The 144,179-nt window shown below is 37.1% G+C and overlaps 1 protein-coding gene, 1 long non-coding RNA gene and 1 pseudogene across 2 annotated transcripts; 2 read left to right on the plus strand and 1 right to left on the minus strand.

The window, feature by feature from the left end:
* Positions 1 to 23,894: 23,894 nt before the first annotated feature.
* Positions 23,895 to 107,033, plus strand: LOC145636725 (choline monooxygenase, chloroplastic-like; annotated as a pseudogene).
* Positions 107,034 to 122,700: 15,667 nt separating this feature from the next.
* LOC145635913 (uncharacterized) lies at positions 122,701 to 131,897 on the minus strand. Its single transcript, XR_014113939.1, has 2 exons — positions 131,771 to 131,897; positions 122,701 to 123,048 (listed from the first exon to the last, which is right to left on the minus strand). It is a non-coding gene; the product is annotated as an uncharacterized LOC145635913 (long non-coding RNA).
* A 2,671-nt stretch (positions 131,898 to 134,568) lies between these two features.
* On the plus strand, positions 134,569 to 137,673 carry LOC145634658 (uncharacterized). Its single transcript, XM_081686061.1, has 2 exons — positions 134,569 to 137,044; positions 137,137 to 137,673. Exons 1-2 carry the CDS (start codon positions 134,644 to 134,646, stop codon positions 137,487 to 137,489), a joined length of 2,754 nt encoding a protein of 917 aa, XP_081542187.1. The 5' UTR covers positions 134,569 to 134,643; the 3' UTR covers positions 137,490 to 137,673.
* Positions 137,674 to 144,179: the final 6,506 nt, after the last annotated feature.

Below are 144,179 nucleotides of genomic sequence, written 5' to 3' on the forward strand. Positions count from 1 at the left end.
TTCAAAAGCTTGAGCGATTTAAAAGATTAAAATTGATAAAAATAAGGAAAAATAAAAGTGTGCAAAAGGGAAAGTGTTCCAATGTCTTTGATATGAAAATATCTTTGATAAGAACACGTCTCGGATTGCGTTTCTTATCGAGTGTTCGGTACCGTGCCTGAGAAACATGAATGCCAAGTGAGTGATAAACCGCATGATCGAGATTGCCCACACTTATCAAAATAAAAAAATGCAAAAGAAAAAAAAGAAAGAGAGCAAAAATATAAACAGCATAGAGTTAAAAAGTGAGAGATCTCAAGCATACCAATACAAGGATTTAAATTCAAGGTTGCACACCTTGGGGGCTTATCTAAGGGCTTGAGCATTTATCCCTTTCTTCTATAACCTTTAGCCTAACCATGTTACAACCCTTAAAAGACCTCTTTGAGGTATACACACACTTGTGCAAGGTTCGGTTAGAGCTACGTTCGGCCTGATTCCTAACGGATACGTAGGCAACCTCACAAAGGGGTACGACCGTAATAAAAATGCATTCATATTTACGTCCATAATTGATAGGTTGTCGTACACCTGTCAAAAATAAATTCCTAACAAATCCAACTAACAATGTAGCAAGATAAGCAAGGTCGAATCCACAGAGAGATGGTATTCAATCTAACCTCTAAGAAATTGGAGAAACTAAACAAGTCACGAAATTCGGATAGAAAAGTAGTCTAAATTAAAAGAGGGATAAAATAATTAATAAAAAGACCTAGGGTTATGGTTCACCATGCTTATAGCTCTAAATCTATCAAATATCAATAACAATTCAATCAATCAATTATCTAGAGCAATTGCTAAGCCTACAGTCGGGTCTTAACGCTCTCAATTCAACATATGTAGTTCGGTCGCTAACATAATCAGAATTGCTAATTGTAGGTAAGCCTCTAAAAGTAAGATCTTTTGATTCAAACTCTTATTAACAAAAATTAATCAAACAATTGATCAGGTTGCAAGATTAACAATAAAACACTATCAATTAGAGAAATCAATAATCAAAATATCAATAATATCAATCAAGATTCATTGTATAAACATGGATTCCCAAACCCTATAAATTTAACTACTCAAACATGAAATAAATAATTAAAGCTAAATCTAATAAAGAAAGCATAATTAAAATAAAGAAATAAAATTACCTCAATGAAAAAAAATAGTAAACTCAAGAACAATCCATGGAGAATCCATGGAGTTGCCCATGAGAAAACTAGGGCTAAGAAAACGAACGTAAAATAAAAAGTATGAAAAAGCATAAGGGAAAATAATTATCCCTTGAGTATTTATATTATCCTAAAACTAATCTAAAAATAAATAAAGAAAAGAAATAAGAAAATAATAAATACAAAAGTTGCAATGCTATTGGATGATAAAAGATGACGTGGCACGAATAAGATCGATAGATCAAGGGACGAGTGAAGATGTATGTGCAGCGACGAAGCCTCGTGGTCGTGGGCTGCGTTGGCTGCTCGTCAGAACCTGCGGGCGCAGGTCAGCCCCGCGGCCTGGCAGTAGCGCTGGGAAGTCGAGTGGGCGCGGGGTTTGGTCGCAGGGTAGATAGCACGGATTAAAACGACCATAACTTCTGTTCTAGAAGGCTTCTTGGAGCGTGTGACCTATCATTGGAAATCTCTTTAAGTCTGGTTTCCAACGTAATTTGAATCGCATCAATCCGATCTGTAAAACTTGAGTTATGATCAAAAGAGTGAACAAAGGTCATTTTTGCCACTTTGTAAAACATCGTTTTTCTTCGTTTCTATCTCAAATTCAATTCTGAAAAAGTGCATAACGACCCTTGTGGATGCTATATTGATTCCTCATGCATGTTAATCTCATATTTAGCTTCCATCAACACATATCCTTCATTGAGCGACCTCGATTCATCGACATTTCATTCTTTTATTGTCCGTTTCTTCCAAAACTACTCCGAAAGCGTTCAAATGACTATGAAATCACCTGAAACATTAAGAAAAACACAAACGGAGCGTAATAGAGCACAAAACAAACAACTTATGCATTTGCGACCTAAAAAACGACTAAAAGACCTAAAAAGCAACTATAAAACTAGCATAAATGTGCCGATAAACTTTATATAAATGTGATTCATCAAATTCCCCCAAGCTAAACCATTGCTTGTCCCCAAGCAATACTAGACTCAAGACAGAGAAAAGAGACAAATAAGACTTCTAGGGAACCAGAATAAGACCGAATCAACTCTTGAGCAAACAATCAAACCAAAGTTATTAAGACCAAAATTTAGCTCGGATACAAATAGAACCACTCAACATCATGATCCACAATTGAAACCAAACTTGGCCACAAACGATTTCCCAATCAAGCTAGTCTTCGCCGCACACCTTGTAGAATATAAATATTTGATGCAACAAAGAGTAACTTGACGATAGCAAGAAATAACGTTTACTCAATCACAAAACACACATGCCGATCAAAAGGACTTTTTAAAGCTTGTAATGGGCCAAAGGTGAAGGGGTAGGATAATATTTAGGAAAATATGAGCGAAAAAGCCAACTTGGGGAGCAATAACATAAACACGAACAAATAATGATTTAAAATTCATTCTCCAATTGACATCACCAACTTTCTCTAAAACATTATATAGAACCAAGATTGAAATCAACTATACATCGTCATGGATAATATTTTTCTTTCTTTTTTTCCTTTTTCTTTGCCCCCTTTTTTTTTTTCTTTGGCTTTTTCAATGAACTACATATAAACAAGCTTTTTTTTTTTTATTCTTTTTTTTTTTCTTTCGTTTTTTTTCTTCACATCTTCAAGTAACACTTCTCAACTATAAATACAATTTTTTTTTCTTCAATAATCATTCCACCATATATGTTTCGCGTAAAATGAAGCTTGACAATGACAAACAACGACACCACATCAATAAGCTCCCCAAGGTAGCTAGACTTGGGAATAGTAACCAATGGGGCTAAAGTGGCTTGTAATGTAGCTATATATCAATGAATGGGCGAGGCAACAACATGGGTGAGCAAAATGGGAACAAATGTATCTAAATATCATCTGAAGGCTACCTAAATAACATGGCCTTTATCATATGCAGCATGCGTGAATCATAGTCAAATTACTAATAAATCTCAAGCCAAAGTCATTGAATTAACAAATTGCATCAATCACACAAACACAGAGTAAGGTGACCTAACAAGAGAATTGGCTAGCTATACTTGATATGGGACAACCAATCTTTCCACAAACCATTCAATTGATTCACCCAATGTTAAGCAGTTAGCAATGTATAGCGCAAACCGACTGAATTTTAGAATTATAACTAAGATCAAAAGAAGCTCAAGAGAGTCAAACCAAATCCGCACACGGTTCGAAGTCAAAAATATGAAAAATAGACACAAGTATGCACTATCAAAACAACTAAAAAAAAACTAAGAAAGCAATACATTGTTTTTCGTTGTATGTAAAATCCCACTCCTAATGAATGGTACAAACCATACAACACCTAGAAAGCAATAAAAAAAAATAAACTAAACACAACTAACGTGCACAAAGTGATTATTATAATCATCCTCCCCCAAGCTAAACATCACATTGTCCTCAATGTGAACAAAGAGGAACTAAAGCATAAATAAGGGAGAGGTACAACTCACAAAGGGGTGGGTAAGCGAAGGGAGCGTCAAAAGGTATAGACACCTCCACCACAATCGGTTGTTGAAATTCGGTAGCCGACATAGCCAAGGAACTTAGCTATGTTTGTACCTAGCAACAAAGTTCATCACTTGAACACACACATTAGCATTATTATTTAAATAACAAAAAAAATGAAATAAAAAAGGAAGTATAAAAAAAAAACAAAAAGAAAATTGGGTTGCCTCCCAATTAGCGCTGGTTTTTAAGGTCCCGCACGACCCTACTCAATTCGTTAATCGGAAGAATCCAATGCCTTGAGTAACTTATCATATGCCCCTGCAAACATATCATTGAGCACCACATATGGCTTGAAAGCAAGCACACAAATCTTGAAATACAAGGGGTTAGAAAAAATAAGAGAAAAATAATCGAAAAAAGAAAAGTTAAAATAAAAAGAAAAAGAATGTATACACCTTACCCCTGCTTGCCCCTTAGGAAATGTAGACCTTTTTGAATAATCATCAAGGTCCACATGACCAAGTGTATCATGAAATGGAGACATTTTGAGAAAGTATGGAGGATTTGACATAGTGAATGAAGGAACTAGATCAAGCCTATGGGTAAATGGGATATGAAGGGGAGATGGGTTAGGCTTAACATAAATGTTTTTACCTTCAACTTCACCCTCATGAATAAGCTTGTCAACAAAATTTTCGACTACCAAAAGATCCAAAACCATTGGTTTCTCAACCAAGGACTTCACGATAATTGGTTGTTCTTCCTTCTCCACCACCTCTATATCATCATTCCAAAAACTTTCACCATCAGAATCATAAATAGATGGGAAATTATTCTCCTCTATTATACTTTCATTTGACGGGGAGTAAATATCATGAGTCAAATTAGCGCTTTTCTCCACTGAAATACAATCCTCAAAACCAATATCATTATCATCATGTATCACTTGTTGGTTAGTGTAGACACCCATTTGTGTCTCCCCAAAACCAAAACCGGTGATGAGTGCCTTTCACGTCGAATTATAATCGAATGAAACGAAGTGTGGAAAGGTCTAGTGTTGCGGAAAGTTTTATTTCTTTTCTCTTCTCCCTGATTTTGAAAACTTTATTTTAAGAAAACAGCCAATCCAGTTTGGTTGGTCCATAATATGGGTCCAATAGTGGTTTAGTTGGATGGGGCTTGCAAAGACCTTTCCAAAGATATATTATAAGCCCAATTCCGATGAATATTGAGGAAGTTATGGCCAATTTACTAAACTGGGCCCGGTTTGAGCTTTATGTACGGCCCAATGATCTAGGGGAGGGCCTAATATAATTTATCATTCCTAATGCAATTAGGAATGGTTTTAGTCTTCTAGAACATTCTAGAAGGTTTTTTATCATTCCTAATTCAATTAGGACTTTTCAGAGTTTTAATCAAGATCAAATAGCATTTTTGATGGAATTATATTATTTTATCTTCCAGTACGGGAAATTTATCAGATTTTCGAAAACGCGTTGAAAACCAGTTTGGCGTCCAACCCCAGGCCTTGGCGCCAGGCGCTAGCCACTGGTGTTGGCGCCAACTAGCCAGGGCTGGCGCCAATGCTGTTTTGCGATCTTCAGACTCTGTTTTGTTAAATTATCTTTTTTGGATGATTTTCTCTATAAATATCGTATCAAAAACTTCGTTTTCATTCATCAACTATCATCAACTCTCTTCATTCACAAGTTTTCATTCACCAATGACCAACTATCATCAATTCTCATCAACTCTCTTCATTCACAAGTTTCCAATTACCATTCATCAATTCTCTTCATTTAAAAATCATTCATAAATTCATTCATCTCTCTCATTCATCAATTCTCAATAATATTAATTCTTTAGAATTCTTTTCTTTCTTCTTTTCTTTCTTTCTTTTTCATACAAAATTCCGCATTCACAAGATCTAGATACACCTAGCCATATTCGAAGTTGCCTTCGCCCTAGACGTGAAAAGTTTTAATTTCTGAGGGTTTGGTCCCAAATATCTCTTTCAACTATTTAATTTAATTGTTTTGATTATTATTTTCCTTGAAGTTACTAACGTGTGTATTTTGTTATTAGAAAGACGTACGAGACATCCAAGTAAGTACTTTAATGGTTTAATTGATATTATGATATAGAAATCATGCTCAGATTGTTATTTTAAATTCCTATTATCATGTCTAGGGTAACTTTAATATCAAGTATGATTAAAAGTACGATGCTTCCTACATTCTTCCTAATATTTATGACTGTTAGTATCATGTTAGGGCTAAAGATTTGATTTTTATTGCTTAGTGACATGCTAGGGTTTGTTATTAATCTTGTTAGTATCATGCCTAGGATCTTGCTATGCTTTAACATGATTATGATTATTATTAATTATGATTGATATTATTGTTATTAATGATATTGATTATCTATTTATTATGTTGCTTGATATGCATATTATTTTATTTGTTATTTCTTGATCACATTTATTGCATGTTTAAAGGAAATTTGTACTTGCAACCACGCTTAATAAGATAATTAATAATCTTGTTTAGGGTTAATGTGATTATAAATTCAAGTGATCGCCAATAATAGGTTTATTTGTGCATTAAAATTCAACCATCATAGATAAACAGGTTTAGGGTTAATCCTATTGATTGCATGTTAGTCAGAAAGCGCACATGAATACGAGCAGAATAAAGTAGAGGCCTATTATTAGGGCAGATTCAATCTCTTTTAGGTTGGATTTGTACCTTCATCCCCGAACCCTATTTTGGTTCATGACCTTATGGAGTTGACGATCTCTTGGATCGTTAAGGGGTGTAACCTTCACCTTGTGAACGGTTTACAAGTTCTTTAAAAAACTTGTTGGCGACTCTTTTGCTCTATCTTCTTCCCTTTTGGACGCCACCGTACTTTAGTGTATGATCACTGTGGGGTTCAAGCCAGTGAGATTTTAAAGGCTTGAAATTATTCCCTACAGTTAGTATATTGTTGCACAGCAAGTAATTCAATAGATTTTGAAATACATTGATAATCATGCATCAATTCATTAAGCTCTTCATGCTGATAAACAATAAAGTCATTCATCATATTAAAAAGTTCCCTACACTTCGATGAATTGGGTTGAGTATAATTATCCACTTGAGGTTGGTAAGAGGAATTAAAATCATGCATATAAGACTCACTAGGGTAATAAGAATTTTCACAGGAATTCATGCATATATTTTGTGAATTTTGATAATCATATGATGCATCAAACATAGAAACATTAGCATTATAATACCTGGAATTATAATCATATTGCCCTTGATAATTAAGATCATTCATCCCATACGAATTATAATCATACCACTCCATGAAAACACAATAAGAGTAAAACAAAAAGGAAGTATATACAAAAAAAATAATAGAAATATATACAAGTTTAGTTCAACCAAAAATAAAAGTCAAATCAAATAAAGTCGTCTCCCCGGCAACGACGCCAAAATTTGATAGGTTGTCGTACACCTGTCAAAAATAAATTCCTAACAAATCCAACTAACAATGTAGCAGGGTAAAAAGGGTCGAATCCACAGAGAGATGGTATTCAATCTAACCTCTAAGAAATTGGAGAAACTAAACAAGTCACGAAATTCGGATAGAAAAGTAGTCTAAATTAAAAGAGGGATAAAATAATTAATAAAAAGACCTAGGGTTATGGTTCACCATGCTTATAGCTCTAAATCTATCAAATATCAATAACAAATTCAATCAATCAATTATCTAGAGCAATTGCTAAGCCTACAGTCGGGTCTTAACGCTCTCAATTCAACATATGTAGTTCGGTCGCTAACATAATCAGAATTGCTAATTGTAGGTAAGCCTCTAAAAGTAAGATCTTTTGATTCAAACTCTTATTAACAAAAATTAATCAAACAATTGATCAGGTTGCAAGATTAACAATAAAACACTATCAATTAGAGAAATCAATAATCAAAATATCAATAATATCAATCAAGATTCATTGTATAAACATGGATTCCCAAACCCTAGAAATTTAACTACTCAAACATGAAATAAATAATTAAAGCTAAATCTAATAAAGAAAGCATAATTAAAATAAAGAAATAAAATTACCTCAATGAATAAAAATATATAGTAAACTCAAGAACAATCCATGGAGAATCCATGGAGTTGCCCATGAGAAAACTAGGGCTAAGAAAACGAACGTAAAATAAAAAGTATGAAAAAGCATAAGGGAAAATAATTATCCCTTGAGTATTTATATTATCCTAAAACTAATCTAAAAATAAATAAAGAAAAGAAATAAGAAAATAATAAATACAAAAGTTGCAATGCTATTGGATGATAAAAGATGACGTGGCACGAATAAGATCGATAGATCAAGGGACGAGTGAAGATGTATGTGCAGCGACGAAGCCTCGTGGTCGTGGGCTGCGTTGGCTGCTCGTCAGAACCTGCGGGCGCAGGTCAGCCCCGCGGCCTGGCAGTAGCGCTGGGAAGTCGAGTGGGCACGGGGTTTGGTCGCAGGGTAGATAGCACGGATTAAAACGACCATAACTTCTGTTCTAGAAGGCTTCTTGGAGCGTGTGACCTATCATTGGAAATCTCTTTAAGTCTGGTTTCCAACGTAATTTGAATCGCATCAATCCGATCTGTAAAACTTGAGTTATGATCAAAAGAGTGAACAAAGGTCATTTTTGCCACTTTGTAAAACATCGTTTTTCTTCGTTTCTATCTCAAATTCAATTCTGAAAAAGTGCATAACGACCCTTGTGGATGCTATATTGATTCCTCATGCATGTTAATCTCATATTTAGCTTCCATCAACACATATCCTTCATTGAGCGACCTCGATTCATCGACATTTCATTCTTTTATTGTCCGTTTCTTCCAAAACTACTCCGAAAGCGTTCAAATGACTATGAAATCACCTGAAACATTAAGAAAAACACAAACGGAGCGTAATAGAGCACAAAACAAACAACTTATGCATTTGCGACCTAAAAAACGACTAAAAGACCTAAAAAGCAACTATAAAACTAGCATAAATGTGCCGATAAACTTTATATAAATGTGATTCATCAATAATTGATCATATCAAGGGATCTCCTATGCTCATCCCTATCTACTTAGAGCTAGACTTGGGGGCTTGATCCCTACATTGTTAAGCTTACCTAGCCTAAGAGTCACCATCTTTTGACTCTTATCAAAATACTTTTCCTCCGTTAGCCCTTGCGGCCTAACCTTAGTGTCACTTTCACACATTGCACAGATACATGATCAAATAGTCCTTCCCTTAGGAACCCTTTTGTCATGAAATCTTAACACAACGTTGAAGCATACTTTGTCATAACAAAATCACTCATCGTTGCATCACAAAGTATGAAGTGCTTAGCCTCCGTGCCTAAGTTACCCAAATACTTTCATCATTGAGTCAACAATTGATATAACCTAGGATGAATTAATCCTTGAACCTTGAGAGATAGTATCAAACAACATTTTACTAAGCTCATTCAACATGCACCATCAAAAACTTCTTCCTTTTTGTGTCTTTCTTTTTCGGGAGAAAGTCGGTACCCTCTACAAAAATGACGAATTTTTTTTTTTGCTTTTTTGCATTTTTTGAGTCGTCGGATCACACTATAATGCACCCACGAGTCATTAACATTGAGTCATGTCGTGTCATATCATCTTGAATTGAGTCAAGTCACATGTGTCAAACACTTTGAGTCAAGTCATGATATGTCAAGTCATATATGTTTGAAACACATTAAGTCTTAATGAGTTAAGCAACACTAAGCCTTAGGTCAACCCTAAGATAATTAAAGAGATGACCAAAGTCTTATAGTAAAAAATATTAATGCAGGTGCATCCCAGCAAGCAAGAACATTTCCGGATTTTTTCGAAAAACCGCGAATATGACACATGAGATTCTTCCAAGATGAGAGGAGTATGAGCAACATTACATGGATCAGTAAATTAGAGATGAAGAGCTTCAATTTACAAAAGATTTGAGCGGATTTGGTTGAAAGGAAACGACCAAGTTCAAAGTTCGGAGCAAAATCGAGCAACGAATAGCAGCAGCAAGGGAAAAATAGGGAAGACCCGACTCTAGTGCCAAACAACAAGGCTGTCGCCTGGCGACAGAAGCAAAGTGCGGCGAAACATTTTCCAGCGGGCGTTGGTGCGGCGACACAATGCATGGCCCCCATATTAGATTATGCGAACCTAGTGCAGCAATTTCTGGGTTCCTTGGTATGCCAGTTAGCCCCTATAAGAAATTTGACATGATTAAGTAGTCGGCTTGATTACAATCTCAATAAGTGATCGACCTGACAAAAGATCGTCTCACTTAGCTTAAAGCGCCTAAGCATTGGCTTATCGCAAGCACCAAAGTATTGGTTCACAAAGAATTCCTAGGATGGGAGATTTCAACAAATCAATTTAAAGCCTTTAAGTATCTTAGATATGGTTCTTGAGAAGGATTTTCCAAAGATGGAAGGGGCGATTTGAAGATTCAAGATGAAGAAGTCTTTAACAAGGGGACTTTAAGATTAAAAGGTCTCTCGCTTAGATTTGAGAAGATAGCACGAGATGGACGGTCTTCGACCGCATTTGCTAAGATTGTGGAGGTTGTCACCAAGATTTGAGAAGATAGCACGAGATGGGCGGTCTTCGATAGCATTCGCTAATATTGTGGAGGTTGTCACCAAGATTTGAGAAAATAGCACGAGATGGGCGGTCTTCAATGGCATTCGCTAAGATTGTGGAGGTTGTCACCAAGATTTGAGAAGAGCGGTTCGTGATGAGGCGGTATTCGACGACTTTCGCTATGATTGGGAAGGTTTTCACTATGATTCAAGAAAAAAAAATCTCGAGATGTAGCAACAATGATAAACGACGTTCCCTAGGATGTGGAGTGTTGTCACAAAACTGAAGATGGCTACAAGCAGAGTTATCTTTGATCGTGTTCCCTAGCTTACGGAGGATGGTCAAAAACGACAGAGGATAACTACAAGCAAAGTTATCTTCGATGGTGTTTCCTAGCTTGCGGAAGACTATCACAGCGGAAATTGGAGGCAGCTACAAGCAGAGAGGTCTTCAGCAAATACAACAAAAATCGGGTTCCCCTAGAGACGTGTGCTCGACAGTGCAAGATACGCATATCTCGACTCTTTTATCTGTTTAACTAACGATAGTTTGCAGGTATCGGCGTTACAAGAATGATTTAGGATTGCAGAACGTTCTGAATCATTCTCCGTCCCTATCGCTACTTTGACTTTTGTTTTCGAAACATAAGTTTCTCCAAACTCAGTCAAAGTAGGGGCTTCTGTAGACACCCAATTGTGCCTCCCCAAAAAAAACCCAGTGATGAATACCTCTTGCATCGAATCATAATCGAATGAAGTGAAAGTGTGAAAAGTCTAGTGTTGCGGTTAGTTTTTATTAAAAATCTTTCTTTCTGTTTTCGAAAATCTGCTCTATTTTATGAAAATAGCCAGTCCAGTTTAGTTTGGTCCATGACAAGGGTCCAATAATGGTGTATTTGTATAGGGCTCGAATAAAAGAGCTTTCCAACGATATATTATAAGCCCAATTTCGATGAATTATGAGGAAATATGGCCAAAATACTAAACTGGGCCCGGTTTGGTATTTACATATGACCCAATGATCTAGAGGAGGGCCTATTATTAATTATCATTCCTAAAGCTATTAGGATTGATTATAGTCTTCTAGAATACTCTAGAAGATTTTCTTAAATCCTAATGGAGTTAGGATTGATAATTATGTTTCAAAAAGTTTGAAATTGAATAAAACTACTCCTTTTGAGAATCCTTGTTTTGTACGAAATGGAATATATTCAGATATTATTTTAGTGCCTCATAATTTTTATCCAAATTATATATGGATGGATAGATATTGAAATTAGCTTTCCAATGATATATTATAATATTAATTCCGAGCTATAACGAAAAGATATGAATGGAATACGAAACTCTATCCAAAACTGACATCCTTCCACTATTTTGGCATTATAGTTTTATCAACAAAATATTTTAATTTGATTCTAATTGGGTTGAAAATTAGACTTCAAGAGCTTTTCAACGACATATTATATGACTTATTTGGACTTCTGGATAAAAAGATATGATAAAAACAAAATCCGCAAAAACTGTCTTAGCACCGCCTGACAACAAGTTCGTCGTCGCCGGTGCAACACCTGGCGATGCACCTCGTCGCTTGGCGGCGAGCTCTGTCGTTGCCGACAGGATGGTGTTTTATTCCTTTTTGAACTCTACTGTTTTCTATCAATTTCGGACTATTTTTCTTAAAAATAGGGTCCTTGGACTTCTGTTTTCAATAATCAATTCTCACTCAGAATTCTCTAATTCTTCTTTTCTCTCTCTTAAGCAATATAGCTTATTCTTTCTCCCTCTAGCTTTTCTAAACTAGTCTTTTACAAAACACCATACCGCATTCACACGATCTAGACACACCTAGCCAAGTTCGAAGTTGCCTTCGCCCTAGACGTGAAGGTTTGATATTTCTGAGGGATTGGTCCCAAATCTCTATTTCAATTATTTAATTTTTTTTTTGATTTATTATTTTCCTTGAAGTTACTAACGTGTGTATTTTGTTATTAGAAAGAGATACGAAGCATCGAAGTAAGTACTTAAATTGTTTTATTGATCTTTTGATATAAAAATTATGTTTAGATTGTTATTTTGATTCCTAGTATCATGTTAGGATGTTTTATTGCTTTCTAGTTTCATGTTTAGGGTAATAATTAAGTTTCTTATATCAATTATGATTTCTATGATGCTCCTATTTTCTTTCCTAATATCATATTAGTATCATGTTAGGGAAACCGGAAAATTCTAGACATATATAATTAAACATTAATAACAAAATTATAAAAAGATGAATCATGTAAGGATAGATTAGTCTTTATTTTAAATATTAAGGTTATATAATGAGCCATTGCAGCATTGGTTAGCCAATATAATGAGAATGGGTGCACTACATAGAATTAGTCAAATGTATAGAGGCACTAGAGACTATGGTAAAAGTTTAAAAATAAAATAAATAAATCTATCAAAGACAAAATCCAAAAATATATAGAGGACCATCATGTAAATTTTTTGGAAAAAATACAAGTTTATCTTAATGATAAACTTTAGCTTATAGCTGTCAAAAACTGACCCATCCGAGAACCTAATCTGAACCGGCAATGATCTGAACCTGATCTATACCCAAACAATGGCACCAAATAGGACCTGTAACCCCAGGCCAACTGAATCGACCTGATGTTAACCGACAACCGATTTGATCCAATAAATTTATGACCTAAACCCGAACCTGCACCTGATGTGATAGTAACTGTCAACAGATTTAATCCGACCCGTTAACAATCTGAATCCGAATTAGTACTTGACCCAATTAGATGAAAACGATTTTAACCCAACACAACCTGTTATTGACCCGAGTCTTGAAAAGTTTAATAAAATTTTACATACTACACCTTTCGCTGAGCTGGTACAATTTTGTAAACCCTCAATCCTTAACAAAATATTGGTACAATTTGTTCAGATTATTATATACCTTTTGTTTTCTATTGCTTCGCATATAGGCTTAATAAAATCTTGATAATAATTGATCAAATTATAAAAGGCATAATTATATATGTTCAGCTTCACCACATCGAAATTTATTCGAATTGAACTTGAACCAAAACCAAGAATGATCTAACTTTAAGATTATCCAACCAAATAATTATCTAACCCAAACCTAACCCGAACCCGAATTTACCATCTATTAACCCGCCCAAACCCGACTCAACACAACCCAAACCTAATATTGAACCCTATCTGATGACTTTGACTCGAATTGAACCTGACCTATACTCAAAAGGTAAACGACTCGGAATAATCCAAACCAAAATTCACCCGACCTGAACCTGATTTTGAGGTTAAATTAGATTGACCAGACATAACCTGATTCTAATTCAAGCCAAAACCTGATTTGACCCGACTCGAAGCCGACTTGAATACCCAAATAGACAGCTCTAGTTTAGATGTTTATCTAGAGTTAAAATAGTGAAGTATTTTGGACAATTATAGGCAACATATTCATTTTACAAGTTTATATTTTTAACGTCAGATCTTCAATGGAGGAATTGGTCACCCCAACCCTTTATTTCACCCTTTCCATAGAGTTTCTGGTTTAATTGGGCCGTCGGTAATGGTGATGTCGTTGGAGTGGTGGTGCGATGGAAGGTTGGTAAGATAGAAGCTTAAGCTCCTTCAATGGAGTTCACTTCACAGAAATGGAGGAAATGGTGATGGGTGGGATGAAGAAGAAGAAAGCTTTACCCACTAAACACTACTTGTTTACAAACTTGCTATTAAATAAACAAAATTCGTTTATCAATAAGATATATTGGGGTGTCCCTCGAATTTCATATATTTATGATCAAAATAATGTATCGGAAGAAGTACTAGTCTCATACTTCCTTGGTTTCTATTTAGTTGACGCGTTCAATTTAGACACACACATTAAGGAAAGGTGAGAGAATGAGTGAGAATGATAAAACAAGTGAGATTCACTAGTAAATATAACGTATATTATTCGAAAAATAACGTGTCAACTAAAAATAAATGGGAAATTATCAATGGTAACACTAAAATTTTTAGTTTTCTTAGTGGTAAATTGCAAAAATTCTTATTATCCTTGGTAAACTTTAATTTGTTTTAATTTTCAATGGTGAACTTAATTATAAATTTTAACTAATTGTTTAACTATAGTTAGGTTGTTTTTTTTTTTTTTTTTTTTTTTTTTTTTAAAAAAAAATTTTTTTTTTCCCAAAATAAAATCACCCATTTCACCAACAGTCAGCCACTTCTCCCCCGCCGCACCCATGTCGGCGGCACGCCTCGCCTTCGTTGGCCTCCCTATGCCGCGCCTCTCCACTCCCCTGAACCACCAGCCCCATACATACATTTGAATCAACAATTGGTAACAAAGATTGTGGGTTCGAACCCCAAAATTATCATTTGGGAATGTGATTGATCGTTTGCTCGAATTTAGAACTCTTTCATGCGTACATACTTGAAGAATGTGCGAAAAAGTATTCTTCTTGGTGGTTGCTGCTTGTTTCAATTCACCGGTAGACATTGTAAAGATGAAATTAGATAATTAGAGTTTCGGGATGGTCCAAAATCATGGGTTTCTTCGATTTTTGAAGCTTTAGGTGCGGCAAGGGTGGGGAATTGTTGTAATTAGTTGTTGAATTGTAGTTTGTTGGCTATTGGAGTGAGAATTAGTGGCGATTTGAAGGTGGTTTGGTGGAGAATCGGTGTAATTAACGGTGTTGTTGGTGGGCAAAGAGATGGTGAATTGGGTGAAGGTGGTAATTTCGGTTGGTGGTTGTTGTGTGTTTCAGTGGCTGCTATTGCGGTGGCTGAATGGTGGTTGTTTGTTGTTGTTGTTGTTCAGGTGCGGCGGGTTTCTGTCTTTCTGAGATTTTTTTGTGGTGGTGGCGGTTCAAAGGTGGTTTGGTGGTGTGGACGTGCAACAAGGTATGGCTGGTGGTAAATCGTGGTGGCTGAACTGGTGGTTGTTTGGTGTTTTTGTTGTTGTTGGAAAGGTGATGAGGAAGAAAGAGACGATGAAGATGATGATCTTGATGATGAGTGATGACATGTTGAGTTTGAGTGAGGACATTTTTGGGATTTGAGTTTATTAAGTGAGGATATTTTAGGATTTTTTTTTATTTATTTAAAAATGTTAATCATGGTTAATATTTAACTAAATTGTTTTATTAAGTTCACGATTGAAAATTATAACAAATTAAAGTTTACCAAGGATAATAACAATTTTGGCAATTTACCATTGAGAAAATTAAAAAGTTTAGTGTTAACTAAAAAAACGGATATAACTATATAAGTATTAAATAAAACAAAGACAATAGACAACCTTTTTCATATAATTTTATTTACCACGTATTTGTATTACATTAATGACCCATACAACTTGAAAGACAATCTATTCCATGGCAAATCAAATATGTGAAGCAATCAATTTAATTATGTTTCGACCTCCCAATTTACAAAGAGATAAACTTGAATATTTTACTTTCAAAGTTCAGTTATTGCTAACTAATTCATACAGTAAAAATTGTTGACCATTTCTCATGGAGCCGTTTGTACACCAGGTGGAAATTTTGATTGAGATGGAAAATAGTGCGGAGGAGATTCTTTAGGAACTAAATGGGGACGTCTTTCAGATTCAGACCCTTCCTTGGACTCTGCTCAACAAAATATAGAATTTATTAACATAGTTTAAGACATTTTTTTTAATTTTTTTTTTTATACAAAACGATAGAACTACTACTTCTAAGCGTTAGTTTGATTTGGGGTCGATTAACATGAATCGTTGGACAATGAAAAAAAGAGACATAATAAGATAACCAGATTTTATACTATACGATAATAGAAATAAACAAAAAAAAAAAAAAAAAGTACGCTCTAATAAAAGTTGGATTGAATCATGTTACGTAGAATACGTCCTGTGTGCATAGTTAAAAAGTAAGTATAAAACTATACAAGGGTTTAAACTTACCGGTCTGTTGAGATGAGTCGGACTCAAGCAGCAGTCGAGCTGATGAGACCTCAGAGGAGACGAGAAGAGTCAAGGCGAAAACGATGAAAAGAAGATTAATTGCTTTTGAAGAAGCCATCTTAATCTCAATTATTTCTTCTGTGTTTTTCTTTTTGGAAAAGAGTCGCACATGTATTACTAGGAGCGTGGCTCAAATTAAATATGACAACATGTATTTGTAGGAGGTCAACAAGGACCAAGTATTCTTGAGCAGTTGAGCTCGACAAAATTGATCAATTCCTAATTAGTTGAGTTAAATTTTAAACTTTACTTTTTTTTTTTTGAATAGAATTTTAAACTTTACTTAAAATAGTAATTTGATTTGAATTTGACTCGATGCCTACTAGTTTGGCTTGGTATGTGCCTGCCTGATAATCGATGTTTCTATTATGATTATCTTGTAAAGAATAACATATTGTCAAATGCCAATAACATAAAAATTGACCTAACTTTAACCCAAATCTAGTCCAACTTGAAATCAACTTGACTGAAATTTGTTCTAAAATGACCTAATCTAAATTGATTTATTCGATCCGAATTAACTTGTTGGTGACCACCTCAAAGTGAGCTTGACTATTTTCTAAAAGGGAACATATAATTAATATGATACGCTTGTCTTGACAATCACTAAGCACTAATTCAACATTTGATCCAAAATGAAATTTGAATATTCGAAAAATTTCGAATCGAATATGATAGAGTATATTAATCGTTCATAAGCTTCAACTATTAGTTTTAATATTTGGTTGAGATGGTTCTTTTATATTATCAAGATCCAACATTACAAGAAGGTTACGAGCCAAGTTCAAATTTCATTCACACCTACCTCCTTTCAAGTGGAAAAATTATTATTAAACTGTATATATATATATATATATATATATATATATATATATATATATATATATATATATATATATATATATATATATATATATATATATATATATATATATATATATATATATATATAAACAATTCTCAAATGTAAAAACAATTCTCAAATGTTTGGGATGTTTGGGTATTTGGATATGATATCAGAAACCTGAAATTTGAAATAATTCGTATATTTTCAAAAACTTATCTAAATAGGTGTCTGATTTCTAAATTAAAGTTAATATTCGATTATATATATATATATATATATATATATATATATATATATATATATATATATATATATATATATATATATATATATATATATATATATATATATATATATATATATTTGGTGAAAATATCAGATCAAATATCTCACATTCATATTATTAAACAGGGTGTTCGAATAATTTTGCTCAACCCTACATGACCATACACAAGTTGTTAGTATGAACTAAACAATAGACTTTTAATATAATCCAACTCGTTTATTAGAACGGTCAAAAATCGTATTTCGTATTCATATACATATGAAAACAAATGCGCATGAAAAAATTGCCTAATAATATAATTTTGTCAAAAGAGTTGTGCCTATATTCCAGACCGATATACGACATGGACTCGATCAATTGAGCTCAATCTTTAAACTAATTCCACTTGGAATTTAGTAGGTGAATCTATAACTCAAGTATTTACATAATCGGTTTATACTTTATGTCTTTATATCTGTAATATAAATTAAGCCATGCAAATTTTATAAATGACTAAATGAGCTAAAAAAACACGTTTTACATAAAGTATATCGGAAAGACAGAGGATGAGAGGTGAGGGCTTTAGCCCGTCGTTAAGCCAGTACTTAGGAGAGGAAGTACGAAGAAGTAAAAGATGAATATATTTTGTGTAAATGAAAAAAAATTTCAGTCAATAAGCAAAGGAGGCCAAGTTTGAATATATTATTTTTTTTTTTTTAAAGGCTGCTAAATTATTTTGGGCATTGATGGCCAAGTTTGAAAAAATTACCAGTTCTATTTTATTTTTGGTTATTTTGACTTTTACCACCTTTAAGAATCACTTATTGGCTTCTACCATCTAAATAAAATAAAGGTTGTGTTTGGTTATTAGCTAATTTGAGCAAAATTATCTTATTTGACCAATATTAGCTTATTAACTATTAAATAAGCTAAATCAAGGTGTTTGGCGGGAAGCTTATTTAAAGAGCTTATTCCACTAAATAAACTCTTTTTCAAACTTTTCAATTAGCTTATTCGATTTTTATGGTAAGCTAATTGTTAAATTAGCTTGTCATGCCACATATAATTTCAAGCTAACTTTTATAACTATTTTGTGCCCCAATGGTTAGCTACTATCTTGCTAATTAAATAAGCTTGACTTTTTCAATTAGCCCTAGAAATTTAATTATTTTAATATAATAATCTCCAATAATTTTGGAAACTTTTTTTTGAAGCAAAATAGCTTAGACAAGCTAAGTTGTTTGGCCAAGCTAATTGTATTTTTTAGCTCTGATCCAATGGTCAAACTAGTAACTAGAGACTTTTGAAAATTGTAATTAACTCCCTAGCTACAACCATTGGAGTTGCTCTTATACCCCCATTTAATTAAAAAAACCTATATGAACCACCTACCCCATAATTAGCTTATTGGTCATCTAATTTTGATGTAGATGCTCAGGCTAATCTAGCAGGTAAAATTTGCTTCTCATCTTTTCTAAATATGGGTTGGTTGATAGATAGTGGTGCAACATATCATATTTGCACAAATTTGAGCATGTTTTCTACCTATAAAAAGCTATCTGGTTCTAATAATACCATAACAATTCCAGATGGAAGTAAGATTGAGGTCTTGTATATAGCTAGGAATGGCCGTTATAAACAATAGTATACATTTAGGGCCTGTTCACTTCAGCTTAATTTCAGGTCAGTTCAGCTCTAATCAGTTCAGTGCAGTTCAGCTCCAATCAATTCAATTCCGTTCAGTTCAGCTCCTAATTTCCTTCTCTTATAAAATATTCATTTTAATTCTATTCAGTTCAGTTCAGCTCTAATTAGTTCAGTTTAGTTTAGTTCAGCTCAGTTCAGTAAATGTGAACAGGCCCTTAACTAATGTTTTGCATGTTTCTGCCTTCAAGTTTATTCTCCTCTCAATTCCAAAACTATGCAAGGATATGAACCGTTCAATGTTATTCACAAGTACTGCATGTTTTTCTCAAGGCCCTTCATAGAATTCAATTCTTCTTGGTAGTCTGCATGCTGGTTTATATTGCATTAAAGATCAGAGGTTATCTCCTAGTCATGATTTATCTAGTCAAGTTTCTAAATCTTGTAATAATACTAGCTGGAATAAAGCTAGTAATGCCACTGAGATAGTAGAGTTATGGCATCTTAGGTTAGGCCATTTACCTTTTCACAATTTCAAACACATTTTACCTTGGAATGTCAAGGATTGTAGTGATTCTATTTTGTGTAGAATCTCTCCTGTTGCTAAGTAGCCTAGGAAATCTTTTCCTAGGAGTTCAATTAAGTCTTGTAAGCCTTTTAAGCTAATTCATATTGATGTACGGGGTTCATATAAGGATTATACTTATAATGGATACAATCAATTGTTCACTATTTTTGATGATTATACTAGATACACATGGGTTCATTTACTGAAATATAAATGTGATGTTGTAAATGTCATGAAAATTTTGCCAAATATGTTCACACAATTTGACTCTAAAATTTTGTGTGTGAGGTCTGATAATGCTTTGGAGCCGACTGAGGGTCCTATGAAGCAATTCTATATTACCAATGTGTCACCGGTCATCTTTCTTGCCAACCATAGGCGTCATTTGGGTCACTAGGCAACAGAGCATAATCATGGCTAGGGGGATTGCCTTTGGTGCCCAGGTTAGCACTTCCCCCTAAAGAGCTTTATTTAGCACCTTGTGTAAAATCGTAGTGAACACCCAAGTGACTATAATACAATAATGAGTCATTTGGAGACCCAAATGAAGTCCAAATGGGCCCAAATTTTGGGGTCCACCGTATTTTGGGCCAAGGAAGACCATGGTGGTGTTGGTTTTCCAAGACAAGGTCCCAAAGTACAAGTTTTGGCAGCAGGTAATCCGGAAAACGCAGGAAGCTTCTAGAAGGTTCCGGAGCTATCTACGAGGTTATTTGGAAGACTATTCTAGAGTGAATGACTCTAGAATAATCAAGGAAGGTCTGTTACATCTTAGAAGTCTTATAGGTTCTTCTATGTATGTACATTTGTATGATAAGTTCTAGAATGTTCTAGATCTCTCCTTAGCATTCTAGGTAGGAAGCTTGTAGAAACCTCCATGTATGTAGTACCTAAGGAGGTGGGAACTCTCTAGATACTTGTAGTCTAGAACCCTCCATTTGAGGAGGTTAGGAATATTCTAGATAATCCTTGTAAGTAGGGAGGAGCACTATAAATAGGCTCCAAGGCCTCATTTGTACATTCAAGTTGAGAGTAATACAAAAAGCCTTCCATAAGCACTTGTGTTCTCTTACAATTCAATCCTTTCCTTCAAACACTTAGAGAGTGTGAGGAAAACTAAGGCACGAGGGTGCCAAGCGAGTGATCGGGAATACTAGCAAGGGTGAAAGCTTGTATGCTAAATTGTCTACGACACTTAGTCGTAAAATCGGACTAAGGCACTAAGGGTGAGTTCTTAGTTCAACCAAGGGGACTTGTTAGCACCAAGGGGACGTGCTAGCAAACATATTTGACTAGAACAAAGGGTTGTGCTACGTGGGCACAAGGAGTAGTGCCAAAGGAGAAAGCCTGACTCGTCTTATGACGGACTGTAAGCGAGTGGCGCACGGTGCGTGACTAGGGAAAAGTAGTCGGCACGTGACAAATGGCATTATTCATCGGAAAAGTTGTTCTGACACTCCACAATAGAATGGAGTTATAGAACGCAAACACAAGCACCTATTGGAGATAGGCAGGGCTCTTAGCTTTCAATCTATACTACCTAGGAGGTTTTGGGGTGAGATTGTTCTATGTGCAGCTTACTTGGTAAATATAATTCCACTTAAGAACATTAACTACGGTACACCTTTTCAGAAACTCCATAATATTCTAGCATCCCTTGACAGACTGAGATCTTTTGGTTGTCTTTGTTTCTATTCAACATCTCAGATTCATAAAACCAAGTTTGATGCCAAGGCTGATAGTGGTATGTGTATTGGCTATGCTTTACACTAGAAAGGATATAAGGTTCTTGATTTGAGCACTTACAAGATCCATATTACCAGACATGTGATGTTTCATGAACATCACTTTCCTTTTCATTACAAGGAATCCAATCATCTTTCTCTTGCTATCTTTCTTCCCAAACACACAACAAATTTCACAGATGATCTTGATTCTTTTCCTAACCCCACACCATCACCTCTATCTTCTCTTCTTCCTTCACCAAATTCTTCTTTTCTGCATTATAATTTTATTTCTCATTAAGATAGTACTTCAAAGTTTGCCTCTAGTTCTCTTTTTTCTAATCCTCTTGTTCTGCATACTCAACAATAACAATCTATTCAGTCTAGACAATCTTCCAGACCTACTAACCCACCCTCTTGGATGAAAGATTACAAGTGTTATACATCTCAACTTCACAGGTGTAATATGGTGTCCTTTGATTCTCTTCCTTCTCCCTCTAAAGCTCTCTTAAAATATTCCTTTAGTATGGTGGAACCTATCTCATATCTTGAAGCTTCTCAGGATCCTAATTGGGTAAAATCTATGGACAATGAAATAACAACTCTTGAGAAGAAGTGTACTTAGGAAGTAGTTCCTCTTCCACCATCCAAAAAGGCTATTGGGTGTAAGTAAGTATACAAATGAAGCTAAAGGATGATGGGACTCTAGAGAGGTACAAGGCAATACTGGTTGCTAAAGGGTTTACTCTGAAATTTGGTATAGATTTCGAGGAAACCTTCTCTCCTATTGTCAAGATGTCTATAGTCAAATGCATTATGTCTCTTGATGTTGTAAACAAATGGTCATTGCATCAATAATTTATTTTTGCATGGTGATATCAAAGAGGAAGTTTAAATGAAGATGCCTTTAGGTATTCCTAACCCTGGCAACAAGGTTTGCAAGTTGAGAAAGTCTCTATATGGCCTTAAACAGGCTTCTAGGCAGTAGTTTTCTAAACTGCATAATGAGCTGATCTTGTAGGGTTACTATCAGTCAAAGAATGATAATTCTTTATTTCTAAAGAAAGTCAAAGGCAATTTTACTATTGTGGCTGTCTATGTTGATGACATCATCATCACAAGCAATGATGATTTTGAGATATCTATGATGAAGGCTCATTTGGATTCCACTTTCAGCATTAAGGATCTAGGTTTTCTTAGCTATTTTCTTGGCATAAAAGTGACTCATCTTGATTCTAGGATAGTTTTGACTCAAAAGAAGTTTACTACAGAGCTGCTGACATTTTGTGAAATGGATTTGTCAAGGACAGCTTCAACACCTCTTCCTATGAATCTCAAACTTCTCACTGATGAAGGAGATTTCTGGCCTGATCTAACTCTGTACAGGTCTGTGGTTTGCAAGATTAACTTTGTAACTCATACTCGACCAGGTCTTTCTTTCTCTGTTCAAACACTTAGTCAGTTTATGCAGCAGCCTTGAATTCTTCACATGAATGCCCTACATCATGTTTTAAGATATGTTGCAGGCACAATTGGTCATGACATCTTTCTCAAAGCTTCAGATTCCCTTACTTTAAGAGCCTACTCTGACTCTGATTGGGCAGGCTCTCCTAACAATAAACGTTCTGTTACTAGTTATGTTGTCCTCCTTGGTGGTTCTACAATTTTAAGGCACGGTTTTAAAGTCTTCCCTGAGGCTGAATATAGGGCTCTTTCTTCTGCAGCTTCAGAGGTTGCTTGGATTGTTAGGCTACTTGAGGAACTTGGAGTTACTAACCTCAAGCCTGTCACTTTTGTATTGTGACAATCAGTCTACAATACACATAGCTAAAAACCTTATTCATCATGAACGAACCAAGCATATAGAAATTGATGTGAATTTCACTCGAGAGAAAGTGCTTCATGGCCTTCTTGAGCTATATCTTCCTACACACCAGCAACTTGCTGATGTATTCACTAAAGCTCAGTATGGTCCACAATTTAGGAGTTTACTGACCAAGCTTGGTCTTATGGATCCCTCAGCAACCCCAATCTTAGGGGGGGGGGGTATTGGTGATATCCATGCTCATATCACTGCTGCTGCATCTTTCAGCTCAACCTATAGTCACGAAGACAAGGAATAAATAGCTCGGGATATTTCTGCATTGCTTCTATCAAGCATTCCGGGATCTTCAGATAGCTCTGTAAACTTCTATAGTTTGTTATGAGCCTTTGTCCAGCTCAACTTTCTGTTACAACAGAATGCCGGGTCAGAATTATGTTACAAATAAAATTCTGTTGTAATATAGCTAATATTATTGCTGTATCAAGTTTATATACTTAGCTATAAATAGTCCTAGAGTTGTAATTCTTCATTTTTTTTTCATTCAATAATAAAAATCTTTCCCCAAAATTCTTCTCTCTACTTTTTCTCTCTAAAACTTCTCTATAGAATTATTGAAGGAAATTTGCTTGAATTGCAGATTTTAACACTCTTGAAGGCTCAAAGAATGAATTACAGGATTGCGAAATTTTGATACTAAGGTATGCAATATTTCTTAACTTGATGTTCACAATCCTAATGTTCTTTCTTATACTAATTTCCAACTTGTTTTTAGGAGTATGGGCTTGTACCCATAAGCGTTGCTACACGGGGGCCATTTATTATTGTCTACCTAGGTGTTTTTGAGAAGGAATTTGATTTTGGAATCATGGAGAATGACTTGCTTGGCAGTTCCGCTGGCTTGCTTAGTTCTAGTGGAGTTGACACCTCTCTGAGTTACATTTGTAAACGTGAGTACACCTTAGAGTGTAACTGGAAGGTCTGAGCTTGTATTTAGATTCCGTAACACACTAACACCCTCCTAAAATATTTTTTTAATCTCCTATATTTTTTTATGAAAGCAAGTTATTAAGGGGAACTGAATTCTATAATAAATTAATAATATTAAAATCTATTCTGACATCTAGTTTATTGCATTAGAGTTTTGAAAAAGTTAGCATCCAAAGATGTGCAAGTGATGGTGAATTTGACAGACTTGGATCGAAAGCATTCTATGCATTTATCTATCCTAACTTCGTGATTAACAGGTGAATATTTCTTTCATTTATGAAGTTGATGTGGCTTCATTTCTTACAACTGTAGTTTCTTGCATGTTTTAACATCCTTGAGACCTAGACCTCTTTTTCATGTACAACTAATCTAATATGAAAATTCTATGGCCATTGGATAGATACCAACCTTGTTATCCCACTGGGATTCCAAGTGGTGTTCGACTACTTTCTTGATGCATCGTTGAAGGTGAGATTTCTTCTTTGAATATTTATACTCATATACAGTTTATAATGGAAATATTTGACACCAATCTCCTATGAAAACTAAGTTTATGTTACCTTTTTTCAATAAGTGATTCAAAGGAGTACGTTACTGCCCTAACACCCACAATTTTCTATGAACTTTCACAATCCATTAATCTAACTACTATTTATGTTCCTATAGGTGTGTTTAATAGAAAAAATAAAAGAGTGACTATATAGGTATGTTGTTAGGAAAGATATAATAGTATCTTTGGAATATCTTTATTGTTAGGCAAGATATATTTCCTTGCTATATTTACTATCTTATCTTAGGAAAGAATAATTAGTTTTCTAGTTTCATAAGGTTTAATATAATCTTTTCCTTATAGCTCAAGGAGAGGAATTGTATAAATATTTGAGATGGTGAAATAATATGATCAAGCAATTGAGTATTAATCTTAACATGGTATCAGAGCCCTAACTGCTTTAATAATTTTTTTTAAATTTCCTAACATCATGGTTGGCGATGACAGGCCACCGCCACCACCAAAAATCGAGCCTAACTCACCATTCTACCTTGAACCCTAAGATCGTCCAGGCCTTTTCATTAACTCTCAACGACTAAAACTAAACAATTTTAATGATTGGTCTCATGCGATCTTCATAGCATTGTCTTCTAGGAGGAAATTCGGATTCCTCAATGGTACCATCACAAGCTATGTTCCCCCTTGCACGAAGGATGATTGGGTAACAATACATTGTATACTTGTGTCTTGGCTTATGAACACAATTGATTCGGAGGTGAGGTCTATGCTATCCAATTATGACAATGCAAAGAAGCTTTGGGATGATTTACACGAAAGATTTGGTCTTGTTAACGGCCCTCGCATTCAGCAAATTAAATCCAAAATTAATCGTTGTGAACAAACAAAATAAATGCATGTTGCGGTGTACTTTAGCAATCTCTCAGTTCTATAGGATGAGCTTGATAAACACGAGCCTTTGTTAGTTGTAAGTGCAGTAAGTGCACTTGTGATGTTGGAAAACAACACGCAAATCGGCACGAGGGTGATCATCTTAAACCATTTTTACGTGGGTTATACTATGACTATTATGCCGCTCTACTCTTATATCTCAAGACCCCTTACATACCTTGAATAGAGCCTTCCAAACAATTGCTCAAGAAGAACGTGTTTAGGGAATTGCAAACATCAAAGAAGAACCCCTAAAGTGGTTGGGTTTGCGATTCGAATGGAAAACAATTCCAAGCCACGACTTTCGCGTGCGGAGAGAGCTGCGTTAGTGTGCACATATTGTCACAAAAGGGTCACGATGCTACTTCATGTTTTGATAAGCATGGTGTTCCCTCGTGGTACATTGAGAAGTACGACTCGAAGGAGGATAATAAAGGGGGCAGCTGAGGACGAGGCGCGCCTATCAAGGCCAATGCCGCCACCCCCCCAAACGCTGCAACTTCTTTGACCCTTGCTCCCGCGTCTGCTGCTCATGTTCCGCCATTCACCACCGATCAGTGGCAAGCCGTGATAGCTGTTATGGTTAATACTTCGCCACCACCACATCGTGTGAATGGTAAGTGGATAACTGACGTTGGTAGCTCTCATCAAGTAACCGGTGATCTATCTTACTTGTTGGAAGTGCGTGATGTCCCTTCATGCAATGGTGGACTCCCGGATGGCCAAAATGTTGTTGTCATAAAAGAAGGGGTCGTAAAATTAACAAACAAACTTACACTTCATAATGTTCTTTTTGTTCCCAAATTAAATTGTAACTTGATTTTCGGTTTCAAAATTGTGCTATACTAATAATTGTTAAGTCATAACTAACTCTACAATATGTAATATACAGGACCAACGCACGAGGGAGGTGATTGGAACGGGTGATCTCAAGGATGGACTATACTACCTTCGGGAGGAGGCATCAATTGCAGCCATATCTGTCAAAGACTCATCCGCCTTGAAACTTTGGCATAGACGGTGAGGCCACCCTTCCGAGAAAGTTGCACTACTAGAAAACATCCCATTTCCGACGGAAAAAAATCTGTCGAAAACACCCTGAAATCCGTTGGAAAAGGGGTTTCCGACGAAATTTCCGTCTGAAGTGGTTGCCGGAAACGGCTTGGTAGGAAAAACCACCTATTCCGCCTGAAACGCTTTTCCGACAGAATTTTCCTTCGTATGAGATTTTCCGGCACCGAAAAAGTCCGTCGAAAATTTTCGACAAAATTTTAAAATCCGTCGGAAAGTTGTTTTTTATTAAAAAAAAACGCCGCCACCACCAGCACGGCGTATCGCCACCTCCAACCACCCAAAACGCCGTTGTCAACCTCGCCCCCACCGAACTATCTGAACCATACCACTACCCACCTTAACCAAAACACCCTACCACTCCTAGCCCTAACTTGACCAAACTCCTCCTAGCCCTAACCTAATCAGACCCCTCCTAGTCCTAACCGAACCCAACCCCTCCTAACCCTAACCTAACCAGACCCACCTCCTTAACCCACCCAACCTAACCCTAACCCTCCTAAACTAAACCCAGATCTAAAAACACCCACCACGACCCACTTAAACCCAGATCTAAACCCACCCATCACGGTCCACCTAAACCCGACCAACTCACCACGAAAAAAAATAATAACCAATAATAATTACAAAAAACAAGCCACCACATCAACTAGATCTGTACCAGCCACCAAATCCACAAACACACCCACCACAACAACAAGCCAACAACCAACAATATTAAAAAAAAACAAAATAAATATTAAAGAGTCGAAAACCCACCTTAATAACCTAAGTTGGCTTTAAATTCTTGAATTTGGTCTAAATAGGCCAAATTCAACCATGAAAAGTCTAGCTAGATCTAGACTTTTCATGGTCGAATTAGACCAAAAAACCATTAATTTCTATAACATTAACTACACAACACCTATATATGCCGGCCAAACAACCATTAAAGAGTCTATATCCGACCATCAAGGAAAAAAAATCCATTTTTTCCGTCGAGAAGAAAAGAGGCGAAGAGAAAGAGAAACAAAAGGAGGAGGAGAGAGGAAGAGAAGGAGGAGGAGAGAGGAAGAGAAGAGGAGGAGCGGGTGGAGGAAAGAGGAAGAGAAAAGGAAATAATAGAAGAGAAGAGAAGGAGGGGGGCGGAGGAGAGAGAAGAGGAAGGAGGAGGAAATAATAGAGAGAAGAGGCGGGTTGGTTTAGGGTTTTAAGAGGGGAGGTTTATATATATATATATCTTCTAGATCTTCTAGAACGACTGCCGGACCATTCCATTCATTGTCTTCTTATATATATATATATATATATATATATATATATATATATATATATAAGAAGACAATGAATGGAATGGTCCGGCAGTCGTTCTAGAAGATCTACTTAGTCTTAGTTCAGCTAGTCCAATAATTAGATCACCGCGAGCGAAGCTGCTCTAGGTGGGAAGTGGAGAAGTTCAGATTCTTGCGCATACAGAATGACAATAGCTATAGTAGTGCTGTTCAAAACGCGAGACGTTAGCATTCCAGACTTTAAGTCTTCGTTTGTCATTTCTAAAAGGTCCAACTCGCTGTAACCAGAGGAATTGAAAAATTCGCTCTCGGTTATCGGACTGAAGCCGTAAAACCTAGCTCAAAACACCAAATCCCCAAAAGGGTCCTATCAAGAGTAGGAGGTATGTAGTTGCTTATTATAAGCTTAAGGAAAGAGCAAATCAAATGAATGGGAAAGGTAAGATAACGGAAAAGATCTTCTCGGCCAAGCTAGCAAACCAGATTTTCTCTCTAGTTCTTCGAAAGACGTGAACCACGAGTGGTGATGGTGGTGTAATGCTTCTAGATCGACAGGTGATCGACCAACAATGATATAAAAAAGAATGAAGATAAATATAGCGTTAAGGAGATAACAGCTCCGGAAGCAACAAGGGCTAAGAGGAGATAGGTGTTTGCTTCTAGCTCTACGACTAGCAATTACCTTTGCGCGTATATATATATACATATATATACATATTATATATATATATACATATATATACATATTATATATATATATATATATATATATATATATATATATATATATATATATATATATATATATATATATATATATATATATATATATATATATATATATATATATACATATATCTATACATATAGATTGTTAAAGTCCATTGGAAATAACCGACGGAATAAAAATCCATCGGAATTTTCGATGTTTCCGACGGATTTTCATGTCCACCGGAACCAGTCCGTCGGAAATAAGCCTATTTCTAGTAGTGTTGTAAAGCTACTTCCTTTTCTTAGCAATTCTAGTGGTCATTTAAATAAAGATTGTGATGTGTGTCATCGTTCTAAGCACACTAGAGACAAAATTCCTTTAAGTGAAAATAAAGCTTCTCATTTTTTTAGATAGTGCGTTGTGATTTATGGGGACCATATGTCGAACCCTCATCTTGTGGTGCTCATTATTTTTTAACTTTTTTGGATGATTACTCACGTGCAGTTTGGATATATTTATTGATTGATAAAACGGAAGTTTTTAAGACTTTTATGTACTTTATTACCATGATTGATAGGCAATTTTCGTAGAAAATAAAAATTGTACGAAGTGATAATGGCACCGAATTTTTTTGTTTGAAAAATTATTTCCTTTCCCAAGGTATCTTGTTTCAAACCTTGTGTGTAGGAACCCCTCAACAAAATGGGAGGGTAGAGATAAAACACCAACATATTCTCAATGTTGCTCGAGCCCTTCGATTTCAGGGGGGTTACCAATTTATTTTTGGGGGGAGTGTGCTCTAGCGGCAGCACATATAATCAATCGTACTTCTTCTATCCTCCTAAACAATAAAACACCTTATGAAATGTTGTTTGGCTCCCCACCTTTATTTAGTGAATTACGTGTGTTTTGTTCCTTGTGCTTTGCTCATAATCAAAGAGCAAAAGGTGATAAGTTTGCAAGTCGTTCGTAAATGGTCTTTGTTGGGTATCCCTTTGGGAATAAGGGATGTTATTTATTTTACTTAGATAAAAAGGAATTCTTTTTGTCTTGTGATGTACGATTTTTAAGGATGTATACCCTTATTTGAATGTCAAAAGTACCAACATTGACATTACTACTGATGCTATGACTGCCACAATTAATTTGGGTGAAAATAAGTATTAATTTCACACCTTCGAAGACAATGATGAGGGGCTACCACGGCAGTAGCCACCTGTGATTTTCGCACCACCACCCTCGACATCACAAGCGACTGGTGCACAACTTAACTCACCTGTAGCCACAACAGCTGCTCATCCCAGCCCCCCAGCCACGGCAGCAGCTTAGGAGGAAGAAGCAGAGGGTGCCACGACACCTGACTTAATTGGGTGTGGTCACCTTACAAAATTTCCTTTGAGCAAATTCAAGGACTTTGTTATTCTTACTCATGTTGCTCGAAATAGTCCATCCGAAGCATCACTCAACCCAATTGCTCCACCTCCCTCACGTAAGCCTTATCCTATATCATATTAAGCTAGTTGTGATAAGTTTTCTACAAACACCAAAATTTTGTTCCAGCAATAACAGGAGGCAAAGACCCACAATCCTTCAAAGAGGCGATGCAAGATAATGGTTGGAAGTTGGCTATGAAAGAAGAAATGCGCGCCCTTAAAACTAATGGCACGTGGACCTTGGAGAAATTACCTCCTGGGAAAAAGGCTCTTGGAAGTCAATGGTTGTACAAAATCAAATGCAACACCGATGGAAGTGTTGAAAGATTAAAAGCGAGATTGGTTGTCTTTGGTAACCATCAAAATGAAGGCATAGATTATGATGAGACATTTGCCTCGGTTGTCAAGATGCCCCGATTCGTGCATTCCTTGCTATTGCCGCCTCAAAGAACTGGGAAATGCATCAAATGGATGTGCATAATGCGTTTCTTCATGGTGACTTAAATAAGGAAGTATACATGAAACTTCCCCCAGGCTTCACTAGCGATAAAACTGGGCATTGTTTTCGTCTTCAAAAGTCTTTATATGGCCTCAAACAAGCTCCTCGGTGTTGGTTTTCCAAGCTTGCTACGACCTTGAAGAAGTATGGTTTTTTACAATCATACTCGGATTACTCCGTATTCACTTATACAAAAGGATCAATTCAACTTAACATTCTTGTTTATGTGGATGATCTAATTTTTGCAAGGAACAATTCTACAGCTTTGAAATTGTTCAAAAATTATTTAAGTACTTGTTTTCATATGAAGGACTTAAGAGTTCTCAAATACTTCCTTGGCATTGTGGTAGCAAGAAGTAGTACAGGTTTATTCTTATGTCAACGCAAATATGCACTTGATATAATCTCATAATCCGACCTTATGGGATCAAAACCGGCCATGACTCCTATTGAGAAAAATCATCACTTGGCGCGAGCTAATGGTTCGCTTCTCACAGACCCTGAACCTTATCGAAGATTGGTTGGGCGCTTGGTCTACTTGGTTGTCACTCGGCCTGACTTAACTTACCCCAAGCATGTACTTTCTCGATATATGCAAGCTCCACATCAAGCTCACTGGGAGGCTGAACTACAGGTTGTTCGTTTCTTGAAGAGCACTCCGGGTCAAGGTATATTGCTGCGGTCGGACAATGCTCTCACCCTTAATGGATGGTGTGACTCGGACTGGGCAGCATGTTCCCTAACTTGCCGCTCATTATCAAGGTAGTTAGTCTTCTTGGGCCACTCTCTAATTGCTTGGAAATCCAAGAAGCAACCCACGGTGGTTACTTCCTCCGCCAAAGCTGAGTATCGTTCCTTGTCGGCTTTAACAATGGAAATGAAATCGTTAAAGGGCCTACTCTTGAGTTTGGGTTTTCAACATCCTCGTGCTATACCAATTATTTTTGACAGTCAAGCGGCCATACATATTGCACAGATCCCAGTTGTATGGAATATTTCAAGCATTATCCCTAGCTTGAACCCCACCGTGATCATACACTAAAGTACGGTGGCATCCAAAGGGAAAGAAGATAGAGCAAAAGAGTGCCAACAAGTTTTAGGAACTTGTAAACCGTTCAATGGGTGAAGGTTACACCCCATCGAAGATTGCTTCGCTTGAAACAACATTCTAACACTTTGTGACCATCTTTCGCAAGCCAGGAAACACGATCGAAGACAACTTTGCTTGAAATCACCTCCATTTGTTTGTGACAACTCTCCGCAAGCTAGGGAACGCTGCCGAAGATATCCTCGCCTGAAGCTATCCTCACTTGTTGCAATAATAATCCGAGGAAAATTACCGAAGACCCACGCTTGTCGATCTTTAAAAGCTCGCTTGAACTTTGCTTCCGCTATGCCAGTACGTTGGCGCTTTTGATGTTTGTGAACCTGTATGTCGGTGCCTTATGCCAAATTTTAAACCAATATGTCGGTGCCTTTTGCTGTATTTTGAACCAGTATGTCGGTGCCTTGCAATGAGCCAATGCTTAGGCGCTTTAAACTAAGTGAGACGATCATTCATCAGGTCGATCACTTTATGTAATCAAGTCAATTACTAAATCATGTCAAATTGCTTAGAGGGGCTAACTGGCGTACCAAGGAACCTAAAATTGCTGTAAGAGGTTGAATAAACCGCACTGAGTGGCTGAACATTCTGTCGCCGCTGAAATATTGTTGGCGCCTCATATTTGGCTCTAGCGCCAGACGCTGGCACTAGCGCCAGGAGCTAAGCCTTATCGTCTAGCGCCAAGGCCAGTCGCTTGGCGCTAGAGTCGGGATTTCCATATATACCTCTGCTTCTTTATTTTCACTGTTGTTGCTCATTTTTGCTCGAGAAATCGTCCGCAATCTTCAATTCACTCGTGGTCGTTCGTTTTTTAACCGAATTTGCTCAAATTTGTTGCAAATCAAAGCTTATGCCATCCATTTTCCCAATCTATGTAATTTTTCTCCAAACTCACTCCGGTTTTAATGAATTTTGCGCATGTTTATTCACGAATTTCTTGAAAATTCGAAACTTGAATTGCTTAATTCACTTTTCTTATCAAATTTTATGCCATGAAATTGATTGATTATGCTTATATATTGCCTTGGGAGTAATTTGAGACTTGTTTGACTCAATTTGGTGAAGAAACGAACAAATCACCATTGTTGGACCTCTTAAGGTCGGGAAGACAATGTGGCTTAGTCTTGATGTTTTTGCTAGCAATTCTTGTCCAATTTGTCACAATAATTACCATAGTACTGCAAGAAATTGTTTAGATGCTTGGAAAATGCCGTGTATGCTCAATTGAAATTGTGCTATGTTTTAGTACTACGTACTCTGTTTTTTTTTTTTTTTTTTTTTTTTTTTTTTTTTTTTGCGAACATAGTATTATGCGGCTAGGAGAACCTTAGATACTATAGAACCTTAATTTATGATGATTTTGCACAATGTAGCACGGCTAGACAACGAGGTTCGGGTTCACGGTCCCGAGACGCACGACGGGAGCATGAGCCCGTAGAGGAAGACTCCAACCCATCCACTTCTCTTGGTCCCCTCCCTGAGTGGGATGTGCGGACTCTGTACTTCTCCCTCGTCCACTATATTTCTGAGAGGGTGCGACGTGGGATTACGGGTGGTAGGACGCGCTACCATGGCTCATGTTGCGATACCCTGGGCGACCTGTACAAGATGTACATCGGCATTGATGGAGAGGTGAGACTTCTCTGGGAGTCTTGCGGGTTGACTGCGCTTTTTGAGACCTCGGAGGCCATGATTGCCTCTAGCGGGGGTCAGCACGTGACTCGTGCCCTGATGAAGTTCTTTTAGGACACCACCAACACTTTCCATTTTCCTTGGGGTGAGATGATGGTCACCCCGACCGACTTCAGTCTCATTACGGGACTGGAGTTTAGTTCTGTTGCGCTGCTGTTTGACAACGAGATCAGCGTCTTTTCTCCTGAGGTTGAGGAGATGTTGGGTCCGATTTCTGTTCGGGTTCGTTCTGAGGTAGAGTCGACTCAGCTCAGCGCCAAGGGCATTCGCCGTTCGACTCTAGCGGCGGCTTTCGAGGATAATGCGACCACCCGAGAGTAGCGGGTGCGCATCTTTGTGCTTATCTTGCTGTCAGGGACGTTCTCCCCTGACAAGGGTAGTAGAGTGTTGCTTTACTACCTACCTGCGGTCCGTGATCTACACTTGATCGGGACTTATGACTGGGCCAGCTTGGCCTATGCTGACTTTGTTCAAGCGTTGCGAAACTCGTGTCGACATTGATCCTTCACGGGGAACGTCGCTCTGTCCGGCTTCTGGAGAGTCGTAGAGGTATACTTTATCTCCTATAAAGTTTAGCTCTAAGCTCTGGTTAGCACTTGATGATACTTTTTTCCTTTTGTAGATCTGGTTCTACGAGTACTTTCCCTCGGTTGCGCCGGCAAGACCATTGCCGCGCGGATTTCCAGTGAGTGCCTCTTGGGGAGGCCGCCGTGCTGGAATGTCTACTGCTTATGTCCGAGATGAGATCATCTCGGTATGGTTATTTGCATATTTGAACACTTTCGTATTATCTTCGTTAGATTCTCATCCAATAGGCGTTTTTTGCAGGAGTCTAACGTGCAGTACTGGCCGTGGACCGGCTTGGTTGTCCCTAGGTTAGCTACGCAGTATACTACTGAGCGTCGCTATTTCTTAGGGACATATGGAGCAGTTGCATATCTTGCATATAGGGTTGCTATTCAGCATTCCTCGGACACTTTTGTCGTTCCTGCTCCTCCAACGCGTCACATGTTCAATGCCGCGAGGTTGGTGAGCATGTCAGAGAGAGCTTGTACCCCTTGGCGATCTTATACGATCCCTGAGCGGTGCTATGAGGAGGAGCTACTACCGTTGTTAGCTCCAGACCCTGTACTGGATGAGGAGGTGGTGGTATGATTTTCATCTTTTACCTTCCGTTAAATAGCCCCCTAAGTAATGTTTTACTGACTTTGATTTTCTTTTGTCAGGCTGGACCTATTGAGTTCGTGCCACCTCGTATGTCCATCCATTATCAGGGGACATATGGGCCGATCGAGGAGATGAATTCTCCGGCTCCTGAGGGCGAGCGCTTCATGGAGCAGTCGATTCCTCGTCACCAGACTCGAGTAAGCTTTATTTATTTGCAATTTTTGTCCATTTATGCATTATCACTGACTTTATTTCCTTGACAGTTCTCGCGCGAGGTGGTCACGGCGATGGCACGATGTATAGATGCCTTCCGGAGCCAGCTCATTCAGATGAGGAATGTGGCTACGTGTCGTCGCGACGACGCCGTTCAGGAGGTAGTTTCCCTTCTCAATTTTTTGCATTATTGCTTCTATTTCGATTGTTTCTGACTTAGTTTCTTCTTGCACGGTCAGCCCATTCCTTCTCGTACCCGGGCGAGACCTGAGGTGCGGAGAGAGCCGGCGAGGTCTAGCTCGAGACGTCAATGTACTGGTTCGGCGGTCGGGGTGGTCGTTCTGAGGCTGCCTAGACCGAGGCGGTAGAGGGCTCAGGCTCTTCATCAGAGGGTGCACGCGCTGCGCCGGTAGGTTAGGGAGAGGCTACCTCGGCTCTTAGAGGTGGTGGGATGTACGAGGTCGGCTCGTCATCGCAGCAGCCTCCGCAGCCTCAGCCTCAGGTTGATCTTGGGTGGACGGGTCCTGAGCTGAGTTTTCCGCCTCCTGAGGAGACTGGAGCTGGAGCTGAAGCTGGTGGAGAGGTTACCCCTCGTACTGCGCAGTTTTATTAATGGGTGTACGTCCTCCGGCGCCGTAGTTTATTCTTGTGCTTTTTTATTATTTTGACTTTGTATAGAACTTTGCCTTTATTAGACTTATTATTTAGACATATTGTATATACATACTACTATGAGTTTACTTAACATTTATTATTATTTTTTATTTTTATGTGCATGTTTGTGTGTGCAAAGAATTATGATAATTACTAATTTTGCTCAAAAATTCCGTCATTTTTATTATTGATGGAGGGTATCCGACTTTCTCCCCCAAAAAGAAAAAAAATGTTGGATTTACAAAAACTTAAAAATTAAGTCTAAATAAAAATCCGAAAAAAAATTAATATAATTGATATATTAGTTAAGAAAAAGAAGGGGTATTAAAAGGATAAAAGATCGTAAAGTCATTGTTCAGACTCGAATCAGGCAAAAAAAAACGCGGTTTTTGAAAAGCTCGTATGATAAGAGACGTCAGCGCCACGCGTTTTGGGTTAGCGCCAGACGCTAACCTTTAGCGTTTGGCGCCAGGCTCTGGCATCAGGCGCCAATGTCTAGCGACTGGCGCTGATGAGCGCTGACTCCGAATCCTTCCCGGATTGAAACTGTGCCAATTTTGTGCATAAATAGCCTTCTGCCCAGCCGATTTTCTTCATAATTTCAACAGATTAAATATAACCTTAGCTTTTCAAAAAATAATAATCATGTCTCTAGTCTCTAAAAGTTTTACCAACTTCACTCATGAATGGTGTCGGTCTCTAACTGCCAAGGAGAGAAAAGAGCTAGACTTTTTTCATATGGGGGGTATTTATGGTGTCAAGGGGGTAGATCTTGATGTAGATTTTATTCATACCGCCTTAGAATATTGGGATGTGGATACTCATTGTTTTAGACTAGGGTGTGATGAAATTAGCCCTTTGCCGGAAGAATTCGGTGCTATCGTAGGCTTCCCTACATTAGATCTTGCAGTAATCCCTAGAATAAATGAATATTATTATAAGGATTTTGAGCGCTTCTTTAATTTAAAAGACAAAGATCAAACAAATATAATAGATGGTAGCATAGTTAATTTGAAAGAATTTGCTCGCCATTGTAGGCGTCGTTCGAAGGGCGCCTACGTTAAGAGCATGTGGTGAATATGCTTGGCATTCATAGGAAGTGGGAATTGACATTACGATTAGGGACAAATAAAGTAGGGAGCCGCCAACAAGTTTTTAAGGAACTTGTAAACCGTTCACGGATCATAAAAGGCAACCACGATAAAGGGACAACGAAGGCAACAACGATTGACCCATGAAGGTTACACGCCATTCATAATCCATGAGATTACTAACTCCATATGGTTCGGAACAACGAAAGGAGGATCGGGGATGATGGTACGAAGTGAGTCATGGAGTCACATTCGCCCGTATTGGCCTCTACTCGATTCTTATAGTGAAAAGCATTCCTGTGATCTCAAAGGCATACAAACAAAATATTCAATTTGCTCCAAACTATTATTTAACTAAATTGGTTTAATATTAACTAAATTGGTTTAACTAAAATAATGATCACTTGAATTAATTAACAAGATTAAAAAGGAACCTAAACCGGTTGTCCAAATTATCTTATTAGGCGTGATTTTCAATTACATATTCCCTTTAACATGCAATATGGTGATCATAAAAATAATAGAATAAACATTAATATTGGAAGCAATTTAATCACAATTCCAACATCATAAAATCGTTAGAAAAATAATAGAAATAAAAGGAACATGATCCTTACTTTGATTCTGTTTGTTTGCAACTACAAAATAATAAACGAGTTAGTAACTTCAAGGAAATAATAAAACAATAATTAAATTAAATTAAATAAAGTAAAGTTGATTTTGGGGCCAAACCCTCAAACAGTTCTACCTTTCACGCCTTGGCTTAAGGACAAAACCACGAGTAAAGTATGGACTCCTTTGAGTACTTGAAGAAGGAATTTTGAAGTGAAAAGGGTAGGCTAGTGTTTAGGCTAAATCATAGAAGAGAGAAAATTAAATCAGAGAAATCCTCGGTGCCCCGTACATCAGAAATGAGGGGGTATTTATAGGGAAAATGTGCTGAGGGAGCACACGGAACCCTAAAATGATAAAAACCCTAAAAAAGTATTCCGTGACACGACAAACTGTACCGTGACACGGGAAGTCCCACCGTCAGACGACCCACTTTCCCGTGTCACAGTACATTTTTGGTGTGACGCGGGAAATTTTCTGAAAACGAGATAGAAAACGCGATAAGGGTTTACGCGGAAAAGACACGGAATGTCCCGTGTCACGACAGACTTCCCGTGTCACGGGAAATCCCACCGTCAGACGGGAAGGATTCCCGTGACACAGTAGGTACCTGCCGTGGCGCGGGAAATTCCAGCCTGTTTTTCCGTCTAAATACATTTTTAACCCTAATTTTATTCGGCATTTTAAGTGCCGATTGATAATTTCGGGCCTTTTCTGACTTATTATTATTTGGGCTAAAATAAGAAAATAATTAAATAAAAATAAATAAAAGGTTTGGGCCAAAAATAAATAATAAAACAATAAAATAAAAAAGGTTTGGGCTAAAATTAAATAATAAGTTTGGGTTAAAATTAAAACTATGCTTTTACCAAACATCAAGACTAATCCATGGACTGTTCAAAAATATGAATTTAATCAAATATGATTTTTTAAGCACTCTCGGGATTAAATACTGAACCCGACCAATAGTGGCGGTGAAAGGTTGTTCATCATCGGGTTTGGTTTTGGGGAGACATTTTTAGGTGTGTACAGAAGCCCCCACTTTGACTGAGTTTGTAGAAACGTCAGTTTCGAAAACGATAGTCAAAGTAGTCGATAGGGACGGAGAATGATTTAAGACGTTCTGTGATCCTAAATCATTCTGTATACGCCGATACCTGCAGAAAAATGTTAGTTCTACAGATAAAAGAGTAAAGGGATAGAATGCGTATCTGACACCAGTGTATCGGTGACAAATGAGTTTGGTAGCTTCCTATGCTTGAAGGAATCCACTGGATGACGTTTGTTAAAATGCTTTCAATGCTTGAGGAAAATTGACTGAAGAATTTGGTAGTTTTCTAAGCCTGAAGAAACCTACCGGATGACACTTTCCATGCTTGAGGAAAGTCGACGTATGAATTTGGTGTCATTCTATGCTTGAAGAATTTCACCGATAATGCCTTCCATACTTAAGGAAAGCCGACAAAGGAATTTGGCGGTTTTCTATACTTGAAGAAAAATCCACCGATAACGCTTTCCATGCCTGAGGAAAGCCGACTTCGCGGTTTTCTATACTTGAAGAAAAATCCACCGATAACGCTTTCCATGCCTGAGGAAAGCCGACTTGGCGGTTTTCTATACTTGAAGAAAAATCCACCGATAACGCTTTCCAAGCCTGAGGAAAGCCAACTAGGCGGTTTTCTATACTCGAAGAAAAAACCCACCGATAACGCTTTCCAAGCCTGAGGAAAGCCGACTTGGCGGTTTTCTATACTTGAAGAAAAATCCACCGATAATGCTTTCCAAGCTTGAGGAAAGCCGACGATTGCTGAAATTTGAAAGTGTATGATGGTTCGATTATCCCCGAACGTGGGCCGCAGATGATTCACAATTTTAAGTCGATTATCCGACCACATTAAGTGCTTAAAATGCCGAAAAATAGACTTTGATGCTTGCTAGGGGTAAAATGGTAATTTTAGTCCCCTTTAAGTTTCAGTTAGAATTTTCCGCGTAATTCCAGCGAAAAATAACCGCCCAATAACCTCAAAAAATCATTCAATCAATCAATCAATCAATCAATCAAAGCCTTAATCCCAAAAGTGGGGTCGGCTAACATGAACCAAATTTGATTATTCCGTGTAGTCATCAACATAAATCTTTCTCCTCCATCCCTTACGATCCAAAACTTCATCCTCACGTAAATCCATGCACTTCATATCCTTCCTCACTCCTTCCAACCAAGTCATCTTTGGTCTCCCTCTTCCTCGTTTAATCCCTCCATGGTCCCACTCTTCCACTCTTCGCACCGGTGCACCCTCGGGTCTCCGTCTTACATGTCCAAACCAACGCAGACGATTTTCCCTTAATTTATCTACAATGCCCGCCACACCTACTTTCTTGCGAATAACCTCATTTCTGATTCTATCTCTTAAAGTGTTTCCACACATCCACCTTAACATGCGCATTTCCGTAACCTCCATCTTTTTAATATGCTCTTTCTTAGAAGCCCAACATTCTGTACCATAGAGCAACACTGGTCTTATGGCAGTCCTGTAGAATTTTCCCTTCAACTTTAAGGGAATGCTGCGGTCGCATAACACTCCCGTGGCCGCTCTCCATTTAAGCCACCCTGACTTAATCCTGTGGGTCACGTCTTGATCAATGTCACCATTCTTCTGGATGATCGACCCTAGGTACTTAAAACATTCACTCATGGTCAAATCCTTTCCATCCAAACTCACCACTTCATTGCTTGTCCCCCTCTGAGTGCCAAAACGACATACCAAATATTCAGTCTTACTCCGACTTAGCTTAAACCCTCTAGATTCCAACCTTTGCCTCCATTGCTCCAACTTGACATTAACCCCATCCTTAGTCTCATCCACCAAAACGATATCATCTGCGAACAGCATACACCATGGAACCTCATCTTGAATTGGTCTAGTTAATTCATCTAGAACCGTTGCAAAAAGAAAAGGGCTTAATGCAGACCCTTGATGCAATCCGATTGTAATAGGGAAATCTTTTGTCAACCCTCCGCATGTCCTCACATTTGTTGACACATCCCGATACATATCCTTAACTAGGTCTACATACCTTCGTGGGATACCTTTCTTCAACATTGCCCACCAAAGTATCTCTCTTGGCACCTTGTCATATGCCTTCTCTAAATCAATAAAGACCATATGAAGATCTTTCTTCTTTACCCTATAAAACTCCATCATTTGTCTTATCAAATGGATTGCCTCCATAGTAGATCTCCCAGGCATAAAACCAAATTGGTTATCTGAAATGCTTGTGCATGCCCTCAACCTTTGTTCAATCACCCTTTCCCACAACTTCATAGTATGGCTCATAAGCTTAATTCCTCGATAGTTAGAACAATCTTGAGCGTCTCCTTTGTTTTTATAAACCGGGACCAAGGTGCTCTTCCTCCAATCTTGTGGGATCCTTGTAGCCGTCCATATCTTGTTGAAAAGGTTTGTTAACCAATCAATACCAATCTTACCCAAACACCTCCACACCTCTATCGGTACCCCATCAGGGCCAACCGCCTTCTTAGGTTTCATCTTCCTCAGTGCAATCTCCACCTCTACTCTCCTAATCCTTCGCACATACTCCATGTTGATTTCTTCATCACTCATAGAGGTATCTCCTATCACAACTCCATTACTTCCATTAAATAATTCATCGAAGTACCCCTTCCACCTGTCCTTGATGCCCTCCTCTTGCACTAGGACCATTTGGTTCTTATCTTTGACACACTTCACCATGCCAATATCCTTCCTTGCCTCTTGTCTTCTCTTTGCCATCTTATAAATGATCCTTTCTCCCTCCTTGGAATCAAGCTTTTCATAAACCTCCTGATATGCCTTTTCTTTTGCTTGGCGAACAGCTGCCTTTGCCTTGCTCTTAGCCTCCTTATACGCTGCAAAGGTTTCATCACTCCTACATTTTCCTAAGGCTTGATAGCATTCCTTTTTTTGCTTAATTACTGCTTTCACCTCTTCATTCCACCACGAAGTATCTCTCTGTACCGAAGTTCTTCCCCTTACTTCCCCTAAGACCTCTTTGGCCACTCTTAGGAAACAGTTCTTCATTCGTAACCAAGTCATGTCCGGATCCACCTCTCCATCCCAATCCGCTTCTTCAATTACCTTTTCTGTAAAAACCTTAGCTTTTGCATCCCTTAGGGTCCACCATCTTATCCTTGGTTCTTCTTGTCTAACTTTTTTCTTCGCCTTCTCTTTCAGACGAATAGTCATTACCAATAGCCGGTGTTGGGTGACCACACTCTCCCCTGGGATAACCTTACAGTTTATGCAACTTTGTCTATCTATGCTCCTTGTGAGCAGGAAGTCTATTTGAGTTGCATTTGCTCCATTCCGAAAAGTTATCAAGTGTGAATCCCTCTTCTTAAACCAAGTATTAGCCAAAATTAAATCATATGATTGGGCAAAATCCATAATAGCTTCACCACCGGCGTCCCTCTGCCCATACCCAAAGCCTCCATGGACACTCTCATAGCCATCTCGGCTCGCCCCAACGTGCCCATTTAGATCCCCTCCAATATATAACTTCTCTGAGTGGTGGACACCCTGCACCACCTCGTCTAGGTCCTCCCAAAATTGTCGTTTCTCTTCTGCATCAAAAAATCATTCAAACTGGTCAAAAACTCCAGGAATATTCGCTGACAATGCGCAGAACTGCCGTGCCACGTCGCTTTTTTGCCGTGACACGGTAACTTCTCCCGTCAGACAGGATGAAACCCCGCGTCACGGGAATATTTTACATTTTTTTTCCTGCTGTTTGAATTGGTCAACGCGTGAATCATTATGCATTTTATCGACGAATCCCAGCGCGCCACGTCATCAGTGTACCGTTACACGATAACGGTAACCGTGGCACGGTGAACGGGGTTCGTAACGGTTACTGTTTTGGCTTTAAATTCACACTTCTGCTTCATTTGTTTCACCATTTAGCCATTTCCTTATTCATCTCCTCTCTCTATCTTCTCCATTTTCATCTTCTTGCTCACACAAATCGCCGCGCCACGGTTAAGTCAACCGACGGTCGTCCGGCCTCACCGTGACACGGTAACGGCAACCGTGACACGGCGGTTCTGTTTTTCTTTCTTTCTTTCTTTTTTTTTAATTTTATTTTTGCTTCTGCTGCGAGCTGCTGCTACTGTTATTCGCTGCTGCTTACTGCTGTTGTTGTTGCTGTTGTTCGTCGGTGCTGCTGCTGCACAACAGGGCTCCGGCGTTCTCTGTTCTTCCCGTGACACGAGACTTGGTCCCCGTGACACGTCGATCTTCAACCAAGCCGCGACCAAGATCAACCGTGTCACGGCGGCTGCGCAGATCTTCGAAGTTTTTTGAGCTTTTGGAGCTCAAATTTCCACCAATTTTGCTCTAATTTCTTGCTATTTTCCTCATTTTCGACTCTCTACAAGCATCCATGTAAGTTTCCTTTGATTTTTGTCTCGAATTTGCTTCAAATAAGTAATTTCATGAAAAATCCTTATAAATCAATTTAGGGATTTTTTATTTTGAGGTTTTATGTTGAAATTCTTGCCATGATTTTACTTGTATATGTATGTATGTGTGTTTGTGAGAAATTTGAGACAAAAATTGCATGATTTTGATGGAGAATTGAGCAAATCACCATTTTTGGGTACTACTTTTGTGAAATGATGTTCATGTTACTTCTTGAAATGGTGAAAAAATGGTGGTAAACCTTGTGAAATATTTCATGATGTGTTGATTCATTGTTTTTGTGCAACTTCAAAACATATTTTGCGTATGTACTATATTGTCATGGAGAACATAGTATCATGCGGCTAGGAGAACTGTAGTATTAGTTTGTCATGAAGAAACTAAATACCATGATTTCGCCAATTTTTAGCCTGGAGGTAAAAATTTAGCGTATAATTCGATAAATAACTAAATAACTTAGGAAATGATGCTAAGTATTTAGATCTTTATTTTTATAAAAACGCAACTTGAATTAAATGTCTTAGAAAATGATGCTAAGCATTTAGATTTTTATAATAGCATGCCTAGGCGACGAGATTGCGATCTTTCTACCCACGGCCGGCGTCGGGCTTTTCGGGAGGACACTCCCACTATTCCTGAGGGTATGGACGACGATGCTTTAGAGTCTGAGCCTCAGGCTTCTACGAGTAGAGGTAGGTGGGTTCCACCTCCGTGGACTATAGACCAGTTGGTTTTCTGCCGTGAAAACCATGTTTCTCATCGCCCACTCTCCGGCATAGTCGATGGCACGCTTCGCCACCACGGTTCTGGAGCCGACAATTTGATCCCTCTACTTCACCAGATCATTACAAGGGATCCTGCTACGAACGCCCTATGGGAATCGGCTGGTTTAGTATATTTCTATACGGCGGTTGTAGGGTTTCGTAGCCCCCGGGGTTGCGGTGCAACGGTCGTTTGCGCATTGTTGGAGTATTTCTGGGATACTACCAACACTTTTCATTTTGCTTGGGGGGAGATGACGGTGACCCCTCTAGACTTCAGTATGATTAGCGGGCTGCGCTTCACCGACCGGGCTGTAGCTTAGATGTTTGATCTGTCTTGGGGATCGGCTGAGGCACCTGATTTGTTGGGTCCAATCGTTCAACATATCAGGACCCGACCAGTGTCTCGAGGTGGTCCTAGGAGCGGACGATCGGAGCTGGATTCAGTTTTAGCTCGTGGCTTCGACATGGAGGATACGTCGGCTGAGCAGCGAGTGCGGATCTTCATCCTGATCCTGATCTCTATGACCCTTTCTCCTGATAGGAGTTCACGCGTACTCCTTTGCTACCTCCCCTCTTTGGTCAGGATCCATGAGATAGGATCCTATAGCTAGGCCAGCCTTGGATACGCCGATCTTCTCTTATCGCTACGTCATGGCTGTCGACAGCTGAATGACGAATCTCCCATCACCGTCTGTGGTCTGTGGAGAATCGTAGAGGTGATGATCTTTTCCCTTTTTGTTTCACTTTAACTTGTTCGACTCATGTGCTAAATATTACTTTTCATCGCAGCTATGGTTCTACGAGTACTTCCCAGGCTTGGCTCCTCGCCGGCGTCGTGGAGCGGTCCATGATTTCCCTGTCGGGGCCAGCTGGCGTGATCGAGGAGAGTTGCGGGTAGAGTCCGTCCCTGCACTGCGTGGGCTACTACGTCGAGGCACCTCTTCTGTTGGCGTAAGGATTAGTTTTGTTACCTGTTATTTTCCTTCTGACGTTGTTTCCGTTGTTTCACGCCAACTTTTTTATGGTTTTCAGGTTGCCATTGATGTCTAGTATCGTCCTTGGGCCGGGATGACTGATCTACCTGAGGCCTTGCGTCTTTCAGCGCACCGCACCATTTTGGTTGGTACCAGACGCTTTGTCTGGTATTTGGGGGAGCGAGTCGTTCGTCAGCATAGCGGCGATCGCTTTGTGGTGCCCTCATCTCCACCAGAGTCGATGCTGGACTCACGCTTGATCAGAGAGTTGATAAACAGGGGAGAGCGCTATAATTTTCCATGGCAGGAGCTTGTACACATGGAGGGTGACTATGCGCGGGACTTGCTTCCCTCTCTGGCTCCTCCACCCCATCTTCCTGGGGTATAATTTCTTTTGAGGATCTTCGTCACTAGTCTCTATTTTAAATAGTCGAATAACTTGATTATTCGATCATATTTTCAGACGACTATTCGCCCTGTGGGGAGGATCGAGATTCCTCCTCAGTCTGTCCGCTATCCAGGGCCGATTGGTATCACCGAGGACCATATCGCTGACGCGCCGGAGGGTTACAGACAGGCGCAGGAGTCTCTGCCCGAGGTCTTTAAGCCGGTAAGTTTTTTTTGATACATTATTCATCCTTTTAACACCGCTTGTTACTGACTTTTCTTTGTTTTATCCTCAGCCTAAGCGCCCAGAGATGATGGGACTTATGAAGCTGGTTGACGCCCTGAAGTATTGCATCATCAAGCTTCGGCGTGGTGCGTGTTGTCGGAGCTCTAGCGACATTCTTGAGGTATCATTCATTTTTTACTTCTTCCATCTGTTTTATTTTGCATTGTTGACACCTTTTGATTTTGTATCTTTCAGGAGCAACGGAGGTCCCGCTCGCGCTCGAGGCATAGAGGCTCGGACGAGGAGGAGCTTGGTTGTGGTAGACGATCTCCTGAGATTCACCGGCGTTCTCATTCTCAGCGAGAGCCTCAGACTACTCAGCCATTTCAGGAGGCTCAGTGGCAGCAGCCTCAGTCTTCCCAGCGCTTTACGAGCCAGAGTCAGGGGCAGCGGCAGTCGTTTTCTCAGCCTCCACAGCCTGAGCTTGGGTTTGTTTTGACTCCCTTGGATCCTGGTTCATTTTCAGCTCCATTGTCTGGGATTCCTCCACCGGTGTCGGGCTTGTTCTCAGTTCCGATGTATGGGACGATGCCTTCACCGACGATTCCCGTGTCTTTGGGCCAGTCTACACCATTTTCCGGCTGGACGGGTCCTGCCTTGAGTTTGACTACTACTGGGGTCACAAGGACTAGTAGGGACACTACTCCCCATACTCGGATGAAGGAGGGACTCTTCGGCTCACCGTTCCCATATTCGCAGGGTGGAGATGATACTGATTCTGGCTCTAGAGACTTTTGACCGAGGGTTTTTATTTGTACATACTATGATGACACTCTACATGTTTATTTATTATGACTCTTTTGTACATTATTCATAGTTTATGTATTTATTATTGTGTGTTAGTGTGTGCTTGAAACTCATTGTGTGTGATCGTGTATTTATTAATGACGCGACAAAAAATATAAGTGGAGTAATGGAGGTACGACCTTCCCCAAAAGAAAAAGAAATAAAAAAGACAAGCAAAAATAAATAAAATGATAAAGAAATAAAGAAATTAAAGTGATAATAAATAAAATTACCTTCCCCAAAAGAAAAAGGAATATAAAGACAAGCAAAAATAAATAAAACGATAGAGAAATAAAATATTAAAGTGATGAATAAATAAATAAATAAGATAAAGATAATATATAAAAAAAATGATAATAATAGAGATAAAAAAGTTGAGAATTTTATTAGAAATAAAACTCTCAGAAAACTGAAAAATAAACGGAGAAGATAAAATACTATAAAAAAAATCCGGGTAGATACGGGAAAAGATGAAAAAAAAAACGCGTGAGGTGCCGTGAGACGACACTGTGCACCGTGTCACGGCAGAACCTGCCGTGTCGCGGCAAAAGTTCCCGTGACACGGTGAGACTTGCCATGTCACGGTGCGCGTTTTACTCAGCGGTGTGTTGTACGCGTATGAAAAGATAAATTCTGGGCAGTTCCGAGCGCTTTTGCTATAAAATAAGACCAGTTTATTCATGATATGCATAATTACGAAACACAAAATAATTTAGAATTTCATATTTCAATAATCATGTCTCAGAATTTTGATTACATTGCGCGACTGGTCTTATTCTTTGACCAATGCTGAAAAAAGAGAGTTAGAATTATTTCATGTCAGGGGTTTGCTAGCCCTGCGACATGTAGCTATTGAACATGATTTTCTTAGGGCAGCATTAGATTATTGGAGTCCAGAAACACACTGTTCTAAATTTGATTATGATGAAATTTGTCCCCTGCCGGAGGAATTCGGTGCAATATTTGGATTTCCTGCTAGAAATCTTATTGCCATGCCTACCCTACGTGAATATTATTACCAAGATTTTGAACGCCATCTGAATCTAACAGATCCAGATTTAAATAGAATTGTTTGTGGTAATGAGGTAGACTTAGAAAAACTTGCAAATTTATATTTTAATCGCCCTATCTCTGAGTCTTATCATGTATATCGTAGAAGGGCATATATTTTTTGCATGTTTAGCAAGCTTTTATTTGCAAACGGTAGGGTAGGACATGCTTGTCTAGAGTCTGTGCTTGAACATGTCGAATCTGGAAGATCTCCTATGCCGACGTGCCTTGGAGAAACATTTCGTGGCCTTGACGAAGTAAAAGCTGACCGGAAAGCCATCAGGAAGGGCTCTCTGGTACTGCTGCAGGTAAAAATACAGTCCGAGTAGCCCCCGTGACACAAAACAGGCACCGTGTCACGGTGGATGTCTTCCGTGACACGGTGAAACCTGCCGTGTCACGGGAATCTGCAAATATTTTTTTTATTTATTATTTTTTTTTAACGACTGATTTTTTCTCTCTTTTTTGCAGATTTGGTTGATGGAGCATTTAGAATTTTTTGAAGCCCCCGACGATGTTGAAAAATATGGTCCTAAGGACCTAGTCCGCAGGAAAATGAATTACTCTGCGAACATGTCGTATGAAGATTGGAAAAATTTCTTTGCAAAGAGGGAATTTTCCATTCGTTGGGTGGTGCCTTGGTGGAGGCTTACTAGGATGGTTGGCACGAATGATACTCCATATTGCCGTGTTCCTAGTATCTCAAAACTGACCTTTTATTGCCCTTCTCGATTGATGCGGCAGTATGGACTTGAACAAGTAATTCCACGCTATAACGATAGTCCTCGTGAAGTATCGTTGCATGAAAGTAACGTTCACAAGTACGAGACTTATTGGATTGGAAGACCTTTGTGGACCGTTTCTGCAAGTGACCAAGCTCCTCCTCCTTTATCTAGTGCATACAAGGCAGGGTTGAACCCTAGAAGTAAGAGGGAACGATTCGGATCACGCAAGTCTGATGTGAAGAGTCGTCTTGGAAATAAGAAGGCCCCTCCTAAAGATCGTCTAGGTCCAAGAACACAAGGGATTGAGTTTAAGAATCCTATAATGCCAAGAAAGAAGAATTATGTGAAAGGGAAGGGAAAAGAAAAGATGGTCTATAGGGAGAAACAACCGAAAAAATTCAAGAAAGGTGAAAGGGGTGAAAGTTCGACTAGGGGTGTGACGGTTCGGGCTACGAAAGACACATTAATGGTGAAGGCCGACCTAATTGACCAAGAGAAGGATGTTCCTACAGTGAAGAGAGATTAGATCAATAGTGCTTTGCTTTTTATGATTTATAATTTTTATTTAAAATAAGGCATATGATGCCAATAATTGTAGTCGCATTTATTTTAATAATAATAGCACATTTATTTCAGCCTTAAAAATAAAAAATTACAATGACTTTTATATTTTTTTTATTTATCCGAGTCAAGGAGTCGGACGCAATGGAAGAACGAAAATTAAAAAAAAACCTCAAACAAACAATGAATTCGCAACGAATGCGTCACTAAAAAAAAAAAAACGGAAAACCAGAAATTCCACCGTGTCACAGTGAAAAATCCCGTGACACGTTACAATTTCCCGCGTCACGGCAATTTCCCCCCCCTTTTTTTTTTTTTTTTTTTTTTTTTTTTTTTTTGCGCTCAGGGCCACCGTGCCACGGTGAACAATACCGTGACACGGTGGAATGTCCCGTGTCGCGGCAATTTCCCCTTTTTTTTTATGGTGTGACGCAATGTTGAACTGACGCGCACATTTGATCAACAGAGGGAGGAATTTTTTTTTAAAGTGGCCGGGCCCCCTTGAGGGGTTGCCTACGTATCCTAAAAAGGAATCAGGCCAAACGTAGCTCTATTGGGTCATGAACCCATGCGACTAGGCATAGAATTTCTTGAGTTGATCCAAGTTGGTTAAATTATGGAAACCATTACCGTCCATGTCTACCAATTGTGCCGCTCCGCTAGACAGGATGGCTTTAACAATGTACGGGCCTGACCAATTCGGTCTGAATTTTCCTCTTGGATCTAACACATTTTTACGAAGTGCCTTAAGCACTAGGTTACCCTCTTTGATATTCCTCGTCTTGACTTTTTTATTAAAATGTCGCGCCATATGCTGTTGGTAGGTTTGGACATGATGCAAAGCTGGCAAGCGTTTTTCATCAAGTAAGACCAGTTCATCGTATCTTGCTCTAATCCAGTCGACTTCATCTAGTTGGCTTTCCAATGCGATTCGAAGAGAAGGGATTTCGAGTTCGATTGGTTGTACAGCTTCAACTCCATAGACCAAAGAGAAAGGTGTAGCCCCCGTTGATGTACGAACAGAGGTTCGATAACCCCAAAGGGCGAAATGTAGCTTACTTGGCCAATCCTTGTAATTTTCTGTCATCTTTTCGATGATAGTTTTCACATTTTTGTTGGCCAATTCGACTACACCATTTGTTTGTGGTCTGTAAGGTGATGATCTGTGATGCTTGATATGATATTTTTGTAATAATTCCGCGCATTCGGTTTGGAAATGTGTTCCATTATCACTGATCATCTCATGTGGTACCCCATAGCGGCATATGATATTTTTCTCAATGAATTGAGCTACATGTTTCGCCGTCAGCTTAGCATATGAGGCAGCTTCGACCCATTTGGTGAAATAGTCGATTGCTACGAGAATGAATTCATGCCCCCCTTGTCCTGGTGGTGTTATTTTTCCAATGATGTCGATGCCCCAAGTGGAGAAAGGCCATGGAGAAGTATATGTGTAGAGAAGCGAAGGTGGAACATGCTGTAAATTTGCATAGATTTGACACTTCATACATTTCTTGACGTATTCGTGACAATCTCTCTCCATAGTAGTCCAATAGTAACCTTATCGTTGAATCTTTTGGACTAACATCTTTGCATCATGTGTGTTCCACATATACCGGCATGAAGGTTTTTCATGGTTTTATGTGCTTCTTTCTTGGCTATGCATAAGAGATTTCTTCCCATTGCAGTTCTCTTGTGGAGTTCTCCCCTGATGAGCACATACTGTGAGGCCAGGAGCCTCAAAGCACGACGTTCCCTTTTATCATTATTAGGAGGGTATTCTCCTCTTGTCACATAATTAAGGATGTCTATATACCATGGCTCTTCATCTTCTTCTTGTGGTTCTTGTTCATCGTCCAGTGCATGAACATAAGCCGGCTCATATCTTCTTTCTATGGTCAGTGGCATTCTTATTGTATTAGTTGGAATTCGCACCATTGATGCTAATTTAGCTAGTGCGTCGGCGAATTGGTTTTCTTCTCTTGGCAAATACGTATATTCCACTTCATCTAGTTACTCCGTGAGAGTTTCTAAATGAGCTTGATACGTAGCGAGACTTTCACTTCTCACTTTTCATCTCTTGAAGATTTGGTTAATGATGAGTGAAGAATCACCATAGATTCTGAGTTTCTTAATTCCAAGTCGACAGCTGTTTCTAACCCCAAAATGCATGCTTCATATTCTGCGTCATTCTTGGTGACATCAAAGTCGAGTTTCATGGAAATTGGGATGTGCTCTTCATTGGGTGATACAAGCAAGACTCCTACACCACATCCTTATTGGTTTGAAGCTCCATCGAAATAGAGTGTCCAGCTATCATCTTCGGTCATGAGTAAATCTTCGTCAGGGAAATCGTACTCATCTTCTTCTTTTTCAACTTCTTCTAGCGGAAAGTCTGCTAAGAAGTCAGAAACCGCAGAACCTTTGATGGCTTTTTGTGGCACAAATCTCAAGTCAAACTGAGCAAGATTGACTATCCACCTTGATAATCTGCCATTGAGTGTCGCTTTTTCGAACAAGTATTTGAGAGGATCCATCTTGGACATGACATGCACCGTATGAGTGAGCATGTAATGTCTTAGTTTCTGTGCGGCCCACACAAGTGCAAGACTCAACTTTTCAAGTGGTGTGTATCGCGTCTTATACCCTTGAAGTTTCTTACTCAAGTAGTAGATTGCATTTTCCTTGTTTTCGATCTCTTGTGCTAGCATTGCCCCCATCGTTTCTCTTGTGACCGTAAGGTAGAGTCGAAGAGGAAAGTCAGGTATTGCTGGCCCTAGCACGGGTGGGTTTGCCAAGTACTCTTTGATTTTGTCGAAAGCTTTTTGGCAATCGTCATCCCATGTGACTGGGACATTTTTCTTGAGCTTCTTGAATATAGGTTCACATATTGCTGTGAGCTTTGATATAAACCTACTTATATACTGCAATCTTCCAATGAAACCTCGAATCTCCTTCTCATTTTTGGGTGGTGGCATGGCCATGATCGCCTTTACTTTTGTAGGATCTATTTCAATCCCTCGAGAACTGATCACGTATCCAAGTAATTTGCCTGACGTGACTCCGAATGCACATTTTGCTGGATTTAATCTCATGTTGTACTTGCAGAGTCTTTCAAAGAATTTGCGAAGTGCAATAATATGGCCTGGGCGATCTTTAGACTTAACGATCATATCATCGACATAGACCTCCACCTCTTTGTGCATCATGTCGTGTAACAATGCTGTAGCTGCTCTTTGGTAGGTGGCACCCACGTTTTTAAACCCGAATGACATTACCGTATAGCAATATGTACCCCATTGCGTGATGAATGTGGTTTTCTCCATGTCTTCTTCGGCCATCAATACCTGATTATATCCGGCGTAACCATCCATGAATGACAGGAGTGCATGGTTTGTTGTATTATCGACCAGAATGTCAATGTGAGGTAGAGGGAACCCATCTTTTGGGCTTGCTTTATTGAGATCCCTGTAATCAACACACATTCTGACCCTTCCATCCTTCTTTGGAACTGGAACCACATTTGCTATCCATTCTGGATATTTGGATACTCTGATGAAACCTGCGGCCAACTGCTTCCTGATTTCTTCCTTGATTTTGAGAGCCACATCGGGTTTCATACGGCGCAACTTTTGTTTGACGGGCTTCATACCTGGAATGAGTGGTATCGTATGCTGAGCTATATCCCTGTCAATTCCTGGCATATCTTGGTATGACCAAGCAAATACATCAACAAATTCACTAAGCAAGTTAATTAGCTCTTTGCGTTCATCTTAACTTAGTGTTAATCAAATTTTTACTTCTTTAACAGTCGTATCATTGGAAATGTTAACTGTTTTTGTATCTTCGATAACTGCTGTTTTATTTTCGTGTTCTTCCATTGCTTTTATTATTTCTTTGTCATTTTTATCATTAGCAAAGCAATATTGATCAGGGCTAGGGGAATGACACGCATCGTAATCAAAGGTACTCATTTTATTGAATTCATTGGCTAATACATCAAGAGGGGCAAGGTCGGCTGCGACCTCACCGGAATTATTAAGACTAGAAAGAGAGGACTCAACAAGAGACTCAGGGTTGAACTCTATAGCAGAAAGAGGGTCGGCCTCAGACTCTAAGGACTCGTCTACATACTTAGATTCAGACTCGGACTTGGACCCAGACGACTCAGACTCATCAAACATAGGACCCTCGACAGCGGTTATTTCCAACTTTTCTCCACTCGGCGTAGTGATCCTCAATGTCTTGCGCCATCCCCTTGAAATGTTGTCAGCTTGGACGATTAACTCGAAGGGGTCAAAATCCTTGTTTGCTATGACACCTTGAACGAGTTCGGAGTTATCATTGCGGACTGGCTTAGACTCACTCTTCTCCATTCCAAAAAGCAGGTTGATTCCTAAATCATCAGAGTTCGGGCTAGCTGGATTTTTGGTTGTGAAGGGATCTTCGCCTTCATCAACAAAGTCACAATCGAGGAACACCTCGAATCCTGGTTCACGGATCCCATCATGGACGAATGGCTCAGGGAATTCATAGCATGGGAAGTCTTCCCCTTCTTTGATGTACTGGCCATTGAGGGTGAACGCATATGGATCCATGGCCATTTCCGTCTTCGTGATTCGAGCATTATTGCGAGCCTTCATCTTCAATAAATCTTGTTTCACATCTTCTTTTGTTGGCTTGAATCCCAAGCCAAAAGTATCCTTCTTGAGTGCACCAGGATGTCCCCAAGATTCACCCAATTTCTTCTTGATTCCAAGGGTCATTCCAGGGAAATGACCTTGCTTCTTCAGAATGGCGTTGATATTGGTGTTTGAATAGAGATCGAAGTCGAGATGACATTTTTCCTCCTCTTCAATCACAAGAACATCATCAAGTGAAAACCCCCAAAGATCTTCATCTTCTTCGTCATGTTCAACATGGACGATAGGAGTATCAATAACTTGAATTCGCATAGGAGAAGCATCAATAGTAATCATAACCCCTCCAACTATGGCTTTCACTTTCTGGTGCAGCGATGATGGAATCGCCTTTAGCTCATGAAGCCAAGGGCGTCCTAACAACAGATTGAAAGAGGCCTTAATGTCCACCACCTTAAATTTGGTGCGACGTTCAATGGCCCCAATAGTTATATTCAGTATGATAGTACCCACGGCTTGACGGCGAGTATTATCATAAGCGCGAATCCCTTGAGTGGAGGGAGTCAATTCTTCATTCTTTATGCCCAATTTCTTTGCAGTACGGAGTGGGCACACATTGATTGCAGAGCCATTATCAACCAGGCTCATAGGAACATTCATCTGCCTACACACCACAGTGAGGTGTAAGGCCTTATTATGTTGGTCCCCTTCTGGGGGCAGATCCTTATCAGAAAACGAAATCAGATTGCTAGTACTTGACAATTCAGTAGTGAGAAAGTTGACCAGCCCTTGAGGAGTCATGTCATCATCAACTCCTATCTTCACCAGAGCATTCATCACAGCCTTTCGGTGCTCGTGGGAAGTGGCCAAAAGCTTCCATACATTCATCTCCATCTTGGTCTTTTGCAGTTGTTTGATTACATCGTTGTTCAAAGGGTCGATGGGATCAACTATCGGATGTGATTGTTGTGGAGGTGGAGGTGGATTAGGTTGTTGCAACCGTCCACTTCTAGTGAGAACCTTGACCTCAAAGTCCCCCCAAACGTCTTCACTTGTGCCAAGAGATGAACAGGCTATATCCTTGAGATAGACGTCTTCATCATCACTATCCCAAATCCCATTCACTTCTTCAGTACTTGAGATAAACACAACTTCCGGCAGAGGTTCATTCACAGGTTGAATGAGTATCGACGGATCAAAGGAGACTTCATCTCCCATGATAGCCAAAGCATCAGAAAGAAGACATGTTTGAATGTTAGGCTTCTTGCCCCCTGGAGGGACAGGAAGTTGATTAGCATCGATCAGGTCTTGGATTGCATCCTTCAGCCTCCAACACTTCTCAGTGTTATGACCCTTGCCTTGATGAAACTTGCAATAAGCATTGGGGTCGTAGCTAGTGGTCATATTCTCAGGTCGAGGTTCTGGAAATGGTCCGATTGGCATAATCAGTCCCTGACCATGCAAACGGTCATAAGCAGCATCATAAGTCATTCCCAAAGGCGTGTAAACCCTCCTTTGCCTTTGGAATCTTTGAGGAGGAGCATTAAGGGCCAGCACATCATTGATATTGATATTGTTGGTAGCATTATTGGGCTTAGAAGACGAAGAAGAAGGAGTGTCGTTCTTCTTGTTTTTCCAAGTGCTGTTATTATTGTTGCTACCAACAGACTTAATTAGTTCATCCTCGATATTGATTCCAATATCGTATACAGCTTCAAAGGTACTCAGAGGCAGAAACTTCAAGTGTTGCTTTTACTTATGAGTTAGTTTGGCAATGAACAAGCGAACCATTTCTTTCTCCTTGGGAGGATCCACCAGGAGCGCAACTGTTTCCCTCCACCTGCTTAAGTAAGTGGTGAAGCCTTCATTCTCTTTTTGTTTTAGAATGGAGAGTTCACGTTCAGAAGTCTTAGCCTGGATGTTACACTTGTAACGATTCATAAAGCTTTCAGCAACATCCTCCCAGGTCGCGACATGTTTGGATTCCAAAGAATAGAACCACTGTTGACAGGCATGCTCTAAGGAAAGAGGTAACATTGTAGGGAAGAGTGTCACATCTACTCCCTTAAGAGCCATAGTTGCAGAAAAAGCCTTCAAATGGAAAAGAGGATTATCAGTAGGCTTGAATTTGGGAATGTCAGCAGTGGAAAACTTCTCAGGAAGCTTGTCTTTTATGGACGAAGAGGTGACAGGTTGTTCCACATAAGTGAATTCTTCAGAAATCTTGCTCATCTGTTCCTTGATCTTGTCCATTGCAGCAGTAGTGACATTGTTTTGATTGTCTTGTTCCACCGTGCTGACTCTAGTGGTGAGTGTTTGCATCATGTCAGACAATCTTTCAATTGTCCTGTTGAGGTTCTCGATGTCTTACTTAGTGGCCATTGGTTGAAAGTAGACTGGAGATGGATTTTGTGGAGATGATTGAGGTGGTTTCCTTGTACGCCTCTTTGGTATACGAGGTTGTTGAGGTATGAACTCGAACCGTAACAATCTACCCCTGCTTCTTGACCAAGTGTTGTGACACCGAAACAAACACACCTTTAATGACTAAACTTAACCTTAACCCATCCGGATTAAAAAGAAAAAAGGAAAGAAGAAAAAAAAAAAAAAATTTATTAAAAAATTCTATAGTTTTGAAATTCTACTTTTATTTTATTTATTTTTAAAAAAAAAAAAAAACATATGGGAGGATACCATCCGACTTACTCCGAAAAAAAAAAGACACAAAAACAAGACTTCCCTAAAATACGGTCAAAAAGTGGTGCACGACTTAAGGAAAAAAAAGTGTGTGAACACAAAATGTGAGTGATTAAGTGAGGTTATAGACGCGTGTTTTGACCGTATAGCTAGACATGACACCAAACTGGACAGAACATTCACATATGTACGCACAAAAATCGAAAAAAGACTGACAGGACACCTTTCCTGGGCACCGTGTCACGGTGCAGACTGTCGTGACACGGTGCATTCTACCGTCAGACGGTAGACAGCCCCGTGTCACGGCACTGTTTACCGTGGCGCGGCAGAAAATGCCGTGACACGGTGCGCAGTTCCAGGTCAGTTTTGTGATTTCATAAAGGTTAGCACCAAACAACCACATAGCATTTAGGCACGATGATAAAAAAAAAAGTTCGCAACCTAGAGTCAAGATCTATGTTCAACTATTGGTTAAGCTTTGGGTGTCAAAAGGGTACCATGGTTAAGAGTTTGGACGCGTTAGCAAGGCAGCCTCCCTTGAGGGTGTATGCTAACGGGCGGCTCCGCGAGTTCGTGATGAAATCGAACTCGACTCCATGGTTTGGGTGGATTTAATAACTCGAATGAACCCTTATTGCCATGAGCGTTTTTGGGTCGATAGAGCTTAAATCCCCCAGGGCTAAGACGCATGTAGAACGCATACGTTTTTTCAGAAAAATCGAAGGAAGTCGACTGTGAGGAAAGAAAATAAGCCACCAGACTGATTTTAGGACTGCCGTGACACGGCAAAATTCCCCGTGTCACGGTACTGTGCACCGTCAGACGGTGCACTGTACCGTGACACGGCAGATTCTGCCGTGGCACGGCAGTCAGAAGATCTGACTGGTGCCCTGTTTTCCTTTGCGCGCAACCAAGTTATCCAATTTTTCCTACAGGACAGACCTGAATGCGACGTTAAAACGTCTATGCAGATGCAAAAATGCCAAATTAATCACAGGAATATTTTTTCAAGAATCTTTCAAGTCTCATCCACTCATCTTAATTAAATACTGATCACTCAAATCGATAAATAATTAAGAATCCTCCCCAGTGGAGTCGCCAAATTGTAGGCGTCATTCGAAGTGCGCCTACGTTAAAAGCATGTGGTGAATATGCCTGGCAATCATAGGAAGTGGGAATTGACATTACGATTAGGGACAACGATTAGGGACAAATAAAGTAGGGAGCCGCCAACAAGTTTTTAAGGAACTTGTAAACCGTTCACGGATCATAAAAGGCAACCACGATAAAGGGACAACAAAGGCAACAACGATTGACCCGTGAAGGTTACACCCCATTCATAATCCATGAGATTACTAACTCCATATGGTTCGGAACCACGAAAGGAGGATCGGGGATGATGGTACGAAGTGAGTCATGGAGTCACATTCGCCCGTATTGGCCTCTACTCGATTCTTATAGTGAAAAGTGATTCCTGCGATCTCAAAGGCATACAAACAAAATATTCAATTTGCTCTAAACTACTATTTAACTAAATTGGTTTAATATTAATGCACACATAATTCTAAAATATTTGGTGATCACTTGAATTAATTAACAAGATTAAAAAGGAACCTAAACCAGTTGTCCAAATTATCTTATTAGGCGTGATTTTCAATTACATATTCCCTTTAACATGCAATATGGTGATCATAAAAATAATAGAATAAACATTAATATTGGAGGCAATTTAATCACAATTCCAACAACATAAAATCGTTAGAAAAATAATAGAAATAAAAGGAACATGATCCTTACTTTGATTCTGTTTGTTTGCAACTACAAAATAATAAACGAGTTAGTAACTTCAAGGAAATAATAAAACAATAAATAATTAAATTAAATAAAGTAAAGTTGATTTTGGGGCCAAACCCTCAAACAGTTCTACCTTTCACGCCTTGGCTTTAGGACAGAACCACGAGTAAAGTATGGACTCCTTTGAGTACTTGAAGAAGGAATTTTGAAGTGAAAAGGGTAGGCTAGTGTTTAGGCTAAAGCATAGAAGAGAGAAAATTAAGTTAGAGAATTCCTCGGTGCCCCGTACATCAGAAATGAGGGGGAATTTATAGGGAAAATGTGTTGAGGGAGCACACGGAACCCTAAAATGATAAAAACCCTACAAAAGTATCCCGTGACACGACAAACTGTACCGTTACACGGGAAGTCCCACCGTCAGACGACACACTTTCCCATGTCACGGTGCATTTTTGGTGTGACGCGGGAAATTTTCAGAAAACAAGATAGAAAACGTGTTAAGGGTTTACGCGAAAAAGACACGGAATGTCCCGTGTCACGGGAAATCCCACCGTCAGACGGGAAGGATTCCCGTGACACGGTAGGTACCTGCCGTGGCGCGGAAAATTCCAGCCTGTTTTTCAGTCTGAATACATTTTTAACCCTAAGTTTATTCGGCATTTTAAGTGACGATTGATAATTTCGGGCCTTTTCTGACTTATTATTATTTGGGCTAAAATAAGAAAATAATTAAATAAAAATAAATAAAAGGTTTTGGCCAAAAATAAATAATAAAACAATAAAATAAAAAAGGTTTGGGCTAAAATTAAATAATAAGTTTGGGCTGAAACTATGCTTTTACCAAACATCAAGACTAATCCATGGGCTTTTCAAAAATATGAATTTAATCAAATACGATTTTTTAAGCACTCTCGGGATTAAATATTGAACCTGACCAATAGTGGCGGTGAAAGGTTGTTAATCATCGGGTTTGGTTTTGGGGAGACATTTTTAGGTGTCTACAGAAGCCCCCACTTTGACTGAGTTTGTAGAAATGTTAGTTTTGAAAACGATAGTCAAAGTAGTCGATAGGGACGGAGAATGATTTAAGACGTTCTGTGATCCTAAATCATTCTGTATACGCCGATACCTGCAAAAAAATGTTAGTTCTACAGATAAAAGAGTAAAGGGATTAAATGCGTATCTGACACCAGTGTATCGGTGACAAATGAGTTTGGTAGCTTCCTATGCTTGAAGGTATCCACCGGATGACGTTTGTTAAAATGCTTTCAATGCTTGAGGAAAACCGACTGAAGAATTTGGTAGTTTTCTAAGCCTGAAGAAACCTACCGGATGACACTTTCCATGCTTGAGGAAAGTCAACGTATGAATTTGGTGTCATTCTATGCTTGAAGAATTTCACCGATAATGCCTTCCATACTTGAGGAAAGCTGACAAAGGAATTTGGGAGTTTTCTATACTTGAAGAAGTGGCTTCTGAAGAAACCTTCAAAGGACATGAAGAAAAATCAGAGTAAAACTGATGTGAATAGTCGTCTAGGGAACAAAGTGATTCCTGTTAAGGAACGCTTGGGTGAAAAAGTTGATTTCAAAACACCTACAATGCTTAGGAAGAAAAGCTCTACGAAGGATAAAAGAAAGAGAAAAGCTGACACTTTAGAAAAGAAGGCTTGGGTAGAGAAGAAACATGGGGTCCTATCTAAGGGAGAAACTATTTACTCCAAAATGTAATGTAGGTCCTCTAAAGGATGCCTACTAGCTAAAGTTATGGATGAAGAAGAGGATACAGACAAAAATAGGAAGAGAGCAAAGAAAGAGAAAAAAGATTAAAGCATTGCTTAACTTTCAATTATTAGACTTAGTTTTAAATTTAAAGTTCATTTATTTAAGCTTTATTTAAATTCCATCAATAATGTAATTGTTAGTTTATTTTATTAATGAAATTGCAGCTTTTATAATTAAATCATCTCATTTAAATTTAATTTATTAAAGCAATGAAAACTGAAAATTTAATTTTCCAGAAATTTTTTCGAGTACGGAATTCGAAAATTTTCCAAAAAACACCAAAATATTCCCAGGGACTTTGCAGAAAAATGGCGTCGCGCTTTTACGACTGGCGTCAGCTGCGGCAGTCTGGCGTCAGGCGACAACCATTGTTGTCTGGCGCTAAGATTAATCGGCTGGCGCCGGGATTTTTTCTGTGACGCCGATGTTTCGTCGATTTTCTGTCGAATTTATTTTTAAGTCTAGGATGCGAGGTTTGAAAAAAAATAAAGTGGCCGCACCCATAAAGGGTTGACTACGTATCCTTTCTTAAGAAATCATGCCAAACGTAGCTCTCTTGAGTATCCTATTGTAGTTGTTATGGGTAGTACTTTTTAAGTTGGTCAAGATTTGTCATGTTCGAGAACTCATTGCCATCCATATCAGTTAATTTTGTTGCACCTCCTGATAGGATTGTTTTGACAATATAGGGTCCAGACCAATTAGGTCTAAATTTTCCTCTTGGATCTAAAACATTTTTCCTTAATGCCTTTAACACCAAGTATCCTACTTTGATGTTTCTCGTCTTGACCTTCTTATTAAAATGCCTAGCCATACGAGTTTGGTAGCATTGAGTATGATGTAGAGCTTCTAGTCATTTTTCATCAAGTAGAATTAGCTCCTCATATCTCGCCCTAGTCCATTCAACTTCATCGAGTTTGCTTTCTAGTGCAATGCGTAAAGATGGTATCTCTAGTTCTACATGTTGTACGACATCCATTCCATAAACCAAGGAAAATGGCGTATGTCCTGTTGATGTGCGAATTGACATGCGATAACCCCACAATGCGAAGTGGAGTTTGTCAGGCCAATCCTTGTAATTTTCTGTCATTTTCTCGATGATAGTCTTTAAATTTTTATTGGCCGCTTCGAATGCTCCGTTTGCCTGAGGTCTATAAGGAGAAGAATGATGGTTTTGAATGCCGTATTTTTGTAACAATTTTCACACTCGGCTTGAAAGTGAGTTCCATTGTCACTTATCATTTCTTGTGGGACTCCATATCGACAAATAATATTTCTTTCGATAAAGAGTGCTACATGTTTTGTAGTGAGTTTAGCGTATGATTACGCTTCAACTCACTTTGTGAAGTAATCAATTGCTACTAGAATATATTCGTGACCTTCTGTTCCTGGGGGAGTGATTTTACCAATAATGTCAATTCCCCATGTAGAGAATGGCCATGGCGAAGTTTAGGTGTAGAGTAGAGATGGAGGAACATGTTGTAAATTCGCATAAATTTGGCACTTAGGGCAGATTTTTACGTATTGATGACAATCCCTATTTATGGTAGTCCAATAGTATCCTTCTCGCATTATTTTTTGGACTAGAATTTTGCCATTTATGTGAGTTCCACAAATTCCTTCGTGGACTATCCTCATTGCTCTTTGAGCATCACTTTTTTCTACACATAAGAGAGCTCAACCCTTAGGTACCCTTTTGTGTAACTCATTGTCTATGAGTACGTATTGGGAAGCAAAGAGTCTTAATGCTCGTTTTGCTCTTTTGTCAGCATGGGGAGGGTATTCTCCTTTGGCGACATAATTAAGTATATCCGTATACCACGTTTCATCTTCTTCTTCTTCTTCTTCTTCTTCTTCTTCTTCTTCTTCTTCTTCTTCTTCTTCTTCTTCTTCTTCTTCTTCTTCTTCTTCTTCTTCTTCATCTTGGATCACTTCATCATATTCTATAGCTTGAATATAAGGTGGTTTATCTCTTTTTCTATAAATAGAGGCATTTGCTCAATTTCCGTAGGAATCTTAACCATTGAGGCTAGTCTTGCTAAGGCATCAGCAAATTGATTTTCTTCTCTAGGTAGATACGTGTATTCCACCTTCTCTAACTGATTAGTGAGAGTCTCCAGATAAGTTAGGTAAGGGGATAGACTTTCGCTCCTTACTTTCCATCTCTTAGAGATTTTATTGATGATCAATGAAGAGTCTCGAAATATTCGAAATTTTTCGCTCCCAATGCCAAAGCTATTTCAAGGCCTACCACGCATGCTTCGTATTCACCAGCGTTGCTGATAACGTCGAAATCTAGCTTTATGGAGATTGGAACATGCTCTTCTTTAGGTCATACTAGTAATACTCCAACGCCACATCCCTTTTGGTTTGAGGCTCCATCAAAGTATAAAGTCCAAGTATCATCCTCCGTGACCATCAAGTCTTCGTCTGGAAATTCATTATCGTATATTGGCGTCGAATATTCTATTGGAAAGTCTGCTAGAAAATCTGAAACCACAGATCCTTTGATAGCTTTTTGGGGCATGAATCTTACATCAAACTGGGCTAAGTTGACTATCCATCTTGATATACGCCCATTGAGTGTAGATTTCTCGAATAAATACTTGAGTGGATCCAATCGGGAAATTACAAAGACCGTATGCACGAGCATGTAATGTCTTAACTTGGTTGTGGCCCACACCAATGCAAGGCACAATTTCTCAAGTGGTGTATAGCAAACCTCATACTCGAGCATCTTTTTCAGTAGATTGCATTTTCTTTTCCTTCTACTTCTTGTGCTAGCATGGCTCCCATTTTTTCTTTGGTGACTGTTAAGTACAACCTAAGAGGTATTCCTGGAAGTGTCGGTGCCAATACGGGAGGATTTTCGAGATAGGCTTTGATCTTTTCAAAGGCTTTTTGCCACTCGTCATCCCATATTATTGGTACATTATTTTTAAGCTTTTTTAATATTGGTTCACATATTGTAGTCAATTTTGATATGAAACTGCTTATGTATTGCAACCGGCCAATAAATCCTCGAATTTGCTTCTCGGTTTTCGGCAGTGGCATTGACATGATTGCCTTGATTCAACCTCATGTTATATTTTCTTAGCCTTTCAAAGAATTTCCTCAGAGCTATTTGATGGCCTGGACGATCTTTTGACTTCACAATCATATCATCCACATATACCTCAACTTCTTTGTGCATCATGTCATGGAGCAAGGCAGTAGCTGCTCGTTGGTAAGTAGCACCCGCATTTTTCAACCCGAATGTCATTACCGTGTAGCAGTAAGTACCCCATGGTGTTATGAAGGTTGTTTTCTCCATGTCTTCTTCTGCCATGAGAATTTGATTGTACCCCGCGTATCCTTCCATGAACGAGAAAAGTGCATGATTCGCTGTGTTATCCACCAGAATATCGATGTGTGGTAAAGGGAAGTCGTCCTTTGGACTTACCTTATTTAGATCTCAATAGTCGACACATATTCTTACCCTTCCATCCTTTTTCGGAACTGGGACGACATTGGCAAACCATTCGGGGTATTTTGATACTTTGATAAAACCTGCAGTTATTTGTTTTTGAACCTCTTCTTTTATTTTAAGAGCTACGTCGGGTTTCATTCGACGCAAATTTTGTTTTAAAGATTTCATTCCTGGAATTAGTGGTATGGTGTGTTGAGCTATTTCTTTATTAATGCCTGGCATATCTTTATATGACCAATCGAATACATCGATGAATTCTTTAAGTAGATTGATTAAATCAGTTCTTTCTTGTTCATTAAGTGTTAATCCGATTTTAACTTCTCTTTTATTGGCTGAATCATTTGAGATATCAACCGTCTCAGTTTCCTCAATTATCGGTGTTTTATTTTCAAGTGTTTCCATTGCTTTAATAAGTTCATTGTCATTTTCATTGTTAGTTAAGCAATGCTCGTCATCTTGGGTTAAAGAAAAGCACGAAGAGTAAGAGGAAGAAGACATATTATTAAATTCGGAAATCATTACATCGAAGAGAGATAGGCCCTCAGGGACTTAACCGTTAACTATCCTAAGAGGAGAGATAAAAGAAGGGGGTGCTACAACTAAAGATTTAGATGACTCTACGGGAAAAGACTCTGACTCTGACTCTAACGACTCTTCAAACATTGGTCCTTGCCCTGTCGTAATGGAGATTCTTCTTCCGCTTGGAGTAATCACCTTGACTGTCTTGCGCCACCCTTGTAGTGATCCTTCCGCTGGAGTAATGAGCCTTGAGGGATCAAAGCTTTCGCTTTGTAGGACCGTTTGGATGAGCGAGGAGTTATCCTCTATGTACGTCGGCTCATCTTTTTCTCGCCCAAATAGTAATCTCATGACATTAAAGTCAAAGCATGGAGGTGCTTTCTCCTTGTGGATAGGAGTTGGTATTTCATCTAGAAAGTAGCAATCTAGGAAAATTTCGAATCCCAGTTGCCTTATGCCATTTATGACAAAAGGTTCGGGAAATTCGTAGCATGGATAGTCCTCTCCTCATTTTATGAATTGTCCATTGAGTGTAAGAGGATACTGATCCATTGGGATTGATTTCTTTTGGATGCGAGAGTTCCTACGTGCTTTTGACTTTTCATGGGATCGCTTGAGATCTTCCCGAGTCGGTTTGAAACCAAGTCCAAAAGTGTCTAATTTAGGGAGGCCAGGTGATTCCGGCGATTTTTCTATTCCTTTCTTCTTTCCTAGGGTCTTCCCACGAAAATGACCTTGTTTTTTCAGAATAGCGTTGACTATCATGTTGGAGTGGGGGTCGTGGTAGAGAGGGATCCTTTCATCCTCCTCGATTAAGGAGAACTCTTCATTAAAGCCCCACAAATCTTCATCATCTTCATCGTGCTCCACATTAATTATCGGATTTTCTATGGCTTTAATTCTCATAGATGAAGCATCGATCGTAATGGGAATTCCTCCAACTATGGCCTTCACCTGTTGGTGGAAAGATGAAGGGACGACCTTTAGGTCATGAAGCCAAAGGCGTCCCAACAATAAATTGAATGAAGCCTTAATATCTACTACTTAAAATGTAGTAGCATGTTCTATTGCTCCCCCCGTTATATTCATAGTAATCTTGCTAAGAGCTTGACGACGAGTATTATCGTAAGCTCTTATTCCTTGTGTTGACGAGGTTAGGTCTTCATCCCTTATGCCTAGAATCCTCGCAGTTCTGAGTGGACAGATATTAATGGACTATCCATTGTCTACAAGAGTCATAGGGACATTCATTCTCTTGCAGACTACTGTGAGGTTTAGTGCCTTATAATGCTTGTCACCTTCTGGAGGTAAATCCTTGTCGGAAAAGGTGATCAAGTTGATAGGACTTGGGAGATCACTCGTAAGGAAGTTAGCCAACCCCTTAGGAGTGGTGTCAGAATCTATCCCTATCTTATCCAAGGCATGTATCACTGCCAACCTATGCTCTCGAGATATTGCTAGAAGCTTCCATACATTCATTTTAACCTTGGTTTTCTTGAACTGTTTGACAATATCATTGTCTTCTATGATAGGTTTGGGAACTTGTTGCGTAGTTGGTATAGGTTGTGTTGAAATGGGAGGTTGCATTCTCCCAGATCTTTTGAGGACGTCTATAGATGAATCTTCTTCAACCAAGAAGTCATCCATGGCATATGATACCAAAGGTGGAGGTCCTACCATGTCTTTTAAGTAGACGTCTTCTTCATCACTGTCCCAAACTCCATTAATACTTATGTATTCCTCTTGTGGAGTTTGGACTAGCTTTTTATCATCAATCAATTTCTGAATTAAATCTTTGAATTTAAAACAGTTTTCGATAGTGTGACCCCCTGATTGATGGTATTGACAATAGAACCTATCTGCCCTTTTTAATGATTAAAATGGTCTCGGTTCGAGATGTTTGACCTCGCCACTCTCGGAGAGCATATTGAACATTTTAGCATATGAAATCCCAATTGGAGTATAGAGTCTATTACTCTTCCTGGGTCTGTCAATCACTTGTAGAGAGAAGGATTTCTCAGTCTTCTCGCTAGCTAGAGGCAATGGGACTTTGTTTGATTCTATGAGATCTTGAATAAGTTTTTGAAACCTGTAGCATCTATAAGTGTTATGACCGTTTCCTCGATGGTACTTGCAATAGGAATTGGGATCCCATTTTAAAGATCGCTTTTCTGGTGTTGGATCCTCGGTAGTACCAATAGGTTTGATTAATCCTCGATCACAGAGATGATCAAAAGTAGCATCATAGGTCATTCCAATGGGTGTGAACTCTCTCCTAGGTTTCTTTTCCGTGGGTAGAACCTTGTCACATTTTTTCTGAAGCTCTTCTAATTGTTTCTTCGCCACTTTGAGAGCTTCACGCAACAAGTTTGATCCCTCCAGCATGGACAATGTAAGCAATTGTATGTCCTTTTTACTTGCTAGTTTAGGAAAGTCATCCATGGCATCGAAAAAGATCTCCTCCTCTTCTTCAATACCATGGATTTCCTCAATAGGTTTGATGAGATATGAAGGATCGACCTCATTTTCTTCATCACAGATGGATAAGGAGTGAGCAAGAGGTGCACTGTCAATGCTCGGCTTCTTACTGGCAGGAGGCAATGGCAGTTTGTTGTTGTCGATTAAATCTTGGATAGCTTCCTTAAGCTTCCAACAATTTTGGATAAGATGGCCCCTACCTTGGTGATATTTGCAATGCGCATTGGGGTTCCAATTAGCCGTCCTCTTCTCGGCCGGTGGGTCCCCAAACGGTCCAATAGGATTTATAAGACCTTTTGCATTTAATCGGTCAAATGCGGTGTCATAACTCATACCTATAGGAGTAAAGTTCCTCCTAAATGGCTTCTTTTGTCCTTGATTATTCATAGCAAGGAGGGTGGTTTAGGAAGAAGAAGGATTGTCGTTCTTCTTGCCTTTCCAGCCACTGTTGGAGTTACTGGTAGCAGCTTTCAGCTTAGCCAGATCGTCTTCAATATTGATTCCAATGTCATAGACGGCCTTGAAGGTATGGAGATTATTTTGGTATTTGAGATGACTGGAGTATTTTTCTTGAAGGTTTTTGATGAATAACCTCACAGATTCTTTTTCATCTGGCACCTCAATCATCTTAGCAAAGGTTTCTCTCCATTTGTTAAAGAAAGAGGTAAAACCTTCATTCTCCTTCTATTTGAGGATTTCAAGTTCCCTATAGTCAGTTTTAACTTGAATATTGCATTTGTATCTATTAATGAAAGCGTTTACTATAGACTCCCAATTAGAGGTTCTTTCTTTCTATAGAGAAAAGAACCATTGTTGGCAAACGGTTTCGAGAGATAGAGAGAACAAGGAGGGAAACACCTTCTTGTCAATGTCCTTAATGCTCATTATTGTTTCGAAGGCTCTTAGATGAAATTAAGGGTTGTCAGTCGCTTTGAATTTCGAGATGTCTTTGGCATTGAACTTCTGCGGAAGAAGATCCTTGTCCACCGAGACCCCTTGTGAGCTAATTACTTGAAACTTATAGTCACTAGACAGTTTACTCAGACTCTCTTACATAAGGTCCATCTGTTGTTGCTTCACAGGATCATCGATTTTGAGGGTTAAAACCTTTAACGCCTCAGTCACAGTAATCAATTGGTTGCTGAGCTCATTAACTTCCTCTTGAGTTGCCATTATTGTCTTAGCTTTCCTTTTACGAGCGATCGATTTGCCAAAAAGTTGGACATGGATAAAAAGGTTGTCTTTGATCAAACGCCCTTCCTTTCTTGACCACGCGTTGTAAATTAAACCATTTTGTTTTAATGACTTGACTCAAATTGACTTTGACTTTACGTTTTGAAAAAGGAAAAAAGCAAAAATAAGGTGCCTATTTTTGGAAAAAATAAGGTGTATATTTTTGGGAGTTAGGTATAGGACTCAAACAAGTGGTTTAATTGGAGGATTAATATCTGACTTACCCCCCTAAAAAAAGGACGGAAAATACGCGCATACAAGACTCCTTTAGACATGGTCAAAGTGTACATTAGTGTGTTCTTTATATGGTGAGTGTGAGTGACATGCTTTGACTCTTGTGTAAGACCATGGGACTTAGTGCTTAGACTCGATTAATGACTTGACACGGTATTATTACCAGTAAAAATTAACTGAATTGACTAGAAAACTGTTCAATTAGACAAAAGGTGACGACTCGAGCAACAAACCGAACTGTCGCCAAAACGACAGGACAGGCGCCTTTCTTTGCAGTGTACCGCCAGATATTGTCGTCAGGCGCTACACTCCACATAGAGGCGCTGCAGTTTTAATCTTGGCGCCATTGCTGGAACGTCGATGTGGAACTGCTTTCGGTATAATTACTCTACAGGGTATGCCTAAAGTCGTACTAAGTCAATTCTGATTAAATTATTAGACTTTCATTACTCGAATTAATTAATTAATTAATTAATTAGGCAAAGTTCTTTTAGTCATAAATCAGTTTATTTAATCTTAACACAAGTCAAACAAACGGTTAGGAAAAACACATAAAGGATGCACAACCAATAATGCATAGTCAAGTAGGCACAACATGATGCATCGAGTTTGCAACCTAACCATGGCTCTAATTCTCTAAAGTTCGGGACATGGGTTAGTCAAATAGGGTCCATGGTTAATTTTTCGGATGCACCATGCGGAAGCCTAACCGTGAAGGGTTGGCGCGAGTGGATGGGACACCACGAGTTTAGAAAAACTCGCTTCCATGGTTTGGTGAATTCAACATTCTCGGATGTACCCTTTGTTGCTCGGAGCGTTCAATCAGGTAGATGGAGCATGAATTCTCAGAGGGTTATGTCCATATGTAGAACACATATGGGTTTCAGAAAAGTGAGAAAAACTCAATCAGGAAGTAGGATCGAGCAAACAGTGCAAAAAACTGGTCGAAATTAGAACGCATATTTCTGGCTCGGTATTGGAAGAACTTGGCGCCAGCAAACAGAGGCCAGCGCCACAATTTGGCTTTAGCGCCTGGCGACAGAAGCTGTCGCTTGGCGCTAACGTCAAATAATTGGCGCTAGACTTTGTTCGCTGACGCTAGTTCCTACATGCCTCAGCAGCTTTCTGTGCTCGATAAAATTTTCCAGTTTCGCGCAGCATTATTTTGATCCTGGTTGTGAAAGATATTCCTCAAATTTCCTACGTGTAAAAATCCTATGTTTTAACTCATTACGGATGGTCTTTCTAATGAGATCTTTTTTATGCATATGACAATAATGTTAATCAAAATTACGCACATGAAATACTTAGAACTTTTCGAATCTCATTCTAAATCATTGCCGAAATAAATTTCAGGAATTAAAACAGAAATCCTTCCCAAAGGAGTCGCCAAAAACTGTAGGGAATATTTCAAGCATTATCCCTAGCTTGAACCCCACTGTAATCATACACTAAAGTACGGTGGCATCCAAAGGGAAAGAAGAAAGAGCAAAAGAGTCGCCAACAAGTGTTAGGAACTTGTAAACCGTTCACAGGGTGAAGGTTACACCCCTTAACGATCCAGGAGATCGTTAACTCCAATAGGTCTGGAACCATGACTGGTAGTTCGGGGATGAAGGTACAAATCCAACCTAAAAGAGATTGAACCTGCCCTAATAATAGGCCTCTACTTTATTCTGATCGTATTCATGTGCGCTTTTTGACTAACATGCAATCATTAGGTTTAACCCTAAACCTGTTTATCTATGTTGGTTGAATATTAATGCACAAATAAAACTATTATTGGCGATCACTTGAATTATAATCAAATTAACCCTAAACAAGATTATTAATTATCTTATTAAGCGTGATTACAAGTACCAATTCCCTTTAAACATGCATAAAAGGCGTGATCAAGCAATAACAATAAATATAATCAAGCAACATAATAATAATCAAAATAACAATAATCAAAATAATAATAATCATAATTAAAATAATCATGTCAAAGCATAATATTAATAGCAAGATCCTAGGCATGATACTAACAAGATTAATAACAAACCCTAGCATGTCACTAAACAATAAAAATCAAAGCTTAGCCCTAACATGATGCTAACATGAATATTAGGAAAGAAAATAGGAAGCATACTTTTAATCATACTTGATATTAGGAACTTATTCTTTACCCTAAACATGATACTAGGAATCAAAATAACATCCTAACATGATACTAGGAATCAAAATAACAATCTAAGCATGATTTCTATATCATAATATCAATTAAACCATTAAAGTACTTACTTGGATGCCTCGTACCTCTTTCTAATAATGAAATACACACGTTAGTAACTTCTAGGAAAATATTAAAATTAAACAATTAAATTAAATAATTGAAAGAGAGATTTGGAACTAAACCCACAGAAATTAAAACCTTTCACATCTAGGGCGAAGGCAACTTCGAACTATGCTAGGTTTTTCTTGGTCTCGTGAATGCGGAATTTTGTTTGTAAAAGGGTTGGTTTAGAAAAGAGAGAGAGAGAGAGAAAATGCTTTAGCTTAGAGAGAATAAGAAAATTAGAGAGTCGTTGATAGTTGATGATATTTAATGATGAAAAACGGAGGTTTTAGAAGGCTATTTATAGAGAAAATCAGCCAAATGAATAGAAAAACAAATCAGAGTTTCGACGAGGATAAAAGAAGTTAGCGCCAGACGCTGAACATTAGCGCCAGGCGGTGAGGCTAGCGCCAGGCACCAAGCATTAGCGCCAGGCGCTAATGTCTGTCGTCAGGCGCTAATTACTATTTTCACGCGTTTTTTCTTAATTCAGATAAAATTTAGCCGTACAGAAGGGCAAAATCGTATTTTCCTTAAAAACACTCTTTTATTTTGATTAAAACTCTAAAAAGTCAACCAAAGTCAATTTATCAATGCTAATTGAATTAGGAATGAAAAGAACCTTCTAGAAGAATATAGAAGACTAAAATCAATTCTAATTGCATTCGGAATGATAAATCCATATTAGGCCCTCCTCTAGATCATTGGGCTGCATATAAGAATTAAACCGGGCCCAGTTTAGTAATTTGGCCATAACTTCCTCGTTATTCATCGGAATTGGGCTTATAATATATCGTTGGAAAGCTCTTTTCAAGCCCCATCCAACTACACCATTATTGGACCCTTGCTATGGACCAACCAAACTGGATTGACTGTTTTCTTAAAAATAGGTTTTCAAAAACAGAGAGGAGAAAAGAAATTAAAACTTTTGTATAAATATTTTGATGGTGCAATTGAGTATCAATCTTAGCATATGTTGTTGCTCTCAGCAATTTCATTTATCTATTTTGGCTATTATGGCGGATTGCAGTTCATATGAGATTGCAATTTGCATTCATTGGTGATTAGCAATGGGTTTGAGGTATATCTCTAGGGGATCTTTAATTTTACGAAAAAATTAAAGCATTCTATTTAAGAGTTTGCTCTATTAATGACTTTGGAAGACTGTCGTGTCAGGAGGGAAAGCAGACTACTAGGCAGAAAGTAGAGAGGGCAAAGTGAAGAGGGTCTAGTATGAAGGACCTACTTTAAACGGGATTGATATCATCAAATGCCGGTTACTTTATTTTTGGACAATTGTACTCTCATGTCTCTTTAATACTTGTATTTGATTCTTGAAGACATAACTCTTGTGACTTCTTGAAATGGTTGTTCAAGATGTGAACCTTTCTTAAAATGGTTGATTATGATGCTAGGACATGTAACTGCGTCTGACTCTGCTGTTTTTGTCTGAGTGGCACGACTTAGATTTAGATAACGGAAAAATGATAATTGAGAAATTCGCTAGCTCAGTTGACTATAATTACACTCAGGCCAAACTGTGAAGAAATTCCTAGCAACGACCGCAATAATATAATCTACTTGTTGTTGTATGTAGTCTTCAATTAGTGAGTTATTGTGGGAATATTGTCCCACATAGAAAGAATATGAAAAGTTAGTCTTGTTTGTTAACTAGTGTGTTCTATGTGTATTATGAGTTGTGAGCCCTTTTTGTGTGGGCTTGATCATGGGCTTACTAGTATATGATTAGTAGTATATTTATCAGAATATTTACTAATCATAGACTAGCACTTAATTATGACTAACACGTGCCAATTATTTAATTAATATTTTTTTTTGATTTTCGGATAATATAGGAGGCAGTTATTTTATCTCAAAAAATAACTGCCATACTTATCTTTATAGAATGGTTTGATTGGCAGTGAAATTTGATCAGTTTTTTCATATTTTTTCTGATAAACGTTTTCCTCAAAAATAACATGTCCATGGAGAGTGAAAATAATGCTGTGTTTTCATTCTTAGAAATAGGATAATCCTGGGGGTAAATTAGCATAAGAATTCCCATTAGCATCGTAGTGGGGGCTAATATTATCCTAAGGACAAAAATTAATCTCGTCCTATTCAGTTTGCATTTCTATTGTAATTAGTTTTCATATTTTCTGTTATTATAATTTCTTACAATCTTAGGATAATATTAGAATTAGAATATGGATGCAGCAATGAAGATTTTCGGCAATGATGCTGTCAAATTGGACCGTTTTGATGGAACTTTCCTTCGTTGGAAGGAGAAGATGTCGTTTCTACTCACCACTTTGAAGATATTCTATGTTCTTGATCTTAAACTAGAAGCCTTACCAGAATCATCAGACAAAGACACTGAAGAGAAAGTTGCCCAACGCAAGAAACGTGCTGAAGACGAGATGCTATGCAGAGGGTACATTCTGAATTCGTTGTCTGATCGCTATATGATCTCTATACTCCTTTGAAGTCTGCGAAGGAGATGTGGCAGTCCCTTGAGTACAAATATGATGTAGAGAAAAAAGGGGCAGATAAGTTCATAACTTTTAAATTCTTTGAGTTTACTATGGTCGATGGTACTTCTATCTTAGATCAAGTTCATGAATTTCTGATTCTGATATCTAAGTTTAAAGACCTTAACATAACCATTCCCGAGAAGTTAATTATTGGGGGGATCATAGCCAAATTATCATCTTCCTGGAAAGATTACAGGAAGAAATTGTTGCATACTTCTGAGAAATTCACTTTAGAACAGATTCAAAAGCACTTACGAATTGAAGAGGAAACTCGAAATCGTGAGAAGGATATGAATATTGCATCTAGTTCTAAAGTGAATACTGTAAGTCAGAAGAATAATAAGAAGGGTAAAAAGAGAAAGGCTAATGATGATTCCAATAATAATGATAACACCAACAAATCCTCTAATCCGAATAAAAAGGGTAAATGGGATCTGTCTAATGTTGAGTGTTACAAGTGTGGGAAAAAAGGCCATATGAAACGTTTTTGCAGAAATCCTTCTAAGAAGGAACAAAACAAAAACCAAAATCAGAAGAAAAATGATGAAAACGTGAATGCTGCTAATGTTGTTGAGGAAAGGGACAATGAGATTATTGCCATGATTTCTGATTTGCACATTGGAATGATCCAAGAATTGCATATGGCTGCTGATGTCCCTTTGAATGATGATTGGTGGTATGACTCCGATGCAACCACTCATGTATGCAACAATCGTTCACTTTTCAAGGATTATGTTGATGCTATTAAAGGACATGAAATTCTATTGGGAGATCATCGCACAAACAAAGTCCTTGGAACAGGAAGTGTGGAACTCCAATTTACTTCTGGAAAGAAAGTTGTACTGACTAATGTATTACATGTTCCAAATATTAGAAAGAATCTGGTTTCTGGTTTTGTTTTATGTAAGAAAGGACTCAAAGTTGTTATAGAGTTCGATAAGCTTATTTTATCTAAGGCAGGAACATTTGTAGGCAAAGGTTATGTATCTGATGGTATGTTTAAACTAAGTATCAATAAAGCTGAAAGTTCAAATTACTCTTGTGTGCAATCTTTTGATTTCAGTTTTAATGTTGTTGAATGTTCAAGTTTTAATCTTTGGCTTAATTGATTGGGACATGTTAATTATCAAACAATGAAATTTATGAATAAAAATGGACTTATTTCATATAATAATGAGAATAAAAATAAATGTGAAGTTTGTGTCCAATCGAAAATGAAGAAAAAACCTTTTCCAAAGGTGGACAGAAATTCTGAAATTTTAGAACTTGTACATTCTGACATTTGTGAGTTAAATGGTGTTTTAACTAGAGGTGGAAATAGGTATTTTATAACTTTTATTGATGATTGTTCTAAATTTACCTATGTCTATTTATTGAAATCAAAGGATCAAGCTTATGACAAGTTCTTGATTTACAAAGCTATGGTTGAAACACAAAAGGGCAAGAAATTGAAAATCTTGCGAAGTGATAGAGGTAGGGAATATTTTCTTACTGAATTTACTTCATTTTGTGAGGATAATGGAATTGTACATCAAGTTAGTGCACCTTATAGACCTCAACAAAATGGGGTGGCTGAGAGGAAAAATGGAGTTTTAGGTGATATGGTGAATGCCATGATTGTCAACTCCAATTTACCTATGAATCTATGGGGTGAGGTTTTGCTAACAACTTGTCATGTACTTAATAGAATTCCTTCACAGAAAATGAAAATGTCTCCATATTGTAGACACCTAAAAATGTCTCCCCAAAACCAAACCCGATGATGAATAACCTTTCACCGCCACTATTGGTCGGGTTCAGTATTTAATCCCGAGAGTGCTTAAAAAATCGTATTTAATTAAATTCATTTTTTGAATAGTCCATGGATCAGTCTTGATGTTTGGTCAAAGCATAGTTTTAATTTCAGCCCAAAATTATTATTTAATTTTAGCCCAAATCTTTTTTATTTTATTGTTTTATTATTTATTTTGGCCCAAACTTTTATTTATTTTAGCCCAAATAGTAATAAAATAAGAAAATGGCCCGAAATTATATATCGGCATTTAAAATGCTGAACGGAATTAGGGTTAAAAATGAATTTAGACGGAAAAGCGGACTGAAAACTCCCGCGTCGCGGCAACAGTCCATCGTGTCACGGGAAACTTTCCCGTCCGACGGTGGGGTTCCCCGTGACACAGGACACCTGCCGTGACACGGGGGTTTCCGTGTCCTTTCCGCGTAAACCCTTAACGCGTTTTCTTACCCGTTCAGCATATATTTACCGCGTCACACAATAGTACACTGTGTCACGGAAATGTTTCCCGTTTGACGGTGGGAATTCCCGTGTCACGGTACACTTTGCCATGTCACGGTACACTTTTTTAGGGTTTTTATCATTTTAGGGTTTCGTGTGTTCCCCCAGCACATTTTTTCTATAAATACCCCTCATTTCTGATGTACGGGGCATCAATTTATTCTCTTTTTTTTCTCTCTTCTATGCTCTAGCCTAAACACTAGCCTACCCTTATTCTTTCAAAATTCCTTCTTCAAGCACTCTCAGGAGTCCATACTTTACTCGTGGTTCTATCCTTAAGCCAAGGCGTGAAAGGTAGAACTGTTTGAGGGTTTGGTTTTGGGAAGACATTTTTAGGTGTCTATAGATGGTTTTGGGGAGACATTTTTAGTTGTCTACAGAAGCCCCCACTTTGACTGAGTTTGTAGAAACGTCAGTTTCGAAAACGATAGTCAAAGTAGTCGATAGGGACGGAGAATGATTTAAGACGTTCTGCGATCCTAAATCACTCTGTATACGCCGATACCTGCAGAAAAATGTTAATTCTACAGATAAAAGAGTAAAAGGATAGTATACGTATCTAGCACCAGTGTATCGGTGATAAATGAGTTTGGCAGCTTCCTATGCTTGAAGGAATCCACCGGATGACGTTCGTTGAAACGCTTTCCATGCCTGAGGAAAGCCGACTGAGGAATTTGGTAGCTTTCTAAGCCTGAAGAAACCTACCGGATGATACATTCCATGCCTAAGGAAAGTCGACGTATGAATTTGGTGTCATTCTATGCTTGAAGAAATCCACCAATAATGCTTTCCATGCTTGAGGAAAGCCGACTTGGCGGTTTTCTATACTTGAAGAAAAATCCACCGATAACGCTTTCCATGCTTAAAGAAAGCCGACTTGACGGTTTTCTATACTTGAAGAAAAATCCACCGATAACGCTTTCCATGCTTGAGGAAAGCCGACTTGGCGGTTTTCTATACTTGAAGAAAAAACCATCGATAACGCTTTCCATGTTTGAGGAAAGTCGACTTGGCGGTTTTCTATACTTGAAGAAAAATCCACCGATAACGCTTTCCATGCTTGAGGAAAGCCGACTTCTACTGTAATCGCTGAAATTTGCAAGTGTATGATGGTTCGATTATCCTCGAACGTGGGCCGCAGATGATTCACACCTTCAAGTCGACTATCCGATCATATTAGGTGTTTAAAACATCGAGAAAATTGACTTTGACGCTTCCTAGGGGCAAAATAGTAATTTTGATACCCTCTAACCGTCAGTTAGAATTTTCAGCGTAATTTTACTGAAAAATTAAATGTCCAATTTGCGCGGAAAATCGTGCAACTTTGGTCAAAATGCCAGAAATATTCGCTGCCAACTTCGAAAAGTGTGCAGGACAGAAGCCTGAACTCCGTGCCACGTTGACCAATCCCACGACACGGTGCTCAGTTGCCGTCGGACGGGAGGAATTCTCGTGTCGCGGGATTCCTTTTGGCACAAAAATCCCACGCGCCTGAAAATCGTTACTCAGTAACGGGAAACGTGGAACGGTAACAGGGTCATGTAACGGTCATTTTTTGCCTTTAAATATCAGACATTGCTCCCATTTTTTTCATTCACCATTTCTCTTTCTTCTCCTACTCGCACTTCTCATCTCCATTTTTCAATTTAAGCTGCTCAGATTCCCATGCCACGACGGCTCGTCACCGGCGAACGACCGTTTATACCGTGTCACGAATTCGTTCACCGTGACACGGCGGCGCTGCTGGGTTCTTGTTTCTTCTCTTTTTTTTTCTTTTTTTCGCTGAAATTTCGCTGCTACTCGTTGCTTCGCTGCTGTTCAGCACTCGTTGCTGTTGATCGGAGCTTCGTCGACTCCTGGAATCACCGTGACACGGTACCTGATCACCGTGTCGTGGCGTAGGCTGACCGTGTCGCGGTGGCTGCTTTGCTTTTTTTGCGAATTTTGGAGCTCAAATTTTCATCAATTTTGCTCTAAATTTTTGCTACTTTCTTCATGTTTGGTTCTTCACAAGGATCTATATAAGTTTCCTTTGATTTTTGTCTCGAATTTGCTTCAAATAATTTCATGTAAAAACCCTTAAAAATCAATTTGGGGATTTTTTGATTTTGAGGTTTATGTTGAAATTCTTGCCATGAATTTACTTGTAAATGTATGTATGTGTGTTTGTAAGCGATTTGAGACAAAAATTGCATGATTTGGTGAAGAATTGAGCAAATCACCATTTTTGGTACTACTTGTGGAAATGGTGTTCTTGTTGTTCATGTTGTTCTTTTGCACTTGAAATGATGACATATTGGTTGTAGATCTTGTAAAATATGCCATGATGCGTCGATCTACTGTTTTTGTGCAATTTTGAAACATGTTTTGTGTTGTGTATGTACTACATTGTCATGGAGAACATAGCATCATGCAATTAGGAAAACATAGTATTAGTTCGTCATGGAGAAACTAAATACAATAAATAATTCCATTATTTTGCTAATTTTTAGCCTTGAGGTAAAAATTTAGCGTATAATAGAAAATGCGATAAATAACTAAATAACTTAGGAAATGATGCTAAGCATTTAGGTTTTTTTACTAAAATGCAACTCGATATAAATAACTAAATAGCATGCCTAGACGACGGGATCACGATCTTTCCACTCATGGCCGGCGTCAGGCTTTTCGGGAGGATACTCCCACGATTCTCGAGGGTACGGATGATGACGTCTTAGAGTCTGAACCTCGGGCCTCTACGGGTAGAGGTAGGTGGGCTCCACCTCTATGGACATCAGACCAGTTGGTTTTCTGTCGTGAGAACCACGTTTCTCATCGTCCACTTGCCGGCATAGTTGACGACACGTTTCTCCATCACGGTTCTAGAGCCGGAGATTTGATTCCTCGACTTCATCGGATTATCACGAGGGATCCTGCTACGAACACCTTATGGGAATCAGCTGGTCCAATAGACTTTTATTTAGCGATCGTAGGGTTTTACAACCCCCGGGGTTGTGGTGCGACAGTCGTTCGTGCGTTGTTGGAGTATTTTTCGGATACTACCAACACCTTTCACTTTGCTTGGGGGGAGATGACAGTGACCCCTCTGGATTTTAGCATGATCAGTGGTCTACGCTTCACTGACCGGGCCGTAGCACAGATGTCTGATCTTTCTTGGGGAGCGGCTGAGGCAGCCAATTTGTTAGGTCCGACCGTTCAGCATATCAGGACCCAGCCAGTGTCTCGAGGTGGTCCTAGGAGCAGGCGATTTGAGCTGGCTTCGGTTCTACCCCGTGGTTTTGACATGGAGGAGACATCATCTGAGCAGCGAGTGCGGATCTTCATTTTGATTCTCATTTCCATGACTCTTTCTCCTGATAGGAGTTCGCGTGCACTCCTTTACTACCTTCCTTCTTTAGTCAGGATTAGTGAGATAGGATCCTTTAGCTGGGCCAGCCTCGGATATGCCGACCTTCTCTTGTCGTTACGTCATGGATGTAGGCAGATGAACGACGAGTCCCCTATCACTGTCTACTGTTTATGGAGAGTCGTAGAGGTGAAATTCCTTTCCTCTTCTTGTTTTATTTTATTTTGTTCGACTCATGTGCTCAAAGATTACTTTTCATTACAGCTATGGTTCTACGAGTACTTTTTAGGATTGGCCCCTCGACGGCGTCGTGGAGCGGTTCATGACTTCCCAATCGGGGCTAGCTGGCGTGACCGAGGAGAATCACGGGTGGAGTCTGTCTCTGCGCTGCGTGGGCTGCTACGCCGAGGCACCTCTTCTGTTGGCGTAAGAATTACTTTTGTAGCCTGTTATTTTCTATCTTGATGTTATTTCCGGTGCTTCATTGTAACTTTTTATGGTTTTCAGGTTGCTATTGACGTCCAGTATCGTCCTTGGGCTGGGATGAATAATCTTCCCGAGGCCTTGCAGCTTTTAGCGTATCGCACTGTTTTTGTTGGTACCGGAGACTTTGTCTGGTATCTGGGGAGCATGTCGTTTGTCAGCACAGTGGTGATCGCTTTGTGGTGCCCTTGTCTCCACCGGAGTCGATGTTGGACTCGCGCTTGCTTAGGGAGTTGATAAACAGGGGAGAGCGCTACACTTTTCCTTGGCAGGAGCTTGTGCGCATGGAGGGTGATTATGCACAGGACTTGCTTCCCTCTATGGCTCCTCCACCCCGTCTTCCTGAGGTATGATTTCTTTTGAGGAGTTTTGTCGCTAGTCTCTGTTTAAATAGTCGAATAACTTGATTATTCGATCGTATTTTCAGACGACTGTTCGCCGTGTGGGGAGGATTGAGATTCTCCCTCAATCTGTTTGCTACCCAGGGCCGATTGGTATTACCGAGGACCATATTTCTGACGCGCCAGAGGGTTTCAGACAGGCGCAGGAGTCTTTGCCTGATGTTTTTGAGCCGGTAAGCTTTTGATGCATTATTCATCCCTTTTAACACCGCTTGGTACTGATTTTTCTTTGTTTTGTTGTCAGCCTACCCGCCCGGAAATAATGGGATTCATGAAGCTGGTTGACGCTCTGAAGTACTGCATCATCAAGCTTCGGCGTGGTGCGAGTTGTCGGAGCAGTTATGGCGATGTTCTTGAGGTATGTTCACTTTTTCCCATTTCTACCATTTATTTTATTTTGCATTGTTGACGTCTTTTGATTTTGTATCCTTCAGGAGCAACGGAGGTCCCGCTCGCGCTCGAGGCATAGAGGATTAGACGAGGAGAGCCTAGTCGTGGTAGACGATCTCTTAAGGTTCATCGGCATTCTCAATTTCAACGGGAGCCTCAGGTTTCACAACCGTTTCAGGAGGCTCAGTGGCAGCAGCCTCAGTCTTCCCAGCGCCTTCATGGTCAGGGTCAGTGGCAGCGGCAGACGTTTTCACAGCCTTCACAGCCTGAGTTCAGGCCAGTTATCACTCCCGTGGATCCTGGCTTATATTCAGCTCCATCGTCTGGGGTTCCTCCACCGGTGTCGGGCTTGTTTTCAGTTCCAGTGTATGGGACAATGCCTTCATCGATGATTCCTATTTCTTTGAGTCAGTATACACCGTTTGCCAGTAGGACGGGTCCTGCTTTGAGTTTGACTGCTACTGGGGTTACAGGGACTAGTGGAAATGCTACTCCTCGTACTCGGATGATGGCGGGACTCTTTGGCTCACCGTTTCCATATTCACAGGCTGGAGATGACACTGATCCTAACTCTTCTAGTTCTGCATATTTTTTACCGAGGGTCTTTATTTGTACATACTGTGATGACACTTGACGCTGCTTATTTATTATGACTCATTTTGTACATTATTCACAGTTTATGTATTTATTATTGTGTGTTAGTGTGTGCTTGAGACACGTCGTGTGTGGTTGTGTATTTATTAATGACGCGACAAAAAACGTAAGTGGAGATAGTGGAGGGTACCGACCTTCCCCAAAAGAAAAGAAAAATATGAATAAGTTTTACAACTACTTAAAAATAAATATGTATGGAAATGGGACAAGATTTATAACTTCTCCAAAGAAAGAGAAAAATAAAATAATAATTATAAAAATAAGAGTACATAATAAAATAAAAAAATAAATAAAAATAAAGTAAAAAATAAAAATAAAATATAAAAAATAAAAAATAAAAATGTTAATAAAAAAGTTGAGAATTTTATTAGGAATGAAACTCTCGAAAAACAGAATAAAAAATAAACGGTTAAGATAAAACACTCAATACATCCGGATAGATACAGGAAAAGGATAAAAAAAAAAAAAAAAAAGAAAACGCGTGGGCTCCGCGACATGGCACCGTACACCGTGTCACGACAAAATCTGTCGTGTTGCGGCATAAATTCCCGTGACACGGTGGGAATTCCCGTGTCACGGTCACGGTGCGCGTATTCTACAACGGTGTGGTTTACGCGTATAGAAAGATAATTTCTGAGTAGTCCCGAGCGTTTTTGCTATAAAATAGGACCAGTATATTCGTGATCTGCATAATTACGAAACACAAAATAATTAGAATTTCATATTTCAATAATAATGTCTCAGAATTTTGATAATACATTGCGCGACTGGTCTTATTCTTTGACCAATGCTGACAAAAGAGAATTGGAATTGTTTCATGTTAGGGGTTTACTAGCCCTGAGACATGTAGCGATTGAACATGATTTTCTTAGGGCAGCATTAGACTATTGGAGTCCAGAAATACATTGTTTTAAATTTGATTACGATGAAATATGTCCCCTGCTGGAGGAATTCGGTGCCATCTTTGGATTTCCTTCTAGAAATATTATTGCCATGCCTACCCTACGTGAGTATTATTACCAAGACTTTGAACGCCATCTGAGTCTAACAGATCTAGATTTAAATAAAATTGTGTGTGGTAATGAGGTAGACTTAGAAAAACTTGCAAATTTATATTTCAATCGCCCTGTCTCTGAGTCTTATCATGTATACCGTAGAAGGGCATATATTTTTTGCATGTTTAGCAAGCTTTTATTTGCAATTGGTAGGGTAGGACATGCTTGTCTAGCATCCGTGCTTGAACATGTTGAATCTGGGAGGTCTTCTATGCCTACGTGCCTTGGAGAAACTTTACACGGCCTTGACGAAGAAAAAGCTGACCGAAAAGCCGTCAGGAAGGGCTCTATGGTACTGCTGCAGGTAAAAACATGCTCCGAATAGCCCCCATGACACAAAACAGGTACCGTGTCACGGTGGAATTTGCAAAAAAAAATTTCGACTGATTTTTTTTTTTTTTTTTTTTTTTTGCAGATTTGGTTGATGGAGCGTTTAGAATTTTTTGAAGCCCCCGACGATATTGAAAAATATGGTCCTAACGATCTGGTCCGCGGGAAGAAAAATTATTCTGTGAACATGTCGTATGAAGATTGGAAGAATTCTTTGCAAAGAGAGAATTTTCCATTCGTTGGGTGGTGCCTTGGTGGAGGCTTACTAGGATGGTTGGTACGAATGATACTCCATATTGTCGTGTTCCTAGTATCTCAAGACTGACTTTTTACTGTCCTTCTCGACTGATGCGACAGTATGGACTTGAACAAGTAGTTCCACGCTGCATGAAAGTAACGTTCACAAGTACGAGGCTTATTGGATTGAAAGACCTTTGTGGACCGTTTCTGCAAGTAACCAAGCTCCTCCTCCCTTATCTAGTGCATACAAGGCATGGTTGAGTCATAGAAGTAGAAGGGATCGATTTGGATCGCGCAAATTTGATGTGAAGAGCCGTCTTGGAAATAAGAAAGCGCCTCCTAAAGATCGTCTAGGTCCAAGAACACAAGGGATTGAGTTTAAGACTCCTATAATGCCTAAAAGGAAGAACTATGTGAAAGGGAAGGGTAAAGAGAAGATGGTTTATAGAGAGATACAACCAAAGACACATTAATGGTGAAGGCCGACCTATTTGAAAAAGAGAAGGAGGTTCCTAAAGTGAAGGGGGATTAGATCAGTATTGCTTTGCTTTTATGATTTATAATTTTTAAAATAAGGCGCATGATGCCAATAATTGTAGTCACATTTATTTCAATAATAATAGCATATTTATTTTCGCCTTAAATAAAAATTACAATGACTTTTTTTTTTTAATATCCGAGTCAAGGAGTCGGACGCAATGGAAGAATGAAAAAAACATCGAACAAATAACTGAATTCGTACAAACTGCGTCACTAAAAAAATCGAAAAGTCTGAAATTCCACCGTGCCACAGTGAAAAAAGCCGTGCACGTTGGAAATTCCCGCGGCACGGCAATATTTTTTTTTGTTGCAGGTCTACCGCGCCACGGTGGAAATTTGCCGTGATACGGTACAGTTTCCCGTGGCGCGGAAAACTCTTTTTTTTTATGCTGCAATTCCACCGTGCCACGGTGCACTGTACCGTGACACGGTGGATAGTCCCTTGACGCGGCAACCCTTCCCCCTTTTTTTTTAGCTATGTGTTGTTGTGACACAATGTTGAACTTGCGCGTATACTTGATCGACGGAGAAAGGATTTTATTTTTTAAAGTGGTCGGGCCCCCTTGAGGGGTTGCCTACGTATCCTTAAAAAGGAATCAGGCCAAACGTAGCTCTATTGGGTCATGAACCCATGCAACTAGGCATAGAATTTCTTGAGTTGATCCAAGTTTGTTAAATTGTGGAAACCGTTACCGTCCATGTCTACCAATTGTGCCGCTTCGCCAGACAAGATGGTTTTAACAATGTACGGGCCTGACCAGTTTGGTCTGAATTTTCCTCTTGGATCCAACACATTTTTGCGAAGTGCCTTAAGCACCAAGTCACCTTCTTTGATGTTCCTAGTCTTGACTTTTTTATTGAAAGTCGCGCCATATGCTGTCGGTAGGTTTGGACATGATGCAAAGCTGCCAAGCGTTTTTCATCAAGTAAGACTAGTTCACCATATCTCGCTCTAATCCGGTCGACTTCATCTAGTTGGCTTTCCAACGCGATTCGGAGATAAGGGACTTCAAGCTCTATTGGTTGTACAGCTTCAACTCCATAGACCAAAGAGAAAAGGGTAGCCCCCGTTGATGATGTACGAACTGAGGTTCGATAACCCCAAAGGGAGAAATGTAGCTTACTTGGCCAATGTTTGTAATTTTTTGTCTTTTTTTTTATGATAGTTTTCACATTTTTGTTGGCCAATTCGACCGCACCATTTGTTTGTGGTCTGTAAGGTGATGATTTGTGATGCTTGATATGATATTTCTGTAATAATTTCGTGCATTCGGCTTGGAAATGTGTTCCATTATCACTGATCATCTCATGAGATACCCCATAGCGGCATATGATATTTTTCTCAATGAATTAAGCTACGTGTTTTGCCGTTAGCTTAGCATATGAGGCAGCTTCGACCCATTTGGCGAAATAGTCGATTGCTACGAGGATGAATTCATGCCCCCCTTGTCCTGGTGGAGTTATCTTTCCAATGATGTCGATGCCCCAAGTAGAGTAAGGCCATGGAGAAGTATATGTGTAGAGAAGCGAAGGTGGAACGTACTGTAAATTTGCGTAGACTTGACACTTCATACATTTCTTGACGTATTCGTGACAATCTCTCTCCATAGTAGTCTAATAGAAACCTTGTCGTTGAATCTTTTGGACTAATATCTTCGCATTCATGTGCGTTCCACATATACCGGCATGAAGGTTTTCCATGGTTCTGCGTGCTTCATTCTTGGCTATGCATAAGAGATTTCTCCCTATTGCAGTCCTCTTGTGGAGTTCTCCCCTGATGAGCACATACTGTGAGGCCTGGAGCCTCAAAGCACGGCGTGCCCTTTTATCAGTGTTAGGAGGGTATTCTCCTCTTGTCACATAATTAAGGATATCTGTATAACATGGCTCTTCATCTTCTTCTTTCGATTCTTGTTCATCATCCAGTGCGTGAACGTAAGACGGTTCATATCTTCTTTCTATGGTCAACGACATTCTGATTGTATCCATTGGAATTCGCACCATTGATGCTAATTTAGCTAATGCGTCGGCGAACTGGATTTCTTCTCTCGGCAAATACGTATATTCCACTTCATCTAGTTGCTCCGTGAGAGTTTCTAAATGAGCTTGATACGCAGTGAGACTTTCACTTCTCACCTTCCATCTCTTGGAGATTTGGTTAATTCTTAGTGAAGAATCACCGTAGATTATGAGCTTCTTAATTCCCAAGGCGACAGCTGTTTCTAACCCCAAAATACATGCTTCATATTCTGCGGCATTGTTGGTGACATCAAAGTCGAGCTTCATGGAAATTGGGATATGCTCTTCATTGGGTGATACAAGCAAGACTCCTACACCACAACCTTTTTGGTTTGAAGCTCCATCGAAATAGAGCGTCCAGCTATCATCTTCGGTCATGAGTAAATCTTCGTCAGGGAAATCATACTCATTTTCTTCTTTCTCAACTTCTTCTAGCGGAAAGTCTGCTAAGAAGTCAGAAACCGCAGAACCTTTGATGGCTTTTTGTGGTACAAATTTCAAGTCGAACTGAGCAAGATTGACTATCCACCTTGATAATCTGCCATTGAGTGTTGCTTTTTCGAACAAGTATTTGAGAGGATCCATCTTGGACACGATATGCACTGTATGAGTGAGCATTTAATGTCTTAGTTTCTGTGCGGCCCACACAAGTGCGAGACACAACTTTTCAAGTGGTGTGTATCGTGTCTCGTATCCTTGAAGCTTCTTACTCAAGTAGTAAATTGCATTCTCCTTGCTTTCAATCTCTTGTGCTAGCATTGCCCCCATCATTTCTCTTGTGACCGTAAGGTAGAGTCGAAGAGGAAAGTTAGGTATTGCTGGCGCTAGCACGGGTGGGTTTGCCAGGTACTCTTTGATTTTGTCGAAAGCTTTTTGGAAATCGTCATCCCATGTGACTGGGACATTTTTCTTAAGCTTCTTGAATATAGGTTCACATATCGCTGTGAGTTTTGATATGAACCGACTTATATATTGCAACCTTCCAATGAAACCTCGAATTTCCATCTCATTCTTGGGCGGTGGCATGGCCATGATCGCTTTGACTTTTGTGGGATCTATTTCAATCCCTTGAGAACTGATCACATATCCAAGTAATTTGCCTGACGTGACTCCGAATGCACACTTTGCTGGATTTAATCTCATGTTGTACTTGCGGAGTCTTTCAAAGAACTTGCAAAGTGCAATAATGTGTCCTGGGCGATCTTTAGATTTAACGATCATATCATCGACATAGACCTCCACCTCTTTGTGCATCATATCATGTAACAATGCTGTGGTTGCTCTTTGGTAGGTGGCACCCGCGTTTTTCAACCCGAATGGCATTACCGCATAGCAATATGTACCCCATTGTGTGATGAATGTGGTTTTCTCCATATCTTCTTCAGCCATTAATACTAGATTATATCCGGCGTAGCCGTCCATGAACGATAGGAGTGCATGGTTTGTTGTGTTATCGACCAGAATGTCAATGTGAGGTAGAGGGAACCCATCTTTTAGGCTTGCTTTATTGAGGTCCCTGTAATCAACACACATTCTGACTCTTCCATCCTTCTTTGGAACTGGAACCACATTTGCTATCCATTCTGGATACTTGGATACTTTGATGAAACCTGCGGCCAACTGCTTTCTGATTTCTTCTTTGATTTTGAGAGCCACATCCGGTTTCATACGGCACAGCTTTTGTTTGACAGGCTTCATACCTGGAATGAGTGGTATTGTATGTTGAGTTATATCCTTGTCAATTCCTGGCATATCTTGGTATGACCAAGCAAATACATCAACAAATTCACTAAGCAAGTTAATTAGCTCTTGGCGTTCATCTTGACTTAGTGTTAATCCAACTTTTACTTCTTTAATAGTCGTATCATTGGAAATATTAACTGTTTCTGTATCTTCGATAACCGCCATTTTATTTTCATGTTCTTCCATTGCTTTTCTTATTTCTTTGTCATTTTTATCATTAGCAAAGCAATATTGATCAGGGTTAGGGGAATGACACGCATCGTAAGCAAAGGTACTCATTTATTGAGTTCATCGGTGAATACATGAAGAGGGGCAAGGTCAGCTGCGACCTCACCGGAATTATTTGGGCTAGAAAGAGAAGACTCAACAAGAGACTCAGGATTGGACTCTATCGCAGAAAGAGGGTCGGCCTCAGACTCTAGGACTCGTCCACAGACTTAGACTCAGACTCGGACTCGGACCCAGACGACTCAGACTCATCAAAGATAGGACCTTCGCCAGCGGTTATTTCCAACTTCTCTCCGCTTTGTGTAGTGATCCTCAATGTCTTGCGCCATCCCTTTGAAATATCATCAGCCTGGACGATTAACTCGGAGGGGTCAAAATCCTTGTTTGATATGACAGCTTGAATGAGCTTGAAATCATTATTGCAGGTAGACTTGGATTCATTCTTTTCTAGTCCGAAAAGAAGGTTAATGTTTAGATCATCAGATCTTGGACTAGCTGGTTTCTCAGTTGTGAAGGGTTCTTCGCCTTTATCGATAAAGTCACAATCGAGGAACATCTCGAATCCTGGTTCACGCTTCCCATCGTGGACGAAAGGCTCAGGGAATTCATAGCATGGGAAGTCTTCCCCTTCTTTGATGTATAGGCCATTGAGAGTGAATGGATATGGATCCATGGCCATTTCCGTCTTCATGATTCGAGCGTTATTGCGAGCCTTCATTTTCAAGAGGGCTTGTTTAACATCTTCTTTTTTTGGCTTGAATCCCAAGCCAAAGGTATCTTTCTTGAGTGCACCAGGATGGCCCCAAAGTTCAGCCATTTTCCTTTTGAGCCCGAGGGTCATTCCAGGGAAATGCCCTTGCTACTTCATAATGGCATTAATGGTTGTGTTCGAATAGGGATCGAAGTCGAGATGACATTTCTCCTCTTCTTCGATCATCAGAACATCATCGAGTGAAAACCCCCAAAGATCTTCATCTTCTTCGTCATGTTCGACATGGACGATAGGAGTGTCGATAACTTGAATGCGCATGAGAGAGACATCAATGGTAATTGGAACCCCTCTTACTATGGCCTTCACTTTCTGGTGCAACGACGATGGAATTGCCTTTAGCTCATGAAGCCAAGGACGTCCTAACAACAGGTTGAAAGAGGCCTTAATGTCCACCACCTGAAACTTGGTGCGACGTTCAATGGCCCTAGTAGTTATGTTTAGTTTGATAGTACCCACGGCTTGACGGCGAGTATTATCATAAGCGCAAATCCCTTGAGTAGAGGGAGTCAGTTCTTCATTCTTTATGCCCAACTTTTTTGCAGTGCGGAGTGGGCATACATTGATTGCAGAGCCATTATCAACCAGGCTCATAGGAACATTCATCTGCCTACACACCATAGTGAGGTGTAAGGCCTTGTTATGTTGGTCCCCTTCCGGGGGCAGATCCTTGTAAGAAAAAGAAATCAAAATTGCTAGTACTTGGCAATTCAGTAGTGAGAAAGTTGACCAGTCCTTGAGGAGTCATATCATCATCAACTCCTATTTTCACCAGAGCATTCATCACAACCTTTCGATGCTCGTGAGAGGTGGCCAAAATCTTCCATACATTCATTTCCACCTTGGTCTTTTGTAGTTGTTTGACCACATCGTTGTTCACAGGATCGATGGGATCAACTATTGGTTGTGATTGCGGTGGAGGTGGAGGTGGACTAGGTTGTTGCAACCGTCCACTTCTGGTGAGAACCTTGACCTCAAGGTCTCCCCAAACATCTTCACTTGTGCCAAGATATGAACAGGCTATATCCTTGAGATAGACATCTTCATCATCACTATCCCAAATTCCATTCACTTCTTCATAACTCGAGACAAATACAACTTCCGGCAGAGGTTCATTCACAGGTTGAATGAGTATTGACGGATCAAAGGAAACTTCATCTCCCATGATAGCCAAAGCATCAGAAAGAGGACCTGTTTGAATGTTAGGCTTCTTGCCCCCTGGAGGGACAGGAAGTTGATTAGCATCAATTAGGTCTTGGATCGCATCCTTCAACCTCCAACACTTCTCAGTATTATGACCCTTGCCTTGATGAAATTTGCAATAAGCATTGGGGTCATAGCTAGCGGTTCTATTCTCTGGTCGAGGTTCTGGAAATGGTCCAATTGGCATAATCAGTCCTTGACCATGCAAACGGTCAAAAGCAGCATCATATCATAAGTCATTCCCAAAGGTGTGTAAACCCTCCTTTGCCTTTGGAATCTTTGAGGATGACCATTAAGGGCCAGCACATCATTGATATTGATATTGTTGGTAACATTATTGGGCTTGGAAGACGAAGAAGAAGGAGTGTCGTTCTTCTTGTTTTTCCAAGTGTTGTCATTATTGTTGCTACCAGCAGTCTTCATCAGTTCGTCCTCGATATTGATCCTAATATCGTATACAACTTCAAAGGTACTTAGAGGCAGAAACTTCAAGTGTTGCTTGTACTTATGAGTCAGATTGGAAATGAACAAGCGAACCATCTCTTTTTCCTTGGGGGGATCCACTAAGAGCGCGGCTGTTTCCCTCCACCAGCTTAAGTAAGTGGTGAAGCCTTCATTCTCTTTCTGTTTGAGAATGGAGAGTTCATATTCAGAAGTCTTAGCCTGAATGAATGTTACACTTGTACCGATTCATAAAGCTTTCGGCAACATCCTCCCAGGTCGCAACATGTTTGGATTCCAAAGAGTAGAACCACTTTTGACAGGCATGCTCCAAGGAAAGAGGGAACATTGTAGGGAAGAGTGTCACATCTACTCCCTGAAGAGCCATGGTTGCAGAAAAAGCTTTCAAATGGAAAAGCGGATTATCAGTAGGCTTGAACTTGGGAATGTCAGTAGTGGAAAACTTCTCAGGAAGCTTGTCCCTTATGGACGAAGAGGCGACAGGTTGTTCCACATAAGTGAATTCTTCATAAATCTTACTCATCTGTTCCTTAATCTTGTCCATTGCAGCGTCAGTGACATTGTTTTGATTGTCTTGCTCTACCGTGTTGACTCTAGTGGTGAGTGTTTGCATCATGTTAGATAACATTTCAATTGTCCTGTTGATGTTCTCGATATCTTCCTTAGTAGCCATTGGTTGAAAGTAGACTGGAGATGGATCTCGTGGAGATGATTGTTGTGGTTTCCTTGTACGCCTCTTTGGTATAAGAGGTTGTTGAGGTATTGACTCGAACCGTAACAATCTCCCCCTACTCCTTGACCAAGTGTTGTGACAGCGAAACAAACACACCTTTAATGACCAAACTTAACCTTAACCCATCCGGAAAAGTAAAAAAAAAAATTGAAATTTGAAATTATATTTATTTTTTGTTTTTTTAAAAAAATGGGATGATACTATCCGACTTACTCCGAAAAAAAAAGACGCAAAAGACTACCCTAAAATACGGTCATGAAATGGTGCACGACTAACGGAATAAAGTGTGTGAACACAACATGTGAGTGATTAAGTGAGGTTATGGACGCGTGTTATGACCGTACAGCTAGAAATGACACCAAACTGGAGACATAAACCACATACGTACGCATAAAAAGCTGACAGGACAGTTCCCCTGGGCACCGTGTCCCGGTACTGACTGTCATGACACAGTGCAGTCTACCGTCAGACGGTAGAAAACGCCGTGTCACGGCACTGTTCACCGTGGCGCGGCAGGACTTGCCGTGACACGGTGCTCAGTTCCAGGTCTTTTTTGTGAGTTTTTCCAGATTTTAGTCAATTTTAGGTCCGTACTAATTACTATGTGGAAATAAAAACCCTCGGTCATGGGTTAAACAAAAAAGAGTAAACACATAACTGGTTATTTATCGATTTGGCGACGCCTACAATTTGGCGACTTCACTGGGGAGGATTCTTGGTTATTTATCGATTTGAGTGATCGGTATTTAATTAAGATGAGTGGATGAGACTTGAAAGATTCTTGAATTGTATTCCTGCGATTTAATTGGCATTGTCACATATGCATATGCTTTTTAGGTTACCTTTTTTTTCCACAATAGTACGTGTTCTACGTATGTGGCTAGCTTGGGGGATTTAAGCTCTATCAACCCAAAAACGCTCATGGCAATAAGGGTTCATCCGAGTTTTTAAATCCACCCAAATCATGGAGTCGAGTTCGATTTCATCACGAACTCGCGGAGTCGCCCGTTGGCATACACCCTCAAGGGAGGCTATCTTGCTAACACGTCCAAACTCTTAACCATGGTACCCTTTGACACCCTTTTAAGTTTGACCATAGTCGAACATAGAACTTGACTTTAGTTTGCGAACTTCATTGCATCTTTCGTGACAATGTGCTTATATGTGCATTTTTTTGACTATTTTTTTTTTCTCTTATCAAACCTTTTTTTTATTATTATTATTATTAGAGTCGAGCCATAGATTTTTTTTTTTTAAAATTTTTGAGTCACCCGGATTTTTATTCCCGTATACTGCACAAGAGTCAACTTGTTTTAGTCATATCTGAAGTTCTAGAAAGAAGTACGTGTCCTGCTGCCTATGGATCTGTAGCCCCGAGTTTTATCTTTCATTTGGAATTGGTTTCGTCCCAATCAGAGTCACAGATGAAAAGTTATAACCGATATATTACAGCCTGTCCAGTTTAGGTGTCTTTTTAGCGTCAACTTTTTTTTTCTTTTTAATTTTTTTTTATATCTTTTCGTGTCAAGCTAGTCTTAGCTTAGTCCTTTAATCCATGTCAACTCGTATAACATAGGATTATAGATTTTTATTTTTATTTAACTAATTTTTTTATATCCATGAGTCCTAACTCTTCTAGAATTCTAGTCCTTTTCCTAGTTTCTTGTGATCGATTTTTGTGCTAACCTTAACATAAGTTCTTTGTCTTTGATTGTGGTTGATCTTATTTATGACTAACGATTGCCAATGGACCGTTTTCACCTAGTAAATAGCATAAATATTAAAATTGGACAAAATTGATCAAGTTAATTTCTGTTTTAGTCTTCCGTGCTATTTAGTCATTGGGTCTTTTGTTTTTCACAACATCCTCATGTCTAGCCATGCGATCATACCACGAGTCTTAATAAACTCACTTAATCACACATGTTGAGTAATTGCACACACTTTGTCTTTGAGTAATGCACTATATTGTTTATGATCGTATACTAGGACCATGCATGCATCGCTTTCCGTCGTAATAGGAATGAGTGGAGTATTTCCCATCAGTTTTCAAAATTATTTCATACACTCTTCCTTTCCAATTCGAGTATTGAGTGAATGAATTAAGTGAGTTCATCCTTACACAGTACTTGAGTCTAAAATCACTAGGCAATAGTTGGAAGAATAAAGGGAACATCACTCCTTCCATCTTTCCTTCCAATCAAAGCATCAACAACAAGAAACTTTTTTCCTCACCAGGCAGCAAGAAGTTACTCATAAACAGCCATGAAGATAATGCACAATGCAAGCTTCTCACCAAGATTTCATGTTTTCTTCTTATTTTGTTTCAAACCCTTCCCCCTAAAAGTCTAGCATAGGTTCTCCTTATCCATGTGTCTATGTGTCACATTTCTTACCTTCTTCATAAATGAGCATCTCTTTCTTAGAAAAAAATAAAAAAAAAATTGCCGAACTAAACACAAGGTACACCAATGACTTGAGTCACCTTTGGAACCCTGTCATTCCCTATTAACCATTCAATCACATATCCATTTCTTCCTTAAACACTTTGAGCCTCATCAAACAATTGACCTTATTTATTCAACCCACATTCACTTAACCCTGGGATGGGAAGGTGTGCAATTTGTGTAACAGTCAGAAAGCAATTTCAAATTTATAAAACAAAAAAAAAAAAAAAAAAAAAAAAAAAAAGAAAGAAAGAAAGAAGCCCAATGTCTAAAGGCAAGTGTTCCAATGTCTCCGATATGAACATGTCTCAAATTGCGTCTCTCATCGAGTGCTTGGTACCGTGCCTGAGAAACATGAATGCTAAGTGAGTGATGGACCGCATGATCTGAGATTGCCTACATTGACAAGAATGGAAAAAAGAAATTCAAAACAAAAAAAAATATATATGAAAAATAAACTTGCAAAATTCAAAATTTTCAAATTCATAATTACACATCTTGGGGATTCTCTCGGGTCTTGAGCCTTGTACCCTTTTCTTCTTTAAACCATCAACTTAACCATATTACAAACCTTGAAAGACCTCTTTGAGGTGTACATACACTTGTGCAAAGTTCGGTTAGAACTACGTTTGGCCTGATTCCTAACAGATACGTAGGCAACCTCACATTGAGGTGCAGCCACATTCATATGCATGATCGAGTCGAAGAATATTCAATGCTTAATCCTATGACCCTACCCATTTAGAGCTAGACTTGGGGGCTTGAACCCTTATCACATTAGCTTACCCAGCCTAAAGAGTCATCATCTTTGACTCTTCTCACATATATTTCCATCACCATAACCCTTACAGCCAGCCTTAGTATCACATTCACACACTTCACTCACACATCCATATCCATATCAATCATCCTTCCCTTTAAGAGCCATTTATCATGAAATCTTGTTTCAACACTGTGCATGTTTCGTCGTCTTTCAGGACAACATTCATTAAAAGAAACATTGTATACTTGCTTAGCTTCCTTGACCTACGCAACGTTCATAATCACTTCATCTATATACGTGCTTAGCTTCCAGACCTAAGTCACGTTCAAGATCGTTTCTTTACACCATATATGATGCTTAGCTCCATGACCTAAGTTCATTCATCTATCTATCGTGTCACATGATGTGATTGTCCTTAGCCTCCTGACCTAAGGACATGCATCATGCATACATTATTTTCAAGACAAGAAATTAAATCCGTACGATTCATTTCGTCTTGCTCAACAAGGAAGTTAAAAAATTCTTCCCTTTTTCATGTCTTTTCTTTTAAGGAAGTTCAAAAATAAATTTAAAATTTTCTCATCGAGAGAAGTTCGAAAACAAAACTTCAGTTTTCACATCTTTCCTTTTCGGGAGAAAGTCGGTACCCTCCACTCGTCTCATGACAAAAAATGACGGAAAAATTTTTGCTTTTGCATTTTCGGTTGCTTGTGTCTGCACACACTCACACCATACATATACACACACAATCACGAGTATTACACATGTCATGTCGTGTCAAGTCAAAGCTTGGTCAAGTCAGTTGGTCAAGTCAATCATAGTCTATACAAGTCCTTTGGCAAATTTTATTTTGCAGGTCTCAATTACAACCCACGTCCAGGGACAAGCGGACCATCTACAGCCCACGTCCGGGGACAAGCGGACCATCTACAGCCCACGTCAGGGGACAAGCGGATCAACTACAACCCACGTCCGGGGACAAGCGGACCATCTACAGCCCACGTCCGGGGACAAGCGAACCATCTACAGCCCACGTCCGGGGACAAGCGGACCATCTACAGCCCACGTCCGGGGACAAACGGACCATCTATAGCCCACGTCCGGGGACAAGGGACCATCTACAGCCTAGGTTCGGGGACAAGAGAACCATTTACAGCCCACGTTCGGGGACAAGCGAACCAACTACAGCTCACGTCCGGGGACAAACGGACCATCTACAGCCCACGTCCGGGGACAAGCGGACCATTTACATCCCACGTTTGGGGACAAGCGAACCAACTACAGCCCACGTTCGGGGACAATCGAACCTGCCAAAATCAGACAAGTCTTTCCTCAAGCATGGAAAGTGTCATTTGGTGGATTTCTTCAAGCATAGAAACCTGCCAAAATCATCTGTCGACTTTCCTCAAGCATGGAAAGTATTATTGGTGGGTTTCTTCAAGCATAGAAAATCGCCAAATTCCTTTGTCGGTTTTCCTCAAGCATGGAAAGCATTATCGGTGGATTTCTTTAAGCATAGAAAAACGCCAAAATCATATGTCGACTTTCCTCAAGCATGGAAAGTGACATCCGGTAGGTTTCTTCAGGCTTAGAAAGCTACCAAACTCATCTGACGGCTTTCCTCAGCATGGAAAGCATTTTAACAAACGTCATCCGGTGGATTCCTTCAAGCATAGGAAATACCAAACTTATTTGTCACCGATACACTGGTGTCAAATAAGCATTCTATTCCTTTACTCTTTTATCTGTGGAACTAACATTTTTCTGCAGGTATCGGCGTATACAGAGTGATTTAGGATCGCATAACGTCTTAAATCATTCTCCGTCCCTATTGACTACTTTGACTATCGTTTTCGAAACTAACGTTTCTGCAAACTCAGTCAAAGTGGGGGCTTCAGTAGACACCTAAAAATGTCTCCCCAAAACCAAATCCGATGATGAACAACCTTTCACCGCCACTATTGGTCGGGTTCAGTATTTAATCCCGAGAGTGCTTAAAAAATCGTATTTAATTAAATTTAATTTTTAAATAGTCCATGGATCAGTCTTGATGTTTGGTCAAAGCATAGTTTTAATTTCAGCCCAAAATTATAATTTAATTTTAGCCCAAACCTTTTTTATTTTATTGTTTTATTATTTATTTTGGCCCAAACTTTTATTTATTTTAGCCCAAATAGTAATAAATTCAGAAAATGGCCCGAAATTATCAATCGGCATTTAAAATGCTGAACGAAATTAGGGTTAAAAATGAATTTAGACGGAAAAGCGAACTGAAAACTCCCGCGTCACGGCAACAGTCCACCGTGTCACGGGAAACTTTACCGTCTGACGGTGGGGTTCCCAGTGACACGGGACACCTGCCGTGACACGTGGGTTTCCGTGTCCTTTCCGCGTAAACCCTTAACGTGTTTTCTTTCCCGTTCAGCATATATTTACCGCGTCACATAATAGTACACCGTGTCACGGGAATGTTTCCCGTCTGACGGTGGGAATTCCCGTGTCACGGTATACTTTTTTAGGATTTTTATCATTTTAGGGTTTCGTGTGTTCCCTCAGCACATTTTTTCTATAAATACCCCCTCATTTCTGATGTACGGGGCATCAATTTATTCTCTATTTTTTCTCTCTTCTATTCTCTAGCCTAAACACTAGCCTACCCTTATTCTTTCAAAATTCCTTCTTCAAGCGCTCCTAGGAGTCCATACTTTACTCGTGGTTTTGTCCTTAAGCCAAGTCGTGAAAAGGTAGAACTGTTTGAGGATTTGGTTTTAGGGAGACATTTTTAGGTATCTACACATACGAAATTTGGAGAGGAAGAAAGCCTAATATTAGTTATTTTAGAGTATGGGGATGTTTGGCTTATTACAAAGTCCCGGACCCTAAGAAAACTAAATTAGGTCCAAGATCTTTGAAAAGTGTATTTGTGGGATATGCTAAAAATTCAAAAGTATATAGGCTTTTGGATTTAGACTCAAATGTTATAGTGGAATCAAGAGATGTTGAATTTTTTGAAAATAAATTTTAAAGGTGATTCCAAAAGTGTTAATGAGTCATTGCAATTGCCACAAACAAATTCTACTCCTTCTAGTGGGAATACAAGAGTAAATCCTAGTAATTCAAATGAACCAAGAAGAAGTGTTAGAGTTAGAAAAGAGAAGAATTTGGGACCGGATTTCATTAACTCTCAAGCAATTTCTTTTCTAGTGGAAGGAAATAGAGATGTTGTTACCAATAAAATTCCTTTGATTCTTAATGTGGAAATTGAGAATGATGAACCAAAAACATTTCAAGAAGCAATGACTTCTAGAAATGCAGCATTTTGGAAGGAGGCAATTAATGATGAGATGGAGTCTTTAATGCCTAATAAAACTTGGGTCTTGTCAAATTTGCCTCCTGGTTCCAAACCTATTGGTTGCAAATGGGTTTTTAAGGTAAAGAAGAATGCTGATGATGAGTCAATACAGATTTTCAAAGCTAGACTTGTTGGACAAGGATTTTCACAAAGAGAAGGGATAGACTATTTTGATACATATGCACCCGTGGCTAGAATTTCATCTATTAGAGTGCTATTAGCTTTAGCTTCTTTGTTTGGTTTGCATGTTCACCAAATGGATGTTAAAACAGCATTTTTAAATGGAGATTTAGATGAGGAGGTGTATATGAAACAACCTGAAGGGTTTGTACTTCCTGGAAATGAGAACAAACTTTGCAAATTACTTAAATCATTATATGGTTTAAAACAGGCCCCAAAGCAATGGCATGAAAATTTTGATTCTGTAGTTTTATCTCATGGTTTTGTGCATAATTCTGCAAATAGATGTATATATTCTAAGTTTACAAAGGATTATGGTATCATTTTATGTCTTTATGTTGATGATATGCTGATTTTTGGAACAAACATGAAAGGCATAAATGAAACCAAGGATTATTTGAGTTCATGCTTTAAGATGAAAGACTTGAATGAAGTTGATACAATTTTGGGTATCAAAGTTAAAAGAAATAGTGGGGGTTATTCTCTTACTCAGTCTCATTATGTTGATAACATGCTTAAGAAATTTGAGCATCTAAGTTTTAGAGAATTTAATACTCCATATGATACATCATGTAAACTTAGTAAGAATGATGGGAGAGCTGTTGCGCAATTGGAGTATGCTAGTGCAATAGGTAGCTTGATGCATGCTACTCATTGTACTAGACCGGATATTGCATTTGCTGTTTGCAAACTCTCAAGATTTACTAGCAATCCTAGTACTGATCATTGGCAAGCAATTGGTAGAGTATTTGGTAACTTGAAAATAACTAAAAATTTTGCTTTGCATTATGGAAATTTTCCAGCTGTACTTGAGGGATACACTGATGCTAGTTGGATGTCAAATGATGAAGATAAAAAATCCACAAGTGGTGCTGTTTCTTGGGCCTCAAAGAAACAAACTTGTATTACTCATTCCACCATGGAAGCTGAATTTTTAGCCTTAGTAGCAGCAGGTAAAGAAGCAGAATGGCTGAGAAATATGCTATTGGATATAAAGTTGTGGCCACAACCTATGCCAGCCATTTCTTTGCATTGTGACAATAAGGCAACATTGTCTAGAGCCTATAATAAGGTTTATAATGGGAAGTCTAGACATATCAGTTTGAGACATGCATATGTGAGACAGTTAATATCCGACGGGATTATAACTGTAGTTTATGTAAGGTCTTGTAACAATTTGGCAGATCCTTTCACAAAGGGTCTTCCAAGGGATATGTTTCATGGAACAAGCCAAGAAATGGGCTTGAGACCATAAAATTAAATCAGCAACAATGGAAACCCAACCTTATTTTTGCGAGTACCCGTGATTAAAAGGTTCAATGTGGTACTAATAAATTGTTGATAACTGATTGGTTCGCACTAAGATGTTTATTTATTAAGTGCATGATTTAGGGTGAGTAATATACTCTTAATGGATTCTATGGTAATAGAATTCACCTATATAGATATATGAAGTGGTGCAGCTTCTACCAGAAGTATATGTCTAATCTTTTGGAAATATCTATGAATCCAGGAGAGAACATGGCCATAATAGTGCTACCTTTGTTTTTGGACATGTTGTGTTAAAACAATTGTGTGTGAGGTAACTCCGACTTTAACACTAGAAATTGTGGGTCAAAAGCTTTTTGCTGCCATTAATTTTGTTAGGGTTTTGAGCTGTTTTCACTAAGTGGAAGTTCAAATCGAAAGATACTTTCATTATGCACTTTTGCTTGATTGAAGACTAAGTGGGGGATTGTTGTATGTAGTCTTAAATTAGTGAGTTATTGTGGGAATATTGTCCCACATAGAAAGAATATGAAAAGTTAGTCTTGTTTATTAACTAGTGTGTGCTATGTGTATTATGAGTTGTGAGCCCTTCTTGTGTGGGCTTGATCATGGGCTTACTATATGATTAGTAGTATATTTATCAGAATATTTACTAATCATAGACTAGCACTTAGCACTTAGGCACGTGGCACGCGCGCGACGGTTAATTAATTATGACTAACACGTGCCAATTATTTAATTAATATTTTTTTCTAATTTTCGGATAATATAGGAGGCAGTTATTTTTTCTCAAAAAATAACTGCCATACTTATCTTTATATAATGGTTTGATTGGCAGTGAAATTTGATCAGTTTTTTCATATTCTTTCTGATAAACGTTTTCCTCAAAAATAACATGTCCATGGAGAGTGAAAATTATGATGTGTTTTCATTCTTAGAAATAGGATAATCCTGGGGGTAAATTAGCATAGGAATTCCCATCAGCATCGTAGTGGGTGCTAAAATTATCCTAAGGACATAGATTAATCTCGTTCTATTCAGTTTGTATTTCTATTGTAATTAATTTTCATATTTTCTGTAATTATAATTTCTAACACTTGTGTTTATAAGTCTCCAATTGTGGATAAAAAAGGGGCTTCTATGTGTTTAACCTTCTCACTGACAAATGATAGTATAGCAAATCACAAGCAAAATAGATTATGTGAAAAATGACCTTTTAAGTGGTCGATTTTTTGAAAAAGGACCTTTTAAGTGAAAACTTGTGAAAAAGGACCTTTTAAGTTGCATTTTGTTTATATGGGGTACTTAGGTGAGCTTGCGTGGTGGTCAACGCCGGAGCTCTAGCATTAACTATCACGTGTTAGTCACGTGACTTATTAAAAAAAAAATAATCCCCAAATTTCGCGACCTCCGTGAGAATACTATAAAATGGTTAGGTCGAGAAATGAGGGAAATTTGGGGAATTTTTTAAATTTTTTTAATATTTAAATACGGTCACGTGACTAACACGTGATAGTCAACGCCGGAACACCACCACGCAAGCTCATTCAACTACCCCATACAAACAAAATACAACTTAAAATGTCCTTTTTACAAGTTTTCACTTAAAAGGTCCTTTTCAAAAAATCGACTAGGTTATTTGTCACAATTTTCTCTAAAAAATTCATTCTTTCAGTATATCAGAGGGTACATCTGCTTAAAATGTACTTGTGGAGTGCAGGGTATGCTCATATATTTGTTGTTTATTGTAGGATGATAATGTTTTTATTGAAAAAAGCCTAAAAGACAGTGAAGAAGCACAGGTATGTGAGAACTGTACTAGTTTTGTTGTGAGTATATTTTTGATCCTCCCTTACCCCGACCCCCTTAACCTTGAAAAAAAAAAGAAGGGATTTAGAAATGACCCATTGAGATTGTATCGGTAAAAAACTGCATATAGAAGATATCATGCTGTGTGAAAGTGTTCAGAGGGGCCTTGAATCACCTACGTATAATAATGGAAGATACGCACCCACTCTTGAGAAACCAATGCACCATATCCATTGCTTGCTATACAGCAACTTAACTGGAAAGACTTCAATATTAGGTAAGTTTTTGAGGAGCTCCTACTAAGTAATGTGTTTTAAATGAAGTTTATTACATCCTTGTTTCTTTTTAATTACTACACTTTTCTATTTTGGAAATCTTTAATTAGTTGCAACACTTTTCATTTATGATATTCTTTTCTCTCTCTCATACCCACGTGGGTCCATTTTATTTTTCTCTCTATCTCTTTCCTCTTAAAAATGTCTAGGGGACCGTGAAAATAAAACTGTAGCAACTAAAAAAAACAAAGGAAGTAATATTTTAGGTCTCTCATTTGGCTCAAAGAAGTTTAAGATCAGATTGAAAAATAGTCCACTAAACCATTTAAAATAAGTTTTAGAGTTTGTTTAATCTTCCGCAGTTTGAAATTTGTAGAGCTTTGGTTTGATGTGGAAAATCAAACATAGGTGTATGTGTTTATGTAACACTCGTTTGGTTTGGACACTAGTATGTATCAACTTCTTCAGCTGAAGAATTGCATGTAGTGTTCTTGCTGTCCTGTTTGAAAAAAATGAGTGCTTCCTCACTTCTGCTTGCAGAAACAACCTTAAAACATTCTTCAACCGCATATGGTGGAAGCGCTACTTTGTGGTCAATATTGGTTTCACTTCTTACGATCCTCATAACTCATGAAAACTTGCTTGAATTAAAGAATATGGAGGATGCTAAGATCTTCTCAATTAAAGTTTTAAATTAGAACTAGTTTTAGGCTCGGACGATGCACCGGGTCATTTTTTTTAAAACATAGCCATCCATTGCCCAAGGCATTAGTGGTCATCACATTTTTTATCAATTTCTCTCTCTTCCACCTCATTCATGCCCAACTCTCATACCCACTTATGCTCGTGCCCTTCCATTGGTTGCCCTTTAATTTTGTGGTTATTGATTTTCTCTTTTTTTACTTTTATCTACCCCACCATAGCTATATGAATTAAATAATTAATAATAAATGATTACATTATTTAATCAACATTAATTAAACGTAATTAATAATTATTCATTATTAATGTAAATTGTGATCTAATAATCGTTATTTAAGTAAGAAAATGATAAGATGATGCGATAACATATTATTTGACAATACGATAATAAATCTTAAACATACAACAATATATAGAACATTTCTTAAAAAAATTAGCATGATATAATTAAATAAAGATAGCTAAAATTGCAATATTCAAAATGGCAAAACAAACAAGATGATGTCAAGTGTCAACTCCCAAACAAATTAACCCAACTTTATTCCCTTCTCCAATTTCCCATGTGAAGCTATATATATATTGAATAAAAAACATTCTCACCAACCAATAGCACTTGGACAAGTGTCACCATACACAAGCATTGCACACTCTTCACAAATGGGCATGGCCATGACCTGGTCATGCACCATTTCCCTCAAAAACTACTCCCTTTTATTATTTTAATCTTTTTTGAATTTTCTCTCTCTTCATGACCACCCAAAGAGCGCAACCAATGGCAATGCTCTTATACTTCCTCCGTTCTTTTATTATTGCACAACTTGCCTTTTTAGGAAACTTCACAAATATTGCACCATTTCCACTTTAGGAAAAAAATTATTTGTGTTCACACTACAAATACCCAACATACCCTTGCTTTTTCACACTTACTTTTTAGTTTATCAATATGTCACATGGCAATTTTGTATTTTTACCTTTCTCTCTCTTACTTTTTTCCACTACCAAAATATTTGCACCCAACCTCTATGGTGCAATAATTAAAAAACGAAGGAAGTATAAAAAAATTATAATAAATTAAAGTGAAATTTATTGTTGGTTTTAATAATTTTTAAAAAATATATTTTTTCGTAAATATTTTTAAACATTATCAAAATTCATTAAGAAATATGCAGTAACCTAACTTTTATACTTCATATTAGTTTGTTTTATTTGTTAAAGGAATTTTTATATATGATTAAAAAATTCTTCAAGGTAAACACATGTTGTGGTTTTGAAATTGCTATGTATTTTTGTGTTACTATATATTTTAAATACATAAAACCTATATGAATTATGAATGGGTTAATAAAAAAAATGAGATTTTATATATATACTTCCTCCGTTCTTTTTTACTTGACCCGCTTTGACTTTTACACTATTCACCACTCCTCCGTTGATCGTCTTTTGTGAATAATTTGTAAGGAAAAAATATGTTCATGTTGGATATTTTGAATTCGTCTCAAGAAGTACTATCATAATATATGACTTTTATAATTTTTACTTATGGAGAATTAAAGTTATTAATGGTTGAAGTTTTGCATTGGCAAGCGTGATAAAAGAAACAGGTCAAGTAAAAAAGAACAGATGAAGTATATATATATATATATATATATATATATATATATATATATATATATATATATTTCAATAAAAAATTTTGAATTTATGAACATAAAATTTTTGTGAGAAACATTGATGATCGTTTTTAATATAACATGATCCTACATTATTTATCAAGTCATGATGACACGTGGCATGATTACAACTCTTGCCATAATTTTTAATCTAGATATATAGATTACTTTTAAAAGCTAACGAATGCCCTCGGAGCATTGGATAAGCTAGCTAAAAGTAAAAAAATTAAATTAAAAATTAACATTAATTACACCAGTCAACGCATGATTTTGTCATGATTTTCCAAATTAATACCGCTTTGGGTGATATTTTAAATGCTTATTCAATGCCTAGAGAGCGTTCGTTAGCAAGATCTTTACTTTTATACTTGTATTTTTTAACCTTATGTTAATATAATTCACTTGTTATTTGTGATACTTCAATTGTAGGTATGACAGAATTGAGTAACCCAACAATTGCGATTGGTGAGTCATTGGAAATTTTCGATGCATGAAGCACCATTCATATATAAATGTTCCAACAATTATGTAATATTTGTAGGTAAACTTGGATATTTAATTGAAGAACTCGCTACATTGCTGATCGAACTTTATGTTACATCGTATAATTGTACACTGCTGAACTTTATTGTACACCATTAACATCACTGATTGAAAAAAAAAAATGGGTATACTTCTTAATATAATTAGTTACACATTAGCCTTGTGTTTCCTTCCTTGGGCTTCCAGGGTAATGTCGATTGGAACACTGCTAGTTACACCGGGAGATAAACGTGGTTGACTTGGTGGTAATTCTTTAAGTAAACGGACATTTATAAACTTCTCTATTAACCTGCAAAATAAAATTTTCATATGGAGCCATTTTCACACAGGAGGAAATGTTTGTTGTGATAAAAAATTAACTACAACGAAAGAGAGAATTTTATTAGAATTTATGGTCTCTTCTGTTCAGTTTAATTTCAATTCAGCTCCAATCAGTTCGTTTATTTCCTAATTTCCTTCTCTCGTAAAATATTCATTTCACCTCTATTCAGTTCAGTTCAGTTCAGTTCTAAATCAGTTAAGGTCCTTACCTAAACTTATTTTTAACATAACTTAGGCCCTTTCTACTTCACCTTAAAAAAATAATATTAAGTAAAAATAATTTCAATTCATTAAAAATAAGTTCAGTTCACTAAAAATAATTTCAATTCAGTAAAAATAAGATCAGTTCAGTAAAATTCAGTAACTATAAAGAAGAAATATAGTAGAATATTAGTAAAACTAATTTCAGTTCAGCAAAAATAATTTCAATTCAGTAAAATTAATTTCAGTTCAGTAAACATAATTTAAGTTAAGCAAAAATAATTTCAATTCAATAAAAATAATTTCAGTTCAGCAAAAATAAGGTGAAATGAACAAGGCCTTATTAGACATGATCTTCTTACACCTCATCATCAATCAATCAATCAATTAATCAATTACATACTACTAAAATCAAATCTAAAAAGACACTTGGTAATATACTATTAAAAAATTTCCCGCCAAAATAACTTTATAAAAAAAGAGATACTTGTTACTCCGTATTATATTAGATTGCATTTAGATTATGGCTTTTATTTTATAAAATCTAAAGTAAACATCCTAAAATATCAACTTGCACATTATAACTATTACACATTTTAATGTATTCTCTCACGTGTTTCTACTGTTTTAATTTATTTCATGCGTTTTAATACATGATTAATCGATTCAATATTTATATTTATTATTATTTTTATTATTATAATTATCAACATCTGTGCATTGCACGGGGTTTAACCTACTTAGGCTCCATTCACTTCACTTTATTTTTGCTGTACTAAAATTATTTTTACTGAAATGAAATAATTTTGTTAATCTTAAATTATTTTTACAGAAGTAAAATTAATTTACTAAACTCCGTAGGAGAGTAAATACTTAAATTGGTGCATGATGGGACGAGATCGATTTAGTTTTGTACCAGATGGCTGATAGGGCAGGGATGAAGTTGAATTTTGTACCTACCTTGGGTGATAAGGTGATGATGAGGATTGGGGATCGGAATCAATCAACTCATATTAATCAAACTAAGCTAGATTATGTAATCTTAATTGGAAGTCTTAATTATGCAAGAATAACACTAGATTAAGACCTAGATTGAAAACAAGGACCCGTTCACTTTACCTTATTTTTGCAAAACTGAAATTAATTTTACTAATATGAAATTATTTTTCTTAGACTTAAATTATTTTTACTGAACTGAAATTAATTTACTAAACTGAAATATTTGCTGAACTGAAATTATTTTTACTAAATTTATGTTATATTTCTTTTTTAAAGTTACTGATTTTTCACAAATGTGAAATTATTTTTATTGAACTGAAATTAATTTTATTGAACTATAATTATTTTTACAGAAATAAACTTATTTTTAATAAACTGAAATTATTTTTACCGGATATTTTTTTTAAAGTGAATTGAACAGGACCTAGGTCCTAGCTTGGTTAATATGTCACATTACGATTCCAACTTTACATATGTCAACCCAACTCAATAAAATTAGAAAAGTATTATAATTACCACATACTATTATTATTGTTTGCTTTTTAGTAATTACCGTAAATTCCATATTTTTTTTAAAACTTTATCACCAACATTATTTCTAAACCTTGAATTCTACCACCTATTTGCCCAACGCCTTAAGTGTGACGTTTGGTAGGCTCTACTATATATTATAGTATAAATAATATTCTAGTATATTCGGAGATCCTTGCAGTTCTCTAATTGGAGCTATAAAAATTGAACTAACCCAATAACCCGACCTAAACTGACAATTGGCATGTACCCGAACAATGGGGTGAAACTAGTGCAATGTAACCCGACGTGATATTAACCGGCAATTGATTTGATCCAATAATTTATGACCTAAATACGAACCTACATCCAACCTGATAATGAACATCAACTGATTTAATCCGACTCGACAACAATCTGAATCCGAACTAATACTCAACCCAATTAGAACCCGAAAACCATTAGAACCTGACACAATCTGTTATTGGCAAGAGTCATGATGAACCGTAACCAGACTTAATTAGTCATCATTGTTAACCCAACTTGCCATTTACCTGACCTAAAACTAATGTAAAACTAGATATCAATGGACCTAGCTTAGTTTTTGAGTTTAAATTGTTTACAAAAAAAAAAAAAAAAAAAAAAAAAAAAAAAAAAGAGGGTAGAACAGTATAGTTTCTTCGAATCACATAACTTTTGTTCAAATCTACCAATATGTTGGCTTAATATACATCATATGGTACAATTTGTAAGATTATAGTATTATACCTTTTGTTCTCTATTACTCTACATATAGGTTTTTTTTTTTTTTTTTTTTTTTTTTTTTTTTTTTTTTTTTGACGAGACTCTATATATAGGCTTAATAAAATCTTCATAATAATGAAGCAAATCAAGAAAGGCATAATTATAAAAGCTCAACTTGACCACACCGATATTAATTTGACTTGAACTTGAACTAAACCCAAGAATGATCCAACTTTAAGATTATCCGACAAGATAGTTATCTTACCCAACCCTTGAATTTCCTAGCTATGACCCACCCAAACCCGAACCTGAATTTATCAACTATTAACATATCCAAATCCTACTCAACACAACCTGAACCTAAAATTGAACTCGGCCTGAATTTGACTCAAATTGAACCCAACCTACACCCGAAAGGGTGAATGATCCAAAATAACCTGAGTTGAAATTGACCCGACACGAACCTGGACCAATTATGAAGACTAGATTGACTAGACAAAACGTGACCATAATTTATGTCGTAACCTGAGACCTAATTTGAACCGACCCGAACCCACGATTTGAATACTCAAATTGACAGCTCTAGCTCTAATAATGTACCCACGTCAATGAAACATTTATAGCCAAATGGATGGAATATAAACCATATCAATGAGATTATTGGTTTTCCAAATTTGACAGCATAAGAATGACTATATTATGAGATTGAGATAGTAAAGCTTGAGTAAACCTTTTCAATATATATCAATTCAACAACAATTGGGAGGGGATTGGAACCTAATCACTCAAAACTGATTCCCGAATCTAGATTAGCCCAAAGGGTGAAGCGGGTATATATATACATATATATATATATACATATATATATGTATATACATATATATATGTATATATAGTGAGAATAGTCCCATATGTGAGAATTCATACTTATATGAGACCTGATTTTAAATTTAGAACATGTGAGTAAAAATTTTGAACATACGAGTAAACATTTAGAACATGTCTCAAATTAAAATTTAGAACATATGACTAATAATTTAGAACATCTAATTTAAGAATTAGAACATGTGAGTAAAAATGTAGAACATCATACTTAACTTCTGTAGCATAGCGTTTAGAACAAAAGCCTAAAAATTTAGAACCTACACTCAATGATTCTTAACATATGTAATAGTTCTTTGAAGAATAAATTTAGTTTTTCAAAATATAGTTTTAATTGGAACATAATACTCAAATTTTAAGACCTTGAACTCAAAAACAAATATGAACATATATGCAATATTTTTTAGAACATATGCAACATATTTTAGAACATATGTAACAGATTTTAGAACATACTTAAATTTTTTATAACATAATTCGTTAATATCACTAGTAGAAAAATTGTCATTTGTAACACCCTATTTGTAACAAGCATAACAAAATTCGTTACAAAAAGAGTAATTGTAACGGGCAAAATATATGACCGTTACGGAAAAAACTCATTTGTAACGGGCAATCAATTGCTCGTTACGAGTAATTAATATTTGTATCGGGCAAATAAAAAGCCCGTTACACCTAAATCAAGCACTAAGGTTTAAAACCTGTTTTTTTTTCCAACTGCTTTTCTTCCTCAAACGAGCTCTCTCTCCTCATTTCTCTTACATTTATATTTTCCCTCAAGCTCTTTCTCTCTCTTTACTCCTTTCTCGCTTTCCTCTATCAACGGCGCCAGTAAAGAAAATTGTTGCTCGATCTTAACATTGCGAGAGCGAGAACTGCGTGGGAGCTGAGGTTTCAGAACAAAACGTTTCAATTGCGTTGTTGAATCGTTCGAAGAAGTTTTTGTTCGTAACGGCAGGGTATTACAAGATTCTTGCGCGGAGCTGTTAGGGCAGTTGTTGTGGCTGGGATTGAGACGATGAAGAGTATTTTTCTAGGGTTGTTTAGGGCGGTGCTACCTTTCATCATTTTCTCTTTCCTCGGAGATTTTTCCACGTATTTTTTCTTTAATTTCCCCATTTTAATTTCCCAATTTTCATATAATCTAACTTTAGCTCAGATCTAGCTAATTCATCTATAATTTAACAAAAAAAAAACCCTATTTTTTTTAATTTCAAAATTTTGTTAGATCTAACTGGAATTTTTATAAATTAACCAGTAATTATTATGGGTTAGATCTAGCTGGAATTTTCAAAATTAACCAATGAAAAATCTGGCATTTATTCTATCTATGAGCTGGGTTGATGATCTTTAAGACAAATTTGCTAAATTGAATTCCTTTTTTTCAGGCATTAATTTTTTAGCAACGAATCTTACCAGTTTTTTAAGAGATATAGAGTTGAAGAAGGCGTGCAAAGAGAGGGAGAATGAGTTGAAGGAAGAGATTCGGCAACATTCGATTGCGAAGAGGAAAACTCTTAAGAAGATTGTTGAATCTAAGCAACGCAAGCAGCTTAAGGTCGTTTCAGATAATCTTCTTAGATTGTCAGTAGTTTAATTGTTATTTGGTTGAGTTTTTGTGTGTTTTTTTTACTTTGTTTATCGAATTTGGTTTGCGTTTACTGTTAATCTGAAATAGTTGGAGAAATGAAATGAAATTTTTGTTTGGATTTTCTGCAAAAGTTTGTGTTAATTTTTTTTTTTTTTTTGGATTTTTTTTTGCTGAGTTTTGGTTGGTTTGATTTTGATTACAGCCAATAGAACGATGTTTGTGATTAAAAAGATGGTGCTGATCATATTGACATGATTCTTCGCAAGGTAATTTCCTGTTTAATTTTCATTTAATTGATTTTTATTTATAATTAAATAATTTCTAATTTTGGTGATGTATATGGCATGATTTATTTTATGTGATGAGATTTACATAGTTTTGTATGAAGAAATGGTTGGTTTTAGTTGATTATGTTAAATCTTGAAGGTTAATTTGTTGCCGAAAACGTTATCTTTTGCTTTGATTTGATATAAAGGGAATCAGGGATCTTCAAGTAAAGTTGTATTTCTCCTGTACAATAATCCTTCTGCATATTTTTTTCAATTTGGGGTTTGACTAAATTGGCAGTGTTGTTCTATAGATGAAATGTTGAATTGGATGAATTTACGGAAGTATGAGTCTTTGAGATGTGATGAATTATGTATAAGGAAATTTTGCATTAAACCACCTTTTATAACCATATTTTTGCAGGAAATCACCTTATAAAATTTTTTTCGCAAAAACACACCTTAATCTAAATTTTTTTTGCAAGACTACACGTTTGGCCGGAAAACAGACTTTGACCTTGTATTTTGGGGTTGACCCACCACGTGTCTCGCACGTGACACCCTAAAACCAGGCACTAACCAATTTTCCGGCAGCCAACCATCACTTCCTTCACTCTCACCGCCCGAACCCCGAGATCCACCACCACCCACTTTCCTAAAGCGCTGCTCACGAATTCTCTCTCCTCTTCCACCTAAAGCACCGCTGCTCGATTTATTGACCTAGACCCACACTCTGCCATTCGTCAACCGCCATGAATGTTACGCTTCACGAAGGTATAGAATGGGTTGGGTTTAAGGACGGGAATGGGGAAAGGGAGGGGATGCGGTCGCCGGCGACGAAGGAGGGAGGTGGTTGCCGGCCACTGGAAGGGGGAGGGGGCTGGGGCGGGGTAAAAAAGGAGCTTTTGTGGTTTTAGGGCTCATGTGCAAAGCACGTGGTCAGTTCAACCTGGAAAACAAGGTCAAACTCTATTTTCCGGGGAAAGGTGTGGCCTTGCAAAAAAAAAATATAGATTAAGGTGTGTTTTTGCAAAAAAAAATTTATAAGGTGGTTTCCTGCAAAAAAAGTGGTTATAAAAGGTGGTTTAATACAAAATTTCCTATGTATAATGGCTCGTTTCTTGATGGTCATCTCATCCACTGATGCGCTAGACTGTGCTATATTAAAAGACTTTAAGCTTTCCTATTAAACCTTTCACTCCCATTGTTCATCGCAACCCCTTCTAACAGAAGAACTATGAAACTATGTATTACAAAGGCTTGTTTTTTCTTTTTTCTCCTTATTATTCCATGAGTTCTTGACATGAATTATATGGTTGATAAAGTTCAGATTATGTCGAAGCTCTAATATCAATACTTTAAATTATTTCATGATTTTTGAGTTCGAGATTTCAAATTAATGTTTGTTGATAATTTTTCTGTATTTTCAAGATAATCTGACCCAAATTTGATGAGCAGATTTTGTTTATATTTGATAAGTTTTTTGCTGATCAATTTTGAGCTTGGTTCTTGCTTTTCTTTTAAAAAAATTTTAGCATTTTTCTAGGATCGTATTTCAAAATTTTGAATATTCTTTATTTTTTATAATTTTTTTAGATCCCCATTTCTTGAATATTGATTATTGTTGATGAAAAATTTGAATTTCAGTTGGTCTTATTAATATAGCGTTGGGATTCAGCTGGGTCTTGATCTGCTGCTTCGATATACTCTCTTTTCTTAATCTTTGTTTGATCAACAATATCTATGTTGCATTTTATTCTTCTTGCTATTTATGAATTGGGTTTTTGATGAATATTATCATTTTCCTAATTTTAATGATGCTATTTTAATTTACAAGTTTGATGAATTGGGTTCATCTGATCAAAATCGTGGAAGTGATTAAAAAAGATTAATTTTTATAGAAATGTAGATGGTTGTTTGATTAATAATTACACCATTTAATCTGTATATTCTGGGTCATCTTAACTGCTGGTAATTGTTGCATTTATTAATGATAATTACAGGTTTTCAGTTGGAGATTATGCTGATACACATAGAAAGTATGGTGATGTAGTTGATGTAGACACCCATTTGTGTCTCCCCAAAACCAAACCCAGTGATGAGTACCTTTCACGTCGAATCATAATTGAATGAAGTGAAAATGTGGAAAGTCTAGTGTTGCGGTTATTTTTTAATTCTTTTCTTTCTCTCTGTTTTTGAAAACCTATTTTGAGAAAACAGTCAATCCAATTTCGTTTGGTCCATGGCAAGGGTTAGATAATAGTGTAGTTGGATTGGGTTCAGAAAGAACTTTCCAACGATATATTATTAGCCCAATTCCGATGAATAATGAGGAAGTTATGGCCAAATTACTAAACTGGGCCCGGTTTGATATTTATGTGCGGCACAATGATCTAGAGGAGGGCCTAATATTGATTTATCATTCCTAATGTGATTAGGATTGATTATAGTTTTCTAGAATCTTCTAGAAGGTTCTTTTGAATCCTAATGTAATTAGCATTGATAAATTGACTTTAGTTGACTTTTAAGAGTTTTAATTAGAATAAAAGAAGTGTTTTTAAGGAAAATACGGTTGTACCCTCTCGTACGCTTAAATTTTATCAAAATAAGAAAACGTGTGGAAAATTGTTTCTAGCGCCACGCGAAAGACCTGTCGCCTGGCGACAGAGCCGGCGTCTGGTGACAGATGTGTCGTCTGGCGATAGGTTCGTGTTTGGCGCTGCGGTCGTATTTTTATTCTTTTCGAAACTCTGATTCGTTTTTTATCATATCCGGCTAATTTTCTTTATAAATAGCCTCCTAAAACCTCCGTTTTCAATCATCAACTCTCATCAAGAATTTCTTGATTTTCTCTCCCTCTTTCTAGCCTAGCATTTTACAAACAAAGTTCCGCATTCACAAGATCTAGACACACCTAGCCAAGATGTGAAAGGTTTTAATTTCTGAGGGTTTGGTCCCAAATCTCTATTTCAATTATTTAATTTAATTGTTTTGATTTTATATTTTCCTTGAAGTTATTAACGTGTGTATTTTGTTATTAGAAAGAGGTACGGGGCATCCAATTAAGTGCTTTAATTGTTTTCATTGTTATTATGATATAGAAATCATGCTTAGGTTGTTATTATGATTTCTAATGTCATGTTAGGGTGTTTTGATCTTCCTAATATCATTTTTAGGGAAAAGGTTATAATATCAAATGTGCTTATTATGATTTCTATGATGCCTTTTATTGTTGTTAATTGAGATGAACACTACAAGAGGGGGGGTGAATTGTAGTTAAGTTCCTAATTACTAATTTTGCAAATATAAAACATGACAGAATAGGAACTTGCAAGGCACACAGGATTTTACGAGGAAACCTTCTAGTGCCCAACTAGAAGTAAAACCTCGACCCTACCTTAGGGATTTCAAACACAAATATCTCCACTATAATAGGGCAAACACCAAGTTACAACCTATTATAATTAAGCCTCTACTCACAAGTTCCTGAATAAACTTGCTACAGAACAACACCTTGTTCTACCCAGTTTGAGTCCCACACTCAAACTCACTCGTACTCCCAAAGTACAAATCTTCACCTTCTCACTAGAAGCTCTCTCACAGTATGCAAAAATAAAAATACTCTCTCACCCAAATAACCCCAACCAATTACAAATACAAACACCTAGTATATGATAGGCAAGCTATGCATGAAACCCGAAACTAATATGACAATGTGAAAAGCTTGGCAAACTTACACGATTGTAGCTCTGTAAATTCTTCACGCATAAAACTCACAAAAACCTAGACTCCTATTATTCTCTACTATTTATACAAGTATTACTTGTATAGAAAGTAGGTTTTCATAAAGATAAATAAGTAAAACTTAACTTATCTTAAAACACGGTTTTTGAATAAATCTTTTTGAAGAAAATCTTTTCAGAAAATAAGAAAGAAATATTGAATTAAAAAGCATAATATCTTTTTAACAAACTGATTTTAAAAGATAAATATTTAAAGAAAATCTTTTTCTATTTCTATCTTTTATCTTTTCCGATTTTAATTTATTTGCCAAGCTAATTGTCACGCTTCTAATAAATTTCATGCATATCCTACTTAACATATTTAACAATGAATCTAGGAGATAAAATCTTAACTAAAACATTGTTGCGCTGCACTCTTGTTCTGGTAGGTTTACTTGGGCTCCACGTTTACTAAGTTCCTGTAAAGGAACGTTCCTATGAGGGAACTCGGTTCCTGTTAGGGAACTCTTCTTTTATATTGAATAACTTTCTTGATAAAGAACTCCTTCAAGTCTTCTCAGCTTAAGTTACTTCTTCCATCTCCAAGATCAATTTCACCTAGGCTGCACAAACACTTGAAAGATCTTTATGAGACGAGTTTGCTGTAACTCAAGTTCCTCATCATCAAAACCTTTAAACATCAACAATTTCCCCCTTTTTGATGATGACAAACTTAAGCAAACTCTTGAGAAAGTTAAAACAAACTAAAAGGTCGTATTTTTGTATTTTAAATTTATTGACAGAAAATAAACACACAACAGAATAAAACAAAAACGAAAAACAAAAATAAGCTAAGTAAACTAAACTAAGAATAAGCTAAGTAAACTAAACTAAGAAAGTTATGATACTTTTTCAACTGGAACCTAGAAAAACTTCAGCCTCCATGTTTTCTTCTTCTTTTCCCCCTTTTGGCATTATAAAAAAGTCCTGTATTTTCAAGTTTATTAAACATCCACCAACAGCCCCACAAGCAATTCATCGAGTGTGGGAAACTAAAGGCAGCGCTGCTAAACACCCTCAAGTAAGATCTACTCTACAACATAAGCGTTCAAAATATACAAAACACACAAGTATAAGCAAAAGTTCCAACTTTTCATTAAAAACCAAAATACTTAGCATCCAGATGAACAATTTAAAAATTTACAATCAAAATCAATTGTTCAAATACTTAAAAACGAAAATTAAATATGTTCATAACTAAGACGGTGAAAGAGAAAGCTAGGCTGATATTGAGATGGGGTAGGCTAGGTTTCAAGGAACTCCATAATCTTGTTGAAGTCTTCCTTTGTCTGTTTTGCAGAAGCCTCCAATTTTTCTTCTATTCCCTTGACTTTCTCCAGGAACTCCTCCTTCTGTTCCTGTAGAACCTTGTGAAGCTCTTCCTCTTGGAACTCCTTCTGTTCTTGAAGGTCCTTGGTCTGTTTGAGCATCATTCTCTTGAGTTCCTTCAACTCCTTCCCTTGCTCCTGGACCAATTTTTCAAGTGTTAGCACATGAAGTTTTCTAGCAGAGTCCTTCATTTGACTCTCTACCCTCTCCATTCTGTCAGCCAGCTCAGTAACTTGCCCTTCAAGGATATTCTCCTCGACATCCAATTCCAGTGGTTGTTCCATGCTAGTTTGAGGAACACCACTGGCAGAAATCCTCCCACTCTTCCTTACAGGCTGTTCTGACATAGCCTTTTCCTTCCTCTTCCCTGTAACTTTCTCTTTCTTTTTCTCTCCTTTCTCTAATTTCTGAATTTTTCCCTGTACTACTTCCAGACTTAACCCAGCAAGGGTTTCCTCATTGATCACATTTTCTGGCTTCTTATTCAAAGCCCCAAATCTGCCTTTCAGAACAACTCCAGCGTTTTCAAATATAGTAGACAAAATAGCACCATACCCTACCTTTGTCTTACTAGGAACACAATGAGCTAAATGCTGGTACATTAAGGACGGAAAATTGACCTTGATTTTTGATTTTCTTAGATATACAGAAAATCACTGCCATATCCAACAGACATGCTTCCCCCTTTTTAGCAGTTCTGGGCAGAATTGTCTTTTTCACCAAATTGAACAAAAGCTTATTTAAGGGACTAAGATTATTGTGACTCATAACCTTCTTCCCTCTCTGGCCACCTAGGGCTTCAACAATATCACTAGTCAGATAACTGCCTACATTCACATTTCCCTTTCCCTTAATATAGGAGTCAAACCCTTCGGTAGGAGTTTTCAAAATTTTACCTAGGGTTTCAACATTCAATTCGATTTTAACCCCATTAACCAAACTTGTAATTGTTCCTAATTTCGCTTGAAAATTTTGGCAAAATTCAGTCATAGCACCAGGATACATAAGGTTTGCTGAAACTCTAGACAACATAAACTCCCAACCCTAAAACTTAATCAAATCAAGAAATTCCAGAAATCTTGCTTTTCTACATTAAACAACATCAATGCGATGACCAACAACATACCTTCCAGCCAGTGATTCAAGTTCCGCTTGATCAGTCACTTCTTCTTCTTCCTTTTCCTTTACAGACTCTTCCCTTTCTGAGTCATTTCCCTCTTCTTTATCTTCTTCTTCTTCCTCGCTCATCTCTTCTTCTTCTTTGTTCTCCTCTGTTGTCTCTTCTGGGTTTTTTTCTTTTTCAAATTCATCAACTTCCTCAATTTGTTCTTCCAGAGACTTTACACTTTGTTTTCTTTCCTTCCATTCCTTTAATTTTTGAAGAATATTCGAGACAGAGGAATCCCCTTGATCGATTTTACTTTCTACTTCTTTTGGTTTTGGAGGAGATTTCCTAGGGTTTTCAGAAGGTTTTTGTGAGGTAGAAGATGCTTTGTAGTTTACCATGGCTAAAGGATATGATTCTTCTTGAATTGAGTTTTCAAGACTTTGGGATTCTTCAGAGGAAACAAACTCAGCAATGATCACCATTGAAGCTTAAGGAAGGGTTTTAAAGGGGTTTTCAAAGTTTTACTGAGAGGGAGTAAATTCGATGTGATAGTGAGGTGAAAGAAGTGGGTGAAAATTTGCTTTTATAATAAATGAAGTGGTGTGAGGGAATTTAGGAAGTTTTCACTATTTAGTCATTAATTGAACAAATTCAATTAGTTTTTCAAAATTTAAACACTAGATGAATCTTTCAAAAATTTTAAATTTCCAAATTCAGTTAATCTTGAATGAAGTTTCTATAAAGCACAATTGGAACACGCTTTCTACATATATGCAATGTACAAATTTAATAACTTAAACCGTTGAGCAATTTAATGAACTTACCTTTGGTAGTTAACAACGGTGACACTTTAGCTATGTTTATCACACCAACTTTGTGGTAGAAGTTCCTTTTAGCTCTATATACAATATTTTTTACTTTGCCATATCTTGGAACTTCAGAGGCTAGTACTTCAGCTTGATCATTCCAAGTTCCAGTCTCAATTTCTCAAATCTTTCTCTGTTCAAGGGCTTGGTTAGAATATCTGCAATTTGATTTTCAGTTTGACAAAATTCTAACTTAATATTCCCTTGCTCCACATTATCTTTAAGAAAGTGATGCCTAATGTGGATATGTTTTACCTTTGAGTGTTGAACTGGATCTTTAGAGGTACAAATAGCACTTGTATTATCACAATAAATAGGCATACATTCAAAAATAATACCAAAATCTCTGACCTGTTGTTTTATACATAAGACTTGTGAGCAACATGCTGCTGCAGCCACATACTCAGCTTCTGCTGTAGATAAAGCAACTGTGTTTTTCTTCTTGGAACCCCAAGAAACTAAACAAGGCCCTAAAAATTGTACCATACTTGAAGTTCTTTTCCTGTTTACCAAGTCACCTGCATAGTCAGCATCTGTAAAACTGTTCAAATCAAAAGAATCACTTCTAGGATAGAAGAGACTCAAATCATCAGTTCCTTTCAGGTATCTAAGGATTCTTTTTACTGCTGACAAGTGAGACTCCTTTGGATTTGCTTGGAACCTGGCACACAGACCTACACTAAACGATATGTCAGGTCTACTAGCTGTTAGATAAAGTAGTGAGCCTATCATACTTCGATACATAGATTGATCAATGCAAGTTCCAGATGGATCTTCATCCAATCTAGTAGCAATTCCTATATGAGTATTGTTGGTTTTGGCATTTTCCATCTTGTATTTCTTGATCAGTTCCTTAATATATTTTTGCTGATGAATCATAATTCCCTCTTCAGTTTGCTTAATTTGCAAACCAAGAAAGAAATTTAATTCTCCAGTCATGCTCATTTCAAATTCTCCACTCATAAGGTTAGCAAAATACTTGCATAGAGATTCGTTAGTTGCACCAAATAAAATATAATCAACATAAATTTGTACAACTAAGATATCAGTTCCATTAGACTTTAAAAACAATGTTTTATCAATTTTACCACGTTTAAAACCATTAGCCAAAAGGAACTTAGATAATCTTTCATACCATGCTCTAGGAGCTTGCTTTAACCCATAAAGAGCCTTGTCAAGCTTATAGACATGGTTTGGGAACTCTGGATTTTCAAATCCAGGAGGTTGTTCCACATAGACTTCCTCATTTAAGTATCCATTTAAGAATGCACATTTGACATCCATCTGGTACAGCCTAAAACCCATATAAGCAACAAAAGCAATAAGTAAACGAATAGCTTCTAACCTGGCTACAGGTGCAAATGTTTCTTCATAGTCTATTCCTTCTTGCTGGTTAAAACCTTGTACAACTAGTCTTGGTTTGTTCCTGACAATAATACCATGTTCATCTAGTTTATTTCTAAATACCCATTTTAGTCCAATGGACTTCTTGTCTTTAGGTCTAGGTTCCAGATGCCAAACTTTGTTTCTTTCAAATTCATTTAGTTCAGCTTACATAGCATTAATCCAGTCAGCGTCAGTCAAAGCCTCAACATAATTTTTAGGTTCCATAGAAGAAAGAAATGCATTGAATGCACAGAAGTTCCTAAGCTGAGATCTGGTTTGAGTTCATTTTGTTATATCACTCATGATTGCATCAACTAGATGAGATTTCTGGTGTTTCCAAGGCCTTGGGGTGAAATCTTTGATTGGATACAATCTCTTTTCATTATTGTTGACTGGTTCTTCAGTAGGAACTTGATTCTGGATCTCAGGTTGAACTTCTTCAGGAGTTTCCACATTTTGGCCTTCATTAAGATTTTCAGCCTGTTCTTCAAGTGGAGTTCTTGGTGCATTCTCCAACTCTGGTTCAGCATTTGTTTCATTATTTGTGACTTCTGCAATTTCACCATGCTGCTTCTGCAGTGATGCTAGTTCCTCATCTGGATTTTGCATACGCACAAGTCCAATTTCGAAATCATCATCACAATCCTGTACATCAACCAAATTTTCAGTCTCATCAAATATAATATGTACAGACTCCTCAACACACATTGTTCTTTTATTATAAACTCTATAAGCTTTACTATTTGAGGCATATCCTAGAAAAAATTCCTCATCACTGCGTTCATCAAACTTTCCCAAGTTCCTTTTACCATTATTGTGAACAAAACATTTGCAACCAAAAGATCTAAAGTAAGAAATATTAGGTTTTCTCCCTTTCATAAGTTCATAAGGAGTTTTGTTAGTGATGGCCCTAACAGATACTCTGTTGAGTATATAACATGCTGTGTTTACTACCTTAGCCCAGAAGTTCCTAGGCAGCCTGCTTGATATCAGCATTGTCCTTGCCATGTCTTCAAGACTCCTATTCTTGCGTTCCACTACTCCATTTTGTTGTGGAGTTCTTGGGGCAGAGAAATTGTGATCCATACCATACTCAGCACAAAATTCATCAAATTTTGAATTCTCAAATTCTGTTCCATGGTCAAATCTAAGATGTATCAACTGATTACCTGTTCTTCTCTGTTCTTTCTTAACAAAAGCAACAAACTCATCAAACGTTTCATCCTTGCTTACAAGAAAGAAAACCCAAGTGAACCTTGAAAAATCATCAACAATAACCATTACATATTTCTTACCACTTTTGCTTTGGATTCTCATTGGACCACAAAGATCCATATGAATGAGTTCCAAAGGTCTTTTGGTACATACCATCTTTTTGGACTTGAAAGAAATTCGGGTCTGTTTACCTTTAGCACAAGCTTCACACACTTTATCATACAGGAACTTAATGCAAGGAAGTCCTTCCACTAAGTTCTTAGATCTTAGTTTATCAAGTAAAGAAAAGCTTGCATGGCCAAATCTTTTGTGCCACAACAAAGGATCATCCTTAATAACACTAAGACATGTTAAACTGCTGTTAGGAACCTCGCTAAGATCCACAACATATGTGTTCCCTTTACGAGTTCCTTCTAAAATTATGTTCCCATTGTCATTGTGGATGATTCTACACTTGTTTGAAGTAAAGCTAACAGAGTTACCTTTGTCACAAAACTGTGAAATACTTAACAAATTGTGCTTGAGGCCCTCGACCAAAAATACATTATCAATAGCATGGGAACGTGACCTTCCTATCTTGCCAATAGCAATTATATCACCTTTCATATTATCACCAAAGGTCACAGTTCCACCATAGTAGGCATCCAGTGAGAGAAATCTAGATTTATCTCCAGTCATGTGCTTACAACAACCACTGTCGAGGTACCAAGTGTTGTTCCCCCTCACTGGAACCTGCAAGAAGAATTAAGCGTTAGAGTCAGGAACCAAGGTTTCCTTGGGTTCCTGTGTAACATGGGTTGATTCATTTTTCTTTACCCAGATTTGTTTTACATGTTTGATATTCTTCTGAGTGCTTTGTTCTTTCTTGGGGCACTTAGCTTGCTTATGCCCTGTATTGCCACAGAAATAACAAACAATGCTACTGGGCAAGTTGACATACTTTTTTTCTTTCTGGAACTTCTTTTTAAAACCTAAACCTTCAGTATTCTTAGTTTGAGCCTTAGTGATCCACTCAGGAACTCTATACTCTATTGGTTGTTTACCTTTCCTAGCCCTCTCAAGTTCCCCCTCAAGACGTGCCTTATCCATTTTTAACTCTTCCAAATCATGTTTCAAGTTTTCAAAATTCGGATAATCAGTCGGTGGAGGAACTTCAGAGTTAGGAGTATCAACACTAAGTTTTAACAAAGACAATTCCACATTCAAGAGTATGTTATCTTGTTTTAAGTTCTCAATAGTCTCTTTTAAAATTTTATTATCATTAAACAGACTGAAGAACTTGTATTGAATATCAAACTTCATGTTATCAACCCATTCATTGTTCTCTTTGAAAGTTACTAAAGCTTTATCACTTTGTTGTTTGGATCTATGCAATTCCTTTAAATCTTCTTGAATTTCCAAAACGGTATTTATTAGATTCTCTTTAGACAGATGTTTTAATTGGTTGTAAGAGAACCATACCTCAGCCTCAAGTTCCTTCAGTTTGGCAGCTTCATCAGTTTTTGCCATTAGACATAAATGAGCGGTTTCTTCTGATGGTTGGTCCTCCTCTTCTTCTTCTGAATCTGTATCTCCCCAAGCAGCCAGCATGGCTTTCTTAACATTGTCCTTGGTGAAGTAAGGCTTATAGACTCTTGACTCTTTGGATTGCTCCTTGCCTTTAGTCCTTCCTTTCTCTCCATCCTGAACAGGACAATCTTTGATAAAGTGATCCTTTGATCCGCACTTGAAACACGTTGTGTTTCTGGAACTTGTATACTTCTTGTTCCTGTCAAACTTCCTATTGTTCATCATCTTCTTAAATTTCCTCACTAGCATAGCCATCTCTTCCTCATCAACTTCTGATCCTTCTGAGTCTTCAGCCTTGAGTGCCAAACCTTTATTTCTGGAACTTTCAGTATTGGAACTCAGATGAAGTTCATGAGTCATCAATGATCCAGCTAGTTGCTCCATATTGAACTTAGTAAAGTCTTTAGCTTCCTGCATGGCAGTAACCTTGAATCTCAAGCGTTCATCTTGTGGTAGGCTTCTTAGGATCTTCCTTGCCTGTTCATCAATAGGAATTTGCCTGCCAAGGGAGTTCAATTCATTAATAATATCATTGAATCTAGTAAACATCTCTTCTATAGTTTCTTTAGATTGCATTTCAAACCTTTCATATCTAGACATCAATAAATCTATTTTAGAACGTTTTACCTCGTTTGTACCTTCATGAGTTACCTGTAGCAAATCCCAAATCTGTTTGGAAGACTTGCATCCCATGATACGATTATGTTCATGGGGTCCAAGTCCACAGTGTAGATACTTTATAGCTAAGGCATTCATTTCAAGTTTCTGATAATCTTCTTTATCATAATCAGAAATAGATTTAGGAACTACCTCATGCTTGTCATTGGTTTGAGTTATTTCAAAATCACCAGTTTCAATTACACGCCAAACTTGGTAATTTTCGGCCTTAATGAATATCTCCATCCTGTTCTTCCAGTAGGCATAAAACTTACCGTTGAACATAGGTGGACGTTGGGTAGAGTACCCTTCTTCAAGTTTCTCCTTGTAATTCATCTCTCCAGGAACTTACTCAAAAAAATTATCTGCTTGCACGTGAGAACCGTGCTCTGATACCAATTGTTAATTGAGATGAACACTACAAGAGGGGGGGGGGGGTGAATTGTAGTTAAGTTCCTAATTACTAATTTTGCAAATATAAAACATGACAGAATAGGAACTTGCAAGGCACACAGGATTTTACGAGGAAACCTTCTAGTGCCCAACTAGAAGTAAAACCTCGACCCTACTTTAGGGATTTCAAACACAAATATCTCCACTATAATAGGGCAAACACCAAGTTACAACCTATTATAATTAAGCCTCTACTCACAAGTTCCTGAATAAACTTGCTACAGAACAACACCTTGTTCTACCCAGTTTGAGTCCCACACTCAAACTCACTCGTACTCCCAAAGTACAAATCTTCACCTTCTCACTAGAAGCTCTCTCACAGTATGCAATAATAAAAATACTCTCTCACCCAAATAACCCCAACCAATTACAAATACAAACACCTAGTATATGATAGTCAAGCTATGCATGAAACCCGAAACTAATATGACAATGTGAAAAGCTTGGCAAACTTACACGATTGTAGCTCTGTAAATTCTTCACGCATAAAACTCACAAAAACCTAGACTCCTATTATTCTCTACTATTTATACAAGTATTACTTGTATAGAAAGTAGGTTTTCATAAAGATAAATAAGTAAAACTTAACTTATCTTAAAACACGGTTTTTGAATAAATCTTGTTGAAGAAAATCTTTTCAGAAAATAAGATAGAAATATTGAATTAAAAAGCATAATATCTTTTTAACAAACTGATTTTAAAAGATAAATATTTAAAGAAAATCTTTTTCTATTTCTATCTTTTATCTTTTCCGATTTTAATTTATTTGCCAAGCTAATTGTCACGCTTCTAATAAATTTCATGCATATCCTACTTAACATATTTAACAATGAATCTAGGAGATAAAATCTTAACTAAAACATTGCTGCGCTGCACTCTTGTTCTGGTAGGTTTACTTGGGCTCCACGTTTACTAAGTTCCTCCAAAGACCTTAGCCAACAATCTCCAAGTTCCTGTAAAGGAACGTTCCTGTGAGGGAACTCAGTTCCTGTTAGGGAACTCTTCTTTTATATTGAATAACTTTCTTGATAAAGAACTCCTTCAAGTCTTCTCAGCTTTAGTTACTTCTTCCATCTCCAAGATCAATTTCACCTAGGCTGCACAAACACTAGAAAGATCTTTATGAGACGAGTTTGCTGTAACTCAAGTTCTTCATCATCAAAACCTTTAAACATCAACAATTGTCTTTCCTAATATTCATGTTAGTATTTTGTTAGGGCTAAAGCTTTGATTTTTATTGTTTAGTAACATGCTAGGGTTTGTTATTAATCTTGTTAGTATCATGCCTAGGATCTTGCTATTTTTATGCTTTAACATGATTATTTTTATTATGATTTATGATCATGATTATTATTATGATTATTATTATTATTATGATTATTGTTATTATGTTGCTTGATTATATTTATTGTTATTGCTTGATCACGCCTTTTATGCATGTTTAAAGGGAATTTGTACTTGTAATCACGCTTAATAAGATAATTAAAAATCTTGTTAGGGTTAATATGATTATAATTCAGATGATCGCCAATAATAGTTTTATTTGTGCATTAATATTCAACCAACATAGATAAACAGGTTTAGGGTTAATTTATTGATTGCATGTTAGTTAGAAAGCGCACATGAATACGAGAAGAATAAAGTAGAGGCCTATTATTAGGGCAGGTTCAATCTCTTTTAAGTTGGATTTGTACCTTCATCCCCGAACTTCCAGTCTTGGTTCCAGACCTATTGGAGTTAACGATCTCATGGATCGTTAAGGGGTGTTACCTTCACCCTGTGAACGGTTTACAAGTTCCTAAAACTTGTTGGCGAATCTTTTGCTCTAGCTTCTTTCCCTTTGGACGCCACCGTACTTAAGTGTATGATCACAGTATGGTTCAAGCTTGGGGTAATGCTTGAAATATTCCCTACAGTTGATATGGTTTGTTGATACTATTATGGAATACAAGACTCATACTAAGCTTTAAGACTACGAAATATTTCCTATTTTGTAAATTTTAGATTTTCAGGAAAATAATTTGTTTCCAGTTTTGTAGGAATTTTTTTTTCTCCGTCTTTTTGGCCTAATGTACTGTGGAGTAATAAAATTTTTGGAATAAATTAAAAGGTTACATTGAATTAAAGATTCCTACAAAAAAAAAAGAATGAAAGATACAGTAGAAGCTAGAAGGTTGACAGCCCAGCTAAACATGCTGGGATTTTTTTTTTAATTTCGACAAAATGTATTCGTAACGGGCATTTCATCGTAATGGTCGTTGCTCGTTACAAATAACACCTTTAATCGTAATGGTCGTTGCCCGTTACAGAAATGGGCAAGTGCCCGTTACAAATAACACCTTTAATCGTAATGGTCGTTGCTCGTTACAGAAAGCCCGTTTTTGCCTGTTATGAATAACTCTTTTTCCACTAGTGTATAGAACACGAATTGAAATTCGATTTTTACAACGAATTAATTCGAATTTAGTTTTTTCTTGATTTCCAAGGTAACAAAAGCATATGAATTGTTGTTTAGTTTCTTATATTCAATTAATATTCCTTGTAATTTCAAACTCTATAATGTTCCTAATTTGATTGATTTGGATGAAAAAATTTTGATTTCACATATTAAACTGTCAATTAAGCTTGGTTGACCTTTGATTAAGCTTTACAACTTGAATTCTTAACTACAATGGTTCAAAAGTAGATACAAAACACATGAAATTCTTGAGCATGTGGTCATGGTGGTCGTCGTGGAGAGGAGAGAAAATGTTGGCCTTGATGTCAAGGAGAAGAGAAAGAGTGATGGTGGTGGAGGTGATGGCATAAAGGCTATGGAACAGGCTGTAGTGGTGATAGAGCAACTAGAGATTGGATAGTGTTGGTGAGGAGAAGAGAAAGAATGTTGAGGTTGAAGATAATGGGTTTAATTTATTTTCAAAACATATACCTTAACCAATTAGAATATAGATGTTTTCTCACATATAAAGTTTTCTCACATAAGAGAGGTGTTCTCACATGAGCCTCTCCATATATATATATATATATATATCAATTCATTAATCATACAAATCATTTATTCACGTATACAACTTACAAGACAGTTGTTGAAAAATGAAATTCAATACATTGCATCGGAACCAATTTTTTTTTTTGTGCCTGTGTTAAATATTAATTGAAATAAAGAAATATTTTGTATTTCACAAATAATACTCTTTGTCAAGTCATCCAAATTTTCTAAGCTAAATCTTGAATAAAATTCAATTATTGTTTATTAACTCACTCGTACAGAGTAGTGACCGTCTCATGGTCCACTTGGAGGAGCCTTTGTCACACCAGGAGCGAATTTATTTTGTGGTGCATAATACGGCGGAGGACTATAATATTGAGGTGGAGACTTCTCCTTGGACTCTGGTAAACAAAAGAGATAATTTATTAACGTAGTTCGAGACATCTGTTTAACTTCATTTTGAACATTCTAGGAGTATTAGTGGAGCATGAATATTGTTAAATGAAACTTGTTTCCTTTTTTCCTTTCCCATATTATCTCTCATCTCCTTCATTTGACACATCACACTCTCTTTCCTTCATATTATTATCTATCCACTATCTCAATCCTTTCGAAAAAGATATGACTATGTAATCCCACATAAACAAAGATTTTTATTGGCTGAAAGAAGTTCGCCTACTTGATCCCGCGTAAATAATTTTGAAATTTCCTTTGAAACTTTTGTGAATGAAAATTTTGAATTTTGAATTGTAAATTTGAATTTAATTGTACTTTTGGGCTAAATGATGTTGGAAGATTTGCGAAAGGATATCATGGAGGACCGAAGACGGTGGCTTTAAGGTGAGGGCCGATGACGGTGGCTTTAAGGTAAGTAAGGTGGTTGAGAGGAAAGGAAGGGCCGATGATCGGCGTATTCAGAGAGTGATGTGATTTAGAGTATGAAACAACGGTTGGCAAAATCAGAGAGTGATGCGGTCCATACGATGGTCGAAAACAATGAAGGCTGAAATCAAAGGCAAACTACGACAGGTGAGCGAGTGAAAGAGACGACGGAGGCCAGATATATTGTTGTAGTTAGGGCTGTACACCGGTGCAAAACCGAATCGGACCGGAATCCGGAATCGTATTTTATTGTGGACCGGTTGACTGTAATCAACCGGTCCGGGTTCCGGTCCAGACTTGTTTATTTCGGTCCGATCAATTTTGGACCGAAATGGACCGGTTACATTTTTTTTTTCATTTTAGTATCTTTATATATACATACATTTTTAGCGTCTTGTTTTTGTTACACGTTTATATATACATACATTTATAAATTACAAGTTTTGTACCTAAATTTTTTAGAAATTTAAAAATAAAATTTAAAATTTTCACCCAAAAAATTATAAAAATACACTTTTCGGTACATTCCGGTCCGGACCAGAATATTCCGGTTATTACCCGGACCGGACCGGAATCAACCCAATTTGTGAGGACCGAAGATCGGACCGGAATCAACCGGTCCGGTCCCGGTCGGTTTTCCAGTCCAGGTCTATTTCTGCACACCGTACCCCTAGTTTTAGTATTGAAATTGTTATGAAAATATTTTGTAATTCATCATCGGTATTATTTTAGTATTAAAAAAATGATTGTTTTAGTATTATTTGTATTAAAAATGAATGTTTTATTAACAAAATTTATATCAAATTTTTAGTTGTGGTATAGTATGGACATAAATATCACAAAATATTATAAATATGAGAAAGATGTATTTTCATGAATATTTTCCCTGAAATTCTTAGTTGTGGTTGCATAATATGTGATTTTCAACTTGAAAAGAGTTTGTGAATTTAGATAAGGTGTTGTAGATCTTTTAGAAGATAAGTTCTCTATAACTAAAGTAATTGAAAACATTTGAGAAGAAATAGCGGGTATGTTATTGCTAGTGAATTGATGAAGTGATGAGTTGATTGTAAAACATATAAATGGAAAAAGTGTTACCGTTAAGATGGTTTCAAAACTTGTATTATTGATGTTGGATAGCAAAATTAGTAAGAAAATATGAATATTATAAAGTAAATAATAATAATGGGTTGTTGAGGTCGGTTTGGGTGGCTCTCGAGTGGCGTTTTTGGAGGGGTTGATAAAGGGGTTGTGGGCAAAAAGATGGTCGGCCGCCAGCAAGGAGGAATATAAAAGGGTCAAGGGTGAGGGAGGTGGTCTGTTTGGTGGTTAGCGGTGGATGAGGTTGAGGGCTTCTATGTAGTGGGGGTGGATGGTTATTTTAAGTTTATAATAATATTTAAAGTTAACTAATTAATAATAAGTACAATTAAGTGTATTATAAGTGGGGTTTTTTTTTAAAAAAAAAAAAAGTGTTCTGTAAGTCATTTGATTTATTCGAATAAAAGTATTTTCAAAATTTAGCTTATTGCTGAAATTATTTCCAAAATTAGACTGCAGTTCGTTGCACATTGTTATGAAAAAATATCAATTTCGCATGACTTTATCATCTAGTAGGGAAAACTGATTAGTTAACTTTTTTAGGTATTGTCTTAAACTTTAATGGAGAAATAAAAGTTAAATATTATTTGCAAAAATTCAAAAATTAAAAAAAAAATAATTAATGTCTGAATTTGCGCGTCGATAATATTGCTCAATTAAGGGCCTATTCACATTTACTAAACAGAACTGAACTGATTGGAGTGGAGCTGAACTGAACTGAATTGAACTAAAAAATGATCTTACTAGAAATATTCCTTCCATTTCATAGTAATAATCGCAACACTTTCCTTTTACATTTGTTTTATAATAATTGCAACAATTCCTATTTTAGTAAAGATAAAGACTTAGATCACTATTATTTTATCGTTTTACTTTCGCACTATCTCCAAGTAAATAAATATTTTATAATTTTTGTCCCTTAGCTTACTATCTTCTCTTATACTACAAATTATTAAAAGGAAATTTTATATTGTAGAACCTTGAAAATGGGCCTTGTTCAATTTTGGTAGCCATTTAAAACTTTTTTTCTACTTTGGTACCCATAAAGGTGTAAAATTATAGGTTTTGGTACTTTCGTCCATGTTCAATTAACTTTTCCATTAGTGGGGGCCCATTTTCTAACTATTTAATAATTTAATTTATTGAAAAAAGAAAAAACTTAAAAAATAAAATAATAATAAAAAAAACCAACCAGCCACTATCACCCTTACCCCCGTCCCCGTCAGCCACCCTTCCCCCTCCCGTGCCGGCTGCTAGTGCCCCAACTCTCCCTTGGCACCGATGAGCCCACCTCCTCCTTTTCCCACCTCCGATCTCACTGTAATTACTGCAAAACCACCGCACAACATTAGCTACCCTCCAAAAAAAACCATTGTTCGCCAAAAACAACCCCCTCCACTTTTCACCGGCCTCCTCCTTCCCTGAAACAACCACCATCCCCCTTTCGCCGCCCCCTGAAACCCTAAAACCCACCTGAAACAACCAAAAAACAAAACCCCTTTAGCGTTTTCAAACAACCCAGAAAACAGGTGGTTTTCTAGGTTATTTCAGGTGGGTTTGCGGCCATTGTGGGGATGTTTCAGGTGGTTTTGTTGGTGCATGTTGCTGGGGGTAAATTTGGTGGTGGTGGTGGTGTGATGGACTGGAAAATTGGAGGTGCTGGTGATGCAAATTGGAGGTGCGGTTGTGCGAATGAGAGGTGTTGATGGTGCAAATTGGAGGTGATGGTGCCCAAATTGGTGGTTGTGGTGGTGCAAATTGGAGGTGGTGGTGGTGGTTAATTTGGCGGCTAACGATGGTTGCAGTCATGGTGGCGAGGTAAGGTGGCTGCGTGCCTAGTTGTTAGCGGCTTGAAGGTGGCTAAGGGGTCGCTAGAAGGTGGCTAAGGGGTGGCTGGAAAGTAATAGGGCCTCACTAACGGAAAAGTTAACGAAACATGGATGGATCGGAGCTACCAAAACCTATATTTTTACATCAAAGTACTAAAGTAAAAATAAGTTTTAAACGGGTACCAAAATTCAACAGGGTCCATTTTCGAGGTAATAAAATTCATATTTTTCTTATTAATAGCATCTGGTTCACATTAGTTTATTATGGACCGCTAATATTAAAGAAGTTATGACCATTTTACAAATAAAAAGAAAGGTCACTATATTATAATAAAAAGTTATTTTATTAGAATAAATTTAATTTCATTGTGTTATTATAAAGGTCATAAGTGGTTTATATATATATATATATATATATATATATATATATATATATATATATATATATATATATATATATATATATATAAAGGCCACCATGTCAAAATAGGAAAACTATGTACTGTCCAACATAACGTGAGCTAACACATGCATATTTTTGGTTCACAATAATATAAAATCACATAAGTTTTAATAAAGGTTACCTTGTTAAAATTAAGGTTACTATGTTCAACAATACATCAGTTGCGCATGTATGGAGTTTGGTCCACAATAATTTTATTGTGAACTAGCTAGATCCACACAAGTTTTTTCTCACTTTTACTTTTTATTTATTATTTTTCTCTTTCCTCATAACAATTAATAAATATATCTTCACTAACTATACTTTATAAATTTTATCTTATGATTCCTATTATATACTCCCTCTGTCCCTTAATTGCATTCCTGCTATCCTTTTTAAGTGTTTCAAATTTACATTCCTACTTTCTTTTTTTAGTAAGTGAATTTTTACCAATTATCCCTAAATAGTTGTGATCGATGTGACATTACTTTAATTATTTTTCTTTTTTGCAATTAATAGTTGCACAAAAAGCATAATTTATATTTACCCTTTTGAACATTCTGAATCCATATGCAACACTATAATTAAATATGATTGGTCCTTTAATTTTTCATAAATAAATGTGATTGGTCCTTTTTTCTTTTCAAAGGATTGATGACATGTGCTTTTTTTAATATCATTCTATCTTTGTTTTATTCAAAGACAACAATAAATGTCTTGTAATTCCCATTGTACTTTCTAATCATGGGTATTAAGGTTACTCCAAGTTTCTTAATTCCCGTGTAAATTTAGAAATAGGAATGTAATTAAGGGATGGAGGGAGTAAATTTTATCCCATGATACCTATCTTATAATTATTTAATACTCCCTATTCTACTTACATATTTTAAAATTAAAATAAATTCAATTAATTTATCTAAATGTATGTGCCGGTCAAAGTGTAATATTTTGAAAAAATGAAGGGTGTATACCCCCCAATTAAATCTTACTATATTAAAGATAATGAACTTGCCTAGATTAGGCCATGTTCGATCAAACCAGACAATTAGATCTGATTAGATCTAAAAAATTAAGTTCTTATCAAATTAGATTAGGAAATGAAAGATAAATTATATAGAGATATCACTTAAAAATGGAAGAAGTATAAACTTTTGTAAAACAATGCATTGCACGGGATTTAAGCTAGTTATTTTTCTAACTTTAAATCTTAAGACCTAAAATGACCCAAAAAATCTAAGCAATTTCCTTGGCACACAAATTGAGAATATTTTGAGCACGAAAATCGAGGCAATAGTTACAATGTAAAGTAGAATTGATTATTGGACAAATATGATTTATTAAAGTAATTGATCAATTTACTTTGCGTTTTTGTACACCTTTATTAAATAAATTTAAAGTCTAATAAATTCAGATAGGATTTTATCTTATTTATTGAGTTTAATAAGTTCTAATAAATTTTAGTCCAATCAAATAATATGTAGTAATATTTCATTAAAGTTTTAGTCATGTATAAAAAGTTCTACTCAAGTCTAATATGATATTGATATCATTAGTTTATTTTATAATTATATTATTTTTTTTTATTAGGAAAATTTGTCTAAAAAAACCTTTTATAGCAACGTTTTTGTCAAATAAACCTTATAATTTTTTTTGGCAAGTTAAAACTTGATTGTAATTTTTTTTTTGTTGAAGCCAAGAACCTTTATTAATTCACTTAATTACCATATAATTTACCCCATTTCTTCTAATTACCCTCTAACTCAATTAGTTATTTAACAATTAAATTTATTTGTAAATAAATAAATTGTAATAAAAAGCCACCACCACCACCACCACCTCCACCGACCAATTCAAATATCCTCTTCATGCGACATCCCTTTTCCCCCACCTGAGCCGCCACTCAATACGCCTCACCCCTAGTGACCCATCTCCATCAACAACCGACCCCTCTCCATCTCCTCCTCGTACACTGCATTACAACTTATGAGGCACATGCTATTTGAAGATCTTCCTCTTCCTTTCCCTCCTATCTCTCCATTACAACTTCATTTAGATCAATCAATAACATAATACTAAAGGTGAATCTGACATGACACTTGTCATGTTCTAATAATATTTTTCCCACCATTTCTTCCTTTCCTTTTTTTTTTTTTTTTTTACAAATCTTCGAGTCCTGAATTTTAATTTATATATATTAGAATATTTAACCTTCAATTTGGCAACTATATTGTATACAAAGTATATTCTATATGCATTCAATGATAATAATATTTTAACCTACCTTTCATTATTTTATAATAGGTATTTTATTTTCTAAAATAAACAAACATAAACATATAACATATTACAAAAATAATGTACTACTCCTTATCATTTTGTATCATATTTTTTCTTTGGAGGTTTTTTTTTTTTTTTTTGCTCCAATCTGGATTGACACTTTAACTTTTATTACGAAGTATATATTTGTTGATTTATTTATAATAATAACACTACAATTCAATAGATATAAAAATATAAAATAAAAATAAAAACCTTGATTATTAATTATAAAAAAAAAGTCAATTAAATTTGTATAAAACATTATATCGGTCAAAGTAAGCTATAAAACATTGTGCCAGTCAAAACATGCCAACAAAATTGGGACGTTGAGGTATGTACATTACACATGTTCCTCTAAAAAAAAGTACATTGCACGGGTTATAATTAACATAAAATTTAATTCTTATGTAAAATCCTATAATCATTAAATTTGTGACTTTTTTTTAAAAAAAAAAAAGGTTTAATGATCAATAACTTTTGACATCAATATAATATTAAACTCAAGTTTTGTTTTGCTTTTTTTTTTTTTTTTTTTTTATTATTATTTTTTTAAAGAAATTCAAATATGTATTTCAAGTTTTTGTTAAATTAATATTGTAATTCAAAATTAGGTTAAGTAAAAACCGTGCATTGCACGGGACTTAAACTAGTATAATAATAATGTACGGTCCTTTTCGATACAAATTGGCTTTGAAAAGATTTTCTATTAAGATAAAAATGCTTTGCAATTATCACAAAACACTTGAAAGCTTATGCCACTCATATAAACATAAATCTTAATGATACCAAATTTCTTACAATTATACCCACATTAATCAGATTGATACTTAAAATATTCATGTGACACTAACATAATTATTAATCTAGTTACAACCCACCATTGAAAATCAACTCATTACGAACCCTTATCTTCCCAGACAAAAGCATCGACAAATATCAAATCCATTTATCTAAGACTAACTACACGAATGAATTAAAAAGTTGAAAACAAATGACAACTTCCCACCCAAATACAATTTATCTTTGATTATAAAAAAAAAAATATTTAAACCCCACTATTGGCACACAAGCTAAAATTCTCAATCCTCTCCACCGAAAGGAAAAAGGAACGAGTATTCTCTTTTTGCTAAAAGGATACTTTTAATAATCTTAACATGAACAAGAATTGTGTTAATTACAAAAAAGAGAGCTAAGAGGATATCAATCAGGGCGAAGCCAAGAATTTAAACATAGGGGGGCCGAGACTTATTCAGTTAATAGTATTGTATTTCATATGATTTTCTCATTACACAGTATTTTCTGTTGTAGTATTTGCAATATTATAGATTAGATTTGACTATATTTTATAAAGCAATACAAAATATTGTTTCATTAGAATATTCAATATACAACCATTCAACCAATGAGGACTTAGCTTGCCTTTTGAATTATAGCCAAGCAAAGGTTTGTGTACCATATATTTGGTATTGCTCTTGTAGTTCATTTGCACAAAAATAAATATAAAATAACTTTAAAAAAAATATGTAAGGTATGTAATTTACTAATGTAGTCAATTAGAAATATAGGAAAAATAATATAAATTAAAATCAAAAGAATTGGCAAATTAATTAAAAGATTGATTGAAGGGGTAAAAGAAAAATAGATTAAATTAAAGAATAATGCTAATACTAATAAGCTTCAAGGGGGAAAAAACTAATACTTGTAAAAGAAATAGATAGTGAATAATTTAAAAAAAAAAAAAATTAAAATAGTATGCATGTAAGCCCACGAGAATCGAACCCTGACCAAAAAGGGTATGCTTAAGTACTCAACCACTAAGCTACAATTTAGAATACTAGATTTAAACAAACAATAATCATTTTATCCTAAAAACTATAGGAGCCAGTCTTTTAGATTAATGGATCGGTTGTTGGGCCAGGCCTCCACCAGCCCCCCGGCTTCGCCCTTGATATCAATCCTTATTAATGTTCATGCTCTTATATACTGGTTTGACGTAAGTTTTTATTATTTTTTTTTTAAATTTAAATTTTTTCTTAATGCAGGTTACCTTGGCCTAATAATATAGAACATCCCAAAAGGTCGGATTGATAAATAAAACTGTGCAAGTTTGAATTATTATAATCAAAATTTCTTTTTTTATACTTCATCCGTTTTTAAATACTTGCTCCGTTTCTATTTTTTGCACTATTCATTTGTCCTACTTTAACTAATGTTTGTGATTTATATATAAGAAAAATTATAGTTTTATAGGTACTTGTTGAAATCATCCCAATGAATAGATTATTAATTTTCAATTGTTAGAATTTATACTTATTGATAATTAAAGATATTAGTAATCAAAGATTAATATCGACATACATGTCTAAGAGAAATGGAGCAAATATTTAAAAACGGAGGGAATATCTCACAAAGTCACAAATAAATAAATAATAGTATAATACAGTACTAAAGTTACAAATAATAGGTAAGGCAAGAGGTAAATAAATAAAAGTAAGAATAAGAAAGTTTAAAACTTTAAAAGAAGTTCAAGAGTTGATTAAAAAAACTCACCGGTTAGTGGAGATGATGAGTCAGGCTCAACCAGCAATCTAGCTGAGAACACAGAAGAGACGAGAAGAATGAGAGAGAAAAGGATGACAAATGTCTTTGAAAAAGTCATCTTAATTATGTCTATGTGAAAAAAGTCCAAGTTTGGAACATGTATTTATAAGATAGGCAGTTGAAAAAAATGACAAATTGGCAACATGAATGATCAACTGATCAACGGGTAGACCCGGTAACAGTACACTAACAAATACGCGTTTTTATTATCTTTTGCTCTTTTAGTTTTCTTTGCGTTATTCGGTAACAGTACACTAACAAATACGCGTTTTTACTATCTTTTGCTCTTTTTAGTTTTCTTTGCGTTATTCGGTAACAGTACACTAACAAATACGCGTTTTTACTATCTTTTGCTCTTTTTAGTTTTCTTTGCGTTATTCTCTTTGGGACTTTGCTCCTCTCTTGCACACAGAAACAAACATTTTTAAATCACCTTGATTCAATTTTGAGTATATAATTTATTTTTTGGATATTGAATACTCGATCTCTCCGTACTCTATTACTTGTTTTAACTTTTTTTTTATACGTGTAGTTGAAGAGGAATAGTGAAAGGTAAATAAAATTTGATGGAAATAGAGTTTGTTGAAAAATAAAAAAATCTTAAGAAGCATTATATTTAATGATTTTCTTAACGAAAAGTGTTGAATTTTATAAACTAGATTAAGTCCCTTGTCACACACGGTTTTAACAAAATTTTATTACAATTTATAATGTTAATTCAAACTCTACCAAAAAAATCCTCATATTTTTAAATGAAATTGAAAAAGTTTTAATCTTAATGTTTATTCAGAATTGAACCCCGAATTCGGATTAGACCAACAAGTGAACCAGGTGAAAAATATAAAAATATATGTGCATATATTTATATGAAGTGAATCACAAATAGATAAATTGGTGAATGTTTTTTTTAAGAAAGTGAATTACAATTATATAAAAGAGTGAACTTTTTTTAGGAAATGAATAAAAATAAATAAAGATTAAAAATTTTGGACGAAAAAAACAGCACCAAGAAGCGACATGTGTCATTTTTGACGTCTGTTTTAGTATTATGTTATTGATAACCACATTCAAACACCCTTTTTGGAAGTAACTACCCTTTTTCAATAATTTTAGACACCATTTCTTTAAAACAAAATAATAAAAATAAAAAAGTTTTAACTTTTATCACCTCTCAAAAAAAAAAAAAAATGATTTTTGTGTCTTAATAGGCTTAATTAAAGTTAAGGTTTAGGTGTTCATTTCGGTTATCTAATATCAATTTGAGGTCAGAATTGAAAAAAGTTATTTAAAACTAGTTTTGTGCCCCATGCAATGTCCGGGTTGTTTATTAAAATTTAGAATAAATTTTTAATTTTAATCTTTATAAGATTTGTTAGATTGTGAAGTATACTATTTTAAAGTATATATTATAAATGTATGTTTTACGCTTTGAATTACTTTCTTTGTCCAAAAAATATTATGATATAAATAATAATTTATTTGATAATTTTAGAATTATAATCTAATAGTTTTTTTAATAAAATTATGATTGAATTTGTACATTTGAAATATTGGTATTTTATCGAAAATAAAACTAATTTTATCCTAAAATTATATTCCAAATAGAATTCTAAATTAACTTTTTTTTCTTATGAGGTCTATTTAAATCTATCCAACGTAGCGCGACACTTGGCGAAAAATTAGAACGCTAAGTGTTGCTGTCTCATAACCTGGTTAAAAGTTTAGCTTTATATATTGGAAAATTTGCAAATTGCAGCCATTTAAATATTTTTTTGCAAATTGCAGCCTAAAAGTTCGTATAAATTGTAAATTGCAGTCCGATTCAATTTTTTCATCGGTTTACATGTTGAAAAAACTTCGGTTAAGGTTTTAGGGGGTCATTTTAGTTCTTAGGGGACCGATTTGAGCTCGGAATTAGCAAAAAAAATAATGCAAGTGTCTCATATTTATAGTTTTCCACAAATCGATACATTTTTGTTACGCAAAACGAGATACTTACGTTATTTTTTTGCTAATTCCGAGCTCAATTCGGGGCCCTAAGGGCTAAAATGACTCCTAAAACCTTAATCGAAGATTTTTCAACATGTAAACCGATGAAAAAATTGAATCGGGCTGCAATTTACAATTTATACGAATTTTTGGGATGCAATTTGCAAAAAAAAATTTAAATGGCTGCAATTTGAAAAATACGAACTTTAAATGGCTGCAATTTGCAAATTTTCCTTATATATTAGTTATAAGTTATATGATAACTCATCTTAGGTACGTCACACAGGTTGAGATTATTATTAGCATGTAAAATAAGACATTTTCAATGTTTTTTCATTAGCATGCAAAATAAGACATTTTCAATATTTTTTCTTCAAAACGCAAAATGTAAAACGTTTGCACAATTAGTCATTGATCTCTCGCTAAAATTCAATTCAAAGTTCAAAGTTCAAAGTTTAGAGTCTAGTCTCCTCACCCTACAAGTTGCATGCATGTCCCCATGTAAAACGTTTGCACAATTAGTCGTTGATCTCTCGCTAAAATTCAATTCAAAGTTCAAAGTTCAAAGTCTAGTCTCCTCACCCTACAAGTTGCATGCATGTCCCCATTTCCTAGTTCCTACTCTGAAGAATTTCTCCCAAATTTCACCTTTTGACTATCACAGTATCACGTATGCTTTTGTATACAAAGTGTATACAGAAGACCATTATTTATGAACTTACACTAAACCATCATTTGTAAGACTTACGACACTTATCTTTCTCTATTCTTTTTAAGTAGTTGTTATATAAATATGTGGTGCAAACTTATCTTCAACTAGAACATCATTAAGCATGTCCTGCTCAAGCTTTGCATTTAACTTGATCGTTTTTGCCACGTCCATGCTCTTCTGTTTTCAGCACTCAAGAGCTGGGAACAACGAAACAGAGAGGTTGGCATTGCTTGAAATCAAGGCACAAATACGCGATGATCCCTTGGGTGTCATGACCTCGTGGAATACCCAACACTTTTGTGAGTGGTACGGCATTACTTGTAGTCGTAAATACGAGCAAGTAACGAAACTAGACTTGAATTCAGCAAATCTCACAGGTACACTCTCTTCTCATATAGGAAATTTAAGTTTCCTTACAGAGCTACGCCTTGATAACAACTTTTTTTATGGTAGGATCTCGGATAGTCTAGGAAAATTAAAGAATATGACCATCCTATCTTTAGAAAACAATAAGTTTCATGGTATAGTCCCACCTTCAATTTTTAAACTCCCATTATTGACACTATTATCTTTTCTACAAAATGACTTAGAAGGATATCTTCCTTCAAATTTAGGCAATACTCTTCCTCGTCTTACATTCTTGTCGTTAGGCAATAATCGATTCACCGGTCATATACCGGCTTCATTATCCAATTGTTCAAATCTAGAAATTCTCCAACTCAATGACAACAATCTTCGAGGACAAGTTCCTTCTCTAAACAAGTTAGTAAGACTAACTCGCCTCGTCCTTTCTAATAACAACTTAGGTTTTAATCAACCCGAAGATTTGAATTTTGTTTTGTCCTTGGCAAATTCCACCAACTTAGACTATTTAGAGATTAATCAAAACAACTTTTATGGAGCTTTTCCTCGAGTCATTTGCAATTTCACATTGCTTACTTACTTGTATTTACATGATAACCACATATATGGAGAAATTCCAACGTGCACCGAAAACTTATCGAAATTACAAATATTTTTGGCTAATGATAACAATCTTTCTGGGGTCATACCCCAAAATATAACCAAGCTCCAAAATCTCTACACCTTGTATTTGAATAATAACCATTTATCCGGGGTCATTCCACCTACAATCGGAAACTTAACTAGGTTGTCAGCCTTTTCCCTAGCTAATAATCGAATTCAAGGCCAAATACCTTCAAGTCTAGGAAATTGTACATCACTAACATCATTATATCTTGCTAATAACAGCCTTACTGGCAGAATACCCTTAGAGCTGTTTAACCTCCCCTCCTTGTCAATCCAAGTCGATTTATCCGAAAACAAACTAGTTGGTTCTCTCCCTGATGAAGTTAGACAACTAACTAATCTTCAGGCCCTTATACTTTCGAGCAACATGCTATCTGGTGAGATACCAAGCTCTATCAGTAGTTGTGTCGCGCTAGAGTACCTGTACCTAGCAAAAAATAAGCTCCATGGAGCTATTCCTGATGCGTTGAAGTCATTAAGAAGTCTCCTTGAGCTCGATTTGTCATACAACAATTTCTCAGGTCCGATCCCACAGTTTCTAGAGAGTCTGCAGTTGCGATTGCTGAATATATCACACAATAAACTTGAAGGTAAAGTACCCATTGGCGGAGTATTTAGCAATGCAACTAATGTTTTAGTCGATAGCAATAGTAGGATCTGTGGAGGCATACCTGAACTGAAGTTACCCCGCTGTAGTGTAAGCCAAAACAGTCAGAAAAGAAGTTCAGTGCAGAGGAAAAAATTGACAGTTGCAATTCTTTCTGCATTATTTGGAGTCAGTTTGCTGCTAGCTTCACTTGTGTTGGTGTACATATTCTGCAAGAAAAAGAGGATTCAGGAGCCTACACCTTTCAATAGTATGGAAAATTTTCCAAATGTATCATACCAAACTCTGTTTCAAGCTACAAATGGGTTTTCCACAGAAAATATGATTGGTAGTGGTACATTCGGGGTTGTGTACAAGGGAATCCTAGAGACTCATGGATCAACTGTTGCCATCAAGATATTTAACCTTGAGTATCACAGTGCTTCAAAGAGTTTCATTGCTGAATGTGAGGTCCTTCGAAACATTAGACATCGAAATCTTCTAAAGGTGATAACAGCTTGCTCAAGTGTTGACCATCAAGGTAGAGATTTTAAGGCATTAGTCTATCAGTACATGGGGAATGGAAGTTTGGAAAACTGGTTGCATCTATCACAAGCAATATATAAGGTTGAAAGCACATATAAACCATCAAGAACCTTGAATTTTCGCCAAAGACTTGATATTGCAGTTGATGTTGCATTTTCCTTGGATTATCTTCACCATCAATGTGGTGCCCCTGTAGTTCATTGTGACTTGAAGCCGAGCAATATCCTTCTTGATGATGACTTGGTTGCTCATGTCGGTGACTTTGGGCTAGCCAAGATCCTTCTTGAAGACATCAATAGCAGTCATGCAAACCAGTTCAGCTCTGTTGGAGTTAGAGGAACAATTGGTTACACTCCTCCAGGTAACAGCTCAACTTAATTGTTGTTCTTATTTTTTTGGTTATAAATTCTACATTTTCATTGTACTAATATATGAGGCTTGATCTGAATGCAGAATATGGTCTTGGAAATGAGGTGTCTACCATTGGTGATGTCTATAGCTTTGGGATCCTTTTACTCGAAATGTTTACAGGAATGAGGCCTACTAATGACATGTTCAAAGGGGGCTTGAGCCTACATAGCTTCGTAAAAAACGCTATACCCAAAGAGATCAGCACGATTGTAGATCATACTCTTATAGAAGACATAGACAAAGAGAAAGACACCAACAAGAGTGTAATGTTGGAGGCTTTAACTTCTGTACTTGTTGTAGCCCTTTCTTGCTCAGCTGAAGTTCCACAAGAAAGGTTGGACATGAGTGATGTAGTTGCAAATCTATCACTAATCAGAAATAAGCTTCTTGATTAAAAATATGTATTAACAAATGTTTCAATTTAAATGTAAATTGTCCCCACTGATCATGGAATAAAGTTGATCCATGTTTTAATCTAGTTTGTCATCTTGTATGTTTTCTGATGTATAAAATGAATGTAATTATTTAAGAAAGACTCTTCCTCTCAGAGTCTCAGACTTATACGAAGTAATTACTATTAATCACTCAGTTCAGTCAGTTATTTATTTATTCATTATCAATAATACAATCATCCACACATTAGGTTATATGAGCCAAAAATGAGTTGGAAGTGTCAACCACCAACTAAAAACAATTAAAACAAAGATAAATAATATTAGGGGATGGCTAATTAAACACCAACTAATAATGGAACAAGAGTAACAGAAAACAGAACTAACCTTTTTTCTGCAAATTGCAAGATAGTTTATTGGCACAACTGAAGGGCATGTCCATCCTCGGCTTATCCACTTTCCTTGTAAAACTGCAACAATCTGGTACATCGCATGAGTATAAATAGCATCCGCATATGAGGCTGTATCAGAGAACCTGGAGGCAACTCCAGAATCATGTCATCCAATTCCTTAACTATGCTTTCATACTGGTCCCAGAACTCGTATCGTAATGTCTTAGCACAACTTTGAGGCTCTGAGCTAAAATCAATAAGTCCTCAATAGTTTCTTGCCATCCAGGATGATTTTCTGTATTATTTTCTAAATAACTGTTAGTTGAAACGAACACTACAAGAGGGTGGGTGAATTGTAGTTAAGTTCCTAGTGACTACTTTTGCAAATTTAAAATAGAATATAAAAGGAACTTGACAGTGCACACACAATTTTACGAGGAAACCTTCCAGGGCCCAACTGGAAGTAAAACCTCGACCCTTCTAAGGGATTTCAAGACACAACCAATCCACTATAATAGGGCAATAATAAAATAACAAACCTATTATAATTCAGACCTTTATATACAAGTTCCAACTAGAACTTGCAGCACAGTAAGACTTAATCCTACCCAATTCAAATCCCCTGACTTGAATTCACTCGTAGTCTCACAGTACCAATACAACCTTTTATCGCAAGGTAGTTTCTCCTGTATGCAATTATAAATCTCATACACTCACACCCAACAGCCCAATCAATTACAGAAAATGTAGTATCTAGAATATGTTAGGCAAGCTATGCATAAAACCCGAAACTAATATGACAAGATAAAGCTTGGCAAACTTACACTTTGATAAAGCTCACAAGATTTTCTTCACGCATAAACTTACAAAAACCTAAAGCAATTCTGTCTATACTATTTATACAAGTGTAACTCATATAGCAAGTAGGTTTTCAAAAGAAAAGGATGTTAACTTTCCTTATCTCAAAATATTATTTTGGTAAATCTTTTTATTGAAGAAAAATCTTTTCCGAAAAACACAAGATGATATAATGAAAAAGAATAATATCGTTTTTACTGATTTTAGGAAAATAAATTAAAACAAAATCTTTTTCAAAAATCTATCTTTTTATATTTTTCCAATTTTATCTTTTTGCCAAATTATCTTGTCACGTCTTTAATAGATTTCATGCATATCTTATTAACATATTTAACAATAAATCTAGAAGATAAAATCTTAACTAAATTAATATCTCAATGCCGCGCTTCTGTAATTTTGAATATCTTGGGCTTCACGCAGGCCAGGAACAAGTTCCTGCTGTCACTTGGTCTCCAGTTCTCAACTGGAACTTCGCAGCCTAAGTTCCTTGTGGAACTTACTGTCTTCGGCTTACAACCTTCAAGTCCCTGTTAGGGAACATTCCTGTTAAGGAGTTTAGTTCTTTTTAGAGAACTCTTCTTCTATTGATTAACTTTTTAACTAAGGTTTCTTCAAGTCTTCATAATACAAGATACTCTTCCACCACCAAGGTCAATTTCTCCTGTACTTAAACACTTGTAAACCTTTAATTGAGTTTGCTTTAGTTTAAATTCGTCATCATCAAAACCTATAAGCTTCAACAAAGACCAACTAAATCTGCTGCAAAAACAGCTAAATCGAAGTTTACTTCTTCCTTGTCTTTCTCAGTCCATTCTTGTATCAGGACTAAAACCTCCTACATAATATATCTCGTATCAGGACTGTTGTGTACTCTCACCGTGAGAGTACACAACAGTTAAAGCTCCTAATTATTTAAGCCAAAGCATGTACATAGAAAAAAATCCTTAAAAGCAAAAGAGAATTCATGTACGGGATGCAGATTTTCAGAACTCCCAAATTTAGTTGCTGCTGCTAAACTTGGGGATGATGCCATTTTCTTAGCTCTTATTGGTCTTTGAGAAAGTCAGTAGGCCTCCATCCGGTGGTATTTGAGAAAGTTGCAAAATACCACTTTTTAAGCCAAATTTATCAATTATTTTACATTGAAATGATGGTAATTTGCAACAAAAAATTTAAATTTGGTGGTCTTTTAATTTGCAACATTTTTTTTGAAAGGTGGTTATATGCAAAAAACAAGATTTAAAAGGTGGTTTTTTTTTGCAAAATTTCCTTATTTTTATACTTGTATTTTGAACCTTATGTTTGTTATGATAATATCTAAATATGGATGACTATTATCCCATGTACAATCTAGAATATTCTAGAGTTGGGTATTTGGTCTTATCCATTGATGGAACCCTAGGAAATGTACATTATATATATCCAGTACTACATGGAATATGAAATACAACGTAACAATCTTCCCTCATCTCTCTTTATTTCTCTTCCATATTTAACACGTTATCAGCACCATTGCTAGTCAACTGGTAGGATTACCAAACATTTTTCTATAATCCCATATTATTATTATCATGTAAGTATGATCGTAGCCCATAACAATTATAATTTAACATTTATCTAATTTTGCATGCTTGTTTATTGGAATATCAACATATATAACGAATACAGAGCATGATAAATAATTTAAGGTTCCATTCTTATTTTTCTCCATGCTAACGTTCTCATCTTCTATTTCGTTCTTATTTATGCATGACTTGTATCAGGATTATTTATGCATGATTATAACGTTTAGTACATATTTTGGATACTATTTATATATACTTATCTTTTAATATTATTTTGTATAGTGAAAAATGTCGAACCTTGCCAAGCTCGAATTTGTGGCCCTTGATATTACCGGAAAGAATTATTTATCATGGGTGTTAGATGCTGAAATACACCTAGATGCTAAAGGGCTTGGTGAAACAATAAAAGAGGCTAATAAGGCAACACCTCAAGATAAGGCTAAAGCCATGATTTTTCTTCGCCATCACCTCCATGAAGGGCTCAAAAATGAATATTTAACTGTGAAAGACCCACAAATCCTTTGGAGTAATCTAAAGGAAAGGTATGACCACCAAAAAACAGTGATACTCCCTAGAGCTCGTTATGAATGGTTGAATTTGAGGTTGCAAGATTTTAAATCTGTTAGTAAATATAACTCAGCTATGTTTAAAATAACTTCTCAATTGAAATTATGTGGAGAAAATATTACTGATGCAGAAATGCTTGAAAAGACATACTCCACTTTCCATGCTAATAATATTGTCCTGCAGACACAATATAGAGAAAAAGGTTTTAAAAAATATTCTGAATTAATATCTTGTCTTCTTGTGGCTGAGCAAAATAACGAGCTATTAATGAAAAATCATGAATCACGCCCTACTGGCTCTACTCCATTCCCTGAAGCGAATGTGACAACCCATAACGGGAAAGAAACTAAAAACAGAGACCATTCCAGCAGTAGTGGTAGAGGTAGAGGTCGTGGTCGTGGCCAATGGCGCGGTCGGGGTCGTGGACGTGGATATGGTAGAGGTCGTGGAGGTCATTTCACAAACTCACATTCCCACCAGAAGTGGGAACGTAGGGATGAAAAAGAGAAAAGTGATAACAATATATGTTACCGTTGTGGAGGAAAAGGTCATTGGTCTCGGGTTTGTAGAACTCCAAAGCATCTTATTGAACTTTACCAAGAATCATTGAAGAAAGGAAAGAAAGTTGAGGCAAACCTTGTTCTTGAAGATGGTGAAGGTGATTTTGATTTTGGCAATGCCAATCAATTTAATGTTGGTGATTTCCTTACTTCCCCGGAAGGGAATAATTTTGATTTTGGCAGTACAACTCATTTAGAAGTTGGTGATTTCTTCACTGCCCCAGAAGGGAATAATTAAAATTATATTGTTTTATGTTAGTTTTAAGTATTAGACTTATGTTTGCTTATTCTAGTGATTTATTTAAGTTTATTTCTTTCGTTGTAATAAGGATTTTTGCTTTATATATTTATAAACTATTTGAGTGTTTTTACTGATTTATTTGTTTTATCATCTTTATTTTTATGCTTAATATTTTGACATGTATTTTATTTCATGAAGAACATGGATATTACTCAAGTTCAATTTGCTATGAATGGTGAAGAATTATGTCTTGCTGACAGTGCAACTACACATACAATACTTAAAAATAAAAAATATTTCTCTCATTTGATGATGAAAAGGATTAATGTAAGTACCATATTGGGTAGTACAAATATCATTGAGGGCTCCGGAAGAGCCACTATAAAGTTGCCTTGGGGAACTAAAATTAAAATAATTGATGCTTTATACTCCCCATTGTCTCAAAGAAATTTATTAAGTTTTAAGGATATTCGCAACAATGGTTATCATATTAAGACAATCAATGAAGAAAATAACGAATTCCTTCAAATCACAAATATAACTCAAGGCTCAAAACATGTTTAGAGAAACTACCTACATTCTCTAGTGGTTTGTACTACACAAAAATCAATGCTATTGAAGCTCATGCTATAGTAAACCAGAAGTTTACTGATGATTTTGTTGTTTGGCATGACCGGTTAGGCCATCCCGGTTCAATAATGATGCGAAAAATAATTACGAATTCATGTGGACATTCTTTGAAGAGCCAACAGATTCTTCATAATAATTTTTCATGTGTTGCTTGCTCGGAAGGCAAGTTGATTATTCGCCCATCACCAGCTAAAATTAATTTTGAATCAATTAGTTTTCTGGAACGTATACAAGGAGATATTTGTGGGCCCATACATCCCCCATGTGGACCATTTAGATATTTTATGGTTTTAATTGATGTATCTACTAGATGGTCACATGTGTCTTTGTTATCAACTCGTAACCTGGCGTTTGCGAGATTACTTTCCCAATTGATTAAGTTACGAGCACATTTTCCAGATACTCCCATTAAGACTATTCGGCTTGACAATGCTGGTGAATTTACATCTCAATCTTTTAATGATTATTGCATGTCCATTGGGATAAATGTTGAACATCCTGTAGCACATGTTCATACACAAAACGGTCTAGCAGAGTCATTAATAAAACGTATTCAGTTAATCGCTAGACCATTGCTTATGAAATCCAATCTCCCAATTTCTGCTTGGGGACATGCTATATTACATGCAACAACACTAATTCGCATTAGGCCAACAAGTTATCACAAGTTCTCCCCATTACAATTGGTTTATGGTCAGGAACCAAATATTTCCCATCTAAGAATTTTTGGATGTGCGGTTTACGTTCCAATAGCTCCACCACAACGCACTAAGATGGGTCCTCAAAGGAGGTTGGGGATATATGTTGGGTTTGAGTCCCCGTCAATAATTAAATATCTTGAGCCTACAACAGGGGATTTATTTACGGCTCGTTTTGCAGATTGTCATTTTAACGAGTCACTTTTCCCAACATTAGGGGGAGAAAAGAGAGAGCTGGAAAATGAAATTAAATGGAATGAATTATCATTATCCTATCTTGATCCTCGAACTAAAAAATGTGAACTGGAAGTTCAAAAGATAATTCATTTACAAAGTTTAGCGAATCAATTGCCAGACTCGTTTGCTGACCCAAAAAGAGTGACCAAGTCACATATTCCAGCTGTTAATGCTCCATTTAAAATAGATGTCCCGGAAGAACAAAATAAAATTGCTAATGAGTCTAAACCACGCCAGAAACGTGGAAGACCAATAGGTTCCAAAGATAAGAATCCTCGGAAAAGAAAAGGAGCACTGATTGATGATGGTCAAATTGAAGAAACAATTTCCGAAGGATCTCCAGAAGAGACTTTAGACATGATACAAGAAGAAATTCAGGTACCTGATAATGAAGAAATTTCAATAAATTATATCATGTCTGGAATTACATGGAACCGAAATCAAATCGACGTCGATGATGTTTTTGCATGCAATGTAGCATTAGATGTTATGGATAATAATGAGTATCATGAACCAAAATCCATTGAAGAATGCAGATAAAGAAATGATTGGCCAAAATGGAAAGAAGCAATTGAAGCAGAATTAAAATCTCTTGGAAAAATAGAAGTATTTGGACCAGTAGTCTGTACACCTGAAGGTGTAAAGCCAGTGGGATATAAATGGGTCTTTGTGCGAAAGAGAAATGAAAAAGGTGAAGTTGTAAGATATAAGGCACGCTTAGTTGCACAAGGATTCTCACAAAAGACCTGGTATTGATTATGAGGAGACATATTCTCCTGTGGTGGATGCAACTACTTTTAGATTTTTGATTAGTCTGGCAATAAGAGAAGGACTTGACTTACGTTTGATGGATGTTGTCACAGCTTATTTATATGGCCCACTGGATAATGACATTTACATGAAGCTCCCTGAAGGATTCAAGCTGCCGGAAGCAGCAAAATCTAG

Source organism: Chenopodium album, chromosome 6 (genome assembly GCF_948465745.1).
Source record: "Chenopodium album chromosome 6, dcCheAlbu1.1, whole genome shotgun sequence".
Taxonomy (NCBI): domain Eukaryota; kingdom Viridiplantae; phylum Streptophyta; class Magnoliopsida; order Caryophyllales; family Amaranthaceae; genus Chenopodium; species Chenopodium album.

Excerpts from the sequence above, each read along its gene's own strand:
- LOC145634658 (XM_081686061.1), top strand. The coding sequence starts at position 134,644 with ATGTCCTGCTCAAGCTTTGCATTTAACTTGATCGTTTTTGCCACGTCC. Across the intron at positions 137,045-137,136 it reads AATTGGTTACACTCCTCCAG|AATATGGTCTTGGAAATGAG; the intron begins GTAACAGCTCAA and ends ATCTGAATGCAG.